This window comes from Pongo pygmaeus, chromosome 9, assembly GCF_028885625.2.
Source record: "Pongo pygmaeus isolate AG05252 chromosome 9, NHGRI_mPonPyg2-v2.0_pri, whole genome shotgun sequence".
Taxonomy (NCBI): Eukaryota; Metazoa; Chordata; class Mammalia; order Primates; family Hominidae; genus Pongo; species Pongo pygmaeus.
In genome coordinates this window covers 2,098,417-2,236,671 of record NC_072382.2, presented here as the reverse complement: position 1 = coordinate 2,236,671, position 138,255 = coordinate 2,098,417, and the positions used below count along the sequence as shown (strand labels likewise).

General features: G+C 58.3%; 4 protein-coding genes across 7 annotated transcripts; 3 read left to right on the top strand and 1 right to left on the bottom strand.

The window, feature by feature from the left end:
* Window positions 1-56,516: 56,516 nt before the first annotated feature.
* TH (tyrosine hydroxylase) lies at window positions 56,517-64,397 on the top strand. 2 transcript variants are annotated; one of them, XM_054439352.2, is made up of 14 exons: window positions 56,531-56,647; window positions 57,535-57,615; window positions 58,430-58,651; window positions 59,633-59,807; window positions 60,119-60,207; window positions 60,365-60,432; window positions 60,813-60,863; window positions 61,283-61,428; window positions 61,547-61,682; window positions 61,766-61,835; window positions 62,257-62,313; window positions 62,557-62,652; window positions 62,956-63,089; window positions 63,935-64,342. In XM_054439352.2, exons 1-14 carry the CDS (start codon window positions 56,546-56,548, stop codon window positions 64,092-64,094), a joined length of 1,587 nt encoding a protein of 528 aa, XP_054295327.2. In that variant the 5' UTR covers window positions 56,531-56,545; the 3' UTR covers window positions 64,095-64,342. The 2 variants fall into 2 exon arrangements, with proteins under 2 accessions (XP_054295329.2, XP_054295327.2); XM_054439354.2 differs by lacking the exon at window positions 57,535-57,615 and having other exon boundaries at window positions 56,517-56,635; window positions 63,935-64,397.
* Window positions 64,398-66,724: 2,327 nt separating this feature from the next.
* On the top strand, window positions 66,725-68,160 carry INS (insulin). Its single transcript, XM_054439362.2, has 2 exons — window positions 66,725-67,165; window positions 67,942-68,160. Exons 1-2 carry the CDS (start codon window positions 66,979-66,981, stop codon window positions 68,085-68,087), a joined length of 333 nt encoding a protein of 110 aa, XP_054295337.1. The 5' UTR covers window positions 66,725-66,978; the 3' UTR covers window positions 68,088-68,160.
* Window positions 68,161-80,502: 12,342 nt separating this feature from the next.
* Window positions 80,503-87,666, bottom strand: LOC129007933 (putative insulin-like growth factor 2 antisense gene protein). Of its 2 annotated transcripts, XM_063670681.1 has the most exons (5): window positions 87,018-87,666; window positions 82,301-82,361; window positions 82,008-82,150; window positions 81,411-81,582; window positions 80,503-80,641 (listed from the first exon to the last, which is right to left on the bottom strand). In XM_063670681.1, the coding sequence occupies exons 1-4, from the start codon at window positions 87,319-87,321 to the stop codon at window positions 81,485-81,487; spliced, it is 606 nt and encodes a 201-aa protein (XP_063526751.1). In that variant the 5' UTR covers window positions 87,322-87,666; the 3' UTR covers window positions 80,503-80,641; window positions 81,411-81,484. The 2 variants fall into 2 exon arrangements, with proteins under 2 accessions (XP_063526751.1, XP_063526752.1); XM_063670682.1 differs by lacking the exons at window positions 80,503-80,641; window positions 81,411-81,582 and having other exon boundaries at window positions 82,008-82,154.
* Window position 87,667: 1 nt separating this feature from the next.
* On the top strand, window positions 87,668-98,647 carry IGF2 (insulin like growth factor 2). 2 transcript variants are annotated; one of them, XM_054439355.2, is made up of 4 exons: window positions 87,668-87,829; window positions 92,421-92,583; window positions 94,259-94,407; window positions 94,701-98,647. In XM_054439355.2, the coding sequence occupies exons 1-4, from the start codon at window positions 87,668-87,670 to the stop codon at window positions 94,935-94,937; spliced, it is 711 nt and encodes a 236-aa protein (XP_054295330.2). In that variant the 3' UTR covers window positions 94,938-98,647. The 2 variants fall into 2 exon arrangements, with proteins under 2 accessions (XP_054295330.2, XP_063526750.1); XM_063670680.1 differs by having other exon boundaries at window positions 92,421-92,584; window positions 94,251-94,407.
* Window positions 98,648-138,255: the final 39,608 nt, after the last annotated feature.

The window sequence follows — 138,255 nt, the reverse complement described above, 5'->3', positions numbered from 1 at the left end:
ATGTCATCATCTGCTTCTGGTGAGGCCTCGGGAAGGTTTTACCCATGGCGGAAGGCAAAGAGGGAGCAGGCATGTCACATGGCAAGAAAGGAAGCAAGAGAGGTGCCAGACCCTTTTAAACAACCAGCTTTCACATAAACTTACTGCTGCAGAGAGGGCACCAAGCCATTGATGAGGGATCCACTCCCATGACCAAAACACCTATCACTAGGTCCAACTTCCAACATTGAGGATCACATTTCAACATGAAATTTGGAGGGGACAAATACCAAACTATATCAAGTCCCGATTCCTCCTCCCATCTCTTGTAACACTTGTCATTTACTTTACTTACCCATATGCTGTAATAACCCAATGCATTCTTACTAATATTATTTTAAACAAATAGTTATCATTAGATTGATTTAGAATAAGAAAAGATTTTACTTTTACCTTCATTTATTCCTTCTCTGATGCTCCTTTTCTCTTTATGCAGATTCAAGTTTCTGACCTATAATTTTCCTCTGTCTAAAAAAAAATCTTAACATTTCAGTCAGATGTGGTGGCTCACACCTGTAATCCCAGCATTTCTTGTAGGGCAGATCTGGTGATAAATTCCTTCCATTTTTGTTTGTCCGCAAAAGTCTTTACTTTCTCTTCACTTTTGGAGGACAATATCACTGGATATAGGCTGGGTGCAATGGCTAACACCCATAATCCCAGCGCTTTGGGAGGCTGAGGCAGGAGGATCACTTCATCCCCAGAGTTCAAGACTAGCCAGGGCAACATAGTGAGACCTCATCTCTACAGAAATAAAAAAAAAAACATTGTCAGGTGTGGTGCAGCACACCTATAGTCCTAGCTACTTGGGAGGCTGAAGCAGGAGGATTTCAAAGTTCAGGAGGTCAAGGCTGCAGTGAGCTATGATCACACCATTGCACTCAAGCCTGGGCAACAGAGTGAGACTGACGCTGAAAAAAAATTTTTTTTAATGATAGCCTAAGAGCTGCGAGAATTAATGTGAATTGCAGGACACATTTATCATCAACACTTTGAACATACTTGTGGCCCTGGTTCCTCTCAGGGCTTTAAAAATTATTTTTATATAATTTAAAAATTATATGTAAATATATATGCACACACATATATACACACATATATGTGTATATATACATATATGCGCATATACATATATACATACATATATGTATATATATACACACACACACACACATATATAACTGGATATAGAATTCTAGGTTGGTGGTATATGTCTTTCTACACTTTAATTATTTCACCTTACTGTCTTCTTGCTTGCAGTTTTCTGACAAGAGGTCATTGTAATTCTTATCCATATTTCTCTCTAGGTAATGTGGTATTTTTCCTTTTGTGTCTTTCAAGAATTCTTGTTGTCTCAGGTCTTCTCAGATTAAATATAATATGTCTATGTGTAGTTGAGGGTTTTTTAATGTTTAAAAAATTCTGCTTGGTGTTCTCTGAGCTTCCTGGATCTGTGGTTGAATGTCTGTCATTAATTTTGCCAAGTTCTAAGCCATTATAACTGCAAACATCTCTTCTGCTCCATTCCTTTTTTCTTCTCTTTCTGATACTCCAACTACAAGTATGTTACATTTTTAAAATTTCCCTCAGTTTTTAGTTGCTCTGTTCTGTTTTTTTTTTTTCAATTCCTCTTTTTTCCTTTGCATTTCAGTTTGGAAAGTGTCTGTTGATCTGTCTTCAAGCTTCTCAATTCTTTCCTTAGACATGCTTAGCCTATTGATAATCCCATTAAAGGCAGTCCCTGTTTCTGCTAAAATGTTTTTTATTTCTAGCATTTCCTTTTGATTCTTTCCTAGGATTATCAAATCTCTCTTGATTACCCATCTTTTCTTACATTTTGTCCATTTTTTTCATTAGAGCTCTTAGCATGTTAATCATAGTTATATTAAATTATCTATGTGATAATTCTGACATCTGTGTCATATCTGAGTCTGGTTCTGTCACTTGTTTTGTCTTTTGAAGCTGTGCCTTTTCTTATCCTTTGGTGTGCCTTGTAAATTTTTCGTTTATCAGGTAATAGAAACTGAGGTAAATAGCCCTCTACTGTGAGGGTTTATGTTATTCTGACAAGGAGTCAGGTATGAGGGGAGAATAGTGTTCTATAATCTCCCAATTAAATGTCTTACAGTGAGCCTGTGCCTCGGGCTGAAACCTTCACAAGTATTTCCCAGTGTCATAGCTTTTGCAACTTGGGAGTGACAGGAGAGCTAGAAGGGGCTGGAGTTGGGGAAATGCCCTTCACCCAGGTGGGATAAGGCTCTGGAAACATCTTTCCCCAGAAGAGTAGTCCTTTGTTATGGAAATTGCTCCACGATTACTCTTCACCCCTGCCCCCTGCCTGCCTTCTACCAGGCTCTTCTGGGCTCTTCACAGTGAGAAACTGGTATGGTTCCTGGAGGTAAAGTCCATGAAAGTGTAGAGCCCCCAAGACTGCACACCCCCAGGATCTCTTACTCTCAGGGTAGCCTGTCTCAGCAGTCGATCAGAATTACCATTTAAACGTCTGTGTCTGTTTGTGTCTCCCGTGGCTTCTACGGGAGTCTTGGCCACAACTCTCTGGACTTCCCCATTTCCCTGATTTCAGGAGAGTGATTTGCTCTACAATCTCAAGTCTCTGATGGGTCTGAGAAAGCTAGTGATTTTCAGGTTGTTCTGCTTTTTCTTATGGAAGGATGGGAGCTCTTTACATGTTGGGGGTGAAAATAAAAATCCATTCTTTTTTCAGAATGTTTTTGTCCCTCCCTGTTCTTTCCTTCAGGCCCTCTAATTACGTGTATACTAGGCCACTTGAAATTGTCCCATAGCTCAATGATACTCTTCCCATTTTAAAAAAATTCTTGTTTTTTCATTTCATTTGGAATATTTTCTATTGATATATCTTTAAGTAATCTCATCCAGTGTATTTTTTATCTCAGACATTGCCATGTTTATACTGACAGCTCAATTTGGTTCATTCTTACATTTTTCACATCTCTCCACATCTCTGTTTAGCTCTTTGTACATAGGGAATGCAGTTACAATAACTGTTTTAATGTCCTTGCCTGCCAATTCTAACATTCATGTCTGTTCTGGGTTTGTTCCAATGGGTTGATTTTTCTCCCCATTATGGGTTGTATTTTCTTGCTTCCTTGCAGATCCCACAATTTTTTATTGGCTGCAGATGTTGTGAATTTTGCCGTGTTGGATACTGGATACGTCTGCGTTCCTATGAACACGGCTGAGCTTTGTTCTGGGATGCAGTTAAGATACTTTGGAACAACTTGTTCCTTTCATATCTTGCTTTTATGGCTTGTCAGGCAGGCCTGGAACATTACTCCATCCAGGGCTAATTATTCCCCACTGCTGGGGCAAGACCCTTTTATTGGTACCCTACCCAATGCCCTGTGAATCATGACATTTTCCAGTCTGGCTGGTGGGAACTGGTTCTTCTCCCAGCTCTGCATAGGTACTGGGTCCTGCAGCCCCGAACCCTTTCAGTTGGTCCTTCCAGGCTTGGGTCACTCCCTCCCAGGCCTGTGATGAATATATCCTGCTGAATATTTTAGGGGGAACCTTCTGGAGATTTCCAGGGTTCACTCTTTGTACCACTCTCTTCTCTGCCCTGCAAACTCTAGCCACCTTGGTCTCCCCAAACCCCCAACTCTGTTTCATCAACTTGGATTCACTGGGCTCTGCCTCAATTTCCCTCCCTGTATTGCAATCCAAAAACTCTCTCAGGGCAGCAAGACAAGGCAATTGTAGGGCTCACTTTGTTTTTCTTCTCTTGGGGATCACTGTCCTTCTTTGCCCAATATCCTTTCTTGAAAACCAGTGTTTCTTTTTTTTTTTTTTTCTTCAATCTTTTTGCTTATTATTTCAGCTGAGAGGGGAAGCTTAGTTCCTGTTACTTCATCTTTGCCAGAAGTGGGTGAAAAGCCTTGGAGAGTGTCATCAGTTTTGACTTATTTTCTGGCTTTGGAGTAAAGGCAGGTTCAGGGACTTCTACTTGTTCTTTCCTGCCATAATCGGTCTTACCACAAAGGTCAAGGAGCTGATGAAGGAGTCTGCCTGCTTATGGGTCCATGTTGATTATTTGTGTAGGAACTGGGGGCGTAATCTTCAAATGGGTTCATGAACATAGCCCACCCCATGAGATAGACCTGGGCCAGAATTCCACTTATTACCTAACTCCCCTATGCTGCTTCTTTAATGGGGGGCCCATGATGGCACTTGGGTCCCTTAGTACCAGTGTTATGAGTGTTATGCAGACTCCATATGCAACAGCCCTGCAAAGATAGTTGTGTCCCTCAGTTATCAGCTGTGATGATCTGATTCAGTGGCTGTAGGTCCCTTGGGGAAAGGACTGAGGACATACCACAGGTTGCATTTGGTATACTGTTTCAGGGTCCTGCCTCATGGGGACCCAGCTTCTCTTTCCATTGATGAGTCTGGGTCTGAGAACTGGCTGAGGTCTGCAAATGGTCAAGGGGTCAGGATTGCATTTGAGAGAATGACCTCAGCCTCGGGTCATCCAGTCTTGATCCCTTGTTTCTATATTAAGTGGTCACCTGGTTGGTTGCCCACCTGTCCCCTCTAGGAGCATCATGCTCTATTATCCTTCTCAAAGAACCCTGTGGGTAAGGCCAGCTGGTGCCATTTCCTCTTTGCTGCCCGAATTCACTTTCTGTGGCTGCCATAACTAAGTACCATAGACTGGGGGACTTAATAACCAGAAGTTTATCCTCCTCAGTCCTGAAGGCTGGAATCCAAGATCAAGGTGTCACAGGGTTGGTTCCTCCTGAGGCTTCTCCCCTTGGCTGGCAGATGGCTGCCTTCTAGCTGTGTCCTCACAGGGTCCTCCCCCTGTGTGTGTCTGGGTTCTAATCTCCTCTTCTCACAAGTATCTCAGTGAGGTTGGATTAAAGCTGCTAGAATTTGGATGTTTGTCCACCCCAGACCTCATGTGGAAATTTGATCCAGTGTTGAAAGTGGAGGCCTAATGGGAGGTGTTTGGGTCATGGGAGCAGATCCCTCATGAACAGGTTAATGCCCTCCCTGGTAGAGAGGGATGAATGAGGTCTCACTTTATTAGTTCCCTCAAGAGCAGGTTGTTAAAAAGAGGCTGGCACCTCTCTCCCATCTCTCTGGCTTGCTCTCTTGCCATATGGTCTCTGCACACACCGGCTCCCCCTCACCTCCACCATGAGTGGAAGCAGCCTGAGGCCCTCACCAGCCGCAGATGCAGGCCCCGCGCTTCCTGTACAGCCTGCAGAACCACGAACCAAATAAGCCTCTTTTCTTTATAAATTACCCAGTCTTAGATGTGCCTTTATAGTAGTACAAGTGGACTGAGAAAATTGGTACTGAGAGTGGGGTATTGCTATAAAGATACCTGAAAATGTGGAAGTGGCTTTGGAACTGAGTAATGGGCAGAGGTTGAATGAGTTTGGAGGGCTCAGAAGAAGACAAGAAGATGAGGGAAAGTTTTAAACTTCTTAGGGATTGGTTAAGTGGTTGTGACTAACATGCTGATAGACATGCAGGCCATAGAGGCCATGCTGATGAGGTCTCTGATAGAAATGAGGAACTTACTGGAGACTGGAGCAAAGATCACCCTTGTTAACCCCTAGCAAAGGTTGCAACTGCATTGTGTCCATGCTTTAAGGCTTTGTAGAAGGCTAACCTGAAGAGTGATGACCCAGAATATTTAGTGGAAGAAATTTCTAAGCAGCAGAGTGTTCCAGAAGTACCATGGCTACTTTTAACAACTTACAATCAATACAACAGCAAAGGAATGATCTAAAGGTAGAATTTCTAATAAAAAGGGAAGTAGAGCATAAAAATTTAGACAATTTTCAGCCTGGCCTGTGGTAGAGAAGCAAAGAATGTTTTCAGGAGAGGAATTCAAGGTCCTTTGCGACACCGGTTGCTAGAGGGATTAGCATGACTGAAAGAGGACATAGTGCTAACAGTCAAAACAATGGGGAAAGGGCCCTGAAGGTATTTCGAAGGACTTTGAGGCCACCCTTCCCGTCACAGGCCCAGAGGCCTAGCAGAACAGAGTGGCTTGGAGGGTCAGGTCCAGGGTGCCACTGCTGTGGACCACCTTGGGATGCTGCTTTCCACATCCCAGCCACCCCAGATCTGGCCATGGTCCAAATGGCCTCAGATACCACTTGGACAGCTGCCCTGCAAGCACGAGGCATGGGACTTGCTGGCTTCCATGTATTGTTAAGTCTGCAGGAATCCAGAATGCAAAAGTGCTGGAGGCTTCCAGGGTGCCACTGCCATGGACCACCTTGGGATGCTGTTTCCCACAACCCAGCCACTCCAGATCCAGCCATGGCCCAAATGGCTTCAGATACCGCTTGGACAGTTGCTCTGCAGAGCACGAGGCATGAGACTTGATGGCTTCCATGTGTTGTTAAGTCTGCAGGAATCCAGAATGCAAAAGTGCTGGAGGTTTAGCCGCTTCCATCTAGATTTCAAAGGGTGTATTGGAAAGCCCGGGTGCCCAGGCAGAACCCTGCTGCAGGGATAGAGCCCTTCGGAGATATTCTTCTACTGGAGCTGTGGGAATGGGGCTGCCAGGGGGACCCCAGAATTACAGAGACACCAGCAGTGTGCAATCTCAGCCTGGAAAAGCCCCAGGCATTGGACTGCAACCTGTGAGAGCAGCCCCATGGGCTGGGCTCAGCAAAGCCTTGAGGACAGGGCTGCCCAGAGTCCTGGGAGCCCACCCTTCCTTCCAGCGTGGAATGTGGAACATGGAGTCAAAAGAGATTTGGGAGCTTTAAGATTTAATGTCTGTGCTGCTGGGTTTCAAGCTTGTGTGGGGCCTGTTCTGCCTTTCTTTTGGTCAATTTCTACCTTTTGGAATGGGAATGTTTACCCAATGTCTGTCCCACCATTGTACCTTGGAAGTAAATGACTTGATTTTGATTTTACAGGCTCATACCTGAAAGAAACTTGCCTTGAGTCTTAGATGAGACTTTGCACTTTGGACTTTTAAATGGATGCAGGAAGAAGCTAAAACTTTAGGGGACTCCTGAGTTGGGATGATTGTATTTTGCATGTGAGAAGGACATAAATTTTGGGGGACTGGGGAGGAATGCTATAGTTTGGATGTTTGTCCCCCAACCTCATGTTGAAATTTGATGCCCAGTGTTGGAGGTGGGGGCCAGATGTGAGCTGTTGGGGTCATGGGGATGGATTCCTCCTGAGTGGATTAATGTCCTCCCTGGAGGAGGGTGAGAACTAAGTTCTCACTTTGAGTTCCTATGAGCACTGATTGTTAAGAAGAGTCCAGCACCTTCCCTCTCTCTTGGTTCCTCTATCACCATGTGGTCTCTGCACACCGGCTCTCACCCTCCCGCCATGAGTGGATGCAGGCTGAGGCCCTTCCCAGCAGCAGATGCAGGTGCCATGCTTCCTGTACAGCCTGCAGAACCATGAGCCAAATAAACCTCATTTCTTTATCAATTACCTAGTCTCAGGTATTCCTTTATAGCAACACAAACAGACTAAGACAAAAGCCCACACCCACGACCTCGTTAGGACTCTCACACTGGATCTTGGATTGTGAATTTATAGATCTGAACTTGGGGTTTTCTTCCTTCAGGACCTTGATGGTGCTCAGCAAAAGCTGCCCCTTCCACAGTTCTTTGGTTAAGGTTTCTCCATAGTTCTCAAGTGCTGGGGACATGGCACCAGGTAGTCTGTGATCCCGCAGCATTCTGCTCTAGCCTGCCGGGGGCTGTATCCACTCCTCCCCTGCTCACCCCCATGAGGGGCTCCTCCTTGCCCTGGTCAGTGAGAGAGCTGATCACAGAGCCCACACCTGGACTCAGCTTCCCAGTGCCATGCCTGGCACCAACTGTCTTAGGCCTGTTCCCCTGAAGCAGAATCTGCGGTGGGGTTTCTCATGCATGGGATTTGTTGGGGGGGGGGTGCCCTCCTAGGAAGAGAAGAGGCTGAGAACACAGGCAAGCAACAGGGGGGTCTCAGCAGCAGACAGCCTCAGGGAGCTCTGGGGCATAAATTGTACTACAGTAGGCTGGGCTTTGAGGCAAGGGGACTGGGTTTCATATTCCTGGGTGGTCACTCCTGGCGTGGGCTGCCCCTGGGCTGGGGCATAGCCTCCTGTTTGCCTGAGAATGAGTCACTGAGGAGGGGCAGCCGTGAGTACTTGCAGCCAACCTCTGTGGCTGGGAATGGTTGCAAAGCCAGTGTAGGAGTCAGGTGGAGCCGAGGGTGTAAGGGTCAGGCGGAGCAGAGGCTGGTATAGGGACCCAGTGGGCACAGGGGATGAGGACCCAGTGAGGCGCTGGCAGCATGCTGCAGGCTGGGCAGCTCCAGGCACCTTCCTCATTACCATGTGTCCTCCTCACACAGGGGATTGTGAAGGTTCCAAGGCTGGGTCCGTAGGGCCTTGGAACAGCGGGAGCCCACAGAGAGCCTCCCAGTCATAGGGGCTGTCCTGGGAAGCAGCTCTGGCCCCAAGAGGTGCCTTGGGAAGGCTTGGCCTGGCCACAGTCCTGCAGCACCCCCTGGGCATGGGAGGTGGGTGCCCAGCTCAGCCAGGCTCAGAGGTCCTGGCCCCCTGCAGCAGGCAGCAGGCAGTGGGTGGTGTATCCACACCCGTAGGTCTCCTTGTCCCAGCAGGTGGGACTCCAGGCACACTCTCTGCAGCAGCAGTGTCTGTCTGAGCCTGCCAGCCTGGGTGGGCACCGCTGAGGACGTTTGCTGGGCGTTGGTGCCAGGGTGTCGGTGCTGGGCGTTGGTAGTGGTGTCCCTGTGGGCAGGCAGCTGTGCTGGGAGGGCGGGTGTTGCTGGGTCCCCATGGGTGTGGCTGTGGCTGTGGGTACGTGTGGCTGTGAGAGGATGAGCACGTCTCTGCGTGCCTGTGCGTGCCCCTGTTTTGTGTGTCTGTGTGTGCCCGTGCGTCTCTGTGCACCTGTGTGTGTGTCTGGGCATACCTGTGTCTGTCCGTGTGTGGCTGTGCGTCCCTGTTGTTTGTGCATGATGGTGTGTACGTGTGTTTATCTGTGTGTGGCTCTGTGTGTCTGTGTTTTGTCTGTTCATGTCTGTGTGGCTATGTGTACTGTGTGTGGCTGTGTGTATTTGTGTTTATCTGGGTGTGGCTATGTGTGCCCATGTGTGGCTGTGTGTGCTGTGCGTGGCTGTGTATATTTGTGTTTATCTGTGTGTGGCTGTGCAAGTCTCTGTGTGTCTGTGTGTGTCTTTGTGGCTGTGTGTCTGTGCATGCCTGTGTGTGTCTTTGTGTCTGTGTGTCTGTGCGTGTCTTTGTGACTGTGTGTCTGTGTGTGTCCATGTGTGTCTTTGTGGCTGTGTGTCTGTGTGTGTCTTTGTGGCTGTGTGGCTGTGTGTGCTGTGCATAGCTGTGTATATTTGTGTTTATCTGTGTGTGACTGTGCATGTCTGTGCGTGTCTGTGTGTGTGCCTGGTGCCCTCCAGGAGAAAGGGGGCAGGGAGCCCACTGCAAGGATGGGCAGTGTACGACCTGTCTCCCTGAGGATTTCTGAGGGTGTGAGGGTGGGTTAGCCACACGTGTGTCTATGCCGGGCTCCCTGCTGTTTAGAGGGTGGGGTGATAGGTAGCTGAGAAAGGAAAGGGAAGAAGCAGCTCTGAGCTCCCTCCTGATCTCAGGAGACCCTGCACCCAATGCTGACCGCCCACGGCACCCTGCTCTCCCTGGGGCCTGGGAGCAGACCTGGGGCCTGGCTGCGAGCGGGGCCTGAGAGGTGGGGCACTGCTCTCAGTGCTGCCCATCTGGCCCAGGTTACACCTGGCTGGTGCCTACTTTCCTCAGGTGAGGACCTGCCTATCCCAGGCTCAGGGTCCTCTCTGTGAAGGGGGCACGATGGTGAGACCACCCTGAGCATCCGGTACGCCCAGTGCGTCCCGCAGGGAGGCCCCATCCTCAGCTCCTCTGGGAGTCTGTCCAGAGCACCTCCTGGGCCAGCTGCATCCATCCAGTCTGCTGGCACTGACTGAGCACCTACTGTACACACTGGGATAGACTGGGGGGATCTGGGTCGAGCAGGGACCCCTACAGAGCTTGTGGGTCAGGGCAGGAGAAGGCCCGGGGTGGGGTGGGGAGCAAGTGGAAGCCAGGCTCCGTGGCCTTTGACACTGAGGGCCCCGGGCGGGCCTCCTGGGCGACTGCTCTCCTGCACCCTCTGCAGACAGCTACCTCACCCTCACGTCTCCCCAAGCCCTGGTCACACACTTGGCCTGTCCACTTGAGGGCCTCGCGGGCTTCTGAAAACTCACTTGTCTGGGACTTGCTCCCGGTCCCCCCTCACCTACCCCACAGTGGCCGTCCCGGTCCCCCTTCCCCTGCCCCCCAGCACCCGTCCTGGTCCTCCCTCACCTACCCCCCAGCACCCTTCCCGGTCCCCTTCACCTACTCCCCAGCGGCCTTCCGGGTCCCCCCTCACCTACCGCCCAGCGCCAGTCCCCCCTCACCTGCCCCCCAGCGCCTGTCCCGGTCCTCCCTCACGTACACCCCCAGTGGCCGTGCTCCCTCTCTGGCTGCTTGGTCTCCCCTCACCTACCCCCCAGCGGCTGTGCTCCCTCTCTGGATGCTCCTGGCGTCTTTTCCATGGAATTTAGCACCTCAAGCTTCCGTGTGCTCAGTGACGCCTCTGTTCTCTGCTTCCTTCCCCCCAGGGTGGATGCTCTGCGGGTTCTGGGACTGGGTCTGTTTTGCTCCCGGCTGTGACCCAGTGCCCAGAGTGGAGCCTGGCTTGTGTATGAAGGGGACAAATGTGTACCCCTGAACAAGGACTGGGGTGTGTGGCCTGGCTGGGGAGGCTGCAGAGCCTTCCTCGCAGGAGAGGGTCCAGTAAAGTTAATTTGGGCGAAATGCAGGTGTGCAAAGGCCCTGCGGCTAGTCAGGCGTGGACCTGCAGAGGCTGGGGTGGGCGGGCACCACCCAAAGCCTGGGGAGGCAGGTGGGCCAGCCTAGTTCAAGCACAAAGGCTCTGTGTGGGTTCTGTCTGTGACTTTACCAAAGGCCGACGGGTAGCCCTGGGGGCCTCTAAGCACGGAGACGTGCCCATTGACACCCATGTTTGCAGAGGTCATTCTGACTCCCAAGAGGAGGATGCGCAGAGGCAGAGTGGCAGAGCGGGAGGGTAAAGGGAGACCACAGAGATGTCACTGACCTCCCGGTGGCATGTCTGAAGGACAGAATGTGGGGGCAGGAAGGAGCAGCTGCTGGCGGGGCAGGTGCAGGACAGTGGTACCCAGCATCAACGTCTGGCCTGGCGAGGGGGCCCAGGCGGTGAGGAGCCCCGGAGCTCGGGCCTGGGGCAGCTGGACCCGTGCTGCCGTCTGTCATCTGAGAGTGACAGAGAGAGGGCAGCTGGCTTCTGGGTTGGAGCACAGGGGAGAGGGAGGCGGCCTAGCGGGAGACGGACTGTGGCCTGCGTGTAGCCGGGAACTGTGGCAGGAAGATGAGAGGAGGCCGTCTGCAGCAGCTCTGGACCCAGTGGAAGAGGCGGTCCCGCAAGGACCTGGGGAGGAGCAGCAGAGTGGGGAAGAAACAGATGAGGGGCTGGGAAGGCAGGAGGAGGTCTCCAGGGCTGGAGGCCAAAGCACTGGGCCCCTTGGCGGTGCGGGAGCTGACTGACCTGGACTGTGGTTAGAAGAGAGGTGGCACAAGGTGACAGGGAAAGGGAGTGGACAGGCCTTCTCTCTTTCGAGACATTTAAGGTGAAGTATAGAGGTTGGCACTAGCTGTGTGGTAGTTTGTGAACTCAAGGGATAGTGTTTAAGATAGGAGAGAACTGAGCCTGTCTAGAAACCCACGGAAGAAATGAGTTACAGGCCACAAAAAGACAGGGAGAAACCGCTAATGCGACATGCTAAGTGGAAGAGGCCAGGCTGCAATGGATTGTAGGATCCTGGAGGGTTCTACCCTTGGGACATTCTGGAAACAGCAAAACCATGAAGGCAAAGGTCAGTGGCTGCCAGGGGTTAGGGAGGCGGGAGGAACAAACAGATGGAGCATGGAGGATTTCGGGGCCGTGGGACCCCTCTGTGGGGTGCCGTAACAGTGGACACAGGGTAGTATTAGTCCAAACCCATAGAACTGACAACAGCGAGCTCCAAGCCTCATGTAAACTATGGCCGTTGCATAATAATAAAGTATTGATGTATTTCAAAACAACGTATTGTGCAGGAAAAATACATGCATTTTTATTTGTCAATTAAGTAAACAGAAATGTTTTTTAAAAAGCATCAGCGTGGATAAACAAAGTGCAATCTCCTCTTACGGTGGGGGATCCGGACCCACGCCGCCATGGGGTGGACCTGAGGCACGTGCTCAGTGGGAAAAGCCAAACACGGAAGGACAGACGCTGTGTGCTGCCACTCACATGAGGCTCCTAGAGTCATCGACTCCACAGAGACGGGAAGTAGAACAGTGGGTGTCAGGGGCTGGGGGAGGGGCGGGGAGTTTGCTTTGAATGGGGACAGAGTCTCATCTTGGGAAGATGAAAGGGTTCTGGAGAGGGATGGCAGTGAGGGCTGCACACCGGCGTGAGTGTCCCTAATGCCCCTGAGCTGTGCATTGAAAAACAGTGTACATTTAGGACAGCACATTGATGTGATGTGTTTTTTGCCCCAATAAAAAGTATGCAACTTTAAAAAATGTCCGATGGGCTCCTGAACTGACTCACAGCGATGCAAGAGGCCAGTAACGGGGAGACTGTGGGCCTGGGGGAGGGCTGGGCAGAGAGTAGGGCTCTGCTCCATTTTCTGTAAACCTTAAAGTGTGTTCTTAAAAAAAAAAAAAAAAAAAGGGCTACCAGTTACAAAACAGAAAAAGCCCAGAGGCCAATGAGGGCACCCGGCATAGCCTGCAGGCCAGTTGGCCGGGGGGCTGGAGGAGGTTGGAACGGGGCTGGCCCCTGCTGCACACCCTGCCTGCACCCCTCTCCAAGCTGCAGGTGGGGGTCTCCTGGGGTTTGCCTGTTGCCCCCGGGGCTGTGTGCTCCATGCTAGCAGGAGCCAGGGCGGCCTGCCCACTCCTGCGTGCCCCCAGCAGGGCCAGCTTCTGCTGCACAGCAGGTCTTCAGGACATTGTGGGAAAGATTGGATGGACTGGACAAAGGTGCTCAGAGGAGTGTGTCTGTGGCCACAGTGGCTTCCAGGGACAGCCATGCTCAACAGGAGCTGGGATGGTGCTGCGGGAGGCTCAGGGCCACAAACCTGGAGATAAGGCACAGAGAGACCACCAAGGCCACGGCCAGCCCCAGGCAGAGCTGGGAGTAAGCCAGGTTGCCCGCTTGGGGTCTGTGGCCTGGCCTCGGCCCCTAGCCCCTCTTGGTTTCCCACGCTCAAGGACCCACTGTTTGTGTGTCCGTCTCAGTAGGCTGTCATTTTTAAAATGAGGTGAAGTTCATATACCCAGAATTAGCTATTTTCAGGGCACAATCCAGTGTATCCAGCACGATCTCAGTGCTGTGCGACCCTCACCTCGGTCTAGCTCCAGAGCACGTGCATCCCCCAGGCGGAAACTCTGTCACTGAACGGTCACTCCCCGTCTCCACCACCCCCCACCCTGGGCGGCCACCCATCTATTTTTGTCTCTATGGATTTGCCTATTCTGGACATTTCATATAAAGGGAGTCTATCACCATGTGGCATTGTGTGCCCGGCCTCTTCCACTGAGCGCGGCGTTGGCGAGGCCTGTCCATGCTGCAGCCTGCATCCGTCCATCATTCCTTTCGTAACCCAGTAATGTTCCATTGCATGGACAGACCGCAGTGGGCTCATCTTTTTTTTTTTTTTTTTTTTTGAGACAGAGTCTCGCTCTGTCACCCAGGCTGGAGTGCAGTGGCGCGATCTCAGCTCACTGCAAGCTCCGCCTCCCGGGTTCACGCCATTCTCCTGCCTTAGCCTCCCAAGTAGCTGGGACTACAGGCATCTGCCACCATGCCCGGCTAATTTTTTGTATTTTTAGTAGAGACAGGGTTTCACCGTGTTAGCCAGGATGGTCTCAATCTCCTGACCTTGTGATCCACCTGCCTCGGCCTCCTAAAGTGCTGGGATTACAGGCGTGAGCCACCGCGCCCGGCCTGGGCTCGTCGTTTTCGTGGTTGATGCATGCCAGGGTCGTTTCCACCTGTTGCCTCTGGTGAGTGATGCTGCCAGGAGCACAGGTGTGCAAGTGTCTGCCTGAGTCCCTGCTTTCTCTTCTGCGGATAGACCTGGGGTGGGATTGCTGGTCACATGGTAGTGCTGGGGGTAACCGTCCTGCGTGGACCTGCCAGGGCATTTCTCATGGCAGCTGTGCTGCTGACATCCCACAGCCGTGTGAGGTTTGCTCACGGGGCTCTAACTGCATGCCCACTCCTGGCCCATGGGTCTGGAGTGCACAGAGAGTGGCTGGCTCTCAAGCGTCTGAGCAGCTCCCACAGCCTGGGCACCTGCCTGGTGTGGAGGGGTCGGGGCAGGTGTCTTGCTGGGGACTCCAGCAGCTTCCTCTGGACTTGTCTCCCAGCTCCAGGGTTGCTGGGAGGCTAGTTCTAAAACAGGGGAGAAGCCGTGTGCTCTCTCTGCCCACTGGGAGCCCCAGTGTAGGACGACTGTGCCCTGGTGGGGTGGGGGGGTGGCTGGTGCCCACACCATGCCAGGCAGCTCCCCCACCCTGGCCTCAGGCAGAGCTGCCGTCCTTCTCCCCTTGGTTTAACCATTAACAGGTCGCCTGCGGTGCACCCGGAGACAATGGCGTGTTTGTTCAGTGCGGTCCGCAGGGGCCTGTGCAGGGTCCTGGCACAGTCATCAAAGCTTTGCGATTAAGTCTATTAGGGACGGGATTTGTGTAAACAAAGGGACAGGTGCAGGGGCCAGGCCAGCTGCTGGGGCCGGGTGCTCTGCTGGGAGGCCATAAACCTCCCTGGGCCATGGGGCCTCCCTTGCCTGCAGCCCGCTCGCCAAGGCTTTGCTGTTCACCCAGGCACGGAGGCCGGGCTGCACAGGGCAGGGTGTCCCCAGGGCATCTTGCTCCCCCCACCCCTTGGCCCCTGGGCTGCCTGGAACCTGGTTGGCTCAGGAGCTTTTTATTCACAGCTCCTCTGTCTATGTCCCCTTGGCAGGTCCTTTTTAACACGAGTCCTCCTCCAGTGAAGGAAAGGGTCACGCCAGGACCGGCACCTAGGGCCTCCGTTCTCCAGTGGGTGTCTTTGCATGAAACGGCCTGGGCCCTGGCACTTGCCCCACCAGCGCTGCCTGCAAACTCGTCCCTGCACCTCGGGCCCCCACCACATCCTTGGACCTGCACGAAGGAGCCCTGAGCATGGACGTCAGGGGAAGGGAGGTCTCGACATAAGCCCAGCCATGGCCAGAGTACTGAGCCCAGGGCCAGCAGCTTCGGCTGTCAGTGCAGGGTGATGGGCCTGTGGGCCGGGCTGCCCAGGGACCTCAGCCCTGGGGTCTGAGGGGCACCAATGCCTTTTGCAGGCCACCATTTCCCTTTCCACTTCCCAAATGTGCTTGGACACAGGTGGATGCACCTGCCTGGCCGGCAGACAGCCTGGTTCTGACCCGTGTGGAGCTGCATGGACTAGGCTCACCTGTGCCTTCTTGCATCAACCAGGTGTGGACCCTGACAAGGTGCCGGCCACTGTCCTCCAGGAGCTACCTCAGGGACATGCAGGGAGAGACTGGACAGACAGATGGAGCCCAGTCTTTGCTGCCCGGCCAAGCCCTCGTGGGCAGGGCAGACTCCTTCAAGATCATCAAATGAAAGCAGGCAGAAGCCACGTCCTTTTGTGACCTAAGCTTGGAAGCAATGTTGTCACTTCTGCCTCATCCTATTGGTTAGAAGTGAGCCAGGAGGTCCCGTCCACATCCAAGGTGGGAGTCCCCGCAGGACAGGGCCTGGGAGGTGGGTCCATGGGCTCCAGAGGGGCTGGACCACAGCAAGAAGAATGAGGCCATCCTCCATGGGCAGTGCAGACCGGCTCAGGCCCTGCCCTTCCTGCCGGGGTCCCCTGTGATGGGACATAAGGGCACAGCTGGGGAGCAGGGTGGACTGTTAGAGCTCAGCAGAGGCCACAGTGGCCAGAGGGCTGGTGGGAGTGGCTCTCTTGCTGCCCTAGCCGCTGGCTGAAGATCTGCCTGGGGAGGAGTGGGTTTGGGCGGCCGGGCCTAGGACCCCTTCATAGCTGCCACTAATACTCATTCTCTGCTCCTGAGAAACCTCCTCCAGGGGCCTCTGGGGTCTTGGAGATGAGACAGAAGGACCTCAGGCAGGACAGAGAAGAGACCCTGGTCTCGGGTGTCCCCAGAGCGGGAGCCGGGCAGGCTGGGCGGAAGTCCTAGGCTTGGACCCTGTTACGGGACTTTCCCTGTCAGAGTGGGCTCAGGAGGGAGTGAGTGCCTGGTCCTCAGGTGTGCAAGCGCCAAGGCTGGAGCCCACCCCCTGGGAAGCAGGGCCAGGGTGGCTGTGGTGGACGTGATCCCTGGAGAGGAGCGTGGGTGGCCAGGGCAGGGCGGAGGGCAGGCAGGAGGCTGGTCCAGGCCTGTGGGCTGACAGGGGGTGAGGAGGCAGTTTGGGGACCTGAGAGAAGGCCGAGTGGCTGTGGGGTGAGTGACCTGGGGACCTGACTCTGCCTATCCCTTGGCCATGGGGCCACATTCATGCTTGGTCCCCGTCCAGCCTGGGCTTGGAAGGAATCAGCCCGGCCATGAGGCAAGGGGCTGGCCATGCCTGGGGCCAGAGGGGGTCCCCCAGCCCTTCTCCTTCTCTCCATCTCCTGAGTGGGGCCCCTGCCCTGCTCTGACAGGGTGGTCACCTTGCCCCGCTCCGTGCCCAATCCTGAGCTGGCAGTAGCTCCAGCCTTTGCAGCATGGCCCTGTCTGTCTCTGTGTGTGTCTGGGCTCCTCTCATTTGGCCGCCCTGCCCGTCTGCACTGGTTTCCCCCACCTGCACTGCCCGCCGGGCCAGGCTCTGTCTCTGCCACCTGTCAGGTGCTTGCCAGACTCCGCCATCCTCTCTGCTCCCAGCTTGCGGCTTCTGCCTCCACTGGCCTGGGCCTGCCCTGCCGCCGCCTCCTTGTGCCCTGGCTGTCTGCTGCCCCTCTGCTGCCCATGGGCCAGCCGCTGAGCTCCCTACCAGGAAGAGAAAGGGCCAGGCCACGCCGGACCAGGACTGGGCACAGCCTCCAGCACTCCAGATGGACAGGCTGAGATGCGCGGCGAGCGAGGCAGCCTGGGACGGGTGATTTCTGGAACGTGGGGCCAGCCAGCCTTGGCGTGAGGTGTGGACAGCTGCCAGCTTCTTGTGACCACGTTTTCTGCTTGGGACCTGGCTTGCCATCCCGCTCTACCCCAGAGCACTCAGACCTCAAACTCCTCAGCTACCTGGAACACCAGGGAAGCCCAGGCTATGTAAGCCTGTGCCCAGCAGGCCAGGGGGCACCAGGACATCCCCCTCTTCTCTGATTTTCCAAACCTTCCTGCCTTTGAGGAACACCTCCCAGTCCTTCTGGTTTTCTAGGCCATGGGCTCACCCTGGTCTGCCAGCTCTGGAGCTCTGAGAATATTCCTGTAAAATGCACATCCCAGGCCTGGCCACAGACTGTGAGTCACAGGTAGGGCCTGGGATCAGCATTTTGATGGATTCTGCAGACACTGCTGAGAGCAGCTGCCCAGGGTCCTGGAGCCTGGATGTGGCCTGGTAACTCCTGCATCCCTGTGCACCCAGAGCCAAGCCAAGGCGTGGGCTGTCCTCATCACGCTCCCCTTCTCAGAGGCCACCCTTCTGGCCTGGCCTGCACCTTTCCCCACTCACTGCACACAAGCTGCAGACACACTCACTCCTGCCTCAGGGCCTCTGCACGGTGCAGACATTCCTCCCACAGCTTCCCAGGGAGGCCGAGAAGCAAGGAACCTGCCTCTCCTCACGGAGCCCTCTGCTCCCGCCACACGGCTGGATTTTTCTTGGATGCCAGCATTTGACATCTCTATGTGAGATCTGCTTCTTCCCTGATCGTGACATTCCCTCCACCAGCAGGCAGCCGCATGAGGACCAGTGCCTGCTCACCACTGTGTCCCTCCTACATGCGGGGCAGGCACCCAGCAGCAGTGTTCGGTGCCCCCTGGGCGCGTGCCTGGGCCCCTGCTCCTGCTCCTCAGAGGGAACAAACAACTGACCTGCTGACGGAGGCTGTGAACCCACACGGGTTGTCTGCAGATATAACAGGGCATCTCCTATGACGCTTCTGGAGAGGGCAAGGCTCCACGGCTGAGGGCTTTCTTTGGGTGACAACCATGTGAAATGCCATGACCTTGTGCCACCCCGTGGCAGATGACGCTCTCAGAAGGTGGTGCGTACCCTTCCCCCATTATGGTGTGGACACACAGATGTGGGGCCTCTCCCACCTCTTACAACTGGGGCAGGCTGACAACCACTGTAGAAGGGACACCCTGCGACTCCCAGACCACATCATAAGGGGCCACGCAGCTTCCTCCTGGAGCTCTCGGGCAGCTGCCCTTGGAGCCTGACTGCCATGCTATGAGGAAGCCCAGGTGCCACCGAGGCGGCACATGCAGATGTGCAGCCAATGGCCCTGGCAGAGCCTGGCAAAGTCAGCACCAGCCACCAGACCTGCCAGCAAGGATGCTCTGAGCCGACGTCCACTCCGGCTGTCGTCTGACTGCCCATGAGACACCCTGAGTGAGCACTGCCCAGCTGAGCCCCGTCAACTCCAGAACTGTGAGAGGCGATAGTCCCACGACTTCCTGGCTGCAGTCACTGCTGTTGGGCAGCTGTGGGTGACCCTGAAGGGACACTCTGATAAGGGACATCTGCCTGCCTGTGTGACCTGAGTCCCAGCCTCGGCTTTCTCATGTGAAAAATCAGGACCACGGTAGACCCTACCTTATAAGGCAGCTACAAGAGTGAAATACAGTGGAAAATGTACACAAGACAGGGTGGCTGTTCGACACCCTCTTGGTTCTTCAACTCTAAGGCCCAGGTCAAGTTTTACCATCATTTTGCCATCGTGATGAGACAAGGAACGAGACCAGCCTGACCAACATGGAGAAACCCCATCTCTACTAAAAATACAAAATTAGCTGGGCATGGTGGCACTCGCCTGTAATCCCAACTACTGGGGAGGCTGAGGCAGGAGAATCACCTGAACTCAGGAGGCAGAGGTTGTGGTGAGCCGAGATTGCACCATTGCACTCCAGCCTGGGCAACCAGAGTGAAACTCTGTCTCAAAAAAAAAAAAAGAAATGGAACTTAAACGAGGAAATGGTGCTTTCCTTGTTTTGTTTCTTGCTTATTGAAAGCACCTTGCCTGATGGGTTGAGGGAGGGATTTTCATAAATCACTGTTGTGTACCCACGTAGAGAGAAAATACCAGCAAGTAAGGGTTACTGTCCCCACATTTGAGTCCACTTCCTCCGGGTCAATTTTGTTTACAGTCATTGCACCGAGGCTGTCCCTCATACACTGTTCCTTTGGGCCATGCACAGGGCTGGGGGACACCCGTTCCCCAAGAGGGGCCTCCATGATTGACCCGGGAACTTTTGCTTGCTCTGCCGGTATCTAGATCTTACCAGCAGGTGCCAGCAAATTATCTCTGGATGGCACCCCAGACTCACTGTCCTTCCCTAGATGGGCCCTTGAGGCTTGGGATGGAAGTGTAGAGGGGTCACTGCCAGGTGAGACAGTCAGGTTCATCAGTGTTGAGCTGGGGCCACCATGTCATGAACCTGGCTGTCGGCAGCATTCACATGAAACCTGCTTTCAGAGACAATAAGTGTAAACAAGTGTCTTAGGATCAGTGCGTTGTGTCCAGGATAAGCCCCTTCTCCCAATGTCCCTCCACAACACACACACGAGGAAAGGAGGCTGGGATGTGGGGAGGCTGAAAGGCTGGGAGGTGGGGAGACTGAGAGGTAGGGAGATGGGGAGGCTGGAAGGTAGGGGCGTGGGGAGGCTGGGAGGTAGAGGGGTGGGGAGGCTGGGAGGTGGGGACCCTGAGAGGTAAGCAGGTGAGGAGGCTGGGAGGTAGGGAGGCAGGGAGGCTGGGAAGTAGGGAGGTGGGGAGGCTGGGAGGTGAGGAGGCTGGGAGGTAGGGAGGTGGGGAGCCTGGAAGGTGGGGAGGCTGGGAGGTGGGGAGGCTGAGAGGTAGGGAGGTGGGGAGGCTTGGAGGTAGAAAGGTCGGCAGGCTGGGAGGTGAGGAGGCTGGGAAGTGGGGAGGTTGGAAGGCAGAGGGGCTGGGAAGAAGGGAGGCTGGAAGGCTGGTCCACTGGGAGGTAGAGAGGCCGGAGGCTGGGAGGTAGGGAGGTGGGGAGGATGGCTGGCTGGGATGTGAGGAGGTGTGGAGGCTGAGCCTTGGCAGAACATGGGCTTTTCAGTGAATCACTAGCCCCTGAAGACAGCCCAGGTCAGGTGCAGCACCGCCCCAGAGGCCAATTAGTGATTTGTCACCCTCTGACTTGGGAAACCAGGCTGCCAGGAGTCCTGCCCCCAGCCACAGCATCCAGCTATGTTCCCTGCCCTCTGGCAGGAGGTATGGAAACCTCTGCTTTTACACCTGTGGGGAGGCCCCCATATTTAGCCCCTGCCCTTCAGGCCCAACCCACCCTGTCATGGAATCCTTTAGAGTCCTTGGAGAGGCAGAGTCCCACCCCCACCAGGAATTCCATTGGTGATCCTAGGAATGGAGTCCCGGAAGGCCTGCTCCTACGGCCCTGGGGGCAGGAATTGAAGCAGGCGCTCCCTTCAGGCAGTGGGACAGGATGGTGTCAGATGGACACTCCAAGGCCCTCTCCGTGTGACTCTGATGTCACCACCTTCTGACCCTCAGGCCCCGCAGGGTCCTAGGAGAGGATCCCCGCCCAGGGCTGTGGAGAGGAGCAAACCGGATCCTGGGGTCAGGCTGCGTCCTGGCACCTGGCACACAGTAGGGCTGCCATCGGGCACGTCCAGCCATGCTGTGGACCTTTGCTACTGCCAGGGCAATGGAAGGGGGCACCTAGGCTGTAGCAGGGGAGCTCTCAAGGGCCCCCACTCTGTGCGGTTCAGCTGAGGCCAGGCCTGTCCCATCAGGGTGAGGCTTCCCTTGGGGTGAGGGGTCCTCCTCACCTCCTGATCGTAAAGGCCCAGGGCTGGGCTAGGGGCCCTGATGGTTAAAAGGGCTGGAAAATGCCGTCCAGGCAGACAGTCCCAGGGAGAGGGCCCAGAGCACCTGTGGCCAGGCTGGGGATGCATGGTGGGGCCGTGGTGTCACTCAGCACCCAGCACCCCCCAGAAGCTCCTGGATCCCTGTTAAAACTGGGTGATCATTAAGTGGAGTGAGGTTGTGTCACAGCCCCCGGAGACCCCACCCACAACTCCCCAGCCACCCCTGGGAGCAAGGCCCTCACCCAGAGAGGTGGGGTGTCACCGGCCTGGCCAGAACCTCAGGGTGAGGCAGGGGCCTCGGGTCACTGCAGGGGGCCTCCAGTGGACCCAGGGGTGGGGCTGACCCCAGCCGCTCCCTCTGGAGATAGAGTTCTCAGTGTTTCTACACTTGCTCCGACCGCCAGCTGCCCCTTGGGTGGGGCCCTTTGATGTCCCCGAACTCACATGTGGGCGGGGCCCCAAAGCCTCCCCTGGCCCTTTGAAGCTGAGAACTCTTGTGGCCCACTCCCAGCAGACACAGGCTAACACTGAGTTCACCTTGGAGTCCACCAGCTCTCCCAGACAGGCAGCTCTCCCAGACAGACAGCCCAGCCCCAGGATCCCAGGCCTGCTCTCCTCAGGGGTCCCTGGAGGGCCATTTCCCAGCCTGTGGTCCAACATCCTCACCTCCCTGAACCTCCATAGCAATAGCTGCTGGTTTGGCCCCTGGCTGAGCCGTCTCCTGGTCTCTCTTGGCTCCATCAGCACCCTGTTCTTTAGGTAAGGAAACTGAGGCACAGGGGCTTGGGAAAGCAGAAGCCCCCGCCCACGGGAGTCATCAGGCAGAGGAAGGGAGGTGGGATGGGAGAAATAGGAGGCCACGGGCTTGCAGGGGTCTGTATCCCAGAGTCCCCCCCACCTGACGGTGCCTGCCCCCCAGGCCTCCTGGTGACTTGGCGGAGGGGCCGGCAGCCAGGTTCCAGGTTTGCTATGCCGGCACCCCTCAGCGGCACAGGAGGCAGGGACCAGACCTTATCAGAGCGGCCGCCCGCCACCCGCCTGCAGCTGACGGAGGGATGGGGAGACCAGCCATAAACCCGTTTGTTCCCCCAAAGGAGAGAGGGAACAAAGGCATAAGCTAATAAAACTCAGATCAAAGCTGACTTATCTCTTCATTTTGCTATAAAAATTTAGAATCAAAAGAGAAGGCGGCCCCTTTATGGTTCAGGATTACAGAGATTTCTGTGCCTGTGGGGCCCTGCAGGGCCCCCGCTGCCCATCCCAGCTTCGGAGCCCTAGCCTCGAGCTGCAAGGGTTCCTGGAGTTGATCTTCCCAAGGGCACTTCTGGGACATGGGCTCCAGGTCCCTCCTGGGCCTCGGGGGACCACAAGGAGGGAGTGAACAGCTCTACCTAAGGCCCCCTTGAGACACCAAGACACCCTACGGCTGACCTCCCCACACGGATGGCTCTGCAGGTGAAGGGGTTTCCTGGCCTGGGGCCTGCGCCCTCTTGTCTCTGCAGAAGACCTCCCTCAGTCCCCAGTTCCTGGAACTCCTAGACCCCTCTAGGAGGGAGACAGCCAGGAGGGCAGGGCCTCTGCCAGCTGCACCCAAGTCAAGCCTGGAGGCCACAGGGCTGGGTGGGTGGGGCCTCTCCTCCATTTCTCGGCTGCCCCAGGTCTCTGGGGTGGGGGGCACCACTCAGCGCCGGATGGAGTGGAACCCCTGGAATCTTGGGCAGCCAAGCAGTCACTCCGGCAGGCCCTACGTCCGCAGCAGAGGCCCTTGTGCACTGCGCAGGTGACACGCGCGGACCTGTCTGCACCTACCCAGGCTTGCTGTGACACACGGTCCAGTCCCGTGTGTGAGCACGTGCCCAAGCTCCCGTTGGCGGGCGCCCCTCCCCCATGCCCAGGGCGGCCCCCGCACGCTTCCTGTGCACGCTTCACCTCTTCTCTAACCAACGCCTGAGCTCCCTGCTCCCTGGTAGGAAGCTGGCGGCCCTTCCCTTCCAAACAGGCCCGACGGGTTATGACACTGAAGATTGCAAACCTCCCCCAGGGTGGGCGGGGGAGGGGCAAAGAGGGAAGGTAGACTTCGGGGCAGGGGCTTTGAATGGCCTTCAGCCCCTACCCCAGATGTCCCGGTGCCCAGAGGCTGGACCCCATAACCTTCATCTCCGCACTCCAGTGGTGCAGGACATTCCTGGGTGGAGTGTGGGCCCAGGGCCAGGTGAAGGAGCCTTCCCTAGGTGGCTCTCGCAGGCACGGGCCAGGGCGGGGCAGGCAGGGCAGTCCTGCCATGCCCAGGGTGCCCAGGGCTACCCTCTCCACCATGCTCTGAGCCCTGGCATGAGCTGGGTTTGGAAGGAGGGGTTGCCACATGGATGCAGGTTCCAGGCATGGATGAGGGTGGGGTCTGGCCTCAGCTTCCTTGCTGCCCAGACATTGCATTTTTGGGCAGGGCCTGGCAGACACCCAGGATGAACCAGCCACTAGAGGACCACGTGGTCCAGAACTCATGGGGGTCTTAATGGCCCCCATGGGGGAGGGAGAGGAGGAAGGGTTGAGGGATCCCCTCTGTTTCAGAGGAGTAGAGGACCTTTCTGCTGGGCCTAGAAGACAAGAGTGACTGGACAGCACACAGCTCCTAGCATCCCCTCAGTGGGGTCCTAAGATTCCCCTACAGGGAGACGTTGTACAGATGTGCGCACCCATTTATCTACTAGATCTTAATGTGGTATACTGATGCTTGGCAGAGGACTTAGAAGGTACCCAGTTAGCAGTGGGCAGGCCCCCTACCATGGCTAAGCCCCAGGTGGGCCAGGGTTTTGGGGTTACGTTAACTAGCTACCAAGTCTGACATTGGTAAGGATTGGGGTTTCAGAGAATTGGAGGTCTGTTAGGTCTGTTTACAAGAGGGTCAACCCAGGCAAATCTCCAAGCTGGCAGGGACCAGAGTTGAGTCTTTAGACTAAGGATATGGTGTTTGGAATACAGCAAAGGTCTTTCTTCTCAGTTTCCATCCACCCATTTATCCATCATCCCACTTATCCATCTATCCATCTATTCATGCATCCATCCATCCATCCATCCATCCATCCATCCATCCATCCATCCATCCATCCATCCATCCATCCACTTCATCCATCCATGCATCCATCCATCCATCCATCCATCCATCCATCCATCCATCCACTTATCCATCCATCCATTTTGCCATCCATTCATTCATCCCTTTACCCATCTCTCCCTCTCTTCCTCCTGTCATCCTTTGATCTGTCTCTGCATCTATCTTTAGACACCTATCTACACATTTATGTATCTATTCATCCATCTATCCATTAATTCTTACCACATTTACGAGCAGATGGGCATGGGTTAAATCACAACTTATCTCTCATTAGGTTAAGAGCTTTTGGGGTTCAGACAGTACATGTCTCAGTGTGCCCATAATCATACGGGAGGGGTCCCAGAAGTTCTTTAATGAATAAAACTTCCTAAAGCAGTTGGACTGTTTTATTAATTCAGTTGCTTTGAAAATGTCTATTTTTCACCTTCATAGAGAATTGACCTTTGGTTGTTGGTCAACTCTGAGTCCAGGTCTGTTTTGCAGTTGGGTGGTCCCCGTCCTCTCTTGTGGGGGCTGCTCCAGGGTGATAAAAGGAATGGGCAGATGACAGGACACCCCCAGGAAGGTGGACAGATGTGGGTGGGCGGCTGGGAGGAAGGGCTGTTGGAATAGGCTGTCTGGGGCCAGGAGGCAGGCAACAAGCCCAGACGCCAGGGCGGTCCTTCCCCAGCTGATGGCCTTGCCCATGCGTCCACCTCTGCAGCCTCCGTGTCTCCTTGGTGAAGTCTGGAAGTGTCTGCTTTGTGGGAAGAGGGTGAGGATCCAACAGGACCGTGGCCCATCGTGGGGGTTCTCTAAAGGGCGTAAGTGTGGCCTTGGTGGAGGTAATCAAGGCTAAATGAGGGCACAAGTGTGGGCTCTGACCCCATACAGTGAGTGTCCTTATAAGAAGAGACCCCAGAGCACTTGCTTGCTGTCCATGTGAGCCTGGGTAGGCCCTGACTGGGAGCCAAGAAGCAGGTTCTCACCAGCAACCGAATATGCTGGCCCCTTGATCTGGGCCGCCCAGACCCCAGAGCTGTGGGAAATGAATGTATAGGGTTTAAGCCCCCAGTCTGTGGCCCTTTGTTCTGGCTGCCTGAGCTGACTGAGCTCTCAGGATAGAGAGCGTCTTTAGTCCCGGAGGCCACCCACCAGGGCAAGGTTGTGCAGACCACTGCTTGCTCTGCCCCGGCCTGTCCAGAGCCCTGGTCGTTCTGTGCCCGCTCCCCGTCCAGCCCCTGCCTCTGTCTTGCCCTTGCCTCCACACCCTGTCTGTCCTGCTCAGCACAGGGGACATTTTCTCCAGGTGGAAAGGCTGTCCAGCTGCTCACCCGTGTGCCCGGGTAGGTGCTAGGGTGGAGGATGGGCTGGGACACAGGGGTGGGGAGGGGGATCTGGCCTGCCTTAGGATGCAGACTTAGGCCTCTCGGAGGAGCCCTGGTCCTATCCAGCTCAGGAGGGGGGCTGCTGGGCTGAAACAAGCAACCAGGGAGTCTGGGGACGCAGAAACACCTTGGCGCTCTAGGCTTACACCCTGCTAGCTGCCGGACTGGCCCCGTGAGCCATCAGAGGAGCCAACAGTGCACCTGCGCTGAACGCTGCACCATGAGCTGACCCCGGGCCCCTGCCTCCCTCCCGGCCATCTCACATTCAGAGTGGGGCGGCATGCAGTAGGCGCTTATAAAGGCCTGTGCCAGAGTGGCCCAGCAACAAGTCTGCAGCAGGGCAGTCATGGGATGGGCCCCCGCTGTGGCCTGGGGGTTCTTTCCAGGGCCCACTGCAGCAACAGGCTGCTCTTGGAGGTGGGACATTCTCTGCGCTCAGCCCCAGAGGTCCCTGGTGGGTGCCAGGTCACCTGACCGGCCAAAAGTTCCAGCAAAGGGCCCCTGTCTTGGGAAGGCCCAGGCTGAGGAGGGGAGGATGGCCCGACCTTGGGGGTCAGAAAGCATAGTCAGAGACTATGCTTTCAAACCTCCATGGCCTCCCTTGCACGGCAGAGACGTGGATATAGAAAGTGTGGTCAGGGAGCCCAGTGGAGACGGAGCTGGCCAGCCAGGAAGGACCCAGGTATTCTGGGCAGGAGGGTGAGAAGGGCTCCCTCCTCCAGGCCTGCCCAGGCCGCCTCCTGCTCCGGGCTCCGCTAGCTGCCCCAGGCTCTGCTAGCTGCCCTGTTCCCCCCACCACCATGTCGCCTCACACCTGCGGCAGGGAAACAGGAGATGCTGTGGTTCTGTGACGTCTGCCCTCATGTCCCCAGCTGGAGGCCCTCTGCGGGTCAGCCTGTCTGACTCTCACCCACCCCTGGTTGTCCCTGTCTGCAGGTGCTGGCTGTGCTGGACAAAGGGCTGTGCCTTCACTGGCAGTCCTCTAGGCCATTGGTCTGTGGCTGGCTGTGGTGGTCACGCTGCCCAGGGCAGACAGTGAGCTATGCCAGCCAGGCCCTGGCTCCCACTGCTCAGCTCAGAACATCCGGGGCTAGGTATGTCTGTGAGGGCTGTGCTGTGCCGACTTCGGACACCCAGGAGCGAGACCCTGCAGGCACAGGTGACTTTGGGGCTGGGACAGCTGTATTCTCAGCCAGTAGCCAGGCCTAGCACTGGTTAAAGGAGGGATGCTGGCCCTGTGGAGGCGAGAGGCCCAGCACCAGGTGGTCTCGTCTTGCTGTCCACCAGAACTGGGACGACATGGGGCTGGGCTGGCCTGTGAGTGACCACATGGCAGGCCCAGCTCCTAGTTCTGTGGAGCAGGGGCCACGACCCCTTCCCTGCCAGTGGCTGTGAGGACAGGATCCTGGAGGGGGAAGGGGTGCACCCGACATCCCTGGGGTGGGTTCTGAGGAGGAGCCCTCCTGATCCTAGGTGAAGATACTGGCCAGGCCTGGTCCCTGGACAGCCCCCAGAAAGGTACCGCCTGCCAGGTCTCTGGGTCTTTGAGGTGGGCTTGAGGCCACCTCAGCAGACGACTCATGCCATGTCTCCACCCCAGCATGCATGCCAAGCCTAGTGACTGTGGGGACTCCAGGGGCCCCCACTGGCCCCCTCCTCTGTCCCCTGAGCTGGGCTTTGCCCTGGGAGAAAGGAAGCAGTGAGGTCCTGAGTGGGATGGCACAGGGCATGTGGGGTGTGGGTGATGGAGGACGTTGACCTGGGTGGGGAGAGGTGGAGCATGTGTGTGGCCTGGCCATGTGGATCCTCCCAGGGAAGCTGAAGACCGGAGGCCAAGATGCCCTGGCAGTTGGTACCTGGTTGGGGAGCTGGGGTCGCGGACCGGCCCCCGTTTGTCACTTGCTGGCCTTTCCCCTGCCATCCTGCAGGCTGGCTGTGGTGCCACACGGCGGTCAGTCTTTCTGGGCTGGGGTGTGATTCTTTCCTTTCTCCTGTGATGTGAGTGTGCTCACCTGTGCAGGAGGCCGCCGAGGGCATGTGTGTGACTGTGATGTGTGCTGCACATAGGGCCATGTGTGCTGGCATCTGCACACGCGTTTTTGCAAGGCCCACAAGTGTGTGTGTGCATGTGTGGTGTGTGGCATGCGATGTGCCTGTAGAGAAAGTGTGTCTGGGGGCCCCATGTCCTCAGGCCTGGCCCCCATTGACCCCTGTTATGCCCAAGCCCCATGGCTAGATTGTAGGCGGGACTGAGGCGCTTTGGAGACCTCTGCACTCGACTGTGGGAGTCTCATGGGGGCCTCCTGGGACGTGAGCGACCCCTGCCCTGCCTGGCAGTGTCAGCACCTCGGGCAGCCCACGCCTGGCCCCTCCACCCTTCCCCTGCCCCACTCCTGTGGCAGTCACGGTTGAGCCGCACCTCCTGCGGTCCTGTCCCTCCCTCGGGGTCCTGGGGACCAGCCTGGTTCCCTGAGAGAAATCTGATGGAAACCCCCTGAGTCCCACCCCAGCTCCCCTTTCCTGACCCCTTCCCAGCCCCTCTCCTCCTTGAGGAACCAGCACCCTCCTCCTGCAGCCCGGCCACCTGGACATGGGACGAGGGCCCCACCCTGTGGCCACCTGGACACCCTGCAGGGCGGCTCCTCGGCCTGACTTCTGCCTTCAGCACCCAGGGTTCCTCCTCTCCTCTGACTGTACGTGTGAGATGGGAGATAGAGACACGGGTACGGGGACACAAAGATGGGGAGACAGAGATGCAGAGAGACAGAGACAGAGAGACAGGGAGACAGAGACACAGAGAGATAGAGAGATGGAGACGGGGAGACAGAGGCACAGAGATGAAGACAGAGATGAGGAGACAGAGGCACAGACACAGGGACACAGAGACGGGGAGACAGAGATGCAGAGATGGAGACAGAGATGGGGAGACAGAGACACAGAGAGACAAAGACAGGGAGACAGAGACACAGAGAGACAGAGAGATGGAGAAGGGGAGACAGAGACAGAGATGAAGACAGAGATGAGGAGACAGAGACACGGAGATGGTGACAGAGATGGGGAGACAGAGATGCAGAGAGACAGAGAGATGGAGGCAGGGAGACAGAGACACAGAGATGGAGACAGAGATGGGGAGACAGAGATGCAGAGAGACAGAAACAGAGAGACAGGGAGACAGAGACACAGAGAGACAGAGAGATGGAGATGGGGAGACAGAGATGCAGAGACGAAGACAGAGATGAGGAGACAGAGACGCAGAGACAAGGATACAGAGATGGGGAGACAGAGAGACAGAAGAGAGATGGAGGCAGGGAGACAGAGATGCAGAGATGCAGACAGAGATGGGGAGACAGAGACACAGGGAGACAAAGACAGATAGGGAGACAGAGAGATGGAGACAGGGAGACAGAGGCACAGAGATGAAGACAGAGACAAGGAGATGGAGATGCAGAGACAGGGACACAGAGACGGGGAGACAGAGAGATGGGGTAACAGAGACACAGAGACAGGGAGACACAGATTGGGAGACAGAGATGCAGAAACGGAGAAAGAGATGGAGATACAAAGACAGAATTAGAGAGAGACAGAGATGGGAAGAGAAACACAGACAGAGACAGAAGCAGAGAAATAGAGACGCAAAGATAGAGACAGATGGGGAAGAGACAGAGATGGAGACAGAGAGACAGAGACACAGACAGTGATAGACAGAGATGGGGAGAGAGGCAGATAGAGACAGAGGCAGACAGAGAAACAGAGACTGATGAAGCCACACACCCATCCTTCTGTTCATGTCAAACCCTCCACCCCTCTCCCTGCTACAGATGGAGACCCTCATGATCTGTGTGGTCCAGAACCCAGGTCTTCACCTCCCCCCACTGTTCCTGGGCCCACCGGTTTCTCGGGGATAATAGTGAGCATGGAGGTGGCTGGACCCCAGAGCCAGCCCAGGCCCCAGCTGACCCCTGCCACATCTGCCCCTGTGAGTGGTGCCCTGACTCACGGGCAGGGGTGGGCACCGGCCCTCCATCTTGGCAGGATGCCCTCCTCCCAAGACGCCTCTTCCTCAAGGTGGTGGAAACAGCCCGGCTCCCCCAGTCTGAAGGCCTGGGCCCCGCTGCCACTCACTGTCCACAGGCTTCCATTTTCCCACCTGTGGAATGGGGGTGATGGAAATACAGCCCCAGGGGGTCGCGGTGCTGTACAAATTTGCGAGGCCACCAGTGCCCTGCAAAGCTGCCGGGGTGGCCCGTTGTGAATAGCACAGCACAACCCTCCCGGGGGGCGGGAAGCGGGGAGCAGCCTTGCTCGGGGCTGGGGTCTGAACTTGGAGCTGTGTGGCCCCCCAAAACAAGCCAGGGCCCGACTGCACGAGTGCTCACTGAATGGCTAGTTTGCTAAGAGTGGGTTGGGGCCAATTCAGAAGGGAGGAAAGAGCCCTTGGTGGGAGTCAGTGAGGGGCAGGGGTCCTCTCAGGCCTCCAGAGACCTTTTGAGAAGCCCCAGAGGCATCTGGGAAATTGGGGTCCATGGGCACCCACCTTCAGTGCACCCAATGCCAGCTGGCCCGGGGGCCCCTGATGCGCCCACAAATGTCCCCAGAGACTGCCCTGTCAGGTTTGCCTGCCAGGCCCCTCCCCGGGCAGGGAGGGGGCTTTGTGGACCCCCAGCCTCTTTCCGGCACAGGCGGCCGGGAGCGAGGTTATGCCGCAGATGGCCGCAAGGGGGTGCCAACCTCAGGGAACACAAGGGAAGGGGCTGGGCCGCAGTCTGCAAGGACAGAGACGGCCCAGCGTGCCTGCCACCCGCCACCCGCCACCCACCAGGAAGTGTGCACCCCAGGCAGCAAAAGAGAGGATGACAGCTGCAGAGAAGAGGAGCGCTGGCCAGCGGGGCTCAGCTGGGGCATGGGCTTGAGTGTGGTTGCGGCCATCTACGGAGCTAGAGGGTGTGGACAAGCGGGAGTGGGGCAGGAGCCGGAGCCCCTGGGAGCAAGCATGCTGGAGGGTCCTTGAGGTGAGGTCAGGGTGCAGGGGCCAGGGAAGCTGCAGGACCCAGGACCCCACCCCATCCATATCCCAGATCAACATGATCCAGGGAGAAACATACTTGCAACTTCTCAGCCCACAGATGCACACAGTCACATACAAACACACACACACACTCAGCCCATCTGCAGCAAACTCACGTCCATACCCCGCAGAAGCACCCACGCACACCGTGGAGACCCCCGTGCCCAGGAAGGGCGCACAGCCTGCTCAGGTTTGTCCCTGTCCCTCAGGCAGATCCCAGATCCAGCTGGGCGGCAGGACCAGGACCCAACGCCTCCCCATCTGCTGTCCCCTCCCTCTCTGTCCCCCTTGCAGCAACCATCACCGCTCTCAGCAGGCTAAGCTGGCCTTCACAGGTGGCCTGGTCTTCCATTGACCCTCGGCATGCACACACATGTGCACACAGGGCCAGGTTCACACACTCTGACTCTCACATGTGTGCACACAGGGCCAGGCTAACATGCTCTGACTCTCACATGTGTGTGCACACAGGGCCGGGCTCACACGCTCTGACTCTCCCATGTGTGCACACAGGGCTGGGCTCACACGCTCTGACTCTCACATGTGTGCACACAGGGCCGGGCTCACACGCTCTGACTCTCACATGTGTGCACACAGGGCCGGGCTCACACGCTCTGACTCTCACATATGTGCACACAGGGCCGGGCTCACACGCTGTGACTCTCACATGTGTGTGCACACAGGGCAGGGCTCACATGCTCTCTCACATGTGTGTGCACACAGGGCCGGGCTCACACGCTCTGACTCTCACAGGTGTGCACACAGGGCCGGGCTCACACGCTCTGACTCTCACAGGTGTGCACACAGGGCCGGGCTCACACGCTCTCTCACATGTGTGCACACAGGGCCGGGCTCACACTCTCTCTCACATGCGTGTGCACACAGGGCCGGGCTCACACGCTCTGACTCTCTCATGTGTGCACACAGGGCTGGGCTCACAAGCTCTGACTCTCACATGTATGCACACAGGGCTGGGCTCACACGCTCTGACTCTCCCATGTGTGCACACAGGGCTGGGCTCACACGCTCTGACTCTCCCATGTGTGCACACAGGGCCGGGCTCACACGCTCTGACTCTCATATGTGTGCACACAGGGCCGGGCTCACACGCTCTGACTCTCACATGTGTGCACACAGGGCCGGGCTCACACTCTCTCTCACATGTGTGTGCACACAGGACCGGGCTCACACTCTCTGACTCTCCCATGTGTGCACACAGGGCCGGGCTCACACTCTCTCTCACATGTGTGTGCACACAGGACCGGGCTCATACTCTCTGACTCTCCCATGTGTGCACACAGGGCTGGGCTCACAAGCTCTGACTCTCACATGTATGCACACAGGGCCAGGCTCACACGCTCTGACTCTCACATGTGTGCACACAGGGCTGGGCTCACACACTCTCTCACATGTGTGTGCACACAGGGCCAGGCTCACACGCTCTGACTCTCCCATGTGTGCACACAGGGCCGGGCTCACACACTCTGACTCTCACATGTGTGCACACAGGGCCGGGCTCACATGCTCTGACTCTCACATGTGCGTGCACAAATTGCAGCTGTTTCGGCACCAGCACTACTCTGGTGAGTCCCTGGGCACAGGCCCCAGCTCCCCACCCCCTGGGTTTGGAGTCTGGCATCTTGAGGGAGAAGAACATGGGGCCGAGGGTACAGAGGGCTAGGCCTCGAGTATGGGGTTTCAGGTGGGGTGTCCCTGTGGGTGGATTCCCAGGGGCCTGCCCTCCATGGGGTTCATAGTAGCCCCCAGCGAGTGTGGACCAGACAGTAAACAGGAGCTTCCCTGCAGGCCTGTAGCTGAGGCCCTTCCAAGAACAGGGGTGGGGCTGGGCCCCTGCTGGGCACTGTGCCGGGCCCCCGCCCCATGCTCCACCCTGTACTCCCTGCTCCAGGCCGGCCTGATGGCGCCTCCATTCCTGCCCCTGCTTTTGCCCTCCCTGTGTCCACTTGGGCCCCTGCTGCCCTCATGGACGGTCTCTCCTTAACTGACCCCCAGCCCACATCCTGACAGAGCTGCGCCTTCCTCGGTCTCCCTGCTGCTGAGGACAGCACACGGCACACCCTGCCCCTGCCTGGAGCCTCTGCCTACCTCCCAGTGGAGCAGAGCAATGGTGTCACCTGTCACAGTGACACAGACCAGAGCTGCTGTGTCGCAGAGCAGAGCAGCTCAGCGGCGCCCGCAGGCAAGGTCAGGATGCACATCCCGGGAGAGAACATCTTGTGCCACAGCCAGCAGGACCGTCTGGGGCTGGCGTACCCACCAGGCCCTGTGACGCCACTGTTGCCGCCTCAGCCATCACCGCACCCTGTCACCCCTCTGATTCCCACCGTGGCCCACGGGGTTGGTATGAGGACACGCACCGCCCAGGTGGGGATACGGAGGCCCACCGGAGAGTGGCGCCAAATGAGGCCTCGAGCCTGGGCCTCATCTTTTTTTTTTTTTTTTTTTTTTTTTGAGACGGAGTCTCACTCTGTTGCCCAGGCTGGAGTGTGGTGGCACAATCTCTGCTCGCTGCAAACTGTGACTCCCTGGTTCAAGCTATTCTCCTGCCTCAGCCTCCCGAGTGGCTGGGATTACAGGCACGTGCCACCAATCTGGGCCTCCTTTTTACACAGCAACCTCCCCAGGGCCAACCGTGTTCTGGCCTCTGAGCTGCCCCCAGGCAGTCTCTCGCCTGTTTACCTAGACACTGTCAGACCCTGCACCAGTGCCTGATGCCCAGGACAACACTGGCCCCTCAGTGGGCAGGGCTGTAGCCAGCCTTACCCCTGGAAACAGGGGAGAAAGGGAGGGAGGGGGCCCACCCGCAGTGGTCAGCCGCCGTGCACCCCCTTGCAGAGTCAGATCAGAGACACCAGGCTCTGCCTTCTGGGGTTCCCAAGGCTGTTCCCCTGAAGAAGACTGCTCAGTCCCAGCTGCCCCAGACCAGGCCCTTGGTAGGGGTTGTCCCTGAGCCTCCACTCCCTCCGGGAATGGCTGATCCTCCTTGGAGCCGAGTTTTTGTGCTGTGGGGAGAGCACCCAACCATGGGGGGCACCCTGCTAACTCACGACATGGACCCCTGCCCATGGGCATGCCCTCGGCCAGCCTGGAGACAGCTGCTCTACTGACCGCCAGGCCAGGAGTGTCCCAGGTTAAGTCAACAAGCCCCCGCTTTCTGAGAGGAAAATCACCTCCTTTGGGTGTGGAATATGGGGGGCCGGGGAGCTGTGAGTTCAGGAGCCCTGGCTGGACCACAGGGCCTGTGGCTGGGGACCTCTCACTGCCCAGGCCACAGTGAACGGGGTCGGGTCTCAGCCTGGAGGGGGCGACCCAGGAGGATGCATTTCTGCTTCACCCTGAGAAGTCACACCACACCTAGCCAGGGGCCCCTCCACACCCCAGGGGTCTAGGGGATGTTAATGATTGGCCGTCTCAGTTCACAAAGATAGTCATCACCAGCACCATGGGGTGGCCACCGCCCAGCTCTGTCAAATCCGGACTTAGCCTCACGTGCACCTCGATTTAAAGAATAAGAAACCAGCCCTGCCCACGCCCCTTGCTCACAGTGCTTCCCTCCCTCCTTCCCTCCTTCCCCAGGCATAGCCACCACTTTGAATCTCATGTCCCACGGGGTGTCCACACAGCGCACCTGATTTATCCAGGCTTGGGGAGGAGGGGGTCACGGATGATTCCCCAGGGGACTTTACCTAGTCCATGTGTTTGCTCTAGGAGTTCTAGAGGCCATTTGGTTTCTTTATGCATTTCTGTATCTTTTGCATTTTTTTAGTGAGCATGGGGTTACTCTTTTAATCATAAATATATATACCTATTTTTTCAGTTAAAAAACTGTGGTTTCAGGCCAGGTGTGGTGGCTCAAGCCTGTAATCCCAATGCTTCGGGTGGTCAAGGCAGGGGCATCACTTAAACCCAGGAGTTTGAGACCAGCCTGGGCAACAGAGTGAGACCCCGTCTGTACAAAAAATTGTTTGAAAAGTAGCAGGGCATGGTGGCGTGTACCTGTAGTCCCAGCTACTCAGGAGGCTGAGGTGGGAGGATCGATTGAGGCCATGGAGGTTTCAGTGAGCCATGATCCTGCCACTGCACTCCAGCCTGGGTGACAGAGAGAGACCCTGTCTCAAAATGAAAACAAAAATCTGTGGTTCCTCAATAACAAATATAAAGCCACCAACACCCTCGTCCACCAAAAGGTTAGCATGTGCCTGGTGACAAAGTCAACAGACAAAGGGGACTGGGGAACAGTTATGTTCCTCCTCTGCAGAGTCCTAGGCCCCAGGCCCCTCCCTGAGACAGCCTCAGGGCCTCCTCCTTCCCCTCCCTCATCCTCCTCCTTCCCTCTTTCTCCTTCCTCCTTCGCTTTCTCCCTCTGCAATCTCAGCCACCTGCACCCGCTTCCTCCACCCTGACCTTCCCACCAGGCAGGTGCCCAGGGCTTGCTCAGCACGGGCAGCCCCCGGCTCTGCCCCCTGCGCACTGGGAGGCTGCTCCACTCTCAGGGGTCTCTGGCTCTCCGTGTCCCTGCAATTAGCCTCCGCGTGCGTGCGAGAAGTCAACACAATTTGGCTCCACGTGGCCCCGGTGCCGATTGTGGACAGATAAAAGACAAACTAATGTCCTGCCCTGAGGATTAAGATGCAGCTGTTTCCCTGGATACCGGATCAGGGTGTAATTAGACAAAGGGAATGCTTTCCAAACCTACTCAGCCAAAGGCCCAGGGGCAGGCAGCCCTCACCCCCACGCAGCTGGCACGGGCTCGGGCCCTTCCTTCCTTCTTGTTAAAAGCAGATTGATACAGACGCCATGGAAAAGGTTTCTGACACGCGGCGGGATGATGGCAGCAAGGCCACCTGCGGTGACAGTGAAACAAGATGCTCAGAGCCCCATTAGCAGGGCGGCCACGTGCCCGTTCGCCTTCGCCTCTGCCTCTATTTTCTCCAGTTTTTTCACTTTGCTGTATCATGGACGATAACACATCTTAACAAGAAATCAATAAATGGTCCCGAGGCTTTTAATGGAGAAGAAATAAATAGCAACCGCGCTTGGCGGTCTGGACGAACCAGCGCTTTCTGCCTGGACCCTGAGCCTCAGGCTTCACCGCCAATGTGGCCCTCCCTGGGGGGCGGGAGCAGCCTGGAACGGGAAGGGTCCACCCTTCTTTCCCGTCTTCCTGCAGAGGGCAGGGAGGGGCTCTGTCACCGTGCCCCTCAGATGCCGGCCTGGGCTGTGTAACTGGGGACTTGTGGACAACAAGCCAGAAGGGGTCCTGCCAGGCTCTGGATGGCCACATAAACATGTATGTCTACACAAAAACTTGTACAGCAATCTTCATAGCACCATTATTCAAAATGGCCAATACATGGAAACAACCCAAATGTCCACCAACTGATGAACAGATAAACAAAATGCAGTGTGTCTCTACCACAGAATAGTATTCAGTCATAGAAGGAATGAAATATTGAAACACCGTATGACATAAAGGGACTTTGAAAACATTGTGCTAAGAGGGAAAAAAAGCCACAAAAGATCACATATTATATAATTCTATTTGTCCAGGTTAGGCAAATCTATAGTCACAAAAAATGAATCAATGGTTGCCTAAGACTGGGGGTCAAGGCAGGTGGTGGAGTAGGAGGGCACTGCCCTGCCTGTGCCCATGAGGAGGGCTCAGGCAGCGCAGTGCCGTGGCGGGCGGGCTGCCGACCTTATGCCCCAGGGGCGGCCTTAGTGCTGTGTAGACCCAGAGGGGACACGCCCCCGGGCTCCCTGAGGTGCTGCCTCAGTGGCTGTGCACTCCCAGCACCCACGGGGTGTGCCCACCAGCTGCCCGGCCCCTGGGTGGGCCTGTGTCCAGTGCTCCCCTGGCCTCCTGGGAGGGGCTGCTTGCTCTGCCCCAGGGTTGCTGAGAGACAGCCTTGCCACTGACCCGGCCGGTCTCTGCCTCCAGCCCAGCCCTCTGTGCACGCTGACCGCGGGTGGAAACTCCAGGCTGGCAAAGAAAAACGTGTGAGGCAGCCCCTCATTCTGCAGAAGAGTTCGTTCTGGGGTCTCTTTTTCAACATGCTTTTCTCCCTTTATTTGTGTTATACTTTTTCCAGCTTTCTGTGGTCAAATACATGTAACACAAAACTTCTCATCTGAACCACTTTCAGTGCACAGTTCGGTGGCATTAAGCACGTTCACGTTGCCGGGCAGCCATCACTACCGTCATCTCCAGAACTCTGTCATCTTCCCAGACTGAACTCTGTCCCCTGAAACACTCATGCCCCATCCCCTGTGTAGGGAAAAGAAAGAGAGATCAGACTGTTACTGTGTCTATGTAGAAAGGGAAGACATGAGACTCCATTTTGAAAAAGACCTGTACTTTAAATAATTGCTTTGCTGAGATGTTGTTAATTTGTAGCTTTGCCCCAGCCACTTTGACCCAACCACTTTGCCCCAACCTACAGTTCACAAAAACATGTGTTGTATGGAATCAAGGTTTAAGGGATCTAGGGCTGTGCAGGACGTGCCTTGTTAACAAAATGTTTACAAGCAGCATACTTGGTAAAAGTCATCACCATTCTCTAGTCTCAATAAACCAGGGGCACAATGCACTGTGGAAAGCCGCAGGGACCTCTGCCCTGGAAACCCGGGTATGGTCCAAGGTTTCTCCCCATGTGATAGTCTGAAATACGGCCTCATGGGATGAAGAAAGACCTGACCGTCCCCCAGCCCGCCACCCGTAAAGGGTCTGTGCTGAGGAGGATAGTAAAAGAGGAAAGCCTCTTGCAGTTGAGACAGAGGAAGGCCACTGTCTCCTGCCTGCCCCTGGGAACTGAATGTCTCGGTATAAAACCCGATTGTACATTTGTTCAATTCTGAGATAGGAGAAAAGCTGCACTGTGGCGGGAGGCGAGACATGTTTGCAGCAATGCTGCCTTGTTATTCTTTACTCCGCTGAGATGTTTGAGTGGAGAGAAACATAAATCTGGCTTACGTGCACATCCAGGCATAGTACCTTCCCTTGAACTTAATTATGACGTAGATTCTTTTGCTCACATGTTTTTTGCTGACCTTCCCTTATTATCACCCTGCTCTCCTACTGCATTCCTTTTTGCTGAAATAATGAAAATAATAATCAATAAAAACTGAGGGAACTCAGAGGCCGGTGCCGGTGCAGGTCCTTGGTATGCTGAGCGCCCGTCCCCTCGGCCCACTGTTGTTTCTCTATACTTTGTCTCTGTGTCTTATTTCTTTTCTCAGTCTCTCGTCCCACCCGACTAGAAATACCCACAGGTGTGGAGGGGCAGGCCATCCCTTCACCCTCAGCCAACCCCCCGCAGCCCCATTCTCCTCTCCATCCCGACAGATTTGAGGTTTTAGGGACCGCGTGGAAGTGGACTTGGGCAGCATTTGTCCTGTTGTGACTGGCTCCTCTCCCTGATTGTAAGGTTCTCGAGGTTCATCCATGGCATAGCAGGTGTAAGAATGTCCTTCCTGGGCCGGGTGTGGTGGCTCATGCCTGTAATCCCAGCACTCTGGGAGGCCGAGGTGGGCGGATCACGAGGTCAGGAGATCGAGACCATCCTGGCTAACATAGTGAAACCCCGTCTCTACTAACAATACAAAAAATTAGCCGGGCGTGGTGGCGGTCGCCTGTAGTCCCAGCTACTCAGGAGGCTGAGGCAGGAGAATGGCGTGAACCCAGGAGGCAGAGGTTGCAGCGAGCTGAGACCGCACCACTGCAGTCCAGCCTGGGCGACAGAGAGAGACTCTGTGTCAAAAAAAAAAAAAAAAAAGAATGTCCTTCCTTTTTAAGGCTGAATCGTGCCCCGTTGTATGCATGGACCACATTTTGCTCTTACCCGGCAGACATTGGGTTGGTTCCACTTTTCGGCGACAGTGAATAACACTGTTGTGAGTAGTCACACACACGTTCCCGTGTGGACACAGGTCTCATTTCTTTTGGGCATCGGCATAGGAACAGGATTGCGGCAGCCTGTAGTGCCTCTTTAACCCGCGGGGGAACTGCCAGGGTGCCGTCCGCAGCGGCTGCCCCGCGGCACGTCCCCACCACAGGGGCTCTGATTTCTCCACATTCTCATGAGCACTTGCTATCTTCTATTGTGCATTGTTTGGGTTTGTTGATGGTGGCTGCCCTAACGGGTGTGGGGTCCTGTTGCGCCGTGGTTTTGATTGGCATTGCCCTAATGATTCGTGGCACTGAGCACCTTTCCCTGCGGTTGCTGCCCTGGATACACCTTCCCTGGAGAGGCGCCCGTCTACATCCTTCGCCCACTTTTGAATCTGGTGTTTGGCGGTTGTGTTTGAGGGGTTCTCTGTGGGTTCCGGGTACTACTCCCTGATCAGATGTGTGATTTGCGGCATTTTCTCCTGTTCTGGGAGTTGCCTTTTTACGGCTGATGATGTCCTCTGATGCACAAAGTTGTTTTTTTGTTTGTTTGTTTGTTTTTTAATTTTCAAGTCCAATTTATCTCTTTGTTGCTTGCACCTTTGGTGTCTCATCCGGGAAATCACTGCCAGGTCTGAGGCCGTGAAGCTTTTGCCCTGTGTGTTCTCTCTACCGTCTCAGGCCCTACCTCCAGGCCGTTGACCTGTTTGGGGGTAATTTTTGGATGAGAAGGGAGGGGTCCAGCGTCACACTTCTGCATGTGGGCATCCCGGTTTCCCAGCCCTGTCTGTGGAGGAGGCTGTCCTTTCCCCACTGAATGGCCTTGGCACCCGTGCCAAAGATCATGGGACTGCATTTGCCAGGGGGATTGCCAGTCTCTCCTCTGCGTATTTGTGAATAGGGATCCATACACATTCCACAGAACACACAACAGGGCCACGAGACAGCCCTGTGCCAAGTTCCTACCTCCCCGCCCAGAGGCTGTGTGGATAGAGCACACACGTGTGGGTATGGCGTGTGTGGTATGTGGTGTGTTCATGTGTGTGATGTGGAGCATGTGTGGGGGGTGTGTGCTGTGTGTATGATGTGTGTCTGTGGTGTGTGTGGTATATGGTGTGTGGGGTATGTGTGGAGTGTGTGGGATGTGTGTGGGGTGTGTGTGGTTGTGTGTGTGGTGTGTGTGTGTGTGGTGTGTAGCATGTGTGGTGTGTGCATGTGTGGTGTGTATGGGGTGTGTGAAGTGTGTGTGTGGTGTGTGTGGTATGTGTGGGGTGTGTGTGTGTGGTGTGTGTGATCTGTGTGTGTTGTGTGTGACTGTGTGGTTTGTGTATGTGTGGTGTGCATGTGTATGCCTGTATGTGTGTGTAGTGTGTAACATGTGTGTGTTGTGTGTGTGTAGTATGTGTATGTGGTGAGTGTGTGTGTGATGTGTATGATGTGTGTGTTATGTGTGCCTGTATGTGTGTGTGGTGTATGTATGGTGTGTGGTGTTTGTGTGTGTGGTGTGTATGTGTGTGTGGTGTGTGTATGTGCGTGGTGTTTGTAGATGTGTGTGGTGTGGTGTGTGGTTTGTGCAGTTTGTGTGGTGTGTGTGTTGTATGTATGCAGGTGTGTATGTAGGTAAGTGTGTTGTGTGTGTGGTGTGTATTGTGTGTAGTGTATGTGGTGTGTGGTGTTTGTGTGTGGTGTGGGTTTATGTGTGATGTGTATGTGTGGTGTGTGTGTATCGTGTGTAGTGCGTGTGTGTGGTGAGTGTGGTTTGCATAGTTTGTGTGGTGTGTGGTGTGTATGTAGGTGTGTGGTGTGTATGTGTGGGGTGTGTGTGTGGTGCGTATGTATGTGTGCTGTGTATTGGGTGTGGTGTGTGTGTGTGGTGTGTATGTATGTGTGCTGTGTGTATGTGGTGTGTGTGTGGTTTGCATAGTTTGTGTGGTGTGTGTGGTGTATATGTAGGTGTGTGTGGTGTGTGTTTGGTGTGTATGTAGGGTGTGTATGTGTGTGTGGTATGTGTGCATGATTGGTGTAGTTTGTGTGGCATGTGTGTGGCATGTATGTAGGTGTGTGTGTTGTGTGGTGTGTGTGGTGTGTATGTGTGGTGTGTGTGGTGTGTGTGTAGTGTCTGGTGTGTGTGTGCTGTGTGGTTTATGTGTGTTGTGTGTGGCATGTGGTTTGTGTCTATGTGGTATGTATGTAGGTGTGTGTGGTATGTGTGGTGTGTGTGGTTTGTGTGTGTTGTGTGTGGCATGTAGCTTGTGTGTATGTGGTACATGGTATGTATGTAGGGGTGTGTGGTGTTTGTGTGTCGTGTGTGTATGGTGTGTGTGGTGTGTAGCTTGTGTGTATATGGTGTGTGGTGTGTATGTGTGTGTGTGGTGTGCATGTGGTGTGGTGTGCATGTGTGTATGTGGTCAGTATGTGGTGTGTGGTGTTTGTGTGTATAGTGTGTATATATGCGTGGTTTGTGTATGTTGTGTGGTGTGTATGTGGTGTGTGTGGTGTGTGTGTGGTTTGTGTGTGGTGTATTTGTGTGTGGTGTGGTGTGGTGTGTGTGGTGTGCATGTGTGTGGTGTGTATGTGTGGTGTGTGTGGTTTGTGTGTGTTGTATGTGGCGTGTGGTGTGTAAATGGTGTGGTGTGCATCTGTGTGTGTATGGTGTATGTGGTGTGTGTGTGGTGTGTGGTGTGTGTTTGTGTGTGTGTGTCTGTGTGTGGGCACGCACATAGATATCTTGTGTTCGCAGCTTGTCGTGGAGAGCAGTCAGTCCCTGGCTGCCTGGCGCCGCTTCCTTCTCGGGCTGCCTTCCCGGGAAGGGCCGCCTTCACCCGGCCATGCCTCCTGCTCCTGCCTCTGCTGCCCTTCGAATGCAGCCGCCCGGTTCAGCAGCCTCTCCAGGGAGGCCTGGGTGGGCCGCCCTCATCTTTTGTCTCCTCAGCGGGGGTTGCAGTGGCTTCACCTGGAGGCTCCGAGGGAGTGCACGTGCGTCCTCTGGGTAAACGCTGCCCAAGTGCTTGCGTCTGGGCGCCATCCTGTGGTACCCACGGGGATATCAGGCTGAGAAGGCCTTTGTGCTGGGGTCCTTTATAAAATAAGCTCACTGGGACGTCTAAGGCAGGTCAGAGTCAATATTCAAACGTGTTGTTGTCTAAAAATGTCTGGAAATTTTACTCCTAATGTCAAAGGAGGCCCCTCCCTGGGCTCTGAGACTGGAGGGTGGGGGTTGTGAGCAGAAGGACGCAGCGGAGGCGAAGTGCTAGAAAGTGGGGGGTCCGGCCCACCACGGGCCCTGCATTGGCGAGACCTGAGGTCATGCCATCATTTTCAGGCAGTGGGAGCCATTGAAAGTGCTTGAGTAAGAGAGTGGCCAAGCCAACGTGTGTTTGGTGAAATCAATGAAGCACCTGTATTGGGAGGTGTTTGCTGGGAAGAGATAGAGTGGCGGTGGCTGGGAAGAACCGTGAGGCCTGTGTACACATTTCAGGGGTCCTCACTGAGCCTGGGCGTCTCATGGAGCTGTGGCAGGCTGCATGGACCATGGTGTTTGTTTGGACTCCCAGCTGTCCGTGGGGATGTGGAGAAGATGAGAGACCCTGGGGCTGAGGGGGCAATAGCCTGGATCGGGGAAGGTGGCAAGCAGAGGTCAGATGGGGAGGGACTGGAAGGCCCCAAACCACAGTCATTTACACCTGGGTGCCAGGTGGGAGCCAGGAAGAGGGGCCAGGATGTTGGACGCCAGCTCCACCCCCCGACTGCTCCCTGCCCAGGCGGACAGTGCGGCGGGGGGGCATACAGCACTCAGAGGACCATGAGGGTGGGGACCCCAGGAGCTGAATCTAGAAGGAAAGGGCTCCTTCCAGAGGAGGTCATTTGGAGATCCTGCCATCCCCACCCCCTTCCAAACAGCCAAATCCGCTCTGGCACCACCGCCTTGCCTGTGCCCCCACCCCAGCTCCAGCTGAACCCCCTCCCCCAGCTTCCTTGGGAGACTGCCAATCTAGGCTGAGTTTCTGCAGCTCCTTCTCTGGAGCGCGAGCCAGGCGCAGGCTCTGACACTGTTAGGGCAGCAGTAATGACATCGGCCTCGAGTCCAGGGCCAGCCCAGACCCCCTGTGCCCCTAGACGAACCCTCAGAGGATGCAAGCCTGAGAGTCCCCATTCTGGCCCAAATGGGAAGCCACTCCAGAGGCGCACTGGCGCAGGGGGCGGGGATCCCGAGGTGGCCTGCACAGAGTCAGCCTCCTCACGTCGCCCAGCCCTGACGCCCAGGCCCTCCCCAGGAAGGTGGGGTGCGTGGCCTGCCTGCTCCCTCTGCAGGGCTCCCTGGGGCATCTCAGTGCTTGTGGAGCTGACAGCTCTCTCTGCCTTCCTAACCCTTGATCCCTTTGATAAACATCAAAACCTCAGCATCAGCATTGTCTGGAGGCCATGCCCTCCACGCTGCCTCCCCTGCACAGGCACTCACAAGATACGTTCACCCCAATTCGGAAGATTCTGCCCAGCCCACCATCTGTGGTTTGTAAAAGAGAAACAATAGACCATTGTTTGCTATTGCTATCTAAATGCAAAACTGCGCTATGACGTTACATGTGCTTTTCTGGGAACACAGTCCCCTACCCCGGTGTGCACGAGAAGGGGGCTGGAGCTTCCCTTCTTTGGGGGAACATTGCTGTTTTTGGGGTGGGTTGTTGGACAAGATCCAGACGGCAGAAACCACAAAGGAGATGGTTGACAAGCCTGGCTCCCCGAAGCCACATCAATGCCAAGCCTTCTTGATGACCAGTCTCCATAAACACGGTAAAGGGTGAACCAGGCTCTGGGAGATGATACTTCCTGCCAAAAAGGATTCATGTCGGGAATGCGTAAAGAATTCCCACATCTCATCATGGAAAACGCAAGCCTCCAAAGGGAAGATGAGGGGAGGAAGTGAAGGGATCGTTCGAGAGAGGGAGAAGTAGAGATGCCCGGGAAGCAAGCGGACCTGAGATGCCGCTGAAGTGTCAGTCAAGCTTTGTAATGTCGGGCGTGGATGATGACCTGGAAGACAGACGCTGTTGGGTCGCGCTGGCGGAGTGTGACGGGAGAGGTGCTAGGGCGTTCCTAAGAACATGAATGTGGGCTCCCAGAGTTCATAAGCTCATGATTTCCCTCCTCCCCAGAGGGGCTCACCCTCCAGCATCCAGGCTGGGGGACCAGGAGCACATGCACCTTTTTTTATTTGTGTGTGTGCACGTGCGTGAGTATGCGTGTGTTCAAAGGAGAATCTGTTGCTCGTGTAACTAAAATTAAAAATAATATAGATGTAGAGGAATTGGAAGTCTTGTGCTCTATTGGGGGGAGTGTGTAATGGTCCAGCCACTGTGCGAAACAGTAAACATTAAAACAGAACCACCATGTGGCCCAACAATGCCACCTCTAGGTCTAGCCCCGAAAGAATTGAAAGAAGGCTGGGTGCGGTGACTCATGCCTATAATTCCAGCACTTTAGGAGGCCAAGGCAGGAGGATCACCCAGGCCAGGAGTTCAACACCAGCCTGGGCAACATATGGAGATCCCCCATCTCTACTAGAAATTAAAACATTAGCTGGGCGTGGTGGTGCGCACCTGTATTCCCAGCTCCTTGGGAGGCTGAGGTGGGAGGATCGCTTGAGCCCAGGAGTTTGAGGCTGCAGTGAGCCATGATGGTGCCACTGCACTCCTGGGTGACAGGGTGAGGCCCCATCTCTTAAAAAACATATGTGTGTGTGTGTATGTGTGTATAGAAAGGGGGGTTCCAGCTGGGCACGGTGGCTCATGCCTGTAATCCCAGCACTTTGGGATGCCGAGGCAGGCGAATCATGAGGTCAGGAGTTCCAGACCAGCCTGGCCAATATGGTGAAACCCTGTCTCTACTAAAAGTATAAAAATTAGCCAGGCATGGTGGTGCATGCCTGTAATCCCAGCTACTCGGGAGGCTGAGGCAGGAGAATCGTTTGAACCTGGGAGACGGAGGTTGCAGCGAGTTGAGATCACGCCACTGCACTCCAGCCTGGACAGAGCAAGACTTCATCTCAAAAAAAAAAAAAAAAAAAAAAGGGAGAGTCTCAAGGAGATGCTTGTATGCTCACATTCATAGGTTCAGAACTCACAAGAGCCAAAAAGCGGAAGCAACCCAAGTGTGTGTTGACAGGTGAATGAATGGACAAAAGATGGCCCATTCTAGAAAGGAAGAAAATTATGACACTGCTGCATAGGGATGACCCCGAGGGCATCGTGCTGAGTGAAATAAGCCTCAAAAGCACAGGTACTGCAGCATCCCACTTAGACGCGGTCCCTAAGACAGTCACAGGTGCGGAGACAGAGAGCCAACGTCGGTACCAGGAGCTGGGGAACGAGTGTTTAATGGCGAATAGAGTTTCAGTTTTAGAAGATGAAAAGAGTCCTGGAGACGGTGGTGGTGACAGTTTTGCAACCATGTGAATGTACTTAATGCCACTGAACTGGACAATGAACAATGGTTAAAATGGTAAATTTTAGCCAGGTGCAGTGGCTCACGCCTGCAAGCCCAGCACTCTAGGAGGCTGAGGTGCTGGGAGGTGGGAGGGTCACTTGAGCGCCGGGGTTCAAGACCAGCATGGGCAACACAGAGAAACCTCATATCTACAAAAAAGCTGGATGTGGTGGCCCCTGCTTATAGTCCCAGCTACTTGGGAGGCTGAGGTGGGAGGACTGCTTGAACTCAGGTGTTCGAGGCTGCAGTAAGCCAAAATTGTGCCACTGCACTGCAGCCTGGGTGGCAGAATGAAACCTTGTCTCAAAAAAAAAAAAAAAAAAAATCAAAAACGAAAACAAACCAAAAAAAACAGGTAAATCTTATATTATGTACATCTAACCACAGCAAAACAATAATTATTTTACAAGCCCAGTAATAGAAAGCAGTCAGAACAGAGGAGGGTGGCGACAGCCTCGGAGGTCCTCGGGGCTCCAAGTGCACCCCAGCCTGTGGGGAGTGGGCAGGGATGGGGGTGGAGAAGGGAGTGGGCTTTGGGGAAAGGGCCAGAGGGAAGCAGCCCCTGCTCCGAGCTGCCTGGGCCCACGCTGGAGAACCCGAGTCCCGGGTCCACTGGCTGTGGCAGGGAGAGCTGGCCCATTGCTTTGCCATGTGGCAGCTGATCTGCCCCCTCTTCTCATCTCTGAGCCCGGTGTTCCCAAACTTCTCTCCTTGTCTGTTCATCCACCAGGCTCTGAGGGCCCGCCCTGCCTGGCAAGGGGGGAACCAAGGGGCCAATTTTAGCTTTCCAGAAGCCTCTGTCCAGGGGAGGAGTCGACGTGAACGAATCGGTCACACACACGCCGAAAGGTGCTGCTGCTGGGGACCTGTGGGGCGGGGGAGGGGCAGAAGGAAGGTCCCCTGTTTGGGGGACCCTTTATTAAAAACAGGCAGCAAGCTGAGGTGTCCAGTTGAGTTCATCTCAGGCCCCAAAGTAATCGCACGGCCAATAAGCTCTGTTTAAGGTGAGGACGGGCGGGTCTGGACTGAGGCCCTGGCAGGAGGGAGGGTCCTGGGAGTGCCACCAGCTCTCCAGCTGGAGGCTTCTGTATGGGCCGTGCCCTGCGCTGGGAGACTCCTGCCCAGGCAGCCTTGCTCCAAGGTCGGCTCCACAGAGGGTGCCCGCCCTCTCAGCCCTGGCCTGTGCCACCTGCCCACAGCCCTTTCTTCCCTGGATGCAGTTTTTGCCGCCTCTGTGTCCTCCACTGCATGAGGAGGGGCTTTCTTGCGTTGGCTGCCCACCTGGCCCGGACTGACCCGGACTGGCTGAGGCTGACGGCGCAGGGAAGGAGCCGGAAGCCACTATAGCTGCTGTGCAGAGACCAAGGTGTCTCCCCACACCTGTGGCCCCCAGGCCCCCAGGGACACAGGGTCTACACACTGCCCCACCTGCTCCGTCTCTAGGACGCCCTCACTCCCCAATCTGATTGCAAAGGGTGGGGGGCCCAGCAGCCTTGGTGACAGTTCTTCACCCCAAGGGCCCACCCAGTTTCTCCTGGCTCCTGGGGATGGGAGTGGCCTGGGTTGTGGCCCCAGCAGCTCTGTGACAGGGCTCTTGACGCCTCCCAGGCCCTAGTTTCCCTGAGACCCGCTGGCCAGGAGCTCCTGGTTTCTGATTACTTTTCCTCCCCTAGAAAGCAGCCTTGGCGGAGAGAACAGAGGCCCAGAAGATCCCGGGAGGCTCCCCAGGCCCAGAATCTGGGGAACTTGCAAGGATTTGGAATCCTGGCCGGGTGTGGTAGTCAAGCCTGTAATCCCAGAATTTTGGGAGGCTAAGGTGGGAGGATTACTTGAGGCCAGGAGTTTGAGACCAGCCTGGGCAACACGGTGAGACCCCCTCTCTACAAAAAATTTTTTAAAATAGCCAGGCGTGCTGGTGTCCCCCTGCAGCCCCAGCTACTTGGGAGGCTGAAATGGGAGGATGGCTTTTGAGCCCAGGAGGCCAAGACTGCAGTGAGCCATGATCAAGCCACTGCACTCCAGCCTGGGTGACAAAGACCCTGTCTCTCAAGATAAACATTTAAAAAATAGAAGTTAAATCCTCTTTTGGAGACTGTAGGGTGAGGGGAGTGTGGCCACACCACAGCCCTTCTGTCTCCCCATTGTGTGCTCTACACTGTGCTGTGCTGGCCACTGGCCTCACCCTCCCTGAAGCGTGGCAGGTCCCCCACCCCCAAGGCCATGCTGGGGTGGGGACAGGGGCCATGTGCTTCCCACTTGGCGGGGGGCTGTTCCAGACACCTCCCTGGCCGCCCCTGGTGGGGTCTCAGCTGTATTGGATGTGAGGACCATGGGCCTCCCTTCCCCCAGACTACAAGAGCCTCCAAAATTGGGACCGTGCTGTTTCCTTTTCTGTGCTGTTTCCTTTTCCCAAAGGGCACCCAGGAAATGCTTACTGGGTGAATCAGTGAATGAGTGAGTTCATTCACCTGGGGGCTGGGTGGGGACGATGGAGCCTCCAGCCTCCTGGGACCTGCCCTCAGTGTGGAAAGTGAGGACCCATCTGTCTTCCTGAGGAAAACCTGGGCTTAGTCCTCCCTCTGGCCCAGGAGGGGACCGGACCCCACAGCTGGAGGGATCCGGCTTAGCTGACAGCGAGTGTATTAAAAACAAGCTTTGGAGCAAAGCGGACAAGCTCAGGTGTTGGTAGAGTTCATCCCAGGCCCCAAAGTAATCACATGGCAAACAAGCCCTGTCTAAATATCACGGTGGCTGGGGCAGCGGCACGCAGCGGCCTGGAAATGTCAGCCGGGGGTTGGGGCTCCTCCGAGCCCCGGGATTAGCGGAGGCACCTGAAGTGAATGTGCCCACCTCCTCCTTCCTGCTTCTGCTCAGGACCTGGGCTGGGCCGGCCCGGGGCACCTGGGGAGGGGCTCAGAGGGTCTCACTGGAGCCGGGGGCTCTTCTTTCAGCCCCAGCCCGGGCTGGTTCCCACGGGGTGGCAGGCTGAGGAGAGTGGGGAGACTGAGCTTGGCCAGAGTGGGGCGGACGCACTTCCAGGCCCAAACCAGCAGCCCATGGGTGGGGGCAGAGAAAGCTGCCCCCCTGCAGGCCCAGTGAATCCTCAAGAGAGGGGGCCACCTGGCCATGGGGGGGTGGTGATGTTGGTTCGGGGAACCTAGGGCATCTGGACCAGCCCCTGGACAAGGCGGTCACAGCAGCCACTGCCTGAGCAGGCCGTTCCTGAGCAGGCCACCTGCGGGCTTCCCTCCAGGTCTGCCCATCGGCTCAGGGCTTCCGGAGCCCAAGGGAGCAACACGTTTCTCCTGAGCACGGGTGGAGGGAAAATAAGGATGTTTACGATCGAGTTGCCCATGGAAGCGTTACCAAGCCCCCTGGAGACTGATCTCACCGCAGTAGGACCTTTGCATTCTCTCAGGCGGTGGGGGTCTCTGCCGTGTTGTCCATAAAGTGTCAGCGTGGGGCCAACTGGGGACCTCAGAAGCCACGTCCAAGCCTCACCTGAAACAAGAACTGGAGGCCTGGGCTGCTCCTCCCTCCCCGCCCTCAGGAGCACAGGGTGGCAGGAGGTGAACTCCATGGTGGAGGGGCTCTTGCAGGCCCCCAAAGCCAGGCAGGTGCAGGAGGGAAGGACAGGATTCAGGGACAGGAGACACACAGGGGGTCCCCTCTGTACCAGGATGCTCCCAAATCCGAGCCCAGCTGCCCCCAGGGTGGAGGGTGCGTGGACAGCCGGCCAAGAGGGGCGGGGCCCCAGAAGGCCCTGGCGAGGCCGTGGGGCCAAGCCGAGGAGCCTAGAGTGGCTGCCCAGATGGGTCCTAGGTGACGCAAGGGGTCCTCCGCACCCCTGTCTGTTTCCCCAGCTCTGACCCAGTGTGCGGCCTCTCCTCCATGTCTGTACGTGGCTGCCTCCAAGGCCCCTCTCCTCAGGCCCTGTATGTCCAAGCTGGGCCTCCTTCCTCTGATCGCCCTTGGGAGAGGGGGCATTGAGGTCACCTCCTCCCCTCCCAGAGTCTGTATCTTGTGGGCAAATGCCCCGGTGCCTCCCACCATCCTCCACGCATGCAGCTGCCTGCCCAGGTCCCCTGTGAACGCAGCCCAGGGCCGTGCAGGCCACAGGCGGGGCTCATCTCCCCAGGTGGGGGCCTCCAAGTCTACTGCGGCTGGGAAGAGGCGTCACAGCACAGATGAAACGAAGCACATGAGCCCTGGGTGTGGACCTGCCTCAGCTCAGAGCAGCGGTGGGACCACGTCTTCTCCCTGCCACAGGCCAGGTGACTAGCACCCAAGCCTGTGGCACTGGCACTGCTGGGGGGCCAGGGCGGGCTGTGGCCTTGCAATTAGATGTGATTTGCTGTCAAAGCACAGCTGCCGCCTCTGTGAGTGACTAATGAGAACTGAATGCCGCTCTTATTGCTTTTCACTCGACTAATTTGTCAGAGGCTGTCAAGAGCCAGGGGGAGGGGGCAGAGGGTGGGGACCGGAGGTCTGATTGAGTCACCAGCATGCGGGTGAGGCTGGGTGCCGGGAGGGGTCTGCAAGAAAGCAGGAGCACCTGGCAGGAACCCAGGGCCGGTGGGGACCTTGGCCATGACGTTGTGTGAGAGTCCGGAGGGACACAGGAGCTGGGGTCACCCTGTTTGTTCCATATCAATGGCTGGTCAGCTCTTCTAAGCCCCTACTGTACGCACACGTGCACATGCATGCATGCGGACATAAAATCATACACTCACATGAATAATTTTAGAAGCATGTACACACATGTGCACGCAGACACTTTCACACACAGAGAAGCACTCCCACACATGCTTCCTGGCACAAGCATGCACACACACACACACACACGCACACGCGCACACACACACCCTTGAATGCACACTCTGTCTCCCACACAGACACAGACCAGCGAAAACTCCAGGCCAAGCTCTGGTGCATGGTTCCCAAGCCTGGCTGCACACACAACCAGGATGCTCTCGGCAATTCCAGCATCTCCATACCCCTGGAGCCTCTTGTCCTGGTGTGGGCTTCCTGGTGATGTGGGCCAGCCAGGTACGGGTGGAACCGTCCTACTCCCCCTCCAGCCCCAAGCCTGAGCCAGCCTGAGTCTGGCATGGAGCTCCTGGAACCAGGTGAGCAGTGAGGGGCGCTGGGAGCTGGGGAGATGCCCTGTGGGTAGATGCATACCCCACCCACCCAGATGCCCTTCCTCCCAGCTGAATGCCTGGCTGCCAGGGGCCATGGTGACTTCTCTTGCTTGGCTCTGTAACGTGCCGCCTTCGTGCCCTTTCCCTCCCTCTGCCTCCACCTCTGCCCGACTCGGTCCCACAGGACCCTCTGGCCACTGGATCCCCTTTCCTGGAAGGACCATCCCAACCCAGCCCCCTTGGCCTTTGGGGGTCCCACAGACACAAGGGGCTCAAGGCTGACCCCTCCTCCCACAAGGGCCTGCAACCGCCAATCCCTGATGCCCCCACTGTGTGGATGGCAAAACTGAGTCCAGGGCCCAAGGGGCTGAGTCAGGACCCTCTTTTCGGCCCCCTACATGGTGGGTCTCAACACTGAGGCAGTCCCTACAGACAACAAGGATGGAAGGACAGCACTGGCTGTGCAGGCCGGAGGGGCTCAGAGAGGAGGCCACTGGGGGACTGCCTGGAGGAGGAGGGCAGCCCAGGCCTGAGGGCCTGGCAGGATTTGGTGGGGAAGGGAAAGCAGAGCCCCAGGTGGGCAGCAGCAGGAGCAGATGGGGGGCAGGGAGCCGTCTGTGGGGGACAGGGAGGGTCTGGCTGCCTGTCCAGGGTGTGGAGGAGGAGAGGCAGCCCACAGGCTCAGAGCCCAAAGGAGGCGTGGTGCCTGCTCTGCCGGCCTCACTCTGGGCCTGACTTCCAAACGCCCAATTATCCCTAAGTGCATCCGATCGACCGGCAGGGCGGCTGTTCCGGGGCCCACCTCGTCCATGTGCTCCGCCAGCTCTGCTGCGGGGCTCCATCTGATGGCCTCATTAGGGCTAATTGCTCTGGCATTTGGGTCTGACAGGGACAGCGGATTCTGTCCTGTGTCGGGGCGTCTTGGTTCTTCCAGCTTGCGGGATGGAGGGGAGCTGCTTCCTTACACGGCAGAGAAAGGCCCTGCACCCCAGGCAGGGCAAGATGGTGTGAGGGGAGGGCGCAGGCCTCACTGTCCCCTGCCTTCTTGGGACAATGGGAACTGAGGGACAGCCTAGGGTGGCATGACACCCCAAATCCTCAGGAGGTCCCCCACTGTCTCCCAAATGTGAGTGGGGGTCTGGGAGGCTGCAAGCCAGTGTCCCCGGGACCCAGGCTCTAGAGGGGGCATCTCTGGGGACCCTGGGGACCCCAGGCTGTAAAGAGAACTGTGGGGTAGACATGGGCAGGGGGGCAGTGTGTGCTCCAGCATGTGTGCGTGTGTGTGCATGTACACGTGTGCACTTGTATCACCTGTGTGTGCATGTGATGTGTACATGTGTCATGCATGAATGCACATGTGTGGTGTGTGCTCGTGTGTGGTGCATGCATGTGTCATGTATGAGTACACTTGTATATGTTGTGTGTACTGTGTCATATATGAGTGTGCTTGCCTGTGTAGTGCATGCGCATCCGTGTGTGTGCATCTGGTGTGTCCGTGGGTCATTATGAGTGCATCGTATGTATATTGTGTACATGAGTACACTTGTATGTGTGGTGTGTACAGGTGCCATGTAAGTGTGCTTGTACATATAGTGCATGCATGTGTCATATGCATCCGTGTGTGCATGCATGTCATGTGTTATGTCTGAGTGTGCCTGTATGTGTGCTATGTACACATCATGTGTGAGTGTGCTTGCATGTGCAGTGTGTGGATGGTGCTTGTACCTATGGTGTGTACATGTGTCATGGGTGCTCACATGTGCATTGAGTGTTGTGTGTGTGCATGTGTGTGTGCCTCACACAGATGCCTGCATTTGCCTAGGCACTTGCAAGAGGACACAATGGTGGCTCTCAAAGATCACAGGGCCACCTGAGCCCGGTGCACACCACAGCCAGGCCATGGCTAGACCCTGCAGAGCCACAGGGCGATGCCGGTCAGCCAGGGGGCCCAGAACACCTCCTTGGCCCCTCCCCAGCACATGGCTGGGCTCCTCCAGCAGGCCTGGATTTGGGAAGGGCCCGTGGTAGGCAAGGCTGGTGCTGGGGAGCAGGCCCGGTGGCCTCAGAGACTCTCTCTGTGGGCGGAGCAGCATCACAGCCAGGTCAAAGCCAGCACTCTGCCCCTGCCCCACGTGGGGAGCGGGCACCAGTGCCAGGGCACAGACGTGCTGGGTGATTAATCTGGGTGATTAAGCCTTGGTGCTGAGAAGCTGTTCAGAGAGAACACACTCCGTTGTGGAGCTGGCTCAGCGTTCCTTATGGCCATGGTGTCAGGGGCTGTAACCACAGGGATGACGGGAGGAAGTGGTGGAGGGTGGTGGGGTATGGAGGGGAGCCCAGAGGGCTTCATGTGGGAAGGTGGAGCCTGGTGCAATGGAGGGGACAGCAAGGGCTCCTCAGACCCCTGCGGGGCCCCCACTCCCCTGGTCACCTGTTTTGTCTCTGATCTGGCCTGGGTCGGCCCTCACTCCTGGCCCCACCTCACAGCCCACCCTGGTGGGGCTCCACTCCAGCCCCTCTCCTTCCTAGGGGCCCGTATGCTTGCCCCAGGGGTCTCTTGGGGCATGTCCTCGGCCTCCAGAGAACCCTGTCCCAGCTCTGCGCTTCCCGCTGGGGTCTCTGTAGATGGGATGCTGGTCACAGCAGCCTGTCTGATTTGTCCCCTGTGGCCTAGGGTCCTGAGCCCCGCAGTGCCAGGGGATGGATGCCACCGGATCTTTGAAAGACCAGTGTCAGGCCGGGCGTAGTGGCTCACGCCTGTAATCCCAGCACTTTGGGAGGCCGAGGTGGGCGGATCACGAGGTCAGGAGATCGAGACCATCCTGGCTAACATGGTGAAACCTCGTCTCCACTAAAAATACAAAAAGTTAGCTGGGCTTGGTGGTGGGCGCCTGTAGTCCCAGCTACTTGGGAGGCTGAGGCAGGAGAATGGCGTGAACCGGGGAGAGGGAGCTTGCAGTGAGCCGAGATCATGCCACTGCACTCCAGCCTGGGTGACAGAGGGAGACTTGGTCTCAAAAAAAAAAGAAAAAAAGGAAAGGCCAGTGTCTTGGGAGTTGGGAAACCTGGGCTGGAGACTCACTGCACGACCCCTGAGAAGTTGCACCTCAGAACCTCGGTCCTCGCATCTGCAGAATGGGTCTGTGAACACCTCAGCCGCTCGAACATGGATGCTGCAGGCTGACCCAGCACTGAGCTCTACCAAGGCCAGGGGCCAGCCGTGTGCTCCCCCCAGGCCTGTGCCCAGTGTGGAGGGGCCTCATCCCGTGGGCGCTGGAATGGAGCCTTCCTGGTGTTTGTGGACATCTCTGGAGAGGGCCAGAGGCAGGTGGGTGACACAGGGCATGGCTCAATCCTGGGTGGTCCAGACTGGAGAGGTACCCTTGGGCTGGGAGAGGGGAGGCTGGCCAGGGTGACTTGCGGGGCCTCCATGGATACCCTCACCATCTGGAATCGGAGAGGGGCACGGCACAAAGGAGGGCGGGGCCAGGGCCAGGACTGGAGTCGGGGGCACCTCCGTGCCCACAGGGGCCTTGGATCTGGGTTACAGCATGGTTCCCCGGCCCTGAAGGGGCCGGTGTGTGGGACAGGCTTCCCAGGAATGGACAGGCAGGGATGGATGCTGCCTGGCTGGGGCAGGAGGCTTGAGGCAGGGCAGGTGCAGGGACCTGAGGGCAGCACTCACCTCCGCAGGGGTCCAGGGGCCTTCCCAGCCTCAGCACCTGGCCTGGGCTCCTGCCTCCAGAGAGCCTTGCCCCAAGGAAGAGTCTAGTAAGCTTAGTTCCCATCGGGCTTCCATGAAAGCACAACCGGCCCTGCAGGAAACCGAATTAAAAAGCAATATTTGTATCAGTGGAAGACATTTGCTGAAAGGTTAAATCCACATCCGGCAGTGTGGGCCACGAGCCTCCGGCATGGTGTTCATCAGGCATGTCTCTCCTCCTGGCCTGGGCACCTGAGCACTGGGGCCGCCCTGGGCAGAGCTGAGGTGGGGTGCTGGGGGGCCTGGAGCTGCCTCACCAAGGGATCCCCAGCAGCCGACCCTGGGGGAGGCAAATGAGACTCTTTCTGGGGACCTTGAGGGGAGCTCGGGGGAGCCATGCAGAGCTTCAGCAGGCCTGGACACTGGGCATGGAGGCTGGGCCACCCGAGGGCCATCATCAGGGACTCAGGTGGGTGGGCCTCAGCCCCAGGTGACAGAAGCTCACGGGCCGCAGGGCGAGGCCAGAGGCTGAGGCTTCAGGCTGGGGTCTTGGAGGCAAATCCCTCCAATGCCCTTCTGAGCAGGCACCCAGACCTACTGTGGGCAGGACCCACAGGAGGTGGAGGCCTTTGGGGAACGCCATGGAGGGGCACAACATCTCCGAGAGAGGACAGGGTCTGCACTGGGTGCTGGGGGACAGCAGGGGCTGGCCGGTAGGCTTCCCTGCCCCCAGGGAGGTTCCAGAGGAGCGCAAGGGAGGGGCATTAATATCAGGGCAAGAAAGGGCAGGCATTGCAGAGTGAGCAGCGACGGAACTGGGTTTTGTGGGATGCCCAGGGGCTCACCCGGATAAGAGGTGGGTGAGGAATGACACTGCAAACTGGGGATCACAGAGCCCTAAATCCTTCTGGGGCAGGAAGTGGGAAGCGTTTGGGGGGGGTCTTCCCTTTGCTTTGACTGAGCACTCAGCCTGCCTGCAGAGGGCAGCGAGGAGCCGCCGAAGGGTGTGGAACAGGGATGCCATGGCTGAAGCAGTTTTAGGAAAGGTCCCAGGGGCTATTGTTGAAGAGAGAACGGGGAGGGGGGAGTCCCACAGCTGACAGGAGCAGAGTGGGCCCTGAGAGATGCCAGCTCTGGGTGCCACAGTGACCAGCCGGCGTAGGCCTTCGAGAAGTCAGGGAGCATCCAGGGCTTCTGGCTCCTGCTGGGCCCAGGGTGTCATCTTGGGCTGCCAACACCAGAAAGCCCAGCAGATACAGGAAGCCCCAAGCCCTGTCGGAAATGGTTCTTCTCCAGGAGGGACAGCGGTGGCAGCGTTCAGCCGCAGGCCATGCACTCTGGGGCCACGTCCTTCCCTCTGTACAGTCCACCATTGTCAAGGCGGGCTCTGGACATCTCTGCTGACCCCAGAGGGATGAGGAGGCCTCCCCTTCCACCAGAAGGGCCAGAAGCCACCCTGGACAGGGGCGTCACTCTCCCTGGGTGGGGCAGTGGCTGCGAGAAGGAGATGCCAGTGGGCGTGGGGTAGATGCGGGTGCCTGCGGACTGCGGGGCGGACACGGAACTTGGGGGAGGCTCTAGGCTGGGGTTGTCCTCAAGGAAGTTCTCAGGTCACCCCAGGGTCACCCTTGCCCCAGGGCCTGGTGGGGTAGAGGAGAAACTGCAAAGGTCTCTCCAAGGGGAAGGGTATCAGGGCCCTCAGCACTGAGGGACGTGCGTGCTCTTCAAAGAAGGGGCCACAGGACCCCGAGGGAAGCCAGGAGCTAGCAGTGGGCCATACAGGGGCTGAGTGGGGTGGGTGGAAGCCGTCCCTGGCGTGCTATCCTGGCCCTGGTTGCCCTGGCCACCCTGGTGGGGACTGTGATGCAGGAGGTGGCAGCCATTTGGAAACGCGTGGTGTCTCCTTAGAGATGTTTTCTCCAGCCTCCCAGGGTCCTCCACACTGGACAGGTGGGCCCTCCTGGGACATTCTGGACCCCACGGGGCGAGCTTGGGGAGCCGCTGCAAGGGCCACACCTGCAGGGCCTGGGGGCTGCGGGCAGATGGCACTCCTAGGAACCACGTCTACGAGACACACGACCTGGAATCTTCTGGAGAAGCAAACAAATCGCCTCCTGACATCTGAGGCTGGAGGCTGGATTCCCCGTCTTGGGGCTTTCTGGGTCCGTCTGCCACGAGGGTCTGGTGTTCATTAAAAGTGTGCCCCTGGGCTGCCAGAGAGCCCCTCCCTGTGTGGTCCCTTGAGGGCTGTGGGGCCAAGGGGACCCTGGCTGTCTCGGCCCCCCGCAGAGCATGAGCCCCTGGTCCCCGCAAGCCCGCGGGCTGAGGATGATTCAGACAGGGCTGGGGAGTGAAGGCAATTAGATTCCACGGACGAGCCCTTTCTCCTGCGCCTCCCTCCCTCCCTCCTCACCCACCCCCGCCTCCATCAGGCACAGCAGGCAGGGGTGGGGGACGTAAGGAGGGAAAGGTGGGGGATCCAGAGGGGGCTTTGACGTCAGCTCAGCTTATAAGAGGCTGCTGGGCCAGGGCTGTGGAGACGGAGCCCGGACCTCCACACTGAGCCATGCCCACCCCCGACGCTACCACGCCACAGGCCAAGGGCTTCCGCAGGGCCGTGTCTGAGCTGGATGCCAAGCAGGCAGAGGCCATCATGGTAAGAGGGCAGGTAGGTGCCCGGCGGCCGCAGTGGACCGGAGCCCAGGGCTGGTGCCAGCTGCCTCTGCCACTCCCCAATCTGGCTGGCAGCCCCAGGCTCAGGGTCCACGCAAACCCCTGGGACCCGGCGTGGATGTGGAGTCCTGGGCACAGCGGCATCCCCTGTGCCTGGTGTTTGAGTCCCTGTTGGGGGAGGGTGAGGTGATGCCCGTCCCTGTGTGTGCCCCTCTTAGGCCGACCTCCCTCGGGGGTTGTGTGGGTCCCTGTGTCTTGTTTCATCTTGAATCTTAACCATGGGAACGTGGAAACAAATCCATCCAAAAAATCCCAGATGGCCAGAGGTCCCCGGCTGCTGCACAGAGCCCCCACCCTACGCCCACCTACCCCGGACTCCCTCCGCCCCAGCTGCCCTGGTCAGCACCCCAACCAGCCTGCCTGCTTGGGGAGGCAGCCCCAAAGCCCTTCCCAGGCTCTAGCAGCAGCTCATGGTGGGGGGTCCTGGGCAAATAGGGGACAAGTCCAGATTCAAAAGGTGTCTGGGCTCCGGGGCGATTCCCATTGGCCTGTTCCTCCCTTATTTCCCTCATTCATTCCCTCATTCACCATGGAGTCTGTGTTCTCTGTGACCTGCACTCGGAAGCCCTGCGTACAGGGGACTGTGTGGGCCAGGCTGGATAATCGGGAGCTTTTCAGCCTACAGGAGGGGTCTTCAGTGCCTCCTTGGGCACTCAGAACCTTGGGCTCCCTGGCACATTTAAAATGGGTTTTTATTTATGGACCTTGATTGAAACGTGGTGTGAGTAGTAGCAGTGTCATTTCCAGGTACCTTCTCAGGGACACAGGGCGCCCTCCCCCGTCCTCCCCCACCAAGCTCCCCATCAGGCGTCCCCTCCCCAGGGGGCCCCGGGGCCCAGCCTCACAGGCTCTCCATGGCCTGGAACTGCAGCCCCAGCTGCATCCTACACCCCCACCCCAAGGGTAAGAGGGGATTCTGGGAGGGGCTTCTGCTGCTCCCCTTCACATTCCACGACCCTGGAAGCTCAGGATGAAGCTGATTCTTCTCTTACAAGGGGCCCAGAGCCTTCCTGGGAGTTCAGCTCCAAGGGATGAGCCCCAGGTGTCTGCCAAGTTCCCCTCTGTCCAGGCCTGGGACGGCTCTGGGATCCATGGGTCAGAGGCGCTGAGCCCAGGGACATACACCTGCACCCAGAGCTATGACAAAGGGTGGAGGGATGACAAGGCAGCCAGGAGCAGGCACCTGCGGGGTGGCACAGAGGGGCAGGGCCTGAGGACAGGCGTCCTGATGGGAGTGTGAGAAAGGGTCCCCTGTGTGGGAGCTAGGAGGGTAGGGGGGTTGTTCAGTGGGGCCCTGTGGGGGCAGCTCCTTCCTGAGCTGCCGTTCCCTCCCTGGCAGCCGATGCCACTGTCCATCAAGACATCGCCCTCTTCCCATCACTAATCCAGTTAGCGCCTGGCCTGGGGATGAGTGACACAGCGTCTCTGTCTGTCTACTCGCCACAGAGTGGGGAGCAGGCGAGCACCCTCCCAGCCCCCACTCCTCCCCCACCACCACCGCTTCTGGCTGGGCTGCCCCCACTGGGAAGGGCGTGCAATGCCCGCAGGCACCTGGGCTAGCGTCCGCCCCAGCAGGCACACAGTAGGCGCTCAAAAACGTGCTCTCATCCCCGGCCTCTGTGTGCCATCAGCGATGCCCGACTGTGGGACCAGCTCTGGGTGGGAGTCCCTGGGTCTCAGCAGGTGGAGGAGGCATGGGTGCCCCTTGTCCCCACAGTCCCCGCGGTTCATTGGGCGGAGGCAGAGCCTCATCGAGGACGCCCGCAAGGAGCGGGAGGCGGCGGTGGCAGCGGCGGCCGCTGCAGCCCCCTCGGAGCCCGGGGACCCCCTGGAGGCCGTGGCCTTTGAGGAGAAGGAGGGGAAGGCCGTGCTAAACCTGCTCTTCTCCCCGAGGGCCACCAAGCCCTCGGCGCTGTCCCGAGCTGTGAAGGTGTTTGAGGTGAGCTGGTGGCCTTCCTGTCCCTGGGGCAAGTTCACCTGTGGGTGGGGCTGTGTGGGCTGAGTTCCTGACCCCTCTATAGCAGAGGTGCAGCTGCCCAGGCCCCCGAGGCCGGCACAGGATGCAGCGGGGGAGTCTCAGGCCTCAGCTCAGCCCCCATGGCATCTAGCCACACCCCCGTGTTTTTGAGGGATCCTGAGCCCACCCCTAGGGCTGAGGCCACCAAGCTCCACTGTGCCTCTTGCCTTGCCCATCCCCTGGATCCCCCTCACTCACCATTTCACACGTGGGGGGCTCCCAGCAGGGCAGCATGAGAGGCAGGGGCAGGGCAGCGTGCCCTCTCCCACCCACCCAGCACAGCAGCTGAGGGGACCACTGATTGCATTAGTCACTCCGGCCCCACTGTGCCCCGGGGGGCAGGTGACCCAGCTCCCGGAAGAAGCTCCCAAATGACATTAAAGCCAGACTCCCCGCCCCCCAGCTCCCAGAGCCAGCTTTGTGGCCCGAGGGCCACTGCGACCCACCGCCCTTGTTGCTAGGCAACAGGAGGTGGGGGTGGAGCGGACCCTTCCGGCCAGTGTCCTGGATGCTCAGGGGCCAATGAGACTCAGGGCCCATCCTACAAACCTGGATGAGGCCACCAGGGTTGGGGGCACCTTCTGACCAGTGGCTGAGGAGCCGGACTGTGTGGCATGGCCTTGGGAAACACACACACAGCTGCCCAGAAGCAGGTTAAGCCTCAAGCTGTGACAACTTCTGGTTAGGCATGTGACACAAAACCCAGCTTGCCAGTGGAAAACCCTGGCCTGGTGACCGACAGCTGACCTGAGCCTGGAAGAACGGGATCTGTGTGCTGCTAGCACAAAAGTCAAGGGCAGGGCCTGGCCAGCCAGCCAGATGTGCCTCCTGCCCCTCCACCCCACCCTCTCTCTCCATCTCTGTCTCTTTCTCCTCTCTCTCTTCCTGCTTTTGCTCCCTAAGACGTTTGAAGCCAAAATCCACCATCTAGAGACCCGGCCTGCCCAGAGGCTGCGAGCTGGGGGCCCCCACCTGGAGTACTTCGTGCGCCTCGAGGTGCCCCGAGGGGACCTGGCCACCCTGCTCAGTGGTGTGCGCCAGGTGTCAGAGGACGTGCGCAGCCCTGCGGGGCCCAAGGGTGAGGCGGTTTTCTGTCCTTGAGTGCCACCGAATGACCTTGAGAGGCTGGGGTGCAGAGGCTCCTGCAGGGGGAGCCCACAGTGACCACGTGGTGGTGGCCTGGTTCCCTCTCTGCGGGCTCCACTCCGCCCCCCGTTTTGCTACACATCTGTGTCCGGGCCTGGGGCCACTCCAGGATCCCCCCGCAGCTATCACAGCCCCGGCTGCCTCTGCCCCCCGGAAGTCTTGTAGGGGAGGCTGCTTCAAGGTGGGTGACACAGCCCCACGGCTCTGAGCTCACCAAGCTCTCTTCCTCCATCCGCCATAAAGTCCCCTGGTTCCCAAGAAAAGTGTCAGAGCTGGACAAGTGTCATCACCTGGTCACCAAGTTCGACCCTGACCTGGACTTGGACCACCCGGTGAGTGGTGCGCCCTCCACTCAGGCCTCCTACCCCTGATCACATCACCTACCCTTAGCCCAACCCTGGACAGGAGTCTGTCGGCTTCAGGAGCCCCCGTGGCCTGTGCCCCCACCCCAGCACACCCTCCTGAGCCGTGCATCCCCTCTGCCCTCAGGGCTTCTCGGACCAGGTGTACCGCCAGCGCAGGAAGCTGATTGCTGAGATCGCCTTCCAGTACAGGCAGTGAGGGGCCCCTGCGCTCGGGACCCAGACTCCATCCTGCAGGCTGACGCTGGACCTGGGAGGTGGGAGGGAAGGACAAAGGGGAGGACCCATCTTGTCACCAGCATCAGTGCCTCCTGCCAGGCAGCTCTGCTCCAGGGCTTTCCATGTCCCCAAATCCCAGTGGGGAAACTGAGGCCCAGGGGGGCTAGAGCAACCCGCCGAGGCCGCACAGCCGGCTCACGGCACAGTCAGCCGGGGTGCACCCTCTTGTCCATCCTCCAACCCAAAGGCCTTGCTGCACTAGGCGGGTGTGGACCTGTGCCCAGTGAGGCTCCCTCCCTCCCTCCTGCCCTTCTTACTCCCCGAGGGGACCTGCTGACCACTGGCCCCCTCCCCAGCGGCGACCCGATTCCCCGTGTGGAGTACACCGCCGAGGAGATTGCCACCTGGTGAGACCCCTGTGCAGCTAGGGGCTGGGGAGGAGCCCGGGGGATGCCTCCTGGAATCCTGGCGTGTGAGGGCCGCCTCCAGGGACCTTGGCACAGCAGGAGAGACTGACTAAGGCCAGGAAGAAGAGGGACTTGCGGGGCTCAGAATGTTGGGTTGGGAGGAAGAGGCTACCCAACCTGACGGGCCATCCCCTGTGTGCTGAGGGACCGCCCCTCATGGCCCCCTATCCCCTGGGATTCCCTAAAGCCACCAGCAAAAGCCCCTCCCTGGGGCCTGGGTCTTCAGGGGTCCCCAAGAGGCCTGCGTTGGTAGGGTCTCAGGCAGGCAGAAGCACCGACAGCTCAGGAGGGGCTTCAGGGAAGGGGGTTTCGGGCACTGGGGTGGGGCATTGGAGGGCCCTGAGCCCGGCTGCCCGCAGGAAGGAGGTCTACACCACGCTGAAGGGCCTCTACGCCACGCACGCCTGCGGGGAGCACCTGGAGGCCTTTGCTTTGCTGGAGCGCTTCAGCGGCTATCGGGAAGACAATATCCCTCAGCTGGAGGACGTCTCCCGCTTCCTGAAGGGTGTGCCCAGACGGGAGGGGCGCAGAGCCGGGGGGCCGGGGATGGTCAGCCACGCGCCCCACCCCAGCGCGGCTCCAGCCCGTCCCGGCTTGGCAGTGACCAGCGTGGCCCCTTGCAGAGCGCACGGGCTTCCAGCTGCGGCCTGTGGCCGGCCTGCTGTCCGCCCGGGACTTTCTGGCCAGCCTGGCCTTCCGCGTGTTCCAGTGCACCCAGTATATCCGCCACGCGTCCTCGCCCATGCACTCCCCTGAGCCGTGAGTGCGCGCCCTGGCTGCCAGCCCGAGGGTGGGGGGTGCGACGGGCGGCCCCTCAGGCCCCTTCTCCCTCCTATGAGCAGGGACTGCTGCCACGAGCTGCTGGGGCACGTGCCCATGCTGGCAGACCGCACCTTCGCGCAGTTCTCGCAGGTACGCTGCGGCCTCGGAGGGAGCCAGGGTCACCCAGGGGCTGGCTTGGCGCCGGGGGCGGGGGCGTCGATGTGCGGTTGGGTGAAGTGTGCTGTCTGCTCCTGGGCCCCGCCAAGGAGGCTCAGCGCCCCAGGGTCGCGCGGCATAGGGCGGGGCTGGAGCGGAGCCTCCCACGGCCTGTGCTGCCACCTGCCGGCTACCTGGGAACGGCGCACACGGGGTTAGGAATATGGTCAAGGAGGGCTGCCTGGAGGAGGAGGCCCCGTGGAGGTGCGGATCCTGGGTGGCCAGGGAAGGTCTCTGACGCCTGGGAAGTGTCCCAGAGACCCCTGGAGGGGCTGCTGACACCCCCGGCGCCCCCACCTCGAGCACGACCCAGGGCTGCCTCTCCCCATCCTTCATCCTCCTCCCCGCTCCACAGGACATTGGCCTGGCGTCCCTGGGGGCCTCGGATGAGGAAATTGAGAAGCTGTCCACGGTGGGTTGACCCCTCCCTGCAGGGCCCGGGGTGTGGGTTTGGGGGTTCCGAATCCAGGCCTCGCCCTCCTGCCGTCCAGGCTGAGGCCTCCCCTTCCACCCACAAATCGTGACTCTCACCCCGGCCTGCCTGCGTCCCGGCCTGGCCTCCCTGGGGGTGGTTGGTGTCCCGGTCACGGGTGACCAGGGGCTGCCCGGTGGGCAGCAGCTGTCTCTGGGCTGATGCTGCCCGGCTTCCCCGCAGCTGTACTGGTTCACGGTGGAGTTTGGGCTGTGTAAGCAGAACGGGGAGGTGAAGGCCTACGGCGCAGGGCTGCTGTCCTCCTACGGGGAGCTCCTGGTGAGAGTCTCTCCTTGCTGCAGCCCCCAGCAGAGGGGCAGGGCTGGGGGACAGTGCAGGGAGGGGACAGGCTCCCAGTGGGAGGAAACTGAGGCCTGGGCCTCCAGGACTCAGGCTGTGTTTGGGAGAAGGCTTGTCTCTGCCCAGTCCTCACCCCCACACTATCCCAGGCCTCCGAAGGCCCGGCGGGGGAGGTGGGGGTGACTCTGCCCAAGGAACCCACCCAGCGTCAGGCCACGGTGCCGCAGTTCCCTTGGGGACCTGGGTGCAGTGGAGTCAGTGATGCCATTGGCCTCCTGCCAGCATTGCCTGTCTGAGGAGCCCGAGATTCGGGCCTTCGACCCTGAAGCTGCGGCCGTGCAGCCCTACCAAGACCAGACATACCAGTCAGTCTACTTCGTGTCTGAGAGCTTCAGTGACGCCAAGGACAAGCTCAGGTGGGCTAGGCTGCTAGGGCAAGCCCCCCGCGGTGCCCCCAAACTGGGCCAGCCAGGCCTTCCTTCTGGCCTTGAGCAGGGCTGGACCTGTGAGCCCAGGTCACAGATGAGAAAACCGACCCCTGGTTGCAGCAGCCCCCACACAGCGGGGACACCATCCGTGAGAAGGACCCCAGCGTCGGGGGAGGGGCAGACCTACAGTACTGGGGGCTGCTGGGTGGCCGGGTCAAAGGCAGTCTTGGAGGTGCTGGCAGAGCCTGAGCTTTGTGAGGAGGTCCTGTGGAACATGTCGCGGCCCCCTGCCCTGGGATGGGGAGAAGTCAGGGGGGATAGAGAGAATCAAGGTGGGGAGCAGGGCGGGAGTGGGGTCCCCAGGGCTGGGGGCCTTTGGTGCAATGACCAGAGTGTCAGGAGAGGGGAGCAAAGCCCACTAGCCTCATCCTCATAAAAGGTCTCATCATTTTCCCTCCAGCCTCTTGTTGTGCACTGGGGAAACTGAGGCCAGGGGCTGTGTGCCCAGTGGACAGGGGTGCTGAATTCCACCCACAGGCTTAGGGATATGGTCAAGGAAAGCTTCCTGGAGGAGGCCCAGTGGAGGTGCAGGGAGGGATGGGGTGCCTGGCAGAGTCTCTAGTGGAAAAGGCGCCTAGCTTATCTCCCCCATCAACCCCCTCACCCAGCCCTGGAAGAGGCCTCAGTGTCCCGCCTGTGACCAGGCAGCTCAGAAAAGCCCTGGGAGCTCTGAACCACTGTGAGGGTGGAAACGTGGCCCCTGGCCTCCCCTCTCCTGGAGGCTGCAGACTCTGCCCGCCAGTTGACGAGGGCTCTGCCGCTCTCCTCCCCAGGAGCTATGCCTCACGCATCCAGCGCCCCTTCTCCGTGAAGTTCGACCCATACACGCTGGCCATCGACGTGCTGGACAGCCCCCAGGCCGTGCGGCGCTCCCTGGAGGGTGTCCAGGACGAGCTGGACACCCTTGCCCATGCGCTGAGTGCCATTGGCTAGGTGCAGGGCACCCCCGAGGGCCCTTCCCAACCTCCCCTGGTCCTGCACTGTCCCGGAGATCAGGCCCTGGTGAGGGGCTGGGTCCCGGGTGCCCCCCATGCCCTCCCTGCTGCCAGGCTCCCCCTGCCCCTGCACCTGCTTCTCAGCGCAACAGCTGTGTGTGCCCGTGGTGAGGTTGTGCTGCCTGTGGTGAGGTCCTGTCCTGGCTCCCAGGGTCCTGGGGGCTGCTGCACTGCCCTCTGCCCTTCCCTGACACCGTCTGCTGCCCCAATCACCGTCACAATAAAAGAAAGTGTGATCTCTGCACCTGCCTGGCCCCACGTCTGTGCCGCAGAGACAGACCCTGGGATCCTCAGGCTCCCACACCCCCACCCCAGCCTCACTCAGAGGTTTTGCCCTGGCCCCTCCGTCCTCTGGGAGATGGCTGGCTGCCCTGGCCAGGCAGCTGGCCCCTCCAGGCCTGGTTGCCCCGCTCACCCTGAGGCCCCGCCCAGCTCTGAGCCCCAAGCAGCTCCAGAGGCTCAGGCACCCTGGCTGAGCTGCCCCATCTCCGTGGGGTGCCCTCCCAAGGTGGGAAGCCAAGTGGGAGCAGGGGTCACAACTGTGCTGGCTGGGGGTGGTCTCAGAGGTGGGCCTGCAGGCCTAACCCTCCCTGCTGACGGGGCTCCCAGCCCTTGAGAGGAGCAGGGATGGAGGAACAGCTGCCCCAATGCCCTCACCCACCCGGAGCAGGCCCTGCGAACCAAGGGGGACCTCAGCGTGACCCCCAGCATGTGTGCTGATGGGGAGGGTCTGGCTGAGCTGGTGCCCAGGCAGATGGTCTGGGCCTGTCTCCCCAGCAAGGCAGGCAGGGGGCTGGATTTCAGACTCTGTAAGATGCCCCCGGCTTACCTGAGGGGCCTGGACATTGCCCTCCAGAGAAAGCACCCAACACCCTCCAGGCTTGACCGGCCCCGGTGCCCCCTTCCTACCTTGGAGAGAGCAGCCCCAGGGCATCCTGCAGGGGGTGCTGGGACACCAGCTGGCCTTCAAGGCCTCTGCCTCCCTCCGGCTACCCCACTACACCCTGCTGGGATCCTGGATCTCAGCTCCCAGGCCGACAACCCTGGCAAACTCCTACTCATCCATGGAGGCCCTCCCGGGCATGGCAGTCCTTCCCAGCCTGGCGGTCTGTTCCTCACACACCTTGTCGGTGCCCAGCCCCCGAGGTTGCAACTGGGGGTGTCTCTGAAGGGCTGTGAGCCCCAAGGAAGCCCTGGGGAAGTGCCTGCCTTGCCTCCCCCCGGCCCTGCCAGCCCCTGGCTCTGCCCTCCTACCTGGGTTCCCCCCATCCAGCCTCCCTCCCTACACACTCCTCTTAAGGAGGCACCCACGTCTTCTCCAGCTGCCGGGCCTCAGAGCACGGTGGCGTCCTGGGGCAGCCACCACATGTCCTGCTGTGGCATGGCTCAGGGTGGAAAGGGTGGGAGGGAGGGGTCCTGCAGATAGCTGGTGCCCACTACCAAACCCGCTCGGGGCAGGAGAGCCTAAGGCTGGGTGTGTGCAGGGCAGCCCCGAGAGGTTCTGAGGCTGAGGCCAGGGTGGGACATAGGGATGCGAGCAGCCGGGGCACAGGATATTCCAATCTGCCTGCCCCCATGGTCTCACCCTCCTGCTTCTGGGACCTCCTGATCCTGCGCCTGGTGCTAAGAGTCAGGTAGGGGCTGCGGGCAGCAGGGCTCAGAGCCCATGCCCCCTCACTATGGGTCAGACTGAACCTCCAGGTGCCTGTCCCGGGGGGCTGGGAGGGCCGGAGGGGTGTACCCCAGGAGCTCAGCCCAGATGACACTATGGGGGTGATGGTGTCGTGGGACCTGGCCAGGAGAGGGGAGATGGGCTCCCAGAAGAGGAGTGGGGGCTGAGAGGATGCCTGGGGGGCCTGGACGGAGCTGGGCCAGTGCACAGCTTCCCACACCTGCCCACCCCCGGAGTCCTGCCGCCACCCCCAGATCACACGAAAGATGAGGTCCTAGTGGCCTGCTGAGGACTTGCTGCTTGTCCCCGGGTCCCCGGGTCATGCCCGCCTTCTGCCACCGTGGGGAGCTGAGGGCCTCAGCTGGGGCTGCTGTCCTAACGTGGGGTGGGAACTGGGCAGCCAGCAGGGAGGGGACCCCTCCCTCACTCCCACTCCCCCACCACATTGGCCCATCCATGGCGGCTTCTTGGGCAATCAGGGACTGAGGACAGGGGTCCTGGGGACAGGGGTCCTGGGGACAGGGGTCTGGGGACAGCGGCGCACAGAGCCCCGCCCTGCAGCCTCCAGCTCTCCTGGTCTAATGTGGAAAGTTGCCCAGGTGAGGGCTTTGCTCTCCTGGAGACATTTGCCCCCAGCTGCGAGCAGGGACAGGTCTGGCCACCAGGCCCCTGGTTAAGACTCTAATGACCCGCTGGCCCTGAGGAAGAGGTGCTGACGACCAAGGAGATCTTCCCACAGACCCAGCACCAGGGAAATGATCCGGAAATTGCAGCCTCAGCCCCCAGCCATCTGCCGACCCCCCCACCCCAGGCCCTAATGGGCCAGGCGGCAGGGGTTGGCAGGTAGGGGAGATGGGCTCTGAGACTATAAAGCCAGTGGGGGCCCAGCAGCCCTCAGCCCTCCGGGACAGGCTGCATCAGAAGAGGCCATCAAGCAGGTCTGTTCCAAGGGCCTTTGCGTCAGGTGGGCTCAGGGCTGCCCCACTTGGGGGTTCCAGGGTGGCTGGACCCCAGGCTCCAGCTCTGCAGCTGGGAGGACGTGGCTGGGCTCTTGAAGCATTTGGGGGTGAGCCCAGGGGCCCCAGGGCAGGGCACCTGGCCTTCAGCCGACCTCAGCTCTGCCTGTCTCCCAGATCACTGTCCTTCTGCCATGGCCCTGTGGATGCGACTCCTGCCCCTGCTGGCGCTGCTGGCCCTCTGGGGACCTGACCCGGCCCAGGCCTTTGTGAACCAGCACCTGTGCGGCTCCCACCTGGTGGAAGCTCTCTACCTAGTGTGTGGGGAACGAGGCTTCTTCTACACACCCAAGACCCGCCGGGAGGCAGAGGACCTGCAGGGTGAGCCAACCGCCCCTTGCTGCCCCTGGTCGCCCCCAGCCATCCCCTGCTTCTGCCGCTCCCACCCAGCATGGGCAGAAGGGGGCAGGAGGCTGCCACCCAGCAGGGGGTCAGGTGTACTTTTTTAAAAAGAAATGAAGTTCTCTTGGTCACATCCTAAAAGTGACCAGTTCCCTGTGGCCCATTCAGAATGGGGGCTTCAGCAGCCCCGAGATACATCAGAGGGTGGGCACGCTCCTCCCTCCACTCGCCCCTCAAACAAATGCCCCACAGCCCATTTCTCCACCCTCATTTGATGACCGCAGATTCAAGTGTTTTGTTAAGTACAAGTCCTGGGTGACCTGGGGTCACAGGGTGCCCCACGCTGCCTGCCTCTGGGCGAACGCCCCATCACGCCCTGAGGAGGACATGGCCGCCTGCCTGAGTGGGCCAGACCCCTGTCACCAGGCCTCACGGCAGCTCCGTAGTCAGGAGATGGGGAAGATGCTGGGGACAGGCCCTGGGGAGGAGTACCGGGGGCACCTGTTCAGGCTCCTGCTGTGACACTGCCCCGGGGCGGGGGAAGGAGGTAGGACATGTGGACCTTGGGGCCTGTAGGTCCACACCCAGTGTGGGTGACCTTCCCTATAATCTGGGTCCAGCCCGGCTGGAGATGGGTGGGAGTGCGACCTAGGGCTGGTGGGCAGGTGGGCAGTGTCTCTCCCTGACTGTGTCCTCCTGTGTCCCTCTGCCTCACCGCTGTTCCGGAACCTGCTCTGCGCGGCACGCCCTGGCAGTGGGGCAGGTGGAGCTGGGCGGGGGCCCTGGTGCAGGCAGCCTGCAGCCCTTGGCCCTGGAGGGGTCCCTGCAGAAGCGTGGTATCGTGGAACAATGCTGTACCAGCATCTGCTCCCTCTACCAGCTGGAGAACTACTGCAACTAGATGTGGCCGGCAGGCGGCCCCGCACCCTCCGCCTCCTGCACCGAGAGAGATGGAATAAAGCCCTTGAACCAGCCCTGCTGTGCCGTCTGTGTGTCTTGGGGGCCCTGGGCCAAGCCCCACTTCCCGGCACTGTTGTGAGCCCCTCCCAGCTCTCTCCACGCTCTCTGGGTGCCCACAGGTGCCAACGCCGGCCAGGCCCAGCGTGCAGTGGCTCTCCCCAAAGCGGCGATGCCTGTCGGCTGCCTGCTACCCTCGCCCTGGGGCTCAGAGTCCAGTGTCGGAGCTGCGGGGGTCTCTGAGGGGCCGGGGTGGTGGGGCCACTGAGAAATGACTTCTTGTTCAGTAGCTCTGGACCCTCGGAGTCCCCAGAGACCTTGTTCAGGAAAGGGAATGAGAACATTCCAGCAATTTTCCCCCCACCTAGCCCTCCCAGGTTCTATTTTTAGAGTTATTTCTGATGGAGTCCCTATGGAGGAAGGAGGATGGGCTGAGGGAGGGGGTCCTGCAGGGCAGGGGGCTGGGAAGGTGGGGAGAGGCTGCCGAGAGCCACCCGCTATCCCCAGCTCCGGGCAGCCCCGGGACAGTCACACACCCTGGCCTCGCGGCCCAAGCTGGCAGCCATCTGCAGCCACAGCTTATGCCAGCCCAGGTCCAGCCAGACACCTGAGGGACCCACTGGTGCCTTGGAGGAAGCAGGAGAGCTCGGACGGCACCATGAGCCGGGGCAGGTGCAGGGACCGTGGCAGCACTGGGCAGGGCCTCAGAACCCACGCCTTGGGCACCCTGGCCATAAGGCCCTGAGGGTTGCAGCCCAGGAGGACCAGGGAACCGCCAGGGCCACAGGGGCAGAGACCAGGGCCAGGGTCCCCCTGCAGCCCCTTAGCCCACCCCCTCCCAGTAAGCAGGGCTGCTTGGCTGGCTTCCTTTGCTGCAGACCTGCTGCTCACCCAGAAGGGCCCACGGGCCCTGGTGACAAGGTCGTTCTGGCTCCAGGTCCTTGGGGTTCCTGACACGGAGCCTTTTCTTCAACACCCCTGAGGACAGGGTGGCTCCGCTGGGCACCCAGCCTAGTGGGCAGACGAGAACCTACGGGCTGCCTGGGCCTACTGTGGCCTGGGAGGTCAGCGGGTGACCCTAGCTACCCTGTGGCTGGGCCAGCCTGCCTGCCACCCAGGCCAAACCAATCTGCACCTTTCCTGAGAGCTCCACCCAGGGCTGGGCTGGGGATGGCTGGGCCTGGGGCTGGCATAGGCTGTGGCTGCAGACCACTGCCAGCTTGGGCCTCGAGGCCAGGAGCTCGCCCTCCAGCTGGAGACCTGGCCATTGGGGCAGCCCTGTCCCTGAAGCTCTGAGCTCACCCCTTCCCCATGACCACATCAGCCCCCCTCCACCCAGAGATGTCACAGCCCCCAGCTAGCCCCGCCTCCAGAGTGGGGGCCAAGGCTGGGCAGGCGGGTGGACGGCCGGACACTGGCCCCGGAAGAGGAGGGAGGCGGTGGCTGGGATCGGCAGCAGCCGTCCATGGGAACACCCAGCCGGCCCCACTCGCACGGGTAGAGACAGGGGCGCCCTGCTGGAGCTGAGGTATGTGAGCTCGCGCGGGGCTGGGCCAAAGTGGGGCCCGGTGGGCCGGCTGGGAGGCTGCCCACCAGTCAGCCATCGGCCAAGCTGTTGCCCTGGCTGACCCTGATGGCCAACAAGGCCATAGGGAGTGATGGGCAGAGGCCCCTTCTGGGAGGGGAGGGTCAGTGCTCTGTGGGGGACCGTGTGTTGGAGAGGTGGGCAGCAGGAGGAGCCCTTTGGTGTCCGGGGACTCCTGGAGCTGCCCTAGCCTTCCAGGACTTGCAGGGCAGCTGGCACTGGCTGGTGCTGGGGGCTGAGGAGTGTCTTTTGAGGGGCCAAATTTTCTGTGACTTCTGTCGTGGGGGACCTCTGACCTGAGGCCTCAGGAGAGGGCAAGGCTGCTCACCCAAAAGAGACGCAGCCATGGTTCGCGGTGCCCTCGGCTGCCCTGGGCCAGAGCTAGGGCCAGCTTTCGCCTTGTTGAGACCCAGGACTCTGTCCCCCAAGCCTGCCTTCGCCAGCGCCCTGACCCCACCCCCCATACACTGTGTCCTGGAAAAGGTGGACACGGGAGACCACAGCCAGGGCGAGGTATCGCCCCTCCATCCCCCCAGGTCCAATGAGAAGCAGCTGGCCAAGGTGACCCAGGTGGCAGAGGCAGCATCAGACCCAGTCTTCTTTCGGGCACCACCTTGGGTGCCGGTCCCCAGGTGCCCTGGCGGGGAGTGTGGATGCTTCCGGAGCCCCCAGGTCACCCCATGTGAGCCAGGCCCACAGAGCTTGGCTCTGCAACGCCTGCTGGGCCGCTGCCTATGCTCCACCCCTTCTGGGAAGCTAAAAGACAGCCCTTCAGTGTCCAGAGACCTACCTGGCCTTGGAGCCTGGGCTTCACATGCCCACTGGGCTGGCAGGGACACTCAGCTGCCTCCAGACCCGGCGGTCACCCTGGCATTGGGTCCATCTAACTACTCCCCAGTCACAAGGCAGCTGCTCCCCAAGGCTCCCCAAACCTGCCGGACCCTCTAGAAGCCTCTGCCCATTCCTGGAGGACCGAGGGCAGCCTGCATGCCATCCCTCACACAGCCTTCTGTCTGGGCATCCTGCCTTCACACATGCTGCGCAGGGAGGAAACTCTTATACCACATTCCTTAAGCAGAGACTGAAGCCTGGAGCCAGGCACATGGCACGTGCTCCCACCCACCCAGGACACACTGCGGTGTGGCCGCCTCCAGGCTGGCCCCCTAGATTGTGTCTGCTCCTGGCATGGATAACTGGCACCTTTGCCTGGCCATTGGGGCAGTGTTTGCCTTCCCCTGTAGGCAGCAAATATTTACTGTCCTCCCTCTCCAGGCCTCTCCAGGCCTGAGCAGACCCTGGGGGGATAAGAGTAGACTCAGGGGTGCTGAGGGTAACCCCCTGCCCTGGTCCTGGTGCCCAGCAGGGGTCCAGCCCAGGGAAGAGAGTGAGGCCAGGACAGGTGGTATTTAAGCCTGAGTTTCTGGGAAAGGTAGCCCTGGGCAGAACTTGGGCCGAACGTCGGCCAGTGTCTGTCTCCCGCCAGGCTGTGAGGTAGCTTTTTCCAGGATGGGCACCTTTCCACACCCAGCAATGTGGCCAGGAGCCGCCACTCACAGGTGTGACCAGCAGATGGCATCAGAGCCTCACTTTTGATGTACTCCAGCCACCAGCCACGGGTCCAGGCTCCGACCGCGGGTCCAGGCTCTGGCCGCCACCCAGGGTCTGAGCAGCTGCATCCTGCCCCTGCCAGGCACTCCCGGGGGCTGTGGGGCCTGTGGGGGCCCTGCCAGACACTCTTGGGGGCTGTGGGGGGCCCTGCCAGGCACTCTCAGGGACTACGGGGGCTGTGGGGGGCCCTGCTGGGCACTCTGAAGGGCATGGGCTTAGGAATGAGAGGAGGTGTCTGATGATGATGGTTAGGGGGGCTGCAGAGGCCCCCAGCCTGCTCAGGTCCAGTCTCGGCCCCTAAGTCAAGCCTCAGGCCAGCCTCTCACCAGCCTGGGTTTCTCAGAGGGCCGGGACAAATGTTCTGGGTCTCTAATATTCCAAGAAAGCGTCTGGCTAGACTCTGAGCCCCACCTGTGGGCCCCTAGAATCACAGAGAGCCAGGGTGAGAAGAACAGGGGGACTCTTCCCCCACGCGTCATGGCTGAGCCCACCGTGGCCGGTGGTGGCCCAGGCTGTGGCCCTTGCTGAGGGTCCCCAGGGCCCCTGGGGGCTACTGAGGCTGAAGGCCAGCGGTGGCCAGGAGGGTCCCTCCCTCAGCCACTCAAGCCAGAAGGTTGAGTCCTGGTTCCCATGTGAGGAGGGGGCTTCAGAGGCTGGGACCTGGGGGGCACGAAAGGCCTGGAGCTGGGGTCCGGGCGGCTGAGGGTTAGTGCGTTCCCACGCTCCCCTCCGCCAGCGCCGCGAGGAGAGGGAGGTCCACTCTGGAAAGAATGTTTGGGGGCAGGGGTAGACAGGGTCTGGGAACGCGGAGATGACACACTGGGGTGCCGCCTCCGCACCCTCCGCCCTTCCTCCCACTATTGTTTCTGGCCTCGGCCGCAGGAACAGCAAGGCAGATTCCTTCGAAAGTGGGGCCGGCCAGAGGCGGCACCCCATCGTCCCTCTCGCGGCCCAGCCATGCTGTGCTGGCGCCAAGCTCCCCGCCGGCCTCCCACCCGCTCCTCCGCGTCCTCAGCTCACTCCTCTGCTCCCAGGTGGCCCCAGTCCCCACCCCACCTCGCTTGGACTCCCCACTTCCTGCCCATCTGCTGCTGTTGGGAGACCCTCTCCTTGACCCCAGGGACTGCTGAGGCAGCCTCCAAGCCTCCCAGTGTCCCTGAGCCTGCCCCTAGAAGCTGGCTGGGGGCTGTACCAAAAGGTCACCCCACAGTCCCTACTCTCCAAGGCAGGTTGATAGCAGGGATTTCAGGGTGCCCATGGATCGAGGACTAAGTCAGAGTTGGGGTCCCTCAGGCCGAGGGTAAGGTAGGTGGTGCCTGACAGGCTCTCCTCACCCAGGGAGGCTGAGAATGTCTAGACCCAGGTGGCTGTGACCCCTAGGCAGTGTCACAGAGCTGCGGGGGGCTGAGCCAGAGCCAGCCCTGCCCTTGCAGAGGCCAAGCCCTGGGGGTCCACAGGCCTGTGGGTTTCGGGGAGGCTCTGCTCCCTGTGGCCCTGTGTGGCCCAGGCTGCTGAGTCATCAGAACCTCGGGGGCACCGCGGGCCCCACATTCCGCCCAGGCCTTTTTCTGACCCCCTTCCCAGCCCATCTGTGTTTTTGGAAAACAGAGCCAGAGCCCCCCGCGGTCCTGCCAGCTTGCGGCTGCTCACGCTGGGACTCAAATCGCACCCTTCTGTCTTCAAAGTCCACCTTCACTTCAAAGCTGGGTCCCGCCCCAGCCCGGCCTCCACAGGGCCACCACCTGCCCACATCCAGGCCCGCTGCTGCCCAGCTTCGGAGGGACCTTGGGTATCCCCTGATCCTCTCTAGAGCGCGGAGTTCCTGGCATGGGCCCGTTACACACGGGTGGCTCGGTGGGTGGTGAGGATGGGGCTGGGAGGAGATCCTGGGGACCCCATGGTGGAGGCAATGAGGCACCCAAACCCCGACCCCGGCGATGGCTGCTTCCACGAGGCCCTCCGAGCCCTGACCTCCAAGGTGCAAGGAAAGCTTTCAGGGGCAGGGTGAGTGGGGGGTGGGCTTCCTCCCTTGCCACCTGGGGGGCGGGCCCAGGACAGATGCTCCATGAGCACTTCCCAACCTAGGCCCAGCTGTGGGGAAGGAGGGAGCAGGCGGCTGGGCTCCAGGCAGGGGGAAGAGTTGCCTGAGAACTCAGGGAGAGAGGGAGGGCTGGGGCACCCCATGCCAGCTCCAGCTGCACAACCAGAGCTCAGAACAGAGGAGGCAGGAGCCAGCAGGCTGGGAGGCTTCCTGGAGGAGGTGTCCCAGGCCCCTGCCAGCACTGCAGCCTTGAGCACGAGTCCACACTGGGCTCCCGCTACCAGGGCCGCAGACCCAGCCCAGCACTGCCCATGCTGCCCTCGCCAGGGACCCATACAGAGCTAGCACCTGGGTCCTTCCCCCTGGCTGGGCATGGGCTGGCCCTGACAATAAAGAAGGGGTACCTGTGGCCTCAAGGTCTACAACAGGTTGTGATCTGTGGGTGCCAAGAAGTCATGGGCCCTCAGCATCCTCAGGGCCAGTGAGTGTCCACCTGGGCCAGTGTGGGGCTGAAGGGTGAGAGCTGACAGGCAGGGCTGACATCCTGGCTCTGCTGCCAGTGGCTGTGAGGCCTTGGGAAAGTTACTTAGCATCTCTGGGCCTTGGTTTCCTCATCCGTCAGAAGGGAACCAAAGGAGGCCCTGCCTGCCTCAGCTGCCGGATGGTGTAGCTCAGTGATGTCTGTGAGCGGCAGGTGCTTGGGCAGCTGCGCCTCTGGCTTCAGTACACTCGTGAGCTGCTTTCTGTGCCCAGGCCCTCAAATCACGGGGACAGCCCTGCGGGTGTGGTTCAGGTCTGGGCACCACAGGCAAGGGGAAGCTGACATGTCCTCCGTGGGAAGTGGCAGTCCCCATGGCTACCGGGCATGCACAGGGCGCGTGGAAGGGACCTTGCAGGGAGGAGCAGCTCCCCGAGGGAGGAGCCCGGGGCTGGGGTATGGAGGCCTCTGCACATCTTAGAGTGAAACAAGCAGGAGGGGCTGGGTGCGGTGGCTCATGCCTATAATCCCAGCACTTTGGGAGGCCGAGGTGGACAGATCACCTGAGGTCGGGAGTTCAAGACCAGCCTGGCCAACAGGGAGAAACCCCATCTCTACTAAAACTACAAAATTAGCTGGGTGTGGTGGCACCTGCCTGTAATCCCAGATATTCGGGAGGCTGAGGCAGGAGAATCGCTTGAACCTGGGAAGCAGAGGTTGCCGTGAGCCGAAATGGCACCATTGCACTCCAGCCTGGGCAACGAGCGAGAAACTCCGTCTCAAAAAAACAAAAACAAAAACAAAAAAAATCAAAACCATCAAAAAAACAAGCAGGAGGGTCTCTGAGGTGCCTGCAACACCCAGGTACAATCCGTGGCCCTGAGGCCCGTTACAGGGAAGGGGTCTTTGCAGCTCTTTCAACCCCCAGCCCAGCATCCAAGGAAGCCCAGGGCAGGGAGAAACCTCAGCTGCACCATCAGAGCTCAGAACAGAGAAGGCAGAAATTAGCAGGGAGTGGGGCTGGGGAGGCTTCCTGGAAGAGGTGTCTCCTGCCTTGCTGGCACTGAGGCCTTGAGGATAGGTCCATACTGGGCCCCCACTGCCAGGGATGCAGATCCGGCCCAGTGCTGAAATCTGTGCTCCTGGAGCCTCCCTCCTCTTCATGGGCCACAGGCTGTGAAAACCCCAGAGTCCTCCCAGGCAGCAAGTTTTGTTTTGTTTTGTTTTTGTTTGTTTTTTGTTTGTTTGTTTGTTTTTTGAGAGTCTTGCTCTGTCATCCAGGCTAGAGTCCAATGGCGCGATCTCAGCTCACTGCAACCTCTGCCAGCCAGCAAGTTTTGCTGGAGTAGGTGGAGGAGTCTTTGCAGAGAGCTCCCGGGCTGCCTAGGCCTGCCGCAGAGTTGCTGAGCATATGACCACCAAAAAAGGTTTCAGCACCCGTGGGTAGGGGAGGCGGGGGCAAATATCACTTTACGTCAGGGGGAGGATAAAATTGAAGGTTTATTAACATTGATTTTGTGCCAGAGGTGGCTGCCCAGACCCATCCACTATAGCTGTGAGGTTGGAAGGGAGAGGGGAGGCATGAACTGGTTTGTCCAAGGTCGTTGGCAGAGCGGGGCTGTGAACTGGGTTAGCCCCCAGGCCCCTGCTGCCCATCCGTCCTCCAAGCACTGATGTGTGAGTGGCACAGTGGGCCCCTTGGGCTGTGGCCCTATAGCCTTTGAAGGATGCCCTCACTTCCCCAGCAGAGGCAGCCTGGCCTTCCAGTACCTCGATGGTGTAGGGCTCTAGGGCCACAATCTGGTGTTTTCAGGACTAGGTTGTGGGTTACTTCCTCCTTTTCCCTCAATTCCCAAGGTTTGTTAAGCGGCCCTGTAGCTATGGTCATGGCAATATCGATTTACTGGAAAGCAAGGTGCTCTTTGAAGCTGTGGATGCAGTTCCCACAAGTGGCCACGTGATGTCAGGCTCGGGCCAGATTTGGAAATCTCCGCTTTACAGGTGGAGCAGGGTGGGGCTGGGAAGCGAGTTAAGAACGAAATTCAGCCCATCTGGGCTCATCCTACGGATGCTGCCTCTGAAAGGGGATCTCAACGTTCTGCCCCTGGCCTCTCAGTAATAGATCTGATTTTATGTTCATGCTAATGTAGTGGTTTCCTCTCTTAGAACAAAACGGATGCTTCAGAAAGGTGTTCCAGACCTATCCTGTGGCTTACGCCCTAAGCTTTAGGATGCTCACCAGGCCACAGCCCCCCGGGGTGGGAGACACCTGAAGGGAGGAATTCCCTCAGCGCCCCCTCCCAGTCCTGTAATGCCAGGACAGAAGCAGATAAGAGCCCTGGTTCCAAACACAAAGGTGCAGGACCCATGGCACCTCGACACTGTAAGGAGGCATCCTGATTTTGCCCCCAGAGTTCCCTTCCAGAGTGCCACAAATTGCGGCGCCCAAGACTTTTGGGTTATGCCACTGTAATTCTAGAAATGGCCGCCAGGTGTCAGCATAAGGCCACTTAAGAAGCTAAATGGCGAAAGCTTGGTGTAGCAGATTTCTGGGGGTTCCTAAGACCCTCATGCATGAACAAGGGTGGGCTGAGCCTCTCCCAGGCCTAAGAGGCAGTGGAGCAAGGAGGTCTTTCTATGTCATGTCCCTCACTCCTGCACCCCAGTTTTTGTCCATTTTGCGGTCCCTCTCACCTGTCTCCATAAAGCATGTGTCCCCCCTGACCCTTGGGTGGAAAATCTGTGGAATGTAGGGCTGTGGGGCCACAGCCCTCACACCCCAACTCACTGATCCCCAATGCCTCTAGTCCTGCCTCGGTGGCACCATGGCTTAGCTGCTCCCTGGGGCCCTTTCTATCCTGACCGCTTCCCCCTGCTCTCCTTCTCCTGTTTACACACCCTGGGTTCCAAGATCCGGATGGGATAAAATAGCCCTGGAGACTAGAGTGAGCTCCTCCTGGGCCCATCCAGAGATGGAATTCCAGTCCAGGGCAGAGTTTGGATTCAAGACACCATCGTGGGCCTGGGAGGCTCCAGGTTTCCAGGAGTTTGACCTGTGGGCTCCTTCCCTTTCAGCCCCTTAGCCGCCCACCTCCTCAACCTGGGGACTCTTCATTTGGGGGGCATCCCATGGAATCACTTCATCTGGCTGGGTGTCAGCCCTTCGCTCTCTCTAGGTCCATCTGCAGCTTGGAAAGTCCCAGCCAAGTGTCTCCAGAGGGCTCTGGCAGTCGCTCTTTGCAACTTTTTGGCATCTTGCAGCAGACACTGGGACCAGCATATGCTGCGGGGTCTCTAAGCCATAGAGCCCCGGAGCAAGGGCTGCTTCATGCTGATCTCCTTGTATCTTTGTTTTGTTTCTTACCCTGAGTCTTTGTTTTGTGCCTTCTCTTCCTGCAGGCTTGAGGAAGAGGTGTCAAATTCCCAGTAAGACTTGATCTAATCCAGTGGATGATTCTATCTGAACCCTCCCTGAGTTGCTGCCAGCTCTGAGTCTGTGCTTTAGCTGGAAAGACCGTGAACCCATTCAGTGCTCTGGACCTGACAGGGTCATTAACATCCCTCCCCACCCAAAAGCCGAGTGAAAAATCCCATTTTCCCTCCTCCCATGGGAGGGCATGGCCCTGGGGCATCTGCGTCTTATTTGAGACATCCCCCAACACACGCCAGATTTGAATCCCCTTCAAATCTAATTCTCTTCCCCGCTGAAATCCTTGTTGTCCCCACTAGATGTCCTATGCCTCCAGCTAATGAAGGGATTTAAGATGCGGGCTTGAAAGAAAAAGGGAGAGGGGACAATTAAATCCCAACACAGGCTAGTAAAGCTAAATACACTGAAAGTAGTTGGGGTGCATGGGTGTTGGGAGGGTGGGGACTAGTGCCTCTCTGGAAACTACACGTCTTTGCCTCTTCCTGAGTCTTTGCTGGCTTGAGGAAGAGGTTAGAAATTTCCAGTGTGATTTAGTCCAATCTGGTGGATGCTTCTATATGAACCCTCACCCAGCTGCTGTCAGCTTTGAGTCTGCTTTAATTAGAAAGGCTGTGAACCTGTCCAATCGCCCAATCCAGAAATGCCTGCAAGTGCCCCTTGCAGCAGTGTCATTAGAGCTTAGTACCACACATGAAGTGTCCGAGGTCAGATCAGACGTGACCAGTGAAGTGAAAAACCCCCCAGCTGAGTACCTTGCTCATGGAAGATGGAAGGACATAACTGCACAGTACATAACTGTACTGGGAGCACCTAAAATCGAATTTTTCTGCTCATTCTTGAACCCTGCTTTGTCCCCCTTATTCCCCCCCCCCATTTTACCAGTGCCACATCCACCAACATTCCGGGGTGTCAAGTAACTGCCAAGTGTCACTCTAAGTAAAGCTCCACCCATTCCCCACCACCTCCACATAACCCCCACCTCCTAGCTGGCAGGGAGCTTCTGGCTTATGCCTACGCCCACAGGCGCCTTTCTGCCAGGTCAGGGGTGGGCCAAACCTCCACCCCCTAATGTACCATGTCCTGGTGCTGGAAAGTGCCTGAGCCAGCTGCCCTAGCGGCCTCAGCACTACCAAGTTGGCACAAAGCTCCCCAAATTTGGAGGGGCTCCGGGAAACGAGTGGAGGGATGAGGAGGTGAGGGGTAAACCCGTCATTTCAGTTGGCATTTGAGCAGGTGCCATGCTCAGCGGAGATGAGGCTCTCTCATCTGTAGGGGCCGTATTAGCATGCACACTCTAAAAGTGCCCTTCGTTTCTCCAGCCTCAGCCTTGTCCCCCTCCTCCTCCACATCAACCTGGCCAGAGGGTCTGGACGCCACAGCCAGGGCACCCCCTGCTTTGGTGGCGACTGCTAATATTGGCCAGGCCGGCAGATCATCGTCCAGGCAGTTTCGGCAGAGAGCCTTGGGCACCAGTGACTCCCCAGTCCTCTTTATCCACTGTCCAGGAGCTGCGGGGACTGCGCAGGGACTAGGGTACAGGTAACTGGGCTCCCATCCCTTGAGTGTGAGAGAAAAGCTGCATTTTGAATGTTCAGGCGTGGGTGGGCCAGGAGCTTGGGGCAGCTGCCAGGATCCTGGTTTCTGAAGGAGGGGAAGAACTTCTGCTGCTGGAGGGTCCAGGGAAGCCTCCTGAGAGCAGCCTCAACTTCAGGGGTGGGGTGTGCAGGAAAGGCCATTGTGGAGAGGGTTCTTCTTTAGGGCTGCACAAAGCCACTGAGGCTTTTGCAAGGAAAATAGGTTTTCCTTGACTAATTCATCAAGCAAAATGGGAGGGGTAGGGGAGGAGGACTAGGCTGCTCTTCCCAGCAGGAACACGCAGCTGTCTTCACAAGTGTAAAACGAAGAGTCTTTCTGTGTGAAAAGTTTCCTCCCGTTGCATCCCTCACCCCATTCCCAGAGACAAACAGGAGACTTTGCAGAGGAGCCAGGGGCCCGAGATTCTGGCGCAGATATTTTATTTATATATATATACACCAATTTAAAGGTAAAGCTTCCCTCTCTCCCGCCTCCCTATGCCTCCTGACCACCAGCGAGAAATTGGACAGGAGACTGAGGAGAAAGGCCGGGAGAGGCAACAACGGCCCTCCATGTCCCCCCTAGGTTTAGCTTCTCTCCTCCTGATGGCGCACCTGGTCCCCCTTGCTGCCCTCCCAGCCTCCCTGGCACACAGAGGGGCCATGGGACCAAGGCAGTTTCCCTGGGAATGCTCATTCATGCATGAAGTTTTTCTCTGTTGCACCCTGGACCCAGACTCCTCAACCCACCCAGGGTGGTGTCTGTGGGGAGGGGGTTCATTTCCCCAGGAAGCACAGCCACCCCCTCCCTCACTGGCCTCGTCAAGGCAGAGCTGTGTGTCCAGTGGCTTTTGCTGGGGCCCCCTCCTTGTCTCCTTCCAAGCTGGGAGTGTTTGGAGGTGGAGGGGGCTTTCATATTCTGTGCCGTGACCCCTCAAGGCGGGCCATTCATGTGCACCCCTCCACCCCCAGTGCCAGGCAGAAGCACACCCTCACCCAGGAACAGGGCAGCCTGTCCAACAGAAGGGTCTCGGCCTCTCCATCAGCACCGGGAAGCCCTTTCTGGGCAAACTTCTCACCACTTCTTCCCTCCCTTATACTTTGAAAAAGGGAGCTCTAGGCAGGGGAGGGGCTGGAGGGGGAGCCGCTGCCCAAATCGTGACAAGGTGACCTGGAGGAACCCGGGGAGGAGGATGGGACAGGGCTCAGGCTTGGTGTGTATTGGCGGGGGGCTTTGCTTTTAAAAGAGGTCATCTCAGCAACATCTTTTTGCTTTTCCCCAGGGGCCGAAGAGTCACCGCCGAGCTTGTGTGGGAGGAGGTGGATTCCAGCCCCCAGCCCCAGGGCTCTGAATCGCTGCCAGCTCAGCCCCCTGCCCAGCCTGCCCCAGAGCCTGAGCCCCAGCAGGCCAGAGTGGCCAGAGAGCCCAGTCCTGAGGTGAGCTGCTGCGGCCTGTGGCCCAGGCGACCCCAGCGCTCCCAGAACTGAGGCTGGCGGCCAGCCCCAGCCTCAGCCCCAACTGCAGAGGCAGAGAGGTGAGTGTCTCAGGCACCCTGAGGCCTGGCAGAGAGGGCCACAGGCTCTGCGCAGGAGTCTTCGAATTGGGATCTCTCCCTTCTGCAAGCAGCTTTGGCTCAGAGAGGCTGGAGTGGATTCAGTCACACAGCTGGGATCTGGAGTTCCGTGGTTGGCTCCAGGTGCTTCTGTCTAGGGGCCAGAGCAGGTGTGGGCAGACCAGGTTCCCCGCAGTCTCCACAGCACCAAGGTCCTGGCAGGGGAGCTCTGGGAAAGGAAAAAGGGCAAAGAAGGGGAGAGGGGCAGGGAGAGAGCGGGCAGCCAAAGGGGAGAAGATGGGGGGCAGAAAGCAGGTAGAGAGGGAAAAAGGGAAAATATCATTTGGGAAGAACGTAAAAACCCAAGGAAAGCTGGGCTCTGCTGGGGGCTGTGAGACCCCCGGGTTCTCCCCGCCCCAGGCTGCTGGCCATGGAGTCTTGCACCAATGGCCTGACCTTTCTGTCGGTCCATATTTATCAAAGTGGGTGACAGTCTCAGGCCTCCTGGCTGTTCAGAATTGAGGTAATAACCAGAGGCCTTCTGAGCAAAGGGCCTAAGGGGCTCCGGCGTCAGGATCCCATTGTGGTCAGGAGCCTGCGGGGCTTCCTGTGTGTAAGGGGGGTGGAAGGTGGCTAGAAAGGCCCAGCCAGTGGCCTCTGCCTCAGCCGGAGGGAGCTCTGTGGTGGGGGCAGCACCCATTCACTGGTCAGGCACTGGAGTGACAGGGGAGGCTCCAGGACTTGGGGAGTGTTGGAGGTGGAGGCACATGGACACGACAGGGCCTGCAGGGAGGGATCCAGCAGGTGACTCTTCAGGCTGGTTCGCCCATCCCAGATAGAAGCCGGGAGTGTTCTTTCAAAGGTGTCTTTAGCTTAGACACTCAATAAAATGGTAACACAGTGGCGCCGCCTCAGTCCTTTGGAGTGTGCACTGTCTGAACCCCTCCCCCAGGGCCCTCTCCCAAGCACCCCAACCTGGACCCATATCCCCCACGTACTTTTGGCTTTGGGCGGATTGAGCAGCCTTGGGGTGGTCTGTGCTGTCTGGTGTGGAGGGTTCCAGTTCGGGTCCTTAGTCCGACTTCCCAGGCCAGCCGGGCTGACGCCAGCGAGTGTGTCCTTCCCCAGCGAGGGGAGGGAGCGCAAGGTCAACGCCTTGTCTGCGGCGCCCTGCAGGGGGTGGCGGAGGGGCACTCTGAGGACCCTTGGAGAAAGGAGCTGGGTTTGTAAAATGCTGGGCTTGGTCCCACGGACGGGGGAGCCGTTAGCTCAGAGCCAGAGCTGGGGAGGAAACGGGAACGAGAAAGGCCCACTTCAGGGCCAGTGAGTGAGGGGATGTGGAGCAGCCGCAGGCCGAGGCTGGGGCATGGGCCAGGCTCCATGGGGTGAGTCTGAGTCCTTGAGGGGATGTTCATCCTCTGTGGAATGTGGGTTTGCCAGTGGAGAGGAGACCAGCGTTGCCCTGGTGAGGTGCTGGTTCAGAGCTGGGGGGTGGACGCTGCTTGGGGCTAAAGTTCCTGCCAGCCAAGCTCTGGGCAGGAGGAGATCCCGGCCCCCTCCCAACACTCTTGGACTGCTGGTGGGACCCTTCCTACCTCCGGGGGCTGGAAGTAGTGGAGGAGGAGCCAGTCTTGAGGAAGAACCCCGATGCTGGTCTTGACTAGAGGGGAGCCGGTGTGCTTTTCGAGCCCCAGGGTGACCCGCGTGTGCCCCAGCCTCCAGCCTGCCCTGGTCACTTCTGACTAAATAAGGAGAACACTCAGCAGGCAGTCCCACGAGGGAGAGGGAACATGTGTGCCCCCTCACTCCCCCACCTGCTCCTCCCTCCCTACAGGGCCACTACACCCTGATGTGGGCACCCCAAGGTGACCCTCAGCCTTCTTCCTACCTCAAAAAGTCCAGGCATGCGTTTCCAAGCATGAGCGGTGGCTCCTTGGGGGAAGGCACCTCTGCAGGGCAGAACAAAGGGAAGGGACCCCCAAACAGGTCACTGGTGTAATTGTCTCCAGCACCCCCAAAGAGGAGGACAACCCACAACTCGGAACTGGGGCTCACCCCCGGTGCCCAACCTGTCCCCAGCCTGGGAAGCAGGCATGGAGGAGAAGGTAGGGGAGCCTAGAGCTGGCCCTGGGGGCCCTGGTTTTGTCCATGACAGGAGCCTCGGCAACCTAGTCTGCTTTCCCGGGGACCAGGTTTGCAGACAGGCACTTTTCAAATGCTCCTCACCCCCAAATTTACAAGTCACCCTGCAGAGGAAAACATCAACACAGCCCGGGGTTCTCTGCTGGAGGCTCCCCCTTCTATAGGCACAGCCGGAGAGGCCAGATTGCTGGGGACACAGGGAGGCTGCAGAAGGCTGGTGGGGAGGGGGGCAGTGATGGGTGAGGGGAGATGGGCCAGATGTTCTTGGAATGGGACATGGGGGTGATTGATGCAGACAGAAATTTGAAGGGGACATTCCCACGTGTCTTGTGCTCTGGGTGGAAAATGGGCTGTTTTTCATGGTGGGAGGGGGGGTTCTCCCCGTCTTGCCAAGCTAATGTGAAAGAGATGCCTCATCCTGCCCAGCTCCCCACACCTGTCCAAGGCCATTAACTTCTGCCTCCCCAGTGTCAGGCTTTGAGATGCCCCCCTTCTAGCCGGGGTCCTCCTATGGGGTGACAAAGGGGACAAGCAATGCCCACTGTAGTTGCCCCAGGATCCCCCACCATTCTGCTGGTCCCCAGCGGTGCCCCCTCTCTGGCAGTCCCCCCACCCACCCCACAGGTCTCCTTAGGGCCACTGCCCCATCGCCCGACATTGCCCAACGCCAAGGGGTGACCTTGTTCCTGCCGACAGGGCCGTTGGGCACCTGCATGCGGGTTTAATATTTGCCTATAAAGAACTGGGCTTTCCCCAGCCGGAGTGGACAGACTTTCCCTGAAAATTCGCTTGGAGAGAACGAAAAGAGACCCCTGGTACCCCAGCGGCGTGCAGCCCTGCACCCCCCTCCCCCCAGGCCCCGTGTTTCTCATTTTCCTCCCCACTTCCTCTCCTCTTCAGTGTTACCCAAACAAAACTGGTTTCACCCTTGTTTGGTGCTGGCGAAGGCCCGAACGGCGCGCGCAAAGCTCCGGGGCAGGCCGGAGGTGGCCGCCGGGGGTGCTCCGGGCCCCCAAGCCAAGCCGGGGACTAGCCTGCCCCCGGTGGCGGCTCGGCCGCGGCTTCGCCTAGGCTCGCAGCGCGGAGGCGAGTGGGGCGCAGTGGCGAGGGGGAGCCTGCGGACCTCCCACGCGGGGACCGAGCAGGTATCTGGGAGTCCCGGGAGCGCCCGGGAAGCGGCGTCCTGGTGGCTCCCTCGCGGCCCTTGGGTTTCTTCATTACACCCAGACGCCCGCTAAGCTCGGGCTGCCGCCACAAATGCGCTCTCCGTGTGGAGAAGGCAAAGAAAAACAAAGAAAAGCAAAAGAAAGAAAAACCCCAAAGAACGAAAAGCAGAATTTCAGCCGGCCGTGCGCGCCAGGGCGCTCTGCGCTACCTGCCCGCGCGGCCCGCGCTCGCGTTCCCGGGGAGGGCGCCAGTGCTCCGCGCGCGCCCCAGCCAAGGTGAATCCCCGGCAGCGCCTTCCTTCCGCGGCCCGGGAAGCTTGAGCTCAACAATTAGCCCTTGATCCTCGGGGATCCCAATCCACGGAACAACTTCCCTGCTTTCCCCGAACTCGGACATTTTACTTTTTCTGGGATCCTCTAAATTTAAGCATTGCTTCCCAAGTCTTCTAAATATAGTCACCATTTCGACGGGTCACAATAATTTTCTTGGACATTAATTTCCGGGGACGTCAAAACACATCAGCCCCGACGGGCTTTTCCAGACTTACACTATGTGGCCTGGGGCCCCAGATTTGCTTTCTCCCAGGCTCTGGACAGTTTTATACACCCCCTCCATGTCCCACAGATTTACAGACCACTAACCCGGGTTGCCTAATTTTAAAGAAGAAGCCCTTGGTCCGTGGTGGTCGCGCAGACCAATTTGCCTGGCTCCCCAGGATGTGGACAGTGCCTTTTCCACACTTAGGCATTGTTTCCAAAACAAGTGGAACTTTCCCCCATAATTTTGAATATTAACTCCAGGGTCTCCTAAGCTTACTATTTCCCGCACACGTCGGCCCCATTCGGCGCCCCCCCCCCACCCCCTGCGCCCCTTGCCGTTCACCTCAGCGTGGGAGATTTGCTGTTGAGTTCCACAAATCTATTCACACTAACCTGGGTTCCCTAAACTTTACACATTGAATCCCAAGTCCCTCATGACACTGAGCAGGGCTGGAAGGTTGGAACCCTCAGAGTATGAAAATTGCTTCCCATACCTTCCCCCAAATTCGGGCATTACACCCAGAGCATGTTGAATCCTTTTCTGAATCATAAGCGACCTGCCCTCTGATTGCCTGAGTTTCATAAAATGGAGGGATTTCCCAAATGATTCCCCAAACCTATTGAGAATGTTGTGGGTGTGTGAATCACAAAGCTAAAGCTTTGGGGCATTAACGTCTATGGCTCTATATGCTGCCTGGCCAAGAATCAGGTCCCTTAAGATGTAGACACTGCCACCCAGGTCCCTGGAGCACACTGAGCAGTTACCAGGAGGTGCTCAAGTGGGACCCAGGATTCTCCAGGTCCCCCCAAATCACACAGGGTCTCCCGGGTCCCTCTGGGCTACACCAAGCACAAAAGGACCCCTTGGGCAGAGCCTACTTTTATTTCTGTTATGCCAGGTGTTGCTAACAGCCCCAGTTCCCAAACATTCTGAGCATTTTCTCTGCATCACAACATATTGACTATTAAACAATTCTCTGGGTCCCAGGAGCTTCATAACAAGAATCTTGCTTTTCTAAAATTCAGGCATTGGTCTGAAACCCCAACGGCCAGGATCACATTGGACCCTTTTCCTGGTCCCCCATACTTGGATGTTCTGGACGCTGCCCTCCAGGCCCTCTAGAAACATTCAGCATTGCCCTCGGATCACAGGACGGCACTGATTTCTTGGGCTCCAAACAACCCACTGAGTCATCTCAAAGTTAAGCAATATTTCCTTCAAACACACTGCACACTCCCTATCACAAAATCTGAAAATTCCTACGTCCTAAGACCTAGGAATTCTGAATCCCCTTTCTTTAAAACATACATATTGACCCTCAAGTCCTCCAAGGACTCTGAGCAACTTCCCTAGATCTTTAGATTCAAAAACGATTTTCCTGGAGCTCCCCCCCGCCGCCCCCAACATTGCAGGATTGTCTCCCAGCCTTCCAAAGCAAATTGAGATTTTTTTCCATTCACAAAACAATTGAGGTATATATTTTTTTTTTTGGAATACTGATTTATGAGTCTCCTGACTTTATGGTCCCTGCCCTGGGTCCCCCTACATTTAGAAAACGTTCCATGGACCCCCAAAGCACACTAAAAAATGTCCCTGGGTCCCAAGAAATCCCAGGCATGAAAAAACCTGCGACCTCTAAGTTTCCTAGCTACTAACCAGGTTTCCAGAAATTTAGATATCAAATCTCCATTGAGTAATTTCTATGTGTCCCAAAAACTTGAAATGTGTTTCACTGGGGCTCCCCCAAATGCAGACGCTGTCCAGGAAAATATATAGTCTTTTTCTTATTTACCAAAAATAAACTGATGGAAATCATTTAAAAATTAACATAGAAAAAGAATACTGAATTTTTTTTTTTTTTTTTTTTTTTTTTTTTGCTTTCCCCAAATGTACTGATCACACTCCAGGCTCCCCCAAAATTTAGACAGTGCTTTCTTCCATCTCTGAAGGGCGTTAAAACCTTTCCCTGAAGCCACGGTAATTATGAAGGTTATTTTTTCCCCGGATGCTGCCAGCGTCCAGGCGACTAACTTGTATTCTTAAGATGTGAAAATTAATCTCAGCTTCCCCCTAACACACCAAGAATGTGTTTGGATCCCCAAAATGTGTTCCTTGCTTTCATCTGCCAATTTTAGGCAATGTGGCTCTAAGGCAAAACTCCCAATTTCATAGGGAGAATTTTCTGTAACTACCCCTCCTCACAAATTGGTCCCCCAAGCTAGATGGCCCCTATTCGAAACCTCTTTCTCCATGCTCCCAATTGCATGGAGCAACTTCCCTCATCCCCCAAACCTGTAATCTATTTTTCTGGAGTCTCGGGTTTAGTCATTAATCACGGTTCCCACATTAACGGAGTCCCCGGGGTCCCCTCCTCCAGGACACCCATTCGCTAAGCCCGCAAGGCAGAAAGAACTCTGCCTTGCGTTCCCCAAAATTTGGGCATTGTTCCCGGCTCGCCGGCCGCCCACTGCAGCTTCCCCAACCCCGCGCACAGCGGGCACTGGTTTCGGGCCTCTCCGTCTCCTAGGAAGTCCCCAGAGCAACTTGGATTTGGGAAATTTCTCCCTAGCGTTGCCCAAACACACTTGGGTCGGCCGCGCGCCCTCAGGACGTGGACAGGGAGGGCTTCCCCGTGTCCAGGAAAGCGACCGGGCATTGCCCCCAGTCTCCCCCAAATTTGGGCATTGTCCCCGGGTCTTCCAACGGACTGGGCGTTGCTCCCGGACACTGAGGACTGGCCCCGGGGTCTCGCTCACCTTCAGCAGCGTCCACCGCCCGCCACAGAGCGTTCGATCGCCCGCTGCCTGAGCTCCTGGTGCGCCCGCAGACGCAGCCTCCAGCCTCGCGGTGAGCTCCCCGCCGCGCCGATCCACGCCGCCTCTGCGCCCCTGCCCGGCTCTCGGCCCGCATCTGCTGCTGTCCCGCCGGTGCTGGCGCTGGTCTCCGGCTGCCGCCGGGGAGGCCGGCGTGGGGCGCGGGACACGGCTGCGGACTTGCGGCTGGCGGCCGCGCTCGCTCCGGCTGGGCGCCCCGAAATCCGCGCCACTTTCGTTTGTTCATTGCAGAGATTTCATTTGTGGGGAAAGCGGCTGGAGGGTCCCAAAGTGGGGCGGGCAGGGGGCTGGGGCGAGGGACGCGGAGGAGAGGCGCTCCCGCCGGGAGGTAAAGCGCCTCTAGCCCGCGGGCCTAGGACTCCGCCGGGAGGCGCGCGCGGAGCGCGGGCGAAGTGATTGATGGCGGAGCGAGGGGGGCGAGGGGGGCCGGGGGGCGCGAGATTCCGCCGGCGGCCCCTTCCCCTTGGCCAGGCTTAGGCGGCGGGGGGCTGGCGGGGTGCGGGATTTTGTGCGTGGTTTTTGACTTGGTAAAAATCACAGTGCTTTCTTACATCGTTCAAACTCTCCAGGAGATGGTTTCCCCAGACCCCCAAATTATCGTGGTGGCCCCCGAGACTGAACTCGCGTCTATGCAAGTCCAACGCACTGAGGACGGGGTAACCATTATCCAGATATTTTGGGTGGGCCGCAGAGGCGAGCTACTTAGACGCATCCCGGTGAGCTCGGCCATGCAGGTAGGATTTGAGCTGTGTTTCCCGCCCTGATCCTCTCTCCTCTGGAGGCCGGAGCCTCCGCAGGCTCCAAGCCTGGCCCAGATTCGGCCCGGCGCAGCCGGCCTTCCGCGCGTCCCGCACCTGGCGGGGGCTCCGGGGCTCCGGCGCGGCACCGGGGGGCGCTCGGGATCTGGCTGAGGCTCCAAGCGCCGCGTGGCCGGCTCCTCCTGCTGGGGCAGGTGGCGGCTGCGCGCCCCGCCCGAGCCCAGGGGCCCCCTCCGCCGCAACAACCAGCAAGGACCCCCCGACTCAGCCCCGAGCCACCTGCATCTGCACTCAGACGGGGCGCACCCGCAGTGCAGCCTCCTGGCGGGGCGCTGGGAGCCCGCCTGCCCCTGCCTGCCCGGAGACCCCAGCTCACGAGCACAGGCCGCCCGGGCACCCCAGAAACCCGAGATGGGGCCCCTGAATTCTCTAGAACGGGCATTCAGCATGGCCTTGGCGCTCTGCGGCTCCCTGCCCCCCACCCAGCCTCGCCCCCGCGCACCCCCCAGCCCCTGCGACCGCCGCCCCCCCCCCGGGGCCCCAGGGCCCCCAGCCCGCACCCCCCGCCCCGCTCTTGGCTCGGGTTGCGGGGGCGGGCCGGGGGCGGGGCGAGGGCTCCGCGGGCGCCCATTGGCGCGGGCGCGAGGCCAGCGAGGCCCGCGCGGGCCCTGGGCCGCGGGCTGGCGCGACTATAAGAGCCGGGCGTGGGCGCCCGCAGTTCGCCTGCTCTCCGGCGGAGCTGCGTGAGGCCCGGCCGGCCCCGGCCCCCCCCTTCCGGCCGCCCCCGCCTCCTGGCCCACGCCTGCCCGCGCTCTGCCCACCAGCGCCTCCATCGGGCAAGGCGGCCCCGCGTCGACACCGCCCGCTGCCTCGCTGCTGACTCCCGTCCCGGGCGCCGTCCGCGGGGTCGCGCTCCGCCGGGCCTGCGGATTCCCCGCCGCCTCCTCTTCATCTACCTCAACTCCCCCATTCCCGCTTCGCCCGAGGAGGCGGTTCCCCCCGCAGGCAGTCCGGCTCGCAGGCCGCCGGCGTTGTCACCCCCCCGCGCTCCCCCTCCAGCCCTCCCCCCGGCGCGCAGCCTCGGGCCGCTCCCCTCTCCGCGCTGCGTCCCGGAGCGGCCCCGGTGCCGCCACCGCCTGTCACCCTCCCGAGGCCCGGGCTCGCGACGGCAGAGGGCTCCGTCGGCCCAAACCGAGCTGGGCGCCCGCGGTCCGGGTGCAGCCTCCACTCCGCCCCCCAGTCACCGCCTCCCCCGGCCCCTCGACGTGGCGCCCTTCCCTCCGCTTCTCTGTGCTCCCCGCGCCCCTCTTGGCGTCTGGCCCCGGCCCCCGCTCTTTCTCCCGCAACCTTCCCTTCGCTCCCTCCCGTCCCCCCCAGGTCCTAGCCTCCGACTCCCTCCCCCCCTCACGCCCGCCCTCTCGCCTTCGCCGAACCAAAGTGGATTAATTACACGCTTTCTGTTTCTCTCCGTGCTGTTCTCTCCCGCTGTGAGCCTGCCCGCCTCTCGCTGTCCTCTCTCCCTCTCGCCCTCTCTTCGCCCCCCCCCTTTCACGTTCACTCTGTCACTCGCACTATCTCTGCCCCCCTCTATCCTTGATACAACAGCTGACCTCATTTCCCGATACCTTTTCCCCCCCGAAAAGTACAACATCTGGCCCGCCCCAGCCCGAAGACAGCCCGTCCTCCCTGGACAATCAGACGAATTCCCCCCCCCCCAAAAAAAAGCCATCCCCCCGCTCTGCCCCGTCGCACATTCGGCCCCCGCGACTCGGCCAGAGCGGCGCTGGCAGAGGAGTGTCCGGCAGGAGGGCCAACGCCCGCTGTTCGGTTTGCGACACGCAGCAGGGAGGTGGGCGGCAGCGTCGCCGGCTTCCAGGTAAGCGGCGTGTGCGGGCTGGGCCGGGGCCGGGGCTGGGGCGGCGCGGGCTTGCGCCGGACGCCCGGCCCTTCCTCCGCCTGCTCCCGGCCCGGGCCTGCGGGGCTCGGCGGGGCTCGGCGGGGCGGCTGAGCCCGGGGAGGAGGAGGAGGACGGGCGGCTGCGGGTCCCGTTCCCTGCGCGGAGCCCCGCGCTCACCCTGGCGGTGGAGCTGGGGGTGGGGTGGGGGCGTCGGGAAGGGCCGAGGGAGGTGTGAGCTGTCTGCAGGGGCGACTTCCTGGTCGGTCTGTGGGTGCAGGGGGTGCTGCCTAACATGTGTGATTCGTGCCTTGCGGGCCCTGGCCTCCGGGGTGCTGGGTAACGAGGAGGGGCGCGGAGCCGCAGAAGCCCACCCTGGTATGTTGACGCGGTGCCAGCGAGACCGCGAGAGGAAGACGGGGGTGGGCGGGGCCAGGATGGAGAGGGGCCGAGTTGGCAGGAGTCATGGCAGACGCCACATTCGCGATATCTCCCCCACACCCCCTCTGGCTCTGTCCGCAACATTTCCAAACAGGAGTCCCGGGAGAGGGGGAGAGGGGCTGCTGGTCTGAGGCTAAGAAGGGCAGAGCCTTCAACCCAGAGAGAGGCCGCGGCCCCTGCCCAGTGGGCAGCGTGGAAGTTTCCATACAAGGAGGTGGGAAGGAGATCCCCCCCGCCTTCACTGCCCTGTGCAGAGATGAGCTGGGGGTGCAGGATGGGAGCCCATGGCACTTCGCTACGGGATGGTCCAGGGCTCGCGGTTGGGGGTGCAGGAGAGAAGAGACTGGCTGGGAGGAGGGAGAGGGCGGGAGCAAAGGCGCGGGGGAGTGGTCAGCAGGGAGAGGGGTGGGGGGTAGGGTGGAGCCGGGGCTGGGAGGAGTCGGCTCACACATAAAAGCTGAGGCACTGACCAGCCTGCAAACTGGACATTAGCTTCTCCTGTGAAAGAGACTTCCAGCTTCCTCCTCCTCCTCTTCCTCCTCCTCCTCCTGCCCCAGCGAGCCTTCTGCTGAGCTGTAGGTAACCAGGGCTGTGGAGTGAGGACCCCCGCTGCCATCCCACTCCAGCCTGAGGCAGGGCAGCAGGGGGCACGGCCCACGCCTGGGCCTCGGGCCCTGCAGCCGCCAGCCCGCTGCCTCTCGGACAGCACCCCCCTCCCCTCTTTTCCTCTGCCCCTGCCCCCATCTGGTCTCGGCTTCCTCACCTGCTCCTTCCCTTTCTGTTCCTTCCCTTCGGCCCCCTCCTTGCCCAGCTCAGGGCTTTTCCTGGGCCCTCACCTGCTCCGCACCGCTGCATGCTTCCTGTCCTGCTTTCAGCCGGTCCCCTGACCCGGACCTCCAAGTTCAGAGTGGTGGGGCTTGTTGCGGAAGCGCGGCGAGGGCTAGAGTGGCCAGCTGGCGGAGTGTGCTCTTAGAATTTGGAAGGGGGTGGCAGAGGGGGCGGTGAGGGGACTGGCCAGGGTCCAGTCAAGGAGATGACCAAGGAGGCTTTCAGATCCTCGGTGCAGCTGCCCACTGCTCTTTAGACAGGGCATGCAAAGTTGTGCTTCTGTCCCATTGCCTGCTTAGTCGCTCACATAATTTATTGCATCAAAAACTCCCCTGGGTCTGTGGAGCGAAGGCTGGGGCTGCCCGCCTGGAGGGCTCCACCTTCTGCAGGGGCAGGGCCAACTTGCTGTGGTGGCCCCCGGCCTCTCACCCCCGAGTTGGTTAACCCAGCCCTGTGGCCCTGCAGCCTGTGGAGGGGGTGTGTCCTAAGACTGGCCTCCCCTTCCAGATTGTAGTCTGGGGAACCTGGTGTCGGACTTCCCAGGTGGCCTGAGCTGGTCTCTCCAGCTCCCACGGGGAGAGTTCGGTAGCGCAAATGGGGAGATGTTCCGGAGGCCCCTGGCCTTACTTGTTCGATTTGAGGCCTGGAAAGGAGGCTCTGGGCTCTTGTGTGTGTGTGTTTGGGGGGTACCCGAGGCAGACTGGAGTTGGAGAACTGGGTGACTGGGAAAACAAGGTTTCTGGGAGCATGGGTGGCGTGGTTGTGCTAACCATTGGAGCCCTTGACCCAGGCCTGGCTCCGCTGCAGACTGGAAAGGTGGAAAAGCCAGGGGGAGAGGCGGGGCTGGCCCAGCAGGACCGGCCTGCTGCTTTGAGGAGGATGGTCCTCCTGGACCCCCCCTGCTCAGCTGGGGGTTGTGGGGAGGAAGGGACTGGTCCTCTTGGATGCACATGCTCTGTAGGGGTGGGGCTGTCTGCCATCTTGGCTGGAGCTGAGAAATGTGATGTGACCCTGGGCTGGCCCTGCCCCCATGGTGTCATAGGACGGAGGCCAGGTCGGGTGTCCAGCCTGGGCCCCTGCAGCTGTGGATGCCGCTGAGCTCCTGCAATAATGACCATGGAGATGGCCACCCCTCGTGTAAAATTACTAGTGCTTCTTGCAAATGGAAGGAACTGGGCCCTTTCTGTGTGCTTCCGGACACTTCATTCTGCGCGTGGCCCTGCGCCCTCACCTCGGCATTGTGACCTGTGTGTTACTTTTGTAATAAAAATAATGTTTATAGGAAAGCCGTGCTTTAAATTTTCAATTGAATTTGTAGGTTGGCAAATTTGGTTTGGGAGGGGCACCTCTGGCCTGGGGCTTGGCCTGGCTGCCCCGCTCACGCCACTTCTCTCCCGCCCCCAGATACCAATGGGAATCCCAATGGGGAAGTCGATGCTGGTGCTTCTCACCTTCTTGGCCTTCGCCTCGTGCTGCATTGCTGCTTACCGCCCCAGTGAGACCCTGTGCGGCGGGGAGCTGGTGGACACCCTCCAGTTCGTCTGTGGGGACCGCGGCTTCTACTTCAGTAAGTAGCTGGGAGGGGCTTCCTCAGACCTGGTCAGGCCCCTAGAGTGACCGGTGAGGACTCCCAACCTCAAGTCAGGGGAGCACACTCCTAGGTCAGCGGCCCGGCCCCTTGCTCTGAGACTTTGACCTTCCAGCCGCATTTCTGAGCACCTGCGGTGTCCCAGGGCATCTACACCAGCTGCCTTTCCTGTCACACGCCTCCTTCGAAGGGTGGGCCAGAGGTGCCCCCTAGATGTCAGGGGCACTCACGGGGGTCTCCCTGGGCATCAGAATTTCTGTTGGGGGCCGTGAGGCTCCTGCTGCTGAGGCGTCACACCCCTAGGCCAGGGTTTCAGGCTCTGGAGGAAGAGCCTGCCTTTCTTCCTGCACCTTTTGGACATTTTGACAAGGGACATGCGTTCAGTGAATGATCAGAATTAAAATCAATAAAGTGATTTATAGAATTAAAATCAATCAGACAAGTGCAGTTGGTGGGTGGCAGGGCTGAGCGATGCATGCGCCTCCTTGGGCCCCAAGGCCGCCGTGGAGGGTGCCCACCTGCTGACCTCGAGGACGCTTCAGCCTTTCCTCATGTTTCTCTCTTGGTCCTCCAGCCTGGGGGCTGGCAGGTGGGTGCACGGCCCGTTGTCCTTGAGACCCTGCCCCCAGATGGGGGGCTGGGTGGATGCAGAGGCAGGCATGGTGCCTGGGCATGCCTGATGGGGCAGGGGAGGGGCCGCTCCTTGCTGGCAGGGGCCGCACGGCTTATTCCACCTGACACTCACCACGTGACATCTTTACCACCACTACTGACTCACGCTGTGAAACGGGCTCACAGGATGCAAATGCACTTCAAAGCTTCTCTCTGAAAAGTTCCTGCTGCTTGACTCTGGAAGCCCCTGCCCGCCCTGGCCTCTCCTGTACCCTTTCTCTCGCCTGCCCCATTTGGGGGTAGGAAGTGGCACTGCAGGGCCTGGTGCCAGCCGGTCCTTGCCCAGGGAGAAGCTTCCCTGCACCAGGCTTTCCTGAGAGGAGGGGAGGGCCAAGCCCCCACTTGGGGGACCCCCGTGATGGGGCTCCTGCTCCCTCCTCCGGCTGATGGCACCTGCCCTTTGGCACCCCAAGGTGGAGCCCCCAGCGACCTTCCCCTTCCAGCTGAGCATTGCTGTGGGGGAGAGGGGGAAGACGGGAGGAAAGAAGGGAGTGGTTCCGTCACGCCTCCTCACTCCTCTCCTCCCGTCTTCTCCTCTCCTGCCCTTGCCTCCCTGTCTCAGCAGCTCCAGGGGTGGTGTGGGCCCCTCCAGCCTTCTAGGTGGTGCCAGGCCAGAGTCCAAGCTCAGGGACAGCAGTCCCTCCTGTGGGGGCCCCTGAACTGGGCTCACATCCCACATATTTTCCAAACCACTCCCATTGTGGGCCTTTGGTCCTGGTGGTGTCTGTCTGGCCATGGGACCAAGAGCTTGTGCCCATTTCTCATCGGAGGAAGGAGGCAGCAGAGGCCACGGGCTGGTCTGGGTCCCACTCACCTCCCCTCTCACCTCTCTTCTTCCTGGGACGCCTCTGCCTGCCAGCTCTCACCTCCCTCCCCTGACCCGCAGGGTGGCTGCATCCTTCCAGGGCCTGGCCTGAGGGCCTCCTGGGGCAGGGGGCAGTGCGGTGCTAACGAGGCTGTCTCTGTGCTGTGGGACTTCCAGGCAGGCCCGCAAGCCGTGTGAGCCGTCGCAGCCGTGGCATCGTTGAGGAGTGCTGTTTCCGCAGCTGTGACCTGGCCCTCCTGGAGACGTACTGTGCTACCCCCGCCAAGTCCGAGAGGGACGTGTCGACCCCTCCGACCGTGCTTCCGGTGAGGGTCCTGGGCCCCTTTCCCGCTCTCTAGAGACAGAGAAATAGGGCTTCGGGCGCCCAGCGTTTCCTGTGGCCTCTGGGACCTCTTGGCCAGGGACAAGGACCCGTGACTTCCTTGCTTGTTGTGTGGCTGGGGAGCAGCTCAGATGCTGGCTCCTTCTGTCCCTCTACCCATGGACATTAGCTCAAGTCACTGATCAGTCAGAGGGGCGGCCTGTCGGGTCAGGCGGGCAGCTCAGGCGGAAGAGCGCGGAGAGCAGGCACCTGCTGACCAGCCCCTTCCCCTCCCAGGACAACTTCCCCAGATACCCCGTGGGCAAGTTCTTCCAATATGACACCTGGAAGCAGTCCACCCAGCGCCTGCGCAGGGGCCTGCCTGCCCTCCTGCGTGCCCGCCGGGGTCACGTGCTCGCCAAGGAGCTCGAGGCGTTCAGGGAGGCCAAGCGTCACCGTCCCCTGATTGCTCTACCCACCCAAGACCCCACCCACGGGGGCACCCCCCCAGAGATGGCCAGCAATCGGAAGTGAGCAAAACTGCCGCGAGTCTGCAGCCCGGCGCCACCACCCTCCAGCCTCCTCCTGACCACGGATGTTTCCATCAGGTTCCATCGCGAAAATCTCTCGGTTCCACGTCCCCCTGGGGCTTCTCCTGACCCAGTCCCCGTGCCCCGCCTCCCCGAAACAGGCTACTCTCCTCGGCCCCCTCCATCGGGCTGAGGAAGCATCATAGCAACATCTTCAAACATGTACAAAATCGATTGGCTTTAAACACCCTCCACACACCCTCCCCCCAAATTATCCCCAATTATCCCCACACATAAAAAATCAAAACATTAAACTAACCCCCTTCCCCCACCCCACAACAACCCTCTTAAAACTAATTGGCTTTTTAGAAACACCACAAAAGCTCAGAAATTGGCTTTAAAAAAACAACCAACAAAAAAAAAATCAATTGGCTAAAAAAAAAAAAAAAAGTATTAAAAACGAATTGGCTGAGAAACAATTGGCAAAATAAAGGAATTTGGCACTCCCCACCCCCCTCTTTCTCTTCTCCCTTGGACTTTGAGTCAAATTGGCCTGGACTTGAGTCCCTGAACCAGCAAAGAGAAAAGAAGGGCCCCAGAAATCACAGGTGGGCATGTCGCTGCTACCGCCATCTCCCTTCTCATGGGAATTTTCAGGGTAAACTGGCCATCCGAAAATAGCAACAACCCCGACTGGCTCCTCACTCCCTTTTCCATCACTAAAAATCACAGAGCAGTCACAGGGACCCGGTGAGACCAAAGGAGGGGAGGACAGAACATGAAAACCAAAATCCATGCAAATGAAATGTAATTGGCACGACCCTCACCCCCAAATCTTACATCTCAATTCCCATCCTAAAAAGCACTCATACTTTATGCATCCCCGCAGCCACACGCACACAACACACAGCACACACATGAACACAGCACACACACAAACACACAGCACACACACACACAGCGCACACACACGAGCACACAGCACACACACAAACACACAGCACACACACGCACACACATCACACACACGCACACACAGCCCACACACGCGAACACAGCACACACATGAACACAGCACACAGACAAACACACAGCACACACATGCACACACAGCACACATGCATGCACAGCACACACATGAACACAGCACACACAGCACACACGCACGCACAGCACACACACGAACACAGCACACACACGAACACAGCACACGCACGCACAGCACACACACGAACACAGCACACACACGAACACAGCACACACAGCACACACACACAGCACACACACACACAGCACACACAGCACACACATGCACGCACAGCACATACATGAACACAGCACACACAGCACACGAACACGCAGCACACACACGTGCACACATAAGCACCCACCTGCACGCACACACACACACACCCCCACACACAATTGGATGAAAACAATAAGCATATCTAAGCAACTACGATATCTGTACGGATCAGGCCAAAGTCCCTCTAAGATTCTCCAAGCTGTTTTCATGGTCTGAGCCCCCCTCCTGTTCCCATCTCCACTGCCCCTCGGCCCTGTCTGTGCCCTGCCTCTCAGAGGAGGGGGCTCAGATGGTGGGGCCTGAGTGTGCGGCCGGCAGCGTTTGGGATGCGCCCGTAGGGTGGGCGGAGTGTGTCCCAGGCCTAATTCCATCTTTCCACCATGAGAGAGGTGCCCTTGCGAGGCTGGCCTCCTTGGCGCCTGTCCCCACAGCCCCCGCAGTGTGAGCCACGATGCTCCCCATACCCCACCCATTCCCGATACACCTTACTGTGTGTTGGCCCAGCCAGAGTGAGGAAGGAGTTTGGCCACATTGGAGATGGCGGTAGCTGAGCAGACATGCCCCCACGAGTAGCCTGACTCCCTCGTGTGCTCCTGGAAGGAAGATCTTGGGGACCCCCCCACCGGAGCACACCTAGGGATCATCTTTGCCCGTCTCCTGGGGACCCCCCAAGAAATGTGGGGTCCTCGGGGGCCGTGCACTGATGCGGGGAGTGTGGGAAGTCTGGCGGTTGGAGGGGTGGGTGGGGGGCAGTGGGGGCTGGGTGGGGGGAACTCTGGGGTAGGAAGTGGTCCCGGGAGATTTTGGATGGAAAAGTCAGGAGGATTGACAGCAGACTTGCCGAATTACATAGAGAAATTAGGAACCCCCAAATTTCATGTCAATTGATCTATTTCCCCTCTTTGTTTCTTGGGGCATTTTTCCTTTTTTTTTTTTCGTTTTTTTTTTTTTACCCCTCCTTAGCTTTATGCGCTCAGAAACCAAATTAAACCCCCTCCCTATGTAACAGGGGGGCAGTGACAAAAGCAAGAACGCACGAAGCCAGCCTGGAGACCACCACGTCCTGCCCCCCGCCATTTATCGCCCTGATTGGATTTTGTTTTACATCTGTCCCTGTTGCTTGGGTTGAGTTGAGGGTGGAGTCTCCTGGGGGGCACTGGCCACTGAGCCCCCTTGGAGAAGTCAAAGGGAGTGGAGAAGGCCACTGTCCGACCTGGCTTCTGGGGACAGTGGCTGGTCCCCAGAAGTCCTGAGGGCGGAGGGGGGAGTGGGGCAGGGTCTCCTCAGGCGTCAGGAGGGTGCTCGGAGGCCACAGGAGGGGGCTCCCGGCTGGCCCGAGGCCAGCCGGAGCGGAAGGGGCTAGCTGGTGTGTAAACAGAGGGTTCCATCAGGCTGGGGCAGGGTGGCCGCCTTCCGCACACTTGAGGAGCCCTCCCCTCTCCCTCGGTGACATCTTGCCCGCCCCTCAGCACCCTGCCTTGTCTCCAGGAGGTCCGAAGCTCTCTGGGACCTCCTGGGGGCAAGGTGGGGTGAGGTCGGGGAGTAGGGAGGTCAGGCGGGTCTGAGCCCACAGAGCAGGAGAGCTGCCAGGTCTGCCCATCGACCAGGTTGCTTGGGCCCCGGAGCCCACGGGTCTGGCGATGCCGTAGCAGCCACCACCGCGGCGCCTAGGGCTGTGGCAGGGACTCGGCCTCTGGGAGGTTTACCTCGCCCCCACTTGTGCCCCCAGCTCAGCCCCCCTGCATGCAGCCTGACTAGCAGTCTAGAGGCCCGATGCTTCTGGGTCCTGGCGACGGGGCTGGCATGACCCCGGGGGTCGTCCATGCCAGCCCGCCTCAGTCGCAGAGGGTCCCTCGGCAAGCGCCCTGAGAGTGGGCCATTCGGAACATTGGACAGAAGCCCAAAGAGCCAAATTGTCACAATTGTAGAACCCACATTGGCCTGAGATCCAAAACACTTCGAGGCACCCCAAATTACCTGCCCATTCGTCAGGATGCCCACCCACCCAGTGTTATATTCTGCCTCGCCGGAGTGGGTGTTCCCGGGGGCACTTGCCGACCAGCCCTTTGCGTCCCCAAGTTTGCAGCTCTCCCCTGGGCCACTAACCATCCTGGCCCAGGCTGCCTGTCTGACCTCCGTGCCTAGTCGTGGCTCTCCATCTTGTCTCCTCCCCGTGTCCCCAATGTCTTCAGCGGGGGGCCCCCTCTTGGGTCCCCTCCTCTGCCATCACCTGAAGACCCCCACGCCAAACACTGAATGTCACCTGTGCCTGCCGCCTCAGTCCACCTTGCGGCCCGTGTTTGACTCAACTCAGCTCCTTTAACGCTAATATTTCTGGCAAAATCCCATGCTTGGGTTTTGTCTTTAACCCTGTAACGCTTGCAATCCCAATAAAGCATTAAAAGTCATGATCTTCTGAGGGTTCCACTCTTTGACTTGGGTACTGGACTGCGGGACGGAGGGAAGGGGCTGAGCACCTGGGAGCAGGCAGAGGGGGATAGGAGAAGAGGGAAGGGGAAGGAAGGCCTTAGGGGTGCGGACACCTCCCTCCGTCCCCTGATCACACACATGGAGAAATGAGAGCAGCTGGAAGCCAGACTCTCAGACTCACGGTCGTGCACCTGAAGCCAGGGGGTCTGGGACAGTGTCAGGCACAAAGTTCTCAAAGATGGGGGTGCCACGAGGGGTAGGAGCCTGGGGGGCTTTTTCAGAGAAAAAGCAAAGTACCATCAGTACCAACTCCAAGGAATGCCTCCCTCCCACCAACCTTAGAGGACTGGGGCTGGGCAACCTCTAAAAGGTTCTGGAAACCGTAGCTGTTGCTGGAGATGGGGGCTCAGGGCCACTCTCACCCAGGGACTCAGCCCCCTTCCAAGATTGAGGCTGCCCAGATGTCATTAGTACCACTGCCTCCTGCCAGGGCTCAGCCTGTACCCACCTGTCCCGAGGGTGCTGGCCTCTAGCTTTCAAGGGTCCCTGAGCACAGGAGGAGGGGTACACTGGGCTGCTGGGAGCCTGGCCCAGCCTCTTCTCTCCATCCCCCTCCGGGAACTTTCCAGCAGCCTTGGGCAGTGGATCTGCCTGTGCTCCCACTGCTGTGGGGATGGAGGGACAGGGGCACCACAGATGGAGCCCGGAAGTGTTCCCAGGGCCCTGCAGCCTTCAGTGCTGGGCAGGCAGTGGGGAGGGGCCTGACTGGGTTGGGGGCGTGCTTGCATCCTGGCCCCCAGGGTCTGCCCCTGGTCAAGCCCTGTCCCTTGATGGCTGCCTCTGTCCCTAGCGTTTCTCCTGTGCTGGGCACTGGAGGGTGCTGGGCTGTCACTCAAGCCTCTGAGGCCTGGGGACACATCTACACGGACAGTGTCACTGCCCACACCATCTGAGAACCACTCCAAGGGAAGGGAGAGGGTGGGTGGTGGTTTGGGGAGTTGCCTGGAGGAGGTGGGATTAGCCCTGAAGATGACGAGGGCTGGGGGTTGGAGAAGAGCAGATTGGATATGGGGGGCACCATGCCCTTCCTGGGCTGGTCCCTGGCTCTGTGCCTCAGTGCTAGGGCTAAGCTGGAGGGTCCAGGGCCCAGGTAGCATTGCTGACCCCTAGGGGGTCAGGGCTGCTCTGAGGCCCTTCTGTAGGTGTAGATGGAACCCTAGTCCTGTCCACCTTCCTGAGGCCAGGTGGAGTTCCTTTCCCTCCAAGCCAAGGAAGCTCTGCCCCATGCCCTCCCTCAGCCCTGCAGCCCCCCAGGCCCATGCAGGGCCGGCCTCATGGCCTCCCTTCCTCTCTGGGTCTGCTTCAGGGCCCAGCCTCCAGCCCCATGAGCCTCGGCCCTCCTGCTCCTGTCCCCACTGGCCCCAGGTCACTTCAACACTGGCTCTCCCTGCACCCTGGGCCTGCTCAGCCACTCCTGCCCACACCCAGGAGCTTCTCTGCAGCTTCTTTCCTTTCACTTGCAGCCTGCCTGCCCTCTGCTTCCCCAGAACCCTTGTGACCTTCCCTGACCTCTCTGCAGAACTGGGCAAAGCCACTCACCCAAGTTCTCCTGGGTTTAGCCTGGTCTCTTGCCACCCACTCAGGGCTGCCCAGCCTTCATCCTGCTTCGCTGGGCCCAGCCTCATTCCAGGGGTTCTGAGACTGCAGGGCCCTCTCTTCTCCCCTCTTCCTGCTTTGCAAATTCTCAGTTCATCCTGGCAGCTCCAACTCTCCATCCCTCCACCCATCCATCCACCAATCCATCCACCCATCCCTCCACCCATCCATCCACTCATCCATCCACCCATCCATCCCTCCACCCATCCATCCACCCATCCATCCCTCCACCCATCCATCCACCCATCCCTCCACCCATCCATCCACCCATCCCTCCACCCGTCCATCCACCCGTCCATCCATCCACCCGTCCATCCACCCATCCCTCCACCCGTCCATCCACCCATCTCTCCACCCATCCATCCACCCATCCCTCCAACCATCCATCCACCCATCCCTCCACCAGTCCATCCACTCATCCAGCCACCCATCCATCCACCCATCCCTCCACCCATCCATCCACTCATCCCTCCACCCATCTCTCCACCCATCCCTCCACTCATCCCTCCACCCATCCCTCCACCCATCCATCCACTCATCCCTCCACCCATCCCTCCATCCACCCATCCACCCATCCCTCCACCCATCCCTCCACCCATCCCTCCACCCATCCATCCAACCATCCAACCACCCATCCCTCCACCCACCCCTCCACCCATCCAACCACCCATCCCTCCATCCATCCATCCACCCATCCATCACCCATCCCTCCACCCATCCCTCCACCCATCCATCCAACCATCCCTCCACCCATCCATCCAACCATCCAACCACCCATCCATCCAACCATCCATCCACCCATCCCTCCACCCATCCATCCATCCATCCATCCATCCACTTATCCATCCACCCATCCCTCCACCCATCCACTTACCCACTCACTAACTCATCCATCCACTAGTCCATCTACCCACCCAAATATCCACTCACCATCCACCCATTCACCTATTTATCCATCCCATCCACCCACTTATGACTCACTCACCCACTCATCCATCCATTTGCTCACCCCTCCATCCACCCACCCACTCATCAATCTATTCATCCATCCTCCACCCACTCACCCACTTACCCATTCACCCATCTATTCATCTGCCCACCCATCCATCCACTCACCCACCCATCCACCTATTCATCCATCCCATGCACAAACGCCCCACCTACTACTCACTCACCCACTCATTCATCCATTTACTCACCCCTCCACCCATCCACCCATTCATCCATCTATTCATCCATCCCATCTACCCACTCACCCACTTACCCACTCTCACCCACTCATCCATCCACCCATCTATTCGTCCACCCAACAATCCACCCACCCACCCACCCATCCACTCACCCATCCATCCACCTATTCATCCATCCCATCCACCCACTCACCCACTTACCCATTCACTCACCTACTCATCCATCCATCCACTCACCCTCCCATCTACCCACCCACTCATCTATCCATCTACCCATCCATCCACTCATCCACTTACCCACAAACTCACCCACTCATCCATCCATCCACTCACCCTCCATCCACCCACCCACTCATCTATCCATCTGCTCACTCACCCACTTACCCACTCACTCACCCACTCATCCATCCATCCACTCACCCTCCATCCACCCACCCACTCATCTATCTACTCATCTGTCCATCCACCCACTTAACTCTCACTCACCCACTCATCCATCCATCCACTCACCCTCCATCCACCCACCCAGTCATCTATCTATTCATCTGTCCATCCACCCACTCACCCACTTACCTCTCACTCACCCACTCATCCATCCATCCACTCACCTTCCATCCACCCACCCAGTCATCTATCTATTCATCTGTCCATCCACCCACTCACCCACTTACCTCTCACTTGCCCACTCATCCATCCATCCACTCACCCTCCCATCTACCCACCCACTCATCTATCCATCTACCCATCCATCCACTCACCCACTTACCCACAAACTCACCCACTCATCCATCCATCCACTCACCCTCCCATCTACCCACCCACTCATCTATCCATCTACCCATTCACCCACTTACCCACTCACCCACTCATCCATCCATCCATCCACTCACCCTCCATCCACCTCCCAGTCATCTATCTACTCATCTGTCCATCCACCCACTTAACTCTCACTCACCCACTCATCCACCCATCCACTCACTCCTCCATCCACCCACCCACTCATCCATGTATACAAACACATGGACAGGCACTACCCACATGCTGGAATTTCAGGCCAAGAGATGAGCTCAGTGTCATGGCGGGAAGAAAGATAAAGGTGTTGGGTGTTCTTTTAAGCAAGACAGGCCTCATGGAGAAGTTGGCATGGGGGCAGAGACTGGAAGGAGCTGAGGATGGAGCATGAAGTATCCAGAAAGAACATTCTTCCTCACGAGGATGAAACATGAGTGGCCTGGGAGTGTTTGAGCCACAGCAGGAAGTCAGGGGTTTGGGTTGGTGGGAGCTGCAGCAGGAAGAGGTGGGGGGCCTGTATAAGGGGCTGAGGTCAGAGCTGTAATGGGGGGCAGATGGCCTGGGCTGTATAGGCCATGCCATTTGTTCAACAGACACCATGGGACCCTGAGGCCGTGGGGTGAATGGTGGCCCTCAAAAAGGTCTGTCCCGTCACGTGCAGTGACTCGAACCTGTAATCCCAGCTACTCGGGAGGCTGAGCCAGGAGGATCACTTGAGCCCAGGAGTCCAAGGTTATAGTGATCTGTGATGGCACCTGTGAACAGACACTGCACTCCAGCCTAACCTAACCCTAACCCTAACCCAACCTTCACGCAGCACCCACGTGGCCTCGTGGCACAGCTCGGTTCATAGTCCAGCAGTGGTACCTTATTTCCTTGGTGACAAGCAACACCCTCGTGATGACCCATGAGGCCACCAGACCCACACTACCCATCACCGCCACCTCTAGGACGCCTGCCCAGCCACAGTGGTCCCAGGTTGGGCTGCCCCTGCCTAGACCCCTTCCCCTGCAGACCTTTGCCCAGGTCATCTTGGCATGGTTACGCCCTCGGCGTGGAGTCTGCCTTGGAATTCCTCTGCACAACAGCAGCCCATGTGGACCTGTCCCACAAACGCTCTGGGAATGAAGAGGACACACTTCTAATGGCACCTGCTGTGGCCGGCTTCACTCCTCCAGGATGTCCTGCAGACCCCTCACCCAGCGTGCGTCTGCCGGTCCCCAACCACTGCCCTCCACCACACCTCACATTGAGTTAGTTGAGGAGATCCATGGACTCCACCAGGCCCTGGCCCCTGCTGCTGTCCAGCCTCCAGTAGAGCCAGCCCCTCTGGCCATGCTCCATATGGGACCAGAGCAGCGGGGCCAGAGTCTGCCTCTCTCCACTTAGAGCCCTCCATGAATCCTGTGGGCCACTGGCAAATCCAGGCCCTGGCCAGGCTTTCCAGCACCTGGCCCGGCTTTCCAGCACCCGGCCCCAGCCCCGGTCCTCCCACCCGCCCCCTCCACTCCCAGTCCCAGGCTTCACCTGCTGCCTTCTTGCCCAGGCCCTCTGGTATCACCCTTGTCCTGGTAACTCACACACGCCCTCTGCTGTACTGTGCCATCCTGAACCCCAGGAGTCTGGCCTCCCTGGTCTCCCTTCCTGTTTGGTCTGGCATTGAGGCCCCCTCATCTGCCAGAGACACTGCTAACCACGGTCCCAAGACGCCTGTTGGCAAGTCCTCTCCAGGATCCCTGGGGCTCTGTCTGGGGCTCCCAGACCAGAGGGGTCAGACAGAAGGCCCTGGAGGGTGCCTCGAGGGACCCTGGCACCCCACCCATGGCTAACTCCCTGCCTCCTGGGTTAGCTTGCCCCCTGCCCCGGGTTAGCTGGCCCCCTGCCCCCCAGGTTAGCTTGCCCCTTGCCCCCTGCCCTCGGTTAGCTTGCCCCTTGCACCCTGCCCCCGGGTTAGCATGCCCCTTGCCCCCTGCCCCTGGGTTAGCTTGCCCCCTGCCCCCTGGGTTAGCTTGCCCCCTGCCCCCCGGCTTAGCTTGGCCCCTGCCCCGGGTTAGCTTGCCCCCTGCCCCCTGGGTTAGCTTGACCCCTGCCCCTGGGTTAGCTTGCCCCTTGCCCCCTGCCCCCAGGTTAACTTGCCCTCTGTTCCCTGGCTTAGCTTGGCCCCTGCCCCGGGTTAGCTTGCCCCCTGCCCCCCGGGTTAGCTTGCCCCCTGCCCCCTGGCTTAGCTTGGCCCCTGCCCCGGGTTAGCTTGCCCCCTGCCCCCCGGGTTAGCTTGCCCCCTGCCCCCCGGGTTAGCTTGCCCCCTGCCTCCCGGGTTAGCTTGCCCCCTGCCCCCTGGCTTAGCTTGCCCCCTGTCACTGGGTTAGCTTGCCCCCTGCCACTGGGTTAGCTTGCCCCCTGCCCCCCGGGTTAGCTTGCCCCCTGCCCCCCAGGTTAGCTTACAGGGGAGACCCAGCTGCCAGGCATCCTTGCTGGGGTTGCCCACCGACCCGCTCAGCAGGCCTCATCCTGGAGGAACCTGTCCCTCTGGGTCTGGCCCCCAGGGTCCCTGCTCCTCCCAGCTCCCACACAGGTGCGGCCAGGCCAGGGCTGGCACCCACAGGCTGACAGCCCCACCCCTCAAGCCTGGTCTCTACCTTCTCAGCTGGGCCCCTGGCCCTGCCCAGCCCCCTCTGGCCCAGGCCGGGGCCGCAGCCCCAGGCTCAGAGTGTAGTCTCCAGCCTGTCTCCCGGCTCCCAGCCCCAGCCAGCCCAGGCCTCAGCCGGCCCGAAACCAAAGAGAAAATGCCTGTTTATGCCAGTCATGCCGAAAGCAAAACAGTTTGTGGTTTGTGACCCAAATTTTTTGCCTTTTTTTTTCAGAACATAACAAAGCCCAAGACAACTCCCTCCCCGCCCCCAGCCCTCCCCCCAAGGCAGACAGAAATGATCTGTTTACACTGGCCGCGGCACATTCCGGCCGCCAGCCCGGCCCTCTCCCCAGTGCCGTGCCCTCCGTGCTGGGCTCCTCCTCGGTGGAAGGGGCTGCCGAGGCTGGGGAGAGGGGACCGCACCACAGACCTGGGGCGAGAGTGGGGCTTGCTTCCTCTGGGGGACGGCTGAATGACATGTGTCTTGGGGGTTGGGGGTACCGGGGTGCATGTCCATCTGGGAGTTGGAGTGGGGACTCCACGCTGCCTGCACAGGCTGCACAGGGAAGGATGACAGGAGAGCGGCCGCCTGCCGTTGCTCCCTCCAGGGAACCCCTCTCCAAGTCTGCCCTTCAGTACCCCCTTCACACAGACAGGTGCTTAGACCCTCAGGGTGACAAGACCTATTACCTACCCACCCCCTCTACTGCACCCCATCCTCTCGCCTCCTCCCTCCTTGATTGTCCAAAGCCTGAGACCCCCTGACTCAGCTCGGCCGTGGAGCACACAGAGATGGGGATGCCTCTGCCCTTGAGAGCCTGCAGCCCCAGAGTGGCGGTGTCAGTGGGGTGGTGGGTGTGGAGGAGGGTGGTCCCAGACTGCATTGAGGGAGGGGGGTGCAGGCACATGTTGGAGCCCAGTGGTAGGGGCCAGGTGGTACCCCAAGGTGCCATGGCTGGAAGCAAGAACGGGCCCCTCCCCATCTTCAGACAGTTCCCACGTGGCTGGCTCTCCCAGGAGACAGAAAAGTGGTGCAAATCTTCACCTTCCCCGGGCCTCCTCGGAGTCCTCCTCAGAGTCCTCGGAGAGCCAGCATTGCCCCTCTCTCCTTCCAGCCTCCTCCACTGCCCTCTCCTGATCGCCTCCTCCCGGTCTTCATTCTTTGGTCACGCACTTGGCTATGCCTGCTCTTGGTGCTGGGGAGCCGGGGCTTCAGAAGAAGGAATTCCTGGGCCAAGGGTCCCTGGTGGTGTCAGTGGGGTGAGGCAAAGGCACCTGGAGGCCTGGGGCTGAGAAAGACCATGCAGACAGGGGTGCTCCTCCCACGGGGTCGGACAGGAGCATGGGCATTGGCAAGACATGGGCGGGAAGGGCGTTCTAGGCACAGGGAACCACATGTGCAGGCAAAGGTGTGCACACATGGAGGGACATGGCTGCAGCTCAAAGGGCCTCGGTGCTGAGCCAAGAAGCTGAACTTGACCTTGAGTGAGCTCTGGGAAGTGGGGAGGGGCTTTTAAGGGGGGAGTGAGCCACTCTAGCCATCAATTCTAGAGAGATGGTCTAAGTGTGGGAACCCCTGGAGCCTGAGAGGGTTTGGAGGTGCACTAGCAGGTGGGGTGGGTGGGGTGGGAGGGGTGGTGCCAGGCCGGGAGCAGGGAGGTGCCCCAGCTGGGAGGAGCTCGATGTGGCCCAGCAGCATCGCACACATGCACAGATGGGGTCATTTCCACCCTGCCCCCAGTCCCACCAAATGCAGACCCTGACTCCTCAGCTGGGGGGAGTATGGGGAGCAGGGAGCGCCTCCTGCCTCAGGCCCTGGGGGCAACCCAGGTCTGCCCACTGCCAGGCTGGCAGGCTCCCCACCCCTGGCTGGGAGCATCACTTTGGGAAGGTCTGGCCAAGTACCTCTGCTTCCCTTCCCCTGCCTTGTCGTCCCTGGCCTCCCGTCTATCAGGAACAGATGTGCCTCTGAGCAGGAATCCTAGCTATTTGGTTTAGCCAGCCACTCTCGGGAGTTTCTGATAAGGCAAATTGGTTCTCTGCAGAGTCGGTGGAGCTGGGGGCGGAGAGGACAAGCAGTGCCCACCCCCACTTTTCTCCTGCCGAGGATGGGGCCTAGGATGCACCCCAGCCAGGTCCCTGGCCCCAGCTCAGCAGCACTGTGGGGAGGAATACTTCTGAGGCCTCTCCTGATGCTCCGTGGTGCTGCAGTGGCTAAGGGCTGGCCAGCTGCAGCAGGTGGGAGTGGGCTGAGACCACAGGGGTTTCCCCCATCCCTGGACCTGGGCTCAGAGCTTTGTGAGAGGGAAAGAAATATACACTGGAGCCCTCTGTGGTGATGAAGCAAGCAGCCGCAACCCTCCCCAGCACCCAGCCCTCAGCGGCCACATGTCCCATGTTCCTGGCTCTGTGCGGGACCTTCCACAACACTCTGGTCCTTCCTCCCTTCATCATCTGTTCAGTACACATATGCCAGGCCCTGTGCAAAGCCCTAGAGTCATGAAGATGAATAAAGTTCCATTCCTGCCCTCAAAACAACTCTAGGAAGTGGCACATCAACATAAATGTAACAAACAGCAGGGCTGAGGAGGGGCCCAGCTAACACCTTGCAAATTATTCACTCAGATCTTCCATGTTGTTTCCCTGGATCCCAGAACATCGTCTTATCTTGTTCTATTCTGTCCATGGTTTTAGCCTGCAGAGGCCATTTAAAATATCAGTTTGGTCTTCCAAGCACTTAGCTTGTATTGCTCAGCCTTGGACATTCAGCGTGGGCTCCGTGAATGGATGGATGGGTTGGTGGATGGATAAGCAGATGGGCAGATGGGTAGATGTATGGATGGGTAGACGATGGAGTGGGTGGGTGATGGATGGGTGAATAGATGTGTGGGTGGGTGAATGGATGTATGGATGGATAAATGGATGTGTGGATAGGTGTAAGTCAGCTGTAGGTCAACAAGTGTCTACCTGGATTCTCTTCTGACATGATCCTTGTGAGGGAAGAGAGTGAAGAGACTGTAATCCATTGAATGTCTGCGCTCATAGAGATTCTATGTGTTGATTCTGGTTGAATATATCCTGTTTTTAGGATCTGACACATCATAGAGATTAAAAGATATTTGTTGATTAAATGAAATTTACTGGGAATGATATTAAAAGGAATTTTAAAAATGAAATGTAAAGGTCTTGTTTAAGTGAACATATATCTGGAAATTGTCTCAAGAGGACCTAGAAAAATCTGAACATATCAGCTGGGCGCAGTGGCTCACGCCTGTAATCCCAGCACTTTGGGAGGTCAAGGCAGGCAAATCATGAAGTCAGGAGTTCGAGACCGGCCTGATCAACTTGGTGAAACCCCGTCTCTACTAAAAATACAAAAACTAGCCGGGCGTGGTGGCACGCACCTGTAATCCCAGCTACTCAGGAGGCTGAGGCAGGAGAATCTCTTGAACCCAGGAGGCAGAGGTTGCAGTGAGCCGAGATCATACCACTGCACTCCAGCCTGGGTGACAGAGCGAGACTCTGTCTCAAAAAAAAAAAAAAAAAAAGAAAAAAAAGAAAAATCTGAAAATCTGAACATATCAATTACCAGGTTGTCAACTGAGGGTTATAAGATGCTACCCCAGAAAAAGGCACAGGGCCCAGAGTGTTCCACGGGCAAGTTTTTTAAACACTCAAGACCATGCCTGTACTATACAAAATGTGTCAAGCGTAGAAGATGGACACAGGTTCAATTCATTTTTGGTGTTAGCATAACCCTGATTAACAAAACCCAAACACAATGGCACAAAAAAGGAAAAACCACAGTCCAAGATCACATGTAAAGAAAGATGCAAAAATTGTCAATAAGAGAATTAGCAAATTAAATCCAGCAGTGTATTAAATTAAAGTAATAACACACCATGACCAAGTAGAGTTTGTTTCCAGGAACCCAAGGATGACTCAACATGAAGAAATCCATTAATATCATGATGCTAATAAGCCAAAGGAAGAAAAACCATATGATAATATTGAGAAGTGCCAAAAACATATGTAATAAAATCTCAAATGCACTTCCAGTTGTAAACCATGTTGAGCAGGCTAGGACTAAAAAGAAACTTCCTTAACATAAGAGAAGATACCTAGTCCTCAGTTTCCTGCTATCTCGTCACCCACTGAGAGGACTTTTCACGACAACCACCAACCTTCTTGTAGCCAAATTCAGGGCGCCCTTATTTTTTTATTAGACTTGACCACTCAGCAGCCTTTTCCTGCTCACCCACTTGCTCTCACTCCCCATTCTGAAACTTCTCTTGGTTCTCCTTCTAGTATGGAGTAGCAAACTGTAACAAACCAGCACTCCTGCACATAACAACTGTAAACCCCGAATCACAAACAAACAGAAACTACCAAGGACTCTAGAAAGTTAGCAAAAGCAGGTAGATTTTGATGGGGTAGTCAGGGTATGGTGTGGGTATCTATAATTCCAATAGAAAGCCTGCCATGTTCAACACCTGTGAAAAAAAGAAGGGATTAAAAGAAGTCCTGCCATTATTGTGGCCAGAGGAAGCAGGAAAGGAGCCAGGGGCAATCAAAGTCACTGGAGAGTGAGATGAGACTCTCAAAAAAGGCTAGAGAAGGGCATTTTATGTGTCAAATCTGCCCCAGTTTCTGGTATGGGGCAGAAAGCAATCTGAACTGAGACTGGGACTCCTGTCACCTCAGGTGAGACTCTTTGCAACTGGCACCTAATCAAGTTAATTGCCTGCTAAAACAAATGCATCTCCGGGCACGGTGGCTTAAGCCTGTAATCCCAGCACTTTGGGAGGCCAAGGCGGGCGGATCATGTGGTCAGGAGATCGAGACCATCCTGGCTAACACGGTGAGCCCCCGTCTCTACTAAAAATACAAAAAAATTAGCCGGGTGTGATGACGGGTGCCTGTAGTCCCAGCTACTCGGGAGGCTGAGGCAGGAGAATGGAGTGAACCTGGGAGGTGGAGCTTGCAGTGAGCCGAGATGGCGCCACTGCACTCCAGCCTGGGGGACAGAGCGAGACTCCGTCTCAAAAAAAAAAAAAAAAAAACTAATGCATCAATGCTCTCCAGACAAATACAGGACATTTCAGAGTCTCCAACAACATAATATGCACAAAGTCCAGGATGCCATCCCAAACCGTATGACATATGTCAGGGCCAGAAACTGGTATTTTCTTCTCAAGGGAAGACAATTCACTGAGGCCTGCCACGATGTTGGAGCTATCAAACAAGGCCTCTGTTATAACTATGCCCATGAAGATTAAGGAAAATACACTTTCAGTGAATGAAATGATAGGAAATTTCAGCAGACCAGTAGAAAATATTTAAAAATATCTAAATTGATGTTTTGAACTGAAAAATACACTCTCTGAAATTAGTAAAAAACAAAATACTGGATGAAAGGATCAGTAGTGTAGAGATGACAGAAGAAAGAGTCTGTGAACTTGAAGACACAGCAATAGAAGTTATTCAACTCAATACAAAAATGAGAGAGAGAGAAAAGGCTTTAAAAACATGAACAGAGACTCAAGTACAAGTGAATAGTGTTAAAAATTTAACAGATGGCCAGGTGCAGTGGCTCACACCTGTATTCCCAGCAGTTTGGGAGGCTGAGGCAGGCAGATCACTTGAGGCCAGGAGTTCAAGAGCAGCCTGGCCAACATGGTGAAACCCCATCTCTACCAAAACTACAACAATTAGCCAGGCATGGTGGCACATGCCTGTAATCCTAGCTACTTGGGAGGCTGAGGCAGGAGAAGCACTTGAACCCAGGAGGTGGAGGTTGCAGGGAGCCAAGATCACACTACTGCACTCCAGCCTGGGTGACAGAGTGAGACTCCAACTCAACAGAAAAAAAAAACCCCAAAAAATTAATATATAGGAAATTGGAGTTCCAGAAGGGGAGGAGAGAGCAAATGGAGCAGAAGAAAAAAATATTAAAGAAATAATAATGAAAAAGTTCTCAAATTGATTTAAAAAACATAAACTTATAGACTCAAGAAGTTCATCAAAATCTGAATAGGATCAATTTGAAGAAACAAAATCTGAATAGGATCAATTTGAAGAAAATCATGCCTAGGCTCATCAAAGTCAAATGGATAAAAATTAAAATTAAAAAAGAAAATCTTAAAAGAAGAGAACAAGGCACCACATAGCAGGGAATGGTGAATTGAATTACCACAGACTTCTGGTCAGAAACCATGGGGGCTGGAAGACAATGGAACAACATTCCTTAAACCCTGAAATGTGCTATCCCTTTGGCTCCTGTGGCCACTTGGTCCAGTTTTACTGTCCCGTCTTTTTGTTATCCTTGTTGCTCTCCCTTCCATTAAGCATTGGCCTCATCCTGGCCTGGGCTTCCTCTATCCTTCCCTTCTGCCAGCTTCACCCCCTGGATGAACTCTTCCACACCACAGCTTTGATGATGGCATATGTCCTGAAGACTCCCAAACGCGGACCTCTTGTTTCACCCTCTTGAGATTGGGCACATAGATCCAATGCCTGCTCAATTGATCCACTAGCATCTGAAGCTCTTCCTCCCATCTCAAGGAATAACCATCCCAGCCCCTCAGTTGTTGACACCAGAATTCTGGGTGTTAGCAGTCCCCATCTCTCTTACCTTCCATCACATCTGGTGAACCTACTATCTGGCAAGTCTTAGTCCTTACAAGCCAGCCCTCACTCCAGAAGTTTCCACAGACAGGGGGCCACCCTGTGCTACCTGCTGTACATCTGTGCTATCACTTCATCCTCAAAAGTAGAGCTATTCTCCGCATTTTAATTGCTGGCCAACTGAGAAAGACAGGGACCTGTTGACAGTCATTCCATTGTTCTTGGGTGCCCCAGGTTGGCCACTGTGCTGGGTATTGGCCACGCAGCAGATGGGCAACTGCAAACTCACAGCCGGAGGCACAGACAGCCAACAAGGAGTTCATTGCCCTGATGGCATGATGTCAAGCTGCGGAGAATAGCAGGGCTGTGGGGCTGCTCACCCCAGTGCCCCCAAGTCCTCCTGTGGTCGGGCAGTGCCCGCACCGTCTTGCCTCCCAAGGCTGAGGCCAGAGATGTTTGTGGGCCTGTGTCTTCCCGGCAGTCCCTGGCCTCAGCACAGTCATCTCTTCCTTCCTCTACCAGGTGCAGCTCTGGGAGCAGGTGGAATGGAAGCAGCCTCACCCTCCTCCTGCCCAACCCTGGCCAGCTCAGAAAGCCGCTCAGAGAGGCAGCACTAGGGTTCGCCTCCACTCCTCTCTGCTGACCTGAGGCCAAGGGCGAGCTGTTCTGAGGCTTAGGACCCTCTGACACCAGCTCTAGACTCCACCCGGGGTCTCCCTACTGCCCCAGGTCAGGCCTGAGGGCTTGCTTGGGGGTACGGTTTTGAACCACGCAGGTGGAGGACCCAGCCTGCTGCCCAACTCTCCGGCCTCCCCAGACTCCGGGTGTGAAGGTGGGGCTTTCGCATCACATTTCTCCCGCTCATGGGGCCAGGGCTGCTGGGAGCCCTCCGTGTGTCTCCCTAAATGCTCCCCATGTGCCAGGGGCAGGCTCTGTGCTCACCAGCCCCAGCCGCCAGGTAAGAAGACTGAGACCGCAGCCGGCGAGTGAGGGGCAGGCCGGGGTTGCTCAGGGTGCGGCCAGGAAGCTGCCCTGTGTGTGTCCCCTCTGGGCCATTGCTCTGGCCCTGGTGCCTCTCCCTTCCCCTCTACGCCTCCTCTACCAGGCACCTCCCCCCCACTCAGGCCCAGGAAACACCATCTGGAGCTTGGAAGATCCCTCAGGGGAGGAGGGCGGCTTGGAGGAGGGAGGCTGGTGCCCTGTGTGCAGCTTCCCTTCTCTGTCTCCCAGAACAGGCCAGTCTCTGCCGCTGGACCCACCGCTGGGCAGTGGCGAGGAAGGGCTTCTGTGATGCCCCAGCAGGACCCCATCAGGTGTGGCTGGCTCAGGGCTGAGTCGTCTCTTCTCTCAGCTGGACAAGATCCTCCCACCAGGTCCCAGTTCCTGTCTGAACGCTGGGTCCAGGCCAGGGCCCGCGTGCCCAGGGGTGTCTGGGTCAGGCCCTCCGTGCATCCCTGTCCTGGGAATGCCGGGGCACGAGTGGGGTCATCAGCTGGCACTGTCTCAGAGCACAAGCACTTCCAGGAGCTCAGGAGAGACCGCAGACGGCAAGCCCAGCTTGGGCGAGGCCTTCCCCTGAGCACCTCTGGGCCTGGGGGGCTCCCTTGTGGAAAACGTGGGAGAGGAAGCCTGAGGGGGTCGGCTCCTTACTCCTGGTCTTTCCCGCTCACCGGCGCTCCCCGGGAACTCCTTCCTGCAGCACTGGGATCTGACATCTAACTCCCCGGCACGTTCTAGGAAGTTCCTCACTGAACGTTGTGCATGAGAAGAAACTTGGGGCAGGGCCCGTCCAGCTAGGAGGCGCGCACCCGCCACACTCTGCTTGTGATTAGCAAGGAGGCGAGGGTTTCGCTCTCTGCGGTTCACCAGGGGGTCAAGAGAATTCCCAGACCCAGAGGAATCCCACTGCTGCCAGGCCTGAGACAGAGGGCCCTACAGGATGGCTGCGAGCTTGTGGGATGGACTGCAGGAGGCCGTCCTGGCCTGGGCGAGGAGGAGATAAACCACTGCCAGACAGGAAACCGTGCTGGGTGGGGGGGTCTGCCTCTGCCAAGTTCGCAGCCTGATGGGGGAAGCCAAGGAACATATGGGGTACTAAAGAATGGGCAGAGGGAGCTCCAGGAAGTGAATTTCTCTAGGCCAGGCTGGTCAGTGAGGGCTCCCTGGAAGAGGAGAAGCTCCAGGAGAATCTAATGGGGAGGGTGAGGTGGTGGAAGGTGGAGGGGGCAGGGAAGAGGTCAGGTCTAAGAACGGGGCTGGAAGCCATCCCACCAAAGCCTCCTGACAGTGTGGTGCAGCTGAGTTTGGGGCAGGAGGTGGGACCGAGCCCAGGTCTCCCAGCCCATGGGAGGTGGGCCAGCTGCCAGTCTCACTTAAGAATGTCCTTGATGAAGCATTAAACTTTATGAATTCTATTAAATCTTGACCCTGGAGTGTGTCTTTTTAATATTCTCGGAGGCACGCTCAAAGTACTCCCACTGTAGCCGGAAGCATGCCAGCGTCCCCAGGAAAAGCTCCTGCACAGTGGTTTGAGTTGCAGGCTCAACTGGCTGTGTGCACCGCTTTTACTGAACCGGCGACCGGCTGATTGTTTCCTCAGAGAAGAACGAAAAGATCCACTTAGAGAAAAACAACTCCTGGATTTTGCTGTTGGTGACCACCCTGGAGCTTTCACGCAAAGAGCAGAGTTTTGAGAAACTTACAGCTGCCGCCTTGAACTAGACGGTTTTCCAATCCTTAAAGACCGTCCTGATGAGCCCGGTGGGGACAGTCACAAATGGAGTTTTCCGTAACAATAAAGAACGGCATCCACTCTTGGAAGAGCTGCCTGATTGTGAGATTGATATTTTCCAAACGATCAATGAGGAACATTACAGAGGCACACACAGGAAAAGATCCTTGAGGCCGAGGCGGGCGGATCGCTTGAGCCCAGGAGTTCAAGACCAGCCTGAGCAACATGGTGAAACCCTGTCTCTACAAAAAATGTTAAAATTAGCTGGGTGTGGTGGTGCATGCCTGTGGTACCAGCTACTGGGGAGGCTGACTTGGGAGGATCACCTGAGCCCAGGGAAGCTGAGGCTGCAGTGAGCCATGATCATGCCACTGTAATCCAGCCTGGATGACAGAGCAAGAACCTGTCTCAAAAATAAAAATAAAAACAAAAAAGAGGAAAAGATCCTTGGAAAGTGCAAGATACACCAGTTGACTCGTTCCATAATACCCCTTTTATTTTGGAATAATTTTAAGATGACAGACGAGTTGCAAGGATTGTACACACAGCCCCCCTCGCCCAATCCCCCTTTGTTAAGGTCACACCTGACTGTGGTATGGTTGTGACAATTAAGAGTCTGACATTGCTTCTCGACTTATTAATGTAACCCAGGCTTCATTTGGAGTTCGCCAGTGTTTCTGTTCGTATCCTCTTTCTGTTCCAGGATCCCATTCAGGGTCCACGGTGCATTTATTTATTTTGTTTTTTGTTTTGTTTTGTTTTGAGACGGAGTTTCTTTTTTTTTTTTTTTTTTTTTGAGACGGAGTCTCGCTCTGTCACCCAGGCTGGAGTGCAGTGGCGCGATCCCGGCTCACTGCGAGCTCCGCCTCCCAGGTTCACGCCATTCTCCTGCCTCAGCCTCCCGAGTAGCTGGAACTACAGGCGCCCACCACCACGCCCGGCTAATTTTCTGTATTTTTAGTAGAGACAGGGTTTCACCGTGTTAGCCAGGATGGTCTCAATCTCCTGACCTTGTGATCCACCCACCTCGGCCTCCCAAAGTGCTGAGATTACAGGCGTGAGCCACCACCCCCGGCCACATTGAGATGGAGTTTCACTCTTGTCACCCAGGCTGGAGTGTAGTGATGCAGTCTTGGCTGACTGCAGCCCCCACCTCCCAGGTTCAAGCGATTCTCTTGCCTCAGCGTCCTTAGTAACTGGGATTACAGGTGCCTGCCTCCATGCCTAGCTAATTTTCATATTTTTAGTAGAGACAGGGTTTCACAATGTTGGCCAGGCTGGTCTCGAACTCCTGACCCCAGGTGATCTGCCCGCCTCGGCCTCCCAAAGTGCTGGGATTCCAGGCACGCGCTACCACGCCCAGCCCCGGTGCATTTGGTCATCATGCCTCTGTCATTTCCTAAACTGAGGGACTGTACAATCACAGAGTCTGTAAAAGTCATGGGTTTCAGATCCTGCATTGCAGCTAACCTTGAAGAAATGACACTTGTCAAGTTTTGGTGTAGTAGCAAAAAGAAAATCTACAAGTGCATAAGGCCATTAAAGTACCATCGCTCCCCACCCCCACTCCCAACCACGTATGTTCGTAGATGTCCTCACCTACATTCTTCCCATGCTCTGGCCAAAGCCTGCAGAGGCCTGATGGGAATCCGCTGTCTTCCAGCAAGCCACAGAGATCTGCAAAGTGCATAGCAATCTCACTCTTCTCACTGAACTTGCTTTGTTTTGAAAAGGCCAGTTATATTTTGTAAACAAATATTTTATGTTAATGTGTAGTGAGTTTATTATTCCTGTTGTGATTTTACTGTTTTGTGTTCGTTTGTTTCATTGGGTTTTGAGTCAGGGTCTTGCTCTGTGGCCCAGGCGGTAGTGCAGTGGCACAATCCGGGCTCACTGCAGCCTCGACCTCCCAGGCCCAAGTGATCCTTCTGCCTGAGCCTCCCGAGTAGCTAGTGTGTGCCACCCTACCTAGCGTGTTTTTTTTTTTTTAATTAAGGATATTTTAATGGCCTTATGTGCTTGTAGATTTTCTTTTTGATTACTCCTCCTTGTAATTCCAGCACTTTGGGAGGCCAAAGTGGGAGGATCACTTGAGCCCAGGAGTTCAAGACCAGCCTGGGTAACATAGCAACATAGCCCAGGCTGGTCTTGAACTCCTGGGCTCAAGTGATCCTCCCACCTTGGCCTCCCAAAGTGCTGGAATTACAGGCATGAGCCACCACGCCCAGCCTCTGTTGTGACTTTTAAAGTAATTCATTTAACCTATTTTTAAAATTTCTAATATTTTAAATATTAAAATATTTCAATGTCTTAGTTGTAACTTCTAACACGATAAATATCAGCAGGGGTAACTCTGCATCAACCAACTCTCTTTAAGGGCTTGTCCATAACTCTGAGGAATGCAAGAGGCCCTGAGGCCAGAACATTTGAGAACCGAGGTCGAAAAGCCCGGGCTTAGGGGCCAGTAGCTGTGCTTATAATTAGCAGAGGGGCAAGTGTTTTGACTGTTTCAAATCCTGGAGTGTTGCCTCGCTTTTCTGTTCCTCAGTGTGCCCCCGTGCGAAAACGAGCACCTGAGCACGGGGCTCCCACCGGATGCGCGTGTAAACAGCCTGGCTCGAGTCTGTTCTCCACAAAGGGAGCTGCTGAGAGTGGCATTAAAAAGTGATGGACAGACGGTCCTTGGACAAGAGTAAAACTGGGTTAGGACTACAGAAAAATCACATGGAAAGCACAGTGAGTTCCCATGGACTTCCTGCCTCATGCCTCCACCACAGTTTCCCCGGTTATTCACATGTTGGCCTTCTCTTAGAACTGACCAGCCGACACCAGCACACACTGAAGTCCAGGCTCGCTCTAGGGGTTGTGCATTCCATGAGTTTGGACACACGTTATCATGCCCTATATCCACCATCAGACTATCAGACAGAGTAGTTTCACTGCCCCACAGTCATGGTTCTCCACCTCTTCCTCCCTTTCTTCCTGCAAACACTGGCAGCCACAGGTCTTTTCACTGTCTCCATAGCTTTGCCTTTTCGAGGACGTCATAGAGGTGGAATCCTACAGGGCGTAGCCTTTGCAGAGTGGCTTCTTTCACTTAGGAACATGCATCTGGGGCTCCTCCATGTCTTCTTGCGGCTGACAGCTAACTTCTTTTTAGCACCGAATAGCATTCCTCGGCACAGAGGTACTGCTGTGTGTTTACCCACTCACCCACTGAAAGATCTCAGTTGCTTCCAAGTTTTGGCGATTATGAATAAAACTGCTATAAATACTTGTGAGCAGGTTTTTGTGTGGATGTAAGTGTTCTCTTTGATTGAACTTTATTTCAAATTACTAACACATTATCTCAAGACAACGTCTGAGGCAGCTCCTCTGTGCTCCTCTGCTGGAAGGGCTTCTGAGATCCTACACTGTGGTTTTAAGTTGTAGCGTTCTTTTTTTCTGGAGTTTTCATGTTCTTTGTGTAGGTTGCTGGTTCCACTTCCAGACTTCCACTTCTCCTCCCCAGCCTATATCTCCATCTTTGCATCAGTACCATGAGGTTTTAATTATTGTTACTCTAGAACATGTTCTAACTTCTGGCAGGCTAAACTTTTCTGCTTTAAACCCCTTCTATTTTAGAACATTTCTTTAAAACTTGCCTCACACCTTTCTTTCTGAACCTGGCTCACAGAGACCCCTTCCCCGACTCAATGCCACCAGAGTGAGCTTCTGCAGGCCTCAGCGCCCCAGCTGGGCTGTGGCAGCCCTTTGAAGGCCCTTGACCTGCCCAGCATGGCTGCCGGCTCCTGCCCACTCCCATTCTACCCCATGAGAAGCCCAGCTAGTTTGTGTGCTCTGGGCTGGGTCTCGGCAGCCTGGGTGGAGCAGCTGAGCCCACCGTGGCAGACAAGGGTGTGTGCTGGGAGCCCACCCTCCTCTGACCTGCACCCTCCACTGGCCAAGCGTGAAGCCCAGGGGTTCCTGGCGGGGGAGTTGCAGCCTGGCCGTTTCCTGGAGGGCTGGGACTGCCCAGCCCAGCCGAGGGCCTGGCTGCAGCGCCACCTTCTAGACAGCCCGCGTGCTGAGGCCCCAGCCCTCCCCTCACGTTCAGGGAAGACCAGCTGCTTCCTGTTTGTGTGAAGAATTCGGCTGTTTTCCTGCGTGGTGGGTGAGGGTCCAAGCACCCAGTGGGACGGTCGCTCCTCGTTTCTGTGGGGCCTGCTGTTCTGAGGAGAAACTTAATCACTTTGTTTTCTTGGTTTAGGTTTTGCTTTTTAATAACAAAAAAAAAGACCCAGCTTCTCTGCAGCCCCAGGGCCCTGTGACGTTCCTGGCATAACAGGCGTTACTTTTACACGGGCTGCTGCAGTGGGCGGCTGGCCGGGAGCTCCTGGGGAGGGCAGTGGGTCTCATGGACTTGGCCCTGCCCAGCCGGGCCTGGGCACCGCTGCCCAAAAGTGGGGGGGCCCGAAGGAGCCAACCTCTGCGTCCCGCACTGGTTCAGCTGGGCTCCCTGAGGGCCCTGACACTCTCCCAGCCACGGGTCAGTGCTGGGGAGAAGGTTCTCAGATGCTAGGGAGGCCTGGGAAAGAGAAGAGCCTGCAGGCTCCCTCAGCAAGGGCTGGCAGGTCTGGGAACCGCCGGGCCACCTGACTTCCAGGGCAGCCCCTCCGGGAGTCAACACCCGCCCCCTCTCCCAGAAGCCCAAGCCAGGAAAGTTGGGGGACAGAGCCCTGGCACCCCCACTCTTTCTGGCATTCTCCTCTCAGAGGCCTCAGCTGCTGGACAAGGTCCTGGGCTCCCTGGGTTGCCCTCTTGGCCCAGGCTGGGGACGGGGAACAACGTACAGACGGTGCCCCGGTGTCCCCCAGGGCCTCAGGATGCCTCCCCCACCCTCCACCAGCTGTCCTGCCTCCCAGCCGGGCCCTTCCCTATCCCACCCAAAACCCTGGCTCTCCCCTTCCTGCCCTGTGGCTGGGGAATCTGCAGAGTCATGGGGCCAGGGAAGGGGACAGCAAAGAGGGACCCCTCGTCTATCTCAGCACTGGAGGGGTTCAGGGTCCAGGGCTACCCCAGAAACAGTCACTGTCTCACTGAAGAGCTCCAGGCACACCTTGCCCCTGGCGCTCAGGGTGGCCTGAGCTGAGCCTATTGTGGGGAAGGAAGAGGGGGCTGGAGGTGTTGGCTGGGCCAGGTCACCAGGTGTCGGGAATGGAACCACAAGAAGATGGTCAGTCTGAGGCTACCTTGCCCACTGCGTCTCTCACTTCATGTCATTTGTGAAAGAAAGAAGAGCGTGTCGGCTGCAGGTCATGGTAGCCATGGCCCTAGATCTGCACTCCCAGGAATTCTGCCACTGTGTGGCCCCTCTCACATTAATAGGATGGATTTGTGTAACCAACAGTGGGAATGACGGTGGGTGACTTCTGAGGCCAGATCATAACTGACACTGCAGCATCCTTCTTCTTCCCCCACCTCTCTCCCTTCACTCCTTCTGAGGAAAGCTGGCTGCCATGTTGTGAAGATGCTCAAACCTCACAGGTTTGTGTGGAAGGACTGAGCATCCCTCCGACAGCCACACTAGGTTGCCAGGCATGAAGGGGACACTCCAGTCCAGCAGAACCTTCAGATGGATGGGGCCCAGGGCTGGTGGCTTGGCTTGGGGTGCCATGGGGTGGCAGCCAAGCCAAGCCACAACCACCAGCCTACGCTGCTCCTGTACTCCTGACCCACAGAAACCGAGATGATAAATATCCATCACTTTAAGTCTTTACTGTTTTAAGTTTTGGAGTAATTTATTGTGCAGCCATAGGCAACGAACACTGTCTTCTGGCAGGGGTGAAATAGATGCAACCAGACCAGAGGGGACAAGGCTGGTGCAAGGAAGGCTTGTAAGGATGGAGAGTTTGAGGGGACCTCAGGAGTCCTGGCCTTGGGTCTGGACTGGCTCTGAGGCTCAGCAGCTATGTGCGCTGGACAAGTCTGCCTCCCACCCAGATTAGCCTGGGTGATGTGTGGTGTGTGGCAGAGGCGAATAGCCTATGATCACACAGGGAGGAGCAGTGTGAGTCACACAAGGGACAGCAATCAAGGGTGACATTGGAGGAACTTGGCTTGTGGTATGGGTACATGGGACATCAGGGAAGCCTGCAGATGGCTCAGAGTGGCCAAGTCCCCAGAGCAGGCACAGAGGAACAAATCAGAGCATGGCTCAAAACAACTGGCAGCCAGCACCTGCACAGTCTGGCTGGGCACATCTCTTTTGGCCCTTTCAACACCTGGGGCCCAGCAGTTGTTCTCAGGTCAGGGTGACTGGTATGGGAAGACAGCTGCCCACGCGGGCCTTTCCACCTGGCTACGTTCCCTGGCTGGCATTCAGAGAAAGGGCAACCACCCATCCATTCATCCATTCATGCATCCGTTTATCCAGGCATCCATCCATTCATTCATCCACCCACCATCCACCCACCCATTTATACACCCAGTCATTATCCATGTATTCGTCTATCCATCCATCCTTCCATCCATCCATCCAAGCATCTATTCACTCCTACATGTATCCATTTATCCATCCATCTATCCATCCATCCATGCCTGCATTCGCCCATTCATACACCCACTCATTCATCCATGTTTTTATCTATCTATCCATCCATCCATGCATCCACCCATCTATGCATCTGTTCATCCGTCCATTCACCCACCTATTCATACACCCACTTATTTATCAATATATCTACCTTCCATCCATCCATGCATCCACCCATCCATGCATCCACCCACCCATTCATCCATCCATCCATCCATCCACCCACTCATTTGTTCATGTATCCATCCACCCATCCATCCTTCCTTCCATCCATTCATGCATCCATCCATCCATCCATCCATGCACCCATCCATGCATCCATCCATCTTCCTTTCCTTCCTTCCTTCCTTCCTTCCATGAATCCATGCATCCACTTATCCGTCCATCCATCTGTTCATCCATCCATCTGTTCATCCATCCATCCATCCATGCACCCATCCATGCACCCATCTGTGCACCCATTCATCCTCCCTCCCTCCCTTCCTCTCTTCCTTCTTTCCTTCCTTCCTCCCTCCCTCCCTTCCTCTCTTCCTTCTTTCCTTCCTTCCTTCCTCCCTCCCTCCCTCCCTCTCTTCCTTCCTTCCTTCCTTCCTTCCATGAATCCATACATCCACCCACCCATCCAGTCATCTACCCAGCCATCCATTTACCCACCTACATACCTTTCTAGCCCCCACCACATACTCACATGGACATCTGGGGGAGAGCATCTCATGGCAGCAGCAGCGGGTGCAAGGCTTGCGGAGAGGTGATGTGGCGTCTCTGAGGAGTGGTGGATAGGGAGGAAGCATGGGTTGTTGAGAAACACACCTGAGAAACCAAGGGGAGCTTGCCCAGGAAGGCATCGGGAAGCCCTGAAGGGGATGCAGCTTTTTCTTGGAGACAAGTGGGGCTAGTGGAGGTCTCTGCTTAGGAGTGAAGGGATCCTGTGGCTGCTGAGTGACCAGAGTGCAAAAGGAGAAGTGGAGGCACCTGCTGGGATACAGAGAGAAGGGGGTGATTGGGAGGGACTGGAGGAGGAGTGAGAGTGGTTACACCCTGGTGTGTGCTGAGGGCAGAGTGAGAGGCTTTGCTGAGGTCCTAGAGGAGTGAAGAGCCCAGCACGTCCCCTGGGAAGGATGGCATCACCTGACAGAGAAGAGGAGAAGCAGAAAGGTGCATTTGGAGCTTCAGGGCTAGGCGGTCATGTCCACAGAGGCTGGGGACATCTGTGAGAGGGGAATAATGGACAGACAGCACCTGCCAGGTCATGTTGCCAAGAGGACCCTGACCAGGAGCTCAGACCAGCCTGGGCAAGTGGTCAGGTCCTGGCTGCTGGCTGTGGCCTTCTTCCTGCCGGTCTCTCAGATATCAGAGGGAGCTCTCAGAGCCTCTTGAGCTGTCCCCCAGTGGGCTGCTACCTGGCCCTGAGGCCTGGTCCCAGCCCCACAGCCCCAACTTGGTGTTCCTTCAGGGCAGAGACAGATGGGACAGGGGTCAGTGAGGGGAGGAGAGTTCTGAGGAGGCGGTGCTTGGGCTGGGCCTGGGGAGGGAAGCTCCAGGGTGCTCCTGGGGCAGCAGGGTGAACCAGCCCTGACGTTTTCTGTATTAAGGAGCATCTGGGAAGGGAGAGAACAAATGCTTCACTTTTCCACATCAGGCACAACGTGATCGGTCATCCGTTTTCATTCCGGGATCTGGAAAACAGCTGATTCTGGAAACCTACAACTTCCCTAGGTGCAGAGCTCTGTGGAGAAGGGCTCCCGCAGGGCTGGGGGTGGGAGCTCAGGCCCCAGGCACTCCAGAGCTGGCTCAGGAAATGGTGAGGCTCAGACTGGGCCTGGAGGGAAGAGCCCACCAAGGAGGAACCAGTCTCCACCCCCTGCCTCTGGCCAGGTTTCTATAGCACTGGTGACCAGGACACTCGAGCCTCTGGGACCTCAGTGGGCTAATCCAGGACTAATCCTAGCAACAGGCTGGGCCTGCAGCCACATGATGGCCAAGGGTTGCTGAGCATGCACCCATGACCCTCCCCGGGGGCCTGGCCACAGCGCCTGGTTTCCCTCTGTGCCCTGGCATTGAGTGGAGTCGGCTCCAGGAGCAAGGCCCTCTGGGCCTTTGGTCCCCTTCCTGGGCCCTGCTCTGGGCCACTGGGGTCCCCTTGGCTGCCCTCACCTGGGGGTTGGCAGGATCAACGGAGATTAGCAGGTGAGCGAGGCTTATGCATGAAGCACAGCTTCCTGCTGGGAGCGGTGGAAACCTGGGGATTTCGGGGCGGGCTCAGGGATCCTGACACACTCACTTGGGGCCCTGGGCTGGGGCAAGGCAACATGGTGAGTCTTCTGGGCCACTGGAACCCTGAGGAAGAACAAAGCTCTGGAGGCCTTGACCAAGGAGGCCTGCTGTGCGTGTATGTATATGAATGTGTGTTTGCATGTGTGGGTATGTATGTGTATGCATGTGTGTCTGTGCGTGCATGTGTGCACCCCATATGTGTGTGTGTGCACACCAGCACAGGAGGGTGTTGTGCCCCTGCCTCCGCTCCCCAGCAGCTCTGGCTCCATCTGTGTTCGTGCTTTTCATCAGTCAGCCATTATTTGTTAATTCATTCATTCACCCCTCATTCATTCAGCAATGGTCAGGAGGAGCCAGGAAGCACCCCTGTCCGTGCTGACCCAGGCTGTGGGTCTGTTGTGTTGGCCTCAGCAGTGTTTGGGCATCAGCAGGTGAAAGGGTGCCTAAGTCTCAGTGTGGGAGCGGCCTCTGCTGAGAACCGCAGCTCCCCGGGGGTACCCTGAGCGGCAGCCCTCTGTTCCCTGCTCTGCCGTCTCCTGGACCCATGCCCTTCCTAGCTGCTGGATCAGCCTCCGCCCAAGTTGGGCTGCAGGTGCTGGGTCCAGGCCTCCCTGGGGTGCCCCTCGTCAGGGGTTGCAGGCAGCCCCTGCGACCATGGCTGGAGCTGGGCTGACCCCGGCTCAAACTCCTGACTCTTGTGCCACTTAGTGTGTGTCTGCGGGAAAGCCACTTAATGGAGACTGATCCTCAGTCTCCTTGTCTGTAACACCCTCAGTCTCCTTGTCTGGAACAGCGACAGTCCTGACTCCTTCAGGGTTTCAAAGGTGATGCTTGTGGAACATGCTACTGGCACCTGGCCATGGAGGGCGTGAGGGACGGCCACTGTCACTGTCACTATCCAGATTTTCCCTGGGCCTGCAGTGTGGGAACAGGTGGGATTTGGGGTGGAGCACGCACAGGACGGGCCTCGTTCATTTTGAGTCCACACAGGCCTGTGTTCCCAGTTCCCGGCCCTGCCCCTGCTCCGTACTGCAGCACCCCTACCCTCAGAAGAGACCCCTTATTTCCATGTGGAAAGGGTGCTGTGGGCTCTAAGCGGCTTCCCAGGAGGGCAGAGCCCCTGGCGCCATCTCTGGGTTTCCAGGAAGCCCACTGGGAGGGTGGTGGATGGTGTCTCCAGGGCCATGGAACACTCTGGCTGCCCTTAGCACGAGAGGGGGAGATTCTCTGGTTTTCAGCTTGTCCTTCTGTTCCAGGGGCAGCTCTGTGGGAGAGGCTCCCTCCCGCCAATGCAGGAGACAGAGCTGGAGCAGAGGACAGCCCCTGCTTAGGCCTGAGAGCCGCAGCTTGGTCACTGAACCTGGGAGCCACGGTTGGGTTGGAAAGTCTGGTCCTCCTTACCCTGGCAAGGGCAGACTTGGTTTTCCCTCCTACTCTACTCTTCCAGTCTCCTCCTCTGCCAGACTGGCCATGGTGGGGCAGAGACAGGGGCAAGGAAAGGGAAGTGGGGGGACAGAGCAGGATGACCATAAGGAAGAGGACACAGGAGAGAGAAGGGGATGCAGGACCTTCCAACTATGGACTTGAAGAAGAAAGACGAAAACAAGAAACAAAAGTCATGTCTTGGCCAACAAACCCCCAGCTCCTGTCTCCCTACAGAAAGAAGCTTGGGGGAAACTGGCTCCAGGAGGCTTGGCTGCAGGGAAGGCAGCATTTCCAGGACTGAGCCCTTTGCAAACTATGTGGGTCCTGCTCTTTTTGGCCCTCCTGCTCCAGCCCCCAGCTCCCTGCATCCAGCTCTGAGGGCCCCAGAGCCCCATCAGATGTGGAGGGAGCTTGGGTGGAGCAGGGTGGAGGTGCGGCAAAGATCAGGCCAGGCCTCATTGTTTAGAAAAGAAGGAACTGACTTCAGCTCCGGGAGCAGGGCCTCCCACCCCACCCGGACTTCCTGCTCCCTGGGCCTGCCAGGGCGGACTTTGTCCACCTTATTTGGGGATTGAGAAGGCACACTGCTCTATGGCCCTGGGGGTCATGACAGAGAACCAGAGACTTACAGAGTGGAGGGTGCCTGGCAATCATTCTCCATGATTCGAGGTTACAACACTTTGGCCAAAGAAAGTGCTATTTGAGGATCCATTCATTCCTCCATCCAACTGTTCATCCATCCTTCCATCCACCCACCTGCTCTTCACTCATCCATCTACTTATTCATACATCTACATTCATCCTCATGTCTACACATCCCCCACTCACCCATCCATTCATCCTTCCCTCTACCCACTCATCCATTCATCCATCCATCCATCCATCCCAATCATCCATCCATCCCAACCATCCATCCATCCATTCACACACCACCTTCCCATCCACTCATCCACCCACCCATCCCACACATCCTTCCACTCACCTACACATTGACTCATCCATCCATCCATCCATTCCAACCTCCATCCATTCACCCACCTACCCATCCATCGATCATCCATCCATCCATCCGTCCATCCATCCATCCGTTTATCCATCCATCCATCAAGCCATCCATCCATCCATCCATCCATCCATCCGTTCATCCATTCATCCATCCATCCGTTTATCCATCCATCCATCCATCCACCCACCCACCCATCTATCCACGCACCTGTCTACCACTCTTTCCACCACAATTCTATAGCATCCTGGTTTGATAATTGGAAGCCCATTGCTAAGAAAACTTCTTGAACAAGTTCTTTGGCTAAGAAACAAGAGGCTGCCTCAATTCACCCACTGCATCTGTGTCTTATAGATTTGAAGTCATCATAAGTCACATCTAAAACCAGGACCAGGACCTGAGACTGTCCTTTCAGGACCTTTTGTTTTCCAGAATGACAGTGACAGACACACACAGGGAGCACTAAGGCTGGGCTCCCAGTGGACATCAGTGTGGGGGAGAGTCTCTCCTGGCTCTGTGTGGCCTTTGAAAGGCACCTCATTCCTTTGGTCTAGCCTTCTCTGTAAAATGGGCTGCCAAGATGGTTGTGCAGGTAGATGGAGAGAAAGAATCTGCCTGTCTTTGAAACACTGCCTCCAGGTGAAGATCTCCCCTCTTTCTAACTGTAATCTAAAAACCCATGAGGTTGAAATCCTCAAGCCCCAAGTGACACCTGTGAAACGGCCCAAGAGAAGTGTGCCATGAGGCAGCAGGAAGGGCATTCCAGGAGGAGGGAACAGAGGTGAGAGAGACGCCCTGACATTTGGGGACCCAGCATGGAGTTTGGCCTGGCTGTCACTGGAATGGCAGCAAAGGTGGCTGGGGAGGAAAGAGGGGCCAGGCTGAAGGATCAGATGCCCCTGGGAACACACAGGAGCTGTGGGGTGGGCCAGGTGGGGTTCCTGGGGGAAGGGCACGGGTGGGCCAGCTGGCCCAAAAGAAGCTGCCTCTGCAGGGTGGCGAGTAGAAAGGGGAGTGAGCCCCACCTGCATGGCTGCCGAGGGGTCCAGTGAGGGAAGGCGGTCAGTCCAGGGACCCAGCTTCAAGTGCCACATGGGTCCCGCTTGGCCATGCTGGGTGTGAAGGGTTCTCCTCTGGTACACTGTGTCTGGAGGCCCCGGATATTCCTCCCTTGGCCTGGCAGGGTGGTCCCTCCCGCTGCTTGGCTCTGTACTGGGCTTGATCCCCTATCTTGGGTACAGTCCTGCCCCAGCCTCCCCAGGCATCCAGTCCCTCCTGTCCTGCCCCATCGAGTCTGCAAACCCAATGCCCTTGGCTTCTCCCTGCCTCCAGCTTCCGTCCTTCAGCCCGTGCCAGGGGCCTGCCCAGGAGGTCTCTTGTCACGAGTCCTCAGTGCCTGTCTCCCAGTCTCCCACTCAGCAACCGTGGGGCACCTGGAAGGACCTGTGAAATAAACCCCTGAACCCTGGCCCAAAGCCACTGCCCCCCCAAAACCTGGACTCAGGGAGCTCAGCAGAGCGTGCAGGACTGCAACTGGCCTGCGCTGTCCACTTGTCCTGCAGGCTTTGGGCTGGGGAAGGGCAGATGGAGGAGCAGGGCCAGGCCAGCCTAGGAGGCCTGGGGGGTGCACAGTGGGGCCTGGTTGCACCAGGGAACCCAGGGGCTCTGGTCCCCTGGGCCCAGCAAGCCTGAGATGGGCCTGGGCACCTCCCTCCCTGCACTGGGCGGGCTTCCTGCCTGGCCCCGGGAAGTGGCCCCCCTGCGCCCCCCGCAGACAGGTGACGTCAGCGTCTGAGATAACAAGGCAGCCCTGCCGGCGTCTGCCCCAGAGTATGCCCACTGTAATCTGGGCTGTCTGGGCACAGGGGCCACCTTGGCTCGGTGAAAAGCTGCCCTCGCAGTGGGCTCCGGTGGGGCTGAGGAAAACACGTCTGCAGGCCTAGGCGGGGCAGGCCCCAGGGGCGGCTCTGCCTCGCTCACCCTTAGATCTGTGCCAGAACTGAGCTGTTCTTACTGGGGCACACGGGACCTGGAGCCCAGAAGGGCGTGCAGTCAGTAGGTGCCCAATAAATGTGTGGATGAGCCAAGGAACCCTGCACGAATTGGTGAGGCTGAAAAGCAAGATGATTTAGAGGCAAGGGAGGCCGGAGGAGCCTGGGCCTCTCCAAAGAGGAGGACAGGATGCAGGGCCCCTGGCACACACAGCCCAGCCCCCACTCTGCCCCGCCCCCACACAGGCCAGCCTCAGGCAGCCTGTCCCCCAGGCCCTGCTACCACTGTAGCCCGTCTTGTGGCATGACTCGGCCTGGCAAGGGCACTTGGGCACAGGGCCAAGAGTGCGGGGCCTCCCTTCCTTGTAGCCCACTCCAGTCTCCTCCACTGGCCTGGGAGGGCAGGGGAGCAGCTGCTGGAGCTGCGGCTGAGCGGGTGACGGGTACTGTTCTCAGGCAAGGCGGGGGTGCGGCTCCCGCTTGGCATCCTCCACCAGGGCTGCAGTGAGAGGCGTGGCCAGCAGGTGAGCAGGCAGAGGAGTATGTGGGTGCACCCAGTCCAGCAGCCTGGCCACGAGGTCCCCCTGGCACCCAGGCGCTGCTCTTCATCAGAGTCTGCCCTGTGCCAGCTGGCAGGGCCAGCATAGGGATGTTTAACTTACGTACACTTCACAAGGGAAGCGGCAGGCTGAGGACCTGTCTGCTGAGGGCCAAGACCCGGGGACTCGCCACAAGTGGGGACAGCAGTTCCTGAGGATCCCAATGACCCCTGGTGGGAGGGGGCCACGGGGAGGGTCCCAGGGAGCAGGTGCTGGGCACTGTAGCGTGTCTGGGCCAGCTTCGACCCTCAGGAGGGTGGGCTGGGGTCAGCCAAGCCACTTCTTAGAAGCTGGGGATATCAAAAAGAGCATAGCTGGCCTGCTGTGCCCAGCACCAGCCAGGACAGGAGACAGCAGGGGAGGGGCACCGGCATATCACCTACCCAGGGCTGCAGCAGCTGGGTGGGGGCAGGCAGCAGGCACCAGGAAAGAAGGGGGAGTGATAAAGGATGTGGGCTGAGACTGGTGGGAGTTCTGGGTTCAGGATAAGCTTGGCCACAGCCTCGAGGAGAGGGGAGGAAGTCCCCACCCCAGCTGGACCCGCATTTCTGGCCACATTCAGACGCCCTGTGGTCCGGTCTCCACTCCAGGTGCTCTGTCCGGGCAGGAGGCTCTGACGCACCCTCTTTGTCACGGGGTATTCAGGGATAAGGCTCCTACCTGCAAGGAGCTCACTCTAGAAGGGGAGCGACTCCGAAGCAGACAGGATGGGGTGAACCGTGCGGGGTGAGGAGGAGGCATCCCAACCGGGAGGATGGGGAGGTCCCTGGAGGGGGTCCAGCCCAATGTGAATGCTCGTCTGTCACGATGGCCGTGGAGCGGCAGGATCCAGGAGGGGTGCTGGTGGCACCAAGGGGCATGAGGACTGGGCAGGACACTCCTGAGCTTGGTGCTGGACCTGGAAGCCTTGCTCCCAGGAGGCCTGATACCCCTGCCTCCTGCCCCAGTCCTTGGCAAGATGCCTGTGGTCCTGGGTTGCCCCTGCTCACCATCCACCAGGGACCCCAGTGTGCGCCTGCCACAAGAGGTACAGGGTCTCCCACCCCCGCCCGGCATTTAGTCCACCTCTGTGAAGGTGAATTTTCAGCTTTCAGGTTCCCCAGTTGCCCTGACTTCATCAGAAAGGCCCTGTCCTGCGCCTAGCCCAGGAGGGCCATCCTGCCCCTCAGATCTGGGCCTGTATCCCAGGGCCCTGCTGGAGCCGGGGGGCTGCTCTGCGACTTCTGGCAGCACACGTGGGGTTCTGTGCTCAGACAGGTGATTGGTTTGCATCCTTGGTTTGGGGTGTGCATGGGAGGGCAAAGAGGCCTCCACTGCTGGCCCTTGGAGGCCCCTTCTTGGTCAGCATTTGCCTTTCTCCAGGGGCCCTTTCTGGACTAGACACTCCTTTGGTTTCAGAAATGAAGGAAAATTTTGGAAGGCGCTGGCACAGGGGGCTGGAGTAGGAGTGGTCACCAGGGAACAGCATTTCCGAAGGCTGGAACAGCATGCACGCAAGGACGAGGGGGAGGGCAGGCGCCCAGAGGGCCCATGTGTGAGGCCGGCAGGTGTCAGGACTGCAGGGCAGAGACGAGAGTGAGGGCCTCCCCTAAGATCCCCTGGCAGCCTTTCTGGGGGGCGAGATTATCCCACGTTGCAGACCAGCACCTGCCTCCTGGACCTTCCTTGCCCGTGGCCACAGAGCTCAGGGAAGAAGCTGTGCTGCCTGACCCCGCAGCAGTCTCCGTGGACAAAGGGAGGCAGATATGCTGGAAGCATGTCCCAGGTTTGTGCTGCCCTCTCAACTCACGTCCCCTCTTCCAGGGCCTCCTCCGTCCCCATCACCAGCTCCTGGTGCAGAGCTCACCCAGAGAGGCACTGCACAAGTTGACCTCCTTCTGCCCCGGCCTGGACCAGCACGGGCCATAGTGGGGAGGGCCAGGGGAGCAGTCCAGGCCAGGACCTCCAGCCCCGGCCGGTGCAGCTTGCCCAGCCCTTCAGCGGCCGCATCCTCTGCTCTGTAAAGGCACATTCCTGAGGCTGCGGGTTAGCGGCCCCCCTCGGTGGGGCATTAATGAAGAAATGGAGGCTGGCCTTGTGTAACCGTGACAGCCAGATCAGAGCAGCCAGGACGGGCGGGCGGGCCCCCGGCCCTGGGTGGGGAGGGCTGGGACGTGGCCCTGCCCTTGGCCCCCGCCCGCCTGACCCCCAAGCTCACGGTCTGTGGCCGCGGCATGCCTGAACCCTCCCGGCCTCCCCCGCAGCGGGAAGCCCTGGGCTGGGCCTGCACTCAATGTGTCCTGAGTGAGTGTGTGTGTTTATTCTTCATCACTGAGCCCGCGCGTAGTGCGTTCGTTTCCTGATGTAGTAAACATTTTAGAAGGCCAAGATCCTCTCCTTCCTGTCTCTGTACCAGCGAAATTCCCCAAGACCGGCTTGTCCTTCGTGGAGCGCCAGAGCTCATCTTCCCGAGGGGAGATCGGGGGGCTCCTAGATCCTCCCATCGGCACCCCCAAGGGCTCCCCAGCTCCCTGGGCCTCCCCATCAGTGCTGTTCTCCTCTGGGCCAAGCAGCGCCTCCTGATGCCTCTTGGGGCCGGGTGGGGCGTGCACCGTGGGCGGGAGGGCTGTGGTGTGCGGGTGCCCCAGACTCGGAGCCTCAGAGCGGGTCCTCAGGCCAGCAGTTGGAGCAGGAAGTCCCTGCATTCGAATCCCAACTTGGTTTCTTAAAGCTGCGTATTCTGGGCCAAGGAATCTGCCTTTCCAGGGGAGAACCCCAGGCAGTGAAGACTGTCAGTGCCCGTGAGCAGGGCAGCTTCCTGTGGAACGGACAGTTCACAGAGGGGTATGGAAGGGGTCTAGGGAGGAGCTGGGGCTGCTTTGGGGCAGACAGTCTGGGGGCACAGACTTGAGGGGCAGGCTGCCTTGGGGGTTCAGCCTCGGTGGTACAGCCTTGGGTGGCACAACTTTGGGGGTGCAGCCTTGGGGTTGTAGCCTTGGGGTTGCAGGGGTAGGTCTAAGGCAGGCCAGGTCAGGGTTGCTATGGCCAAAGGGGACCCACTGTGCCCTGGAGCAGGCCCTGGGTCCCCAGCTGCAAGGGCCTCTGTGGGACACGGGCTGGGGTCCCACATCACGTGGCTGTGTGTGCTGACATGCAGGGCCTGTCACCCCCCATCTCACTGATTCTCCAAAGGACTTTGGGAGGTGTGAAGGGCAGAGAAAGGGAAACTGAGGCAAAGAGAAACCAAATGACTGCTAGGCAGGACGGTGGGGGCCTGGACCCAGCAGCCCACCCCCCCCCACCCTGAGCTCCTTTCGCAATATCACAGCCGGGAGTGGGGAAAAAGTTACCCTGAGGCCCTGTGTGTGATGTGCATGCTGGCGTGCGTATGTATGTACAAGCATGTACGTGCATGTGTGCAGGTGCGTGTGTACATGGGTGCACGTGCGTGGTGCCTGTGTGCACGCCGCAGCCCAGGCATGGGGCCTGTGCTCCTCACCCAGCTCTGTCCTCATGGCTTCTATTTTCTTATACATGTCTGGCATTTTTTGCTGCTGAGTTGGGGGGCCGTGGTTTGGGGGGAGGCTGGGCAGTGGGGGAGGGGCTGTGTATGCCAGTTGTTCACCCTGGCTGCACATTCTTGTGGTTGTGTCTTGAACTTGGTAAAAATTTGGGAAATTTCTAAATAAAACAAAACAAAGGAAAAACATTTTCAAAAGGATTTCAAAATCGGTGCTGCCACTTCCCCCAGTAACCTGACCTGTGGGGCCTGGGAGATGGTTTTGTGAGGAGGGGTCTGGAAGGTGGAGCTTTCTAAACACCAGCACCTTTGAAAAGTGTTGTTCTGTGGAGGGATGAGCTTGCTGTCAGGAGAAACGTGGAAGCCTTAGGGAGCTGCTGGGTGGTTGGCTGAGACCTGGCCTTCTCTAGAAGGAATCCAAGGCATCAGGTTCGTTAGAGGAAAGTCTTGACATCTTCGGGTTCTGGTGGCCAAGACTCTCTGAGACCCGTGGGGGCAGCAGGGGCGGGCAGGGCAGGGGCCTGCAGGGAGCTGGGGCAGAGCTGGTGAGACGAGAAATGGGGGTGAGGAGAGGAAGGGGCCCTTGGCTGGTGAGGACCCATGGATAGGTGTGCACTTGGTGAGGGCAGGTCCTATTGACGGCTGCATTCTTGGTGTCTGGCCTGGGCTGGCCAGAGAAGGCTCTGGAAGGTCTTTGTTGAGCTGGGAGGTGTAAGGGGGTGTTGGGGTGGTTCTATGGGGATGACCATCAGTCATGGTCATCTCCTACCTACCTAAGGGGTAGGTGCCTTAGACCTACCCCTGCACCCCCAAGGCTACAACCCCAAGGCTGTACCCCCAAAGTTGTGCCATATCCCACTGGGGATGACCAGTCGGGCCTGGGTGAGGGGTCCTTGTGGGATGAGAAAGCATGGGCTGCTGGGGACAGAGGCTGGAGAGGGAGGTTGAGGTGGGCCTTGGCCTCCCACAGGGCGATGTGGTGTCCACACAGGGCACTGTGGGGTCCAAGTGGCCCTTTGGCCCCCAGGCTTTTTCCTGTCCCAACCTGGCTGCACCTCTGAAACTCTGGGAGCAAGGAAGGGGGGACCCAGTATGTGCCCAGGTGGCCTGAACAGACGGCCCCACTGGAAACCTGTCCCTGGGTGCACGGAGTACCCCTGTGTGCCTGGGCCCTGGGGAGGGGCTGGGCATGGAGCCCTGGGAAGCTGCTCCCAGGCTTCAGTTTTCCGCTCTGTACAGTGTCCAGTGGGACTCCAGCTCCATTCTGGCCTGTCTTTAGGCCACCAGGCCCTGGGGTTGAGGCTGGGGAGGGACAGCTGCAGGAATAGAGAGGCTCCGCCTCCACCTGATGCGGGGTCCCCTACTTAGTGATGTGCTCTGGTCTGGTCCCTGGGGTCCCAGGATGAGCTGACCAGGCAGGATTAGGGACCACGTCCTTTTGGGGATGTCCATCCACCCAGGGGCCCCAGGGCAGGGACTGTTCACAGGGACTGTGCCTGTGACCAAGCCGTGGGGCGTGCACATACCCCTCTAGTCCTTGCCTCCTGCTCCTAGGATCTTATACCCTCGGCCAAATCCAAAGCCCCAAGCCAGTCTCAGAAGAGCCCAGGAACCCCAGGAAGTGTTACACAGGCTCCTTTGCGGTTTCACCTTTCCATTGCACAACCAAACCCTCTGTTTTGTTTGCCAGCAGAGTTTTTAGCTTGCAATCGCACCCAGCTTTCCTCTGGGACCCTCACGCAAGTGTTGGCATGGAGCCAGTAGCTGCTGGGGTCTCCTGGGCAGAGCTGGCCTTAGCCTCCTGGGCCATCCAGCTCAGGGCTGTGCCGCCCAGCATCCAGGCCGGCCTCGGGCACTGCTGCCACCCTCCTCCATGCCTGGCAGCTCGGGGACTAGGCTTTGAGAGGCCACAGACACTTACCATAATCCCAGAAGAGTGCCCTGGGCTGTGCGTGGGAAGCTTTCTGGGCCAGGTGCCACAGAGACTCCACGAGTCTACAGCCAGCGGCGTGTCAGGCCATGCTGACGATTCCTGACATTCAGGGCCTGGCCAAGTCGGGCTCCTGGTCCGGGGGTTCCTCCTTGTCCTGTGCACTCGTCCTGCATGTTCCTGTCTCTGCCTTTTGCCCATACCCTGCCTTCCCCCTCTCTGCCACGTGGCCTCCCTCAGAGCCCCCATCTCTCTTGTGGAGCCACGTGCCAGTCCATGGGGCACCGCCAGCTTTTGGAGACAGAGTCTCATCACTGTGGCCGGCAGGGCCCTCTTCTTGGGTGAGTGCAATTCTTGTCACTGTGGCCAGCAGGCAGCTCCTCTTGGGTGAGTGCATGGGGGGTCCTGCTGATTGTTCGGTCATGGCCAGGCTGGCGAGTGGGGCGCTGCTCTGCTCCAAACCCCCCAGGGTTCCCCAGCACCTTTGGTCCCAGTCCAAGCTCTGTGGCCTGGTTCTCTGGGTCCTTGCCATCCTGCCTGCTCCCGTGGCCTTCTCCTCTGACATCCACACACCCAGGCTCCTGCCATGCTGGAAAGTGCAGCGCCTGGCCACACCTTGCCTTAGCTGGGCTGGCTTCTCGGTGACGAGCGCCACCTCCTTTCCTCCCTGCCGCATTTCCGTACCCAGCTCAAATGTCAGCTCTTCCACACGACTTCCAGACCTTCCCAGGGACTCATTTTTTTTTCCCTCCTCCGTGGTTTCAGTCCATCTCGGGGCATCTGATTCAGTAGGCACCATGCTAGGCCCCTCCCACACAGCACCTCCTTAGCCCCCACCCGAGGCGGGTCTGTCATCAGCAGGTCAGGGGACTGGGCTGGGGTTCAGCCCCCTTTCCTCATCGCCCAGCCGGTAAAGGCAGGAGCTGGTGCAGGGCCCAGCCCCAGGAGGGGCCAGGTGGGACCTGCTGCAATCACAGCCTCACCACCCACTGGGCAGGAAGCCAGCCTGGGAGCCAGAAAGCCTCAAACCACAGGCGGCAGCTCTCACAGGGAGGCTGGCAGCCACCACCTGGCGAGGCCCCAAGCTGCTGCCTGGCTGAGCCAGGGGCTGCTCCAGGCACACTCTGGCCTCGGCTCCCATCCAGCTTGCCGGGCAGCCTCCTCCCCGGGGACCTGGTTGGGAGTTCCACCGGCCTGGGCCTCCTCAGAAGACTTACCGGGTGAGTCAGTTACCACCCGCACCTGGCCAGCCTCCTGCTGACCAGAAGCCTCCCTAGCCTCCCCAGAAGCTTCCCTTGTTTGTTCCTTCACCCAGGACCTTGTCCAGTCATGGCTGTGAGCTCTTGCTTGCTTAGGGCCAGGGTGGCTGCATAGGGGATGGATAGCTTTGCACTGGCCCCAGGAGCTCCCTGGGCAGCTGGCAAGGGCTCAGGGTGTGCAGTCAGCATGGAGCTGGAAGGCAGGACCCCAGGCAATGGTTGGGGCGTAGGAAAGAGGGTTGATGGAGTGGGGGCTCGCAGGAGGGACTAGATAGGGCTGATGTGGGCAGCAAGTGGGGATGAGCCAGTCCCAGGCTGAGAAGCCCCAAGGCAGGGGCTGGGACTGGCTGGGGCTGCTGGAAGGAGACAGTGGGGGCTTGTCAAAGCCAGCCTGGCCTCCCACCTCCCCTGGAGCCCCCGGGGAAGCCGAAGCCTCTGCCATCAGGCTGGTCTTCCGGGGGGCCAGACTCTGGGCGTTTGCTGCTTCTGCTGCCCTCCGGGAACTGTCTCCCCTCGCTTGCATAGTGGCGCTGGAAGGTGTTCCTCAATACTCCAGCATGAGCCTCAGTTTCTCCTTCTAAATGATGAGCATCTCATAGTTGCTAGGAGGGTGAAGGGCCTCATGTGTGGACCCCTGGCAGCATACCCAGCACACGGTGGAGGCAGCTCTCAGGAACCGTCCCACGTATCACCTGGGTGCTTGGCAGGCACAGACCCCGGACCCTGGGCCTGAGAGCGTCCACTAGTCAGTCCACAGCAAGGCCAGTTGCGCCAGATTCTCATGCTCCACCAGGCCTGAGGACCAGGGACGCTTCTCCCCTCTGTGCCTCAGTTTCCAATCTGTTAGTGCAAGGCACTCCCACTGTGCATTGTTCTGCCCATCCACAAAGGACATAGTCCCCCGTAGAGGGCTCTGCCTGCCCTTCCTGAGCCACTAGCCCCGAAGGCGTACACCACACTGCCTCCTCCATCTGCTGTCTCGGGCTTTGTGGCCATGCGGGTGGCTGGGGTGCAGCTGGGAGAGGACAGAGATCCCAGCTCTCCTGTCTTGAGGTCCACATTCCCGTGGGCTGACAAGAATGAACAAAGTAAGGGTGTGGAGTGCCAGCTGTGATGGCAGAGACAGGCGAGGGATGTGCCTGCTGGCCCAGGAGCTCCAGCAGCCCTTGGAAGCGGGAAGAGGAAGGAGGGACCCTCCCGTAGCCCCTGGAGGAAGCCCAGCCCTGCTGACACCTGCATTTCTAAATTCTGGCCCCCAGAATTGGGACAGAACCCATTTCTGTTGCTTTAAACCACCCAGTTTGTGGTCCTGTGTTGCACCCACAGGGGAAGCAGACGCAGAGGACTCCTGGGTGAGATGAGAGTGTGGGGTGGGAGCAGAGGGGGCTCCAGCCCTTGCTCATCCTTTGCCAGGGCCCCTCTGGCTGCTGTCAGAGCATGGACACAAGAGTGGGCAGGGCTGACCTGGCTGTGGGGCTACCCTGGAGCCCACCTGCTGGTTCTGGGGTGGCCAGGCTCAGCAGAGGGGAAGCCAGCTGGGCAAAGGGCTTGGGAGCCGGACAGGAGCAGGCCCTGTTTTCCTGCCCGCACTGTACTATGCAGCTGTGCTCTGTAATTTGGGGCTGAGGCCAGCACACCCCACTTCAGGTGGAGGTGAGCCTGGTAATTACAGCCTGTGGGCCAGCTCCCCAGCCCCCAGCCCCACAGGGCTCCCACCGGGGCTGTGCAGCCAGGACCCAGAATCTAAGCCCCTTCTTCCACCTCCACCCACATGTGAGGCCTGCAGGTTAGCCTGTGGCCCCCTCCAGAGTGTCACTCCGTTCACCCTTCCCAAGCCCCTCAGGGTGTCAGAGGTAAAAAGACAATAATAATAAATAAGCAAAATTTCAAGCAAGTTATTACAGTAAAAATGTAAATAAACCAAGCCCCTCAGGAGGTTGTGCTGTGGGCTGTGCTGGGACCCAAAACTCCCCAGAAGATGTGACAAGTCATGGGCTTCCAAGAGTGTGGGGGCTGCCTGAGAGTTCTGCGGCCTGGAGGATGGGAGGGGCTTTTCCTGGTGTGGGAAGACCAGGTGCAAGGCGGTAAGATGTGGGACAAGGTTTGGGTGAGGGTCCTGGAGGCGCTGGCTGACCCCTGCAGGCCCTCCAGGCCTCCTACATCCAGTGTCAGCAGGAAATTCCAGGCGGCAGTGGTCTTGGTGGGACTCTGCAAGGCGGCGGCCACTCTGAGCCCAGCCTCTCAGAATCCAATGTCTTCAAAGCTGCTGTGGCCCTTGTCCTGCCCTCAGCCCTGGACAGCCAAGCCCTGGACGTACAAGTGTGCGCATACACATGGCCCGCTTGCCTCTGTGCGCACTTGCCTGTGGGGATGGCGGTGGCGGTGGCTTTTCATCAGTCCAGATGTTGGAGGTTGCATAGCCGGCAGGACTGTGGAGGGAGCCAGGGGTCCGGGAAGCAGGCCGGGGGTGGAGAGCCGATAACTTCACAAGGCTGAATGGGAGTTTTGTGGCCCAGTGTCTTTTGGAAATGATGTGCAAAGCCCAGTTAATCCAGTGGGTAGGGCATGGTGGCTCCTGGGTGAGCCGAGAGGGGCCAGGGGTCAGGAGGCTACCGGGCGGCCAGCAGGACAGGGGGTACCTGCTGGGCAGACCCCATACCCACCCTCCCCATGGCCTTCATGAGGACTGGAGCCCCCTTTAAACCCAGGCAGCTGCTGGCCACAGGCCTGCCTGGCCCTGCCATGCGGGGGTAAGGAGTCCAGGACCAGGCATCCTTACGACAGTGTCTGTTTGGCCCAGCATCAACAAGGGGCAGAGGGCAGTGAGGCTGGTGCTGCTTGTGGCAGTGCCCTATTTAGAATTTAGCTCATCACCTTCCTCCCCTAACTGAATTATTTTTGGCTTGCTTGGTGGCCTCGGGGTCTTCATGCTGACTTTAGGAGCCAGATGGGGCTCAGCTTCCAGGTGGCCCTGAGCAGCAGCATCGGGGGTGCTGGAGGGTGGGGCATGAGGGTGGCAGGCCCAGCTGGCCAGGCCTAGGGGGGCTTCAGGTGAGTCACTGCCCAGCTTCCAGGACCCAACCCACCTCTGCCCTTACACTCGCCTCTCATTGGGTAGTAGCATCCCTTGGGACCCTGGAGTCAGAACACTCTTTAATTTGATTCCCAGATCTGGGGGAATCAAAGCTGTCAGCTGGGGACATGAGGATCCTATACACCCGTCTATTCATTCTAGCAGTGAATCTGCTGGCACAGAGGCCACACCCTCTCTAGAGGCCACACCCTCTCTAAGGCCACACCCTCACTAAAGGCCACATCCGCTCTAGAGGTCACACCCTCTCTAAGGCCACACCCTCACTAGAAACCACACCCTCTCTAAGGCCACACCCTCACTAGAGGCCACACCC

What these genes read in the sequence shown, in the direction of transcription:
- TH (XM_054439352.2), top strand. Translation starts at nt 56,546, where the DNA reads ATGCCCACCCCCGACGCTACCACGCCACAGGCCAAGGGCTTCCGCAGG. An exon ending in CAGCCCTGCGGGGCCCAAGG is followed by an intron (nt 59,808 to 60,118) that starts GTGAGGCGGTTT and finishes TCCGCCATAAAG; the next exon opens with TCCCCTGGTTCCCAAGAAAA. An exon ending in ACCTGGACTTGGACCACCCG is followed by an intron (nt 60,208 to 60,364) that starts GTGAGTGGTGCG and finishes CTCTGCCCTCAG; the next exon opens with GGCTTCTCGGACCAGGTGTA.
- INS (XM_054439362.2), top strand. Translation starts at nt 66,979, where the DNA reads ATGGCCCTGTGGATGCGACTCCTGCCCCTGCTGGCGCTGCTGGCCCTC. An exon ending in GGAGGCAGAGGACCTGCAGG is followed by an intron (nt 67,166 to 67,941) that starts GTGAGCCAACCG and finishes ACGCCCTGGCAG; the next exon opens with TGGGGCAGGTGGAGCTGGGC.
- LOC129007933 (XM_063670681.1), bottom strand. Translation starts at nt 87,321, where the DNA reads ATGAACAAACGAAAGTGGCGCGGATTTCGGGGCGCCCAGCCGGAGCGA. An exon ending in GGCGGTGGACGCTGCTGAAG is followed by an intron (nt 82,362 to 87,017) that starts GTGAGCGAGACC and finishes TCTGCCCTGCAG; the next exon opens with AGGTGCCTTCCCCCAAGGAG. An exon ending in ACTACTTCCAGCCCCCGGAG is followed by an intron (nt 81,583 to 82,007) that starts GTAGGAAGGGTC and finishes CACCCCCTGCAG; the next exon opens with GGCGCCGCAGACAAGGCGTT.
- IGF2 (XM_063670680.1), top strand. Translation starts at nt 87,668, where the DNA reads ATGGTTTCCCCAGACCCCCAAATTATCGTGGTGGCCCCCGAGACTGAA. An exon ending in GACCGCGGCTTCTACTTCAG is followed by an intron (nt 92,585 to 94,250) that starts TAAGTAGCTGGG and finishes CTGTGCTGTGGG; the next exon opens with ACTTCCAGGCAGGCCCGCAA. An exon ending in CCCCTCCGACCGTGCTTCCG is followed by an intron (nt 94,408 to 94,700) that starts GTGAGGGTCCTG and finishes TTCCCCTCCCAG; the next exon opens with GACAACTTCCCCAGATACCC.